General features: G+C 38.5%; 1 pseudogene; it reads right to left on the minus strand.

The window, feature by feature from the left end:
- Window positions 1-23,622: 23,622 nt before the first annotated feature.
- Window positions 23,623-90,385, minus strand: LOC100407238 (serine/threonine-protein kinase RIO3 pseudogene; annotated as a pseudogene).
- Between the last annotated feature and the right edge of the window lie 53,794 nt (window positions 90,386-144,179).

Consider the following 144,179-nt stretch of genomic DNA (forward strand, 5'->3'; position numbering starts at 1 on the left):
TTGCTTATCATTTGCTTCCCAATAGTGAACTATTCCTTCTTTGCAAATCGTCAGTCTCCTAACAGAAGGGATAAAAAAAAGACTATTTTATATTTGAAGGTCCTTAATATGTAGACACTGTCCCATAAATGAAACAGAATTTACCTTTATTAGGTACAGACCTTATGTTGTCAGTGAGATATTTGACTGAAGAGAGAGAGAGAAAAAAACTACAATTTATTGTACTACTCTGCCTTGATTACATAATGGAAGTCCAAGTCATGATTGAAAAGGTTCTAAATGTTAAGGGACATCCTCTTATTCTTTAAGTATTAACAGTAAATACTGTTAAAAGCTTTGAATAGCTGAAGGACCGACTTGAAAGGGGTTTGGAAATGCACCAGAAGTTTATGCAAGTTTGATAATTAAAGAAGCAAATAAGAAAAATTACAGAAAAGGCAAAAAGCAGCAGGAGAAAGAAAAGTTCAGTATGATGCATTACATGAGCAGACATTAAATCAAGTGGAGGTGCCCTGATTTAAATTTACTCAGGAAATCAGAAATAGCTGCTAGTTACATTACATAATTGGCCATGACAATGTAGATATTGAAAGCTGCTTATCCATTAAGAATGCAATAAATGATACCTGCAACCCAGGTGCATGGGAGTGAGGAGCCCAGAAACGAATGGGAAAAGGTCTGATAATACTGCTTATGCTGCTGCCCGATGCTGTAAGGCAGGAGAACTCACAAGTCATGGGAAGTATTTCGTTAAGTAGTGAGTGTAAGTCCCCTGTGAAAGAGTATTTAAATCTTCTTTTTGTTAATACTCAGCAGGCGTTAAATGGAAAAATAGAACAACAACTAAATTAGCTTAACAAGGCAGGATCCTTGGGAAACAGGCTTGGAAGCAGACTGTTGGCAGGTGTAGAATCTTTTACAGGAGAAAGTGAAGGTGCCTGATGAATGTTCTGGGTTCCAGTGTCTTAATGTAAAAGCAAATCTTTCTCATTGGGTGTACCAGCATCAACTGCAATGTTTGTTACAAATGTTGATTGTTCTCAAACTAGACTTACTGAAACAGAATTCACAGGAGAGGGCCCCAGGAGCCTACATTCATTAAAATAAAAATTTCTAAGTGGTTTGCATGCCCATTAAGTAAGAATCATCTTATGAAAGAACTTTTAGATAGACAGGATCTTACCAAATAGAATTCTGAGTGTGGTAGTAAATCTGCTGCAAGAGAGAAATGGAAGATTTAGAGAAGAGAAAGGATAGGAAACTCGTTATCCTTGGACCTCTAACACACATAGGGGATTTTTTCCATCAATAGTAACTTAGAACATCTTGAAAAAGATTCATGGCTACCTAACCATAGGAGGTTTCAGGCAAGAAGGCCCGGAACTACAGGTGGGAGAGGTCCTGTCATCACTGGAAGGCATAGAGGTTGGTGACTTCACACCAAGAGATTGCAAAGATACAACAGGACAGATATGCATAGCACTAATTCAGTGACTGTGTTCCTCGACTTACGTTTTTTTAATCTAAATGAAATTTGGCAAATCTCTTACATCACTGAGGACTACCCATGCCTGCTGAAACAAGTGGGAATGCCTCATACATTGTGATAAAATCTCTGATACGACTCTAGACATTGAATGTTCTGAAAGAAAAATTTCAGGATTGTCTGGGTATGGGGAGAAGGAAGGTACCAGTGACAATTTCAGTTCTCCTGGTTGGTGATTATAATACTTGTGAAGAATAAAGCTATGGAAAGTAAACAGTAGGGAATGTGGATGGTATTGAATGAAATAAAATGAGATCCTGGTATGGGTTCAGCCTATACTTGGTGAAAACAATGAAAACTATGTTTGGAAGAACTTTAAAAGACCCCATCTCTTGCTTTTAATCTGAATTTGATGGGTGGAAATAAAATTCTGGATAAAACAGCCATACAAGATTGCAAATAGATGACAAAAAATGAGAATCAGGAGTTGGGTGCAGTGGTGTATGCCTGTAAAGCTAGCAGCTCAGGAGGCTAAGGCAGGAAGACAGCTTGAACCCAGGAGGTCCAGGCTGCAGTGAGGTATGATTGCACCACTGCATTCCAGCCTGTGAGACAGAGTAAGCCCCGGTTTCTTAAAAGAAAGAGAGAGGGAGACAGAGAAAGAGAAGAGAAAAAATGAAAGAAGAGTCAGATCAAGAAAAAACATGGCAGGAACTTTTATTTTTATAATTTTAGATGAATGTATAGGTAAATAATATTTCTGGTTTCAGATACCTGTGTATTAAAGGCACCCAGTATAAGTGATTACGAAAGTAAACTGAACTTTCTGATACATGAATGCAAAATGTTATGGTAAGCATAGCCAAGAGTTCATCTGAGACTCAACAACAAATATAATATGGCGTTAAAAGGAACAATTTGATCAAAGATCTTAAGCCTAATCAAAACGAACAAATAGTTTTGTAGGTAATGAATACATGACTCCTGATATACATCACAAAACTGCCATGCACCCTAGCTATAAATAGGGAATTCAAAAAATACAACGAACCTTGTAAATATTCTTTCTTATAAGTAAAGCACAGTCTTTAAAACAAAATTTTAATTTTTGGCTGATATATTTACTATTAAGATATTGGGGCTGGGCACAATTACTCAATCCTGTACTCCCAGCACTTCGGGAGGATGAGGCAGGTGCATCACGAGGTCAAGAGATTGAGATCATCCTGGCCAACACGGTGAAACCCTGTAGAGACTGGAGTTAATTACTCAAATCAGCCTTCCCAGGAACTCTGAGACAAGGGTTTTTATGGAAAATTTGGTGAACAGGGGCTAGAGAATGGGTATGCTTATTGACTGGGGATGAAATCATAGGGGTGTGGAAAACAGTCCTTGTGTGCTGAATCAGCCTCTTCGAGTCACGAATCAAGGGGCTGATAGAGTGAGTTGGTCACCAGAATGCAGAAGTCTGAAAAATATCTCAAAGGAAAAATCTTAGCTTCTACAATAGTGATGTTATCTATTGAAGCAATTGGGGGAGTCACAAATTTTGTGACCTCTGGCTACATGACTTCCAAACAGCAAGGAATTACAGAAAAGCAAGCTAGGGAACAATGGCTGATTATTGTTTGCTCTGACATGTTAGCAGAATTCAGGCTCCTCCCATAATCCTAATCTCATGGCCTTTTGTTAATTTTACAAAGGGGTTGTACTCTCTGAGCAAGCAGGGGTTAGTATTAAGGAGGGACTTTATCATCCTTGCTTCATAGTTAAACTATAAACTGAGTTCTTCTCACAGATATCTTGGCCTATGCCCAAGAATGAGTGAGGACACTCAGACTGTGAGGCTAGAAACAAAATGGAGTAAGCCATATTCCACTGTTTACAATTTTTTAAGTTATTTTTTCCAGAGATGTATGTATGTCTATTAAAATTTTTTTCTTAATTGTATTATTTTTGTATTTTAAACTTCTCCATGGTCTTTTTTTTTTTGAGCTTACTAAAATTGTTTAATTCTGAATAAAGCACATTGAAGGCTCCAACTAACTTTTATCTGGTTCTCCTGGAATATCTTGAATATTTGCATTTTCTAGTCATCTTCTATTAGTATGTTTCATACAGGTTTATGACTATTATGTTGCCTTCAAAATGTTGGCTTTTTAACAACAAGTATTTTTCTGAGTACTTTAAGTTTTTATTTTTATTTTTGAGAAAGGGTATTGTTCTGTCACCCAGGCTAGAGTGCCGTGGCATAATCTCAGCTCACTTCTCTCACTGTCATAATATTTACAAATGTAATTTCAGGTATAGAAATAAGGTTCTAGCCATTATACATGCTATGAATAACTTTGCACAAAAAGACCCAAAGGGAATAATTATAAAAGGGTCTTTCTCTCTTATTTCATATGATAAAAAAGGTTTTTATATATTTTGCATGTTAACCCCTCATCAGCTGTGTGGTTTGCAGGCATTTATATTCTCCCATTCCATAGGTTGTCTCTTCAATTTATTGATTGTTTCATTTGCTACGCAGAAGCTTTTAAATTTGATTAAATCTCATGTGTCTATTTTGGCTTTTGTTACCTGTCCTTTTGGGGTCATAATAAAAAATAATAATTGCTTATAATACTGTTGTGGAGATTTCCTCCTATGTTTTCTTTTAGTAGCTTTATTGTTTCAAGTTTTATGTTTAAGTCTTTAATCCATTTTCAGTTGACTTTTGTATGTGGCATGAGATAAGGGTCTAATTTCATTCTGCATGTTCATACCCAGTTTTCCCAACACCATTTATGAAGGTTGTTCTTTCCACATTGTATATTCTTGGCACCCTTGTTGAAAATTAGCTGACCATGTGTGAGTTTATTTCTAGATGGTTCTCTCTCTCTCTCTCTCTTTTTTTTATTTTAAAGACATGATCTTGCTCTGTCATCCAGGCTGGAATGCAGTGGCATGATCATGGCTCACTGCAGCCTCAAATTTCCAGGTTCAAGTGATCCTCCTGCCTCACCCTCCAGACTAGCTAGGACTACAGGTATGTGCCCATACCTAGCAATTTTTAAAATCTTTTTTTGTAGAGATAGGGTCTCACTATGGGCCCAGGTTGGTCTTCAATTTTTAGGCTCAATCCTCCTACCTTGGCCTTCCAAAGTACTGGGATTACAGGTGTGTAATCCCAGAAAAAAAAAAACCTGGCCTTTTTTTTTTCTTAGCTAGGAATACATCTTGGTTTCTAAATAATTTCCTTTCTACATTTTTACTATTTATCTCTATATTTGTTGGATTATGTTTAGAAAACATGACTTCTGTGTTTTAAATTTGTTAAACTTTTCTTTGTGAATAAATTCATATTGATTTTTATAAATATTCCATTGTTTACAATTTTTTAAGTTATTTTTTCCAGAGATGTATGTATGTCTATTAAAATTTTTTTCTTAATTGTATTATTTTTGTATTTTAAACTTCTCCATGGTCTTTTTTTTTTGAGCTTACTAAAATTGTTTAATTCTGAATAAAGCACATTGAAGGCTCCAACTAACTTTTATCTGGTTCTCCTGGAATATCTTGAATATTTGCATTTTCTAGTCATCTTCTATTAGTATGTTTCATACAGGTTTATGACTATTATGTTGCCTTCAAAATATTGGCTTTTTAACAACAAGTATTTTTCTGAGTACTTTAAGTTTTTATTTTTATTTTTGAGAAAGGGTATTGTTCTGTCACCCAGGCTAGAGTGCCGTGGCATAATCTCAGCTCACTGTAGCCTCAACGTGCCAGGCTCAAGAAATCCTTCTACCTCAACCTCCTTGGTAGCTGGGACTATAGGCACATAGCACCATGGCCAGATGATTTTGTTTATTTTTTGTAGAGATAAGGTCTCACAATGTTGCTCGGGCTGGTCTTAAACTCCTGGACTCAAGTGATTCTTTCCTTGCCCTCCCAAAATGTTAAGGATTACAGTCATGGATCACCATGCCTTGCCTGAATATCTTATTTTTTTTTTAAGTTCCTACATCACATATTTCTGGATGGTCCATTATCATGTGTTTCAATTACGTATATTAATTGTAAGGTTCATTGCTAAACATGATTTTAGGTCTTCTTTATTTTCCTCTATTGCAAAGTCTTGGTTTTGCTTCATTGATGTTAGGTTAAGAATGTACACAAGTATTTCCCTAAGACTTTTTATGTGAGTCACACCCTGTCAGACTTCTACATTCTCACATATCTACTTATACCCTGACAGATGAATGGCATCTTGATTGTCTACAGGATTGCTGAATGAAATTCCTTTTCCTTAGCAGCGATTCCAATATTTTTTAGATTTTAGTGTAACATAAGTGATACAGTAAAGGTCAATATCATATTTATTTCTTTGAAGTTAACTTCTCTCTTTCTAAATACTTGTAGGTTTTTCTCTTGACTTACTTCACAGATTTTACCATACTATGTTGATTATGTTTATTTTATCATTGATCAGGACTGAAAAACCTATAAACTCAGTCTGTTTTGAGTGCAGTCATTTTATTCTTCTTTGTTTATTTAATGCCTATTTGCCATTACTTTATTTTTTTCTAGCACCACAGTAGCCACATTTCAGGATTCTTGGACTTAAAAAGACTTGAAAGTCTTTTTAATTTTCTTAGATGATTCCATCAATTCACATTTCTAGATATTCCTTTCATTTTTTTTTTCCTTTTGGCTCTATACTTAGCTCAATGGTGGACATATTTAATGTACTAAATTTTGTGATTAAGTCATGTTTCTTTTTTGTGTAACAGAAATCCCTCAGTATTATAATTTGCTCACGTTGCTGTCTTTCTCCTTGTGGTAGTAGAATTCTAAGATGGTCCCTGTGACAGTTGATTTTGGATGTCAACTTGACTGGATTAACGGATACTCAGATAGCTGATTGTCAATGGTTTCTGAGACATGGAGTTGATCCCTCTTCTGATAAGACAGACAGCTGGGGGCCCAGAAGGAACCAAAAAGCAGAGTGAGAATGAATTGGGGTTCTGTCTTCTTGAGCCAGGACACCCCTCTTCTCTTGACCTTAGATGTCACAACTCCAGGTTCTCTGACCATTGTATTCCAGGGGTCCCACCAGTGGCCTCCCAGGTTGTTGGAATTTTGACCTCAGACTGAAGTTCACACCATCAGCTTCCTTGGTTTTAAGGCCTTTGGCCTTGGACTGAGCTACACTACCAGATTCCCGGCTTCTCCAGCTTGCAGAAGGCCTATGGTGGGACTCCTCAGCCTCCATAATCATGTGAGCCAATTTTCTTTCTCATTTCTCTCTCGCTCTCTCTCTCTCTCTCTCTCTCATATATATATATATATATATATGTAGCATGTATGTGTGTATATATATATAATGTGTGTGTGTGTGTGTGTGTGTGTGTGTTGATTTTCTACCCTTGTTGTATATACCTGAGACAATATCATTACCTTTGTGGGAGTACAGCCTATGAATACAATGGCATAGTTACTCCCTTGATCAGATTATGGTCTATGAGAAGTGTGATGAGAAAGTGACTTCCAATATTATGTTATGTTTTTCTTCTTCCGGCCTTGCAGAAGTAAACTGCCAGGTTATGAGAGGGCTATGTGGCCAGGATTTGAGGTTATCTTATAGAAGCTGAGAGTGACTCCCAGCCAACAACCAGCAAGAAAGCAAGTGAAACAAATGCAACAAACTAAATTCTGACAACCACCTGAACAAGCTGGGTAGAGGACTCTTAATTTCAAATGAGATTACATCCTTGGCTGACACTCTGAAATCAGTTTGGTGAGATGTTCACCAGCTACTCAGGGAAAGAGTCACATTCAAAAAGATGGCTTACAGCGTATATAGCATCTTCTTCAGAGAACAATAAAGTTTAGAGGTGTGACTAGACAAAGGAAAAGAACCTTGAGTCTCCAGGGCAGCAAATTGTGAGAAGGCAAATGCATGGGACAGTAACGGTGAATAAAGGCTAGTTAGTAAAGTTTGCTGTGTCGATTTTGCCAGTGCTGTCTCTCAGCTGGTAAGGGTCTAAATTTGCCCTTCCTGTCAGAGATGGGAGGAGAAATATACTTGTAAATTTGTACCCTGTTTTTAAGCAAATAGAGGAGAGAGAGCTTTCTTGTATCTGTTTCTTCTCAATGGTGTCCAGGTCAAAGGAATCCTTATGCCAACGTGGCACATTTTGCGGCAGCATATTGTTATTTCATTCTAAGAAGGGGGTCTTAACTTTTTGGAGATGATATGGCTGTTTTTTTAAAAAGCAACAATATATTTATGTTTACATTTGTATATATTAAAGAGCATGAATTTTTGGCCCAGGTTGCCCAAATTTCTCCACCTACCAAGCATGTGACCTTGGTAAATTATGTAATCATTTAGTGCCTTGGCTTCCATATTGATGCAATGAAGACAATAGGATCTACTTTACAGTTTATCATGAGGATTAAATGAGTTAACACATGTAAAGTATTTGGAAGAAGAACTAGCACATGTACAAGTTCAGTAAATATTGTCATTATTTGAAAACATACACTAAGATATATAGAAAACATGTATTCAGCCATTGGTTAATTATATCTTATTTGTTATATACAAAACATTTTTCTTAATGACAGAATATTAAATTTTATGGGAGATTGTTTTAATGACTATACTGTGATTATCACTATTATTTATTCATAATGTGACTTGATAAAGAAGAAGTATTTGTAATAAAAGAAGCACCAGTTTTTCCATTTCCTTGGAATTTTCTTGTGCTTTCATTATCAGTGTTACTTCAATCCTTGGTAGGTTTGCAAGTTGTCCTTTTGGGTTGTTAGAAGGTTATTATAGGTAATTCTACTTTACTGAGCCCTTATATTCAAAGCATATACTAGATGCTTCAATTGCTACGTCCTTTAATTCTGTTGGTAGTTTTGATAGTTGTTTGGGGAAGGACGTAAAGTAAGTTTACTATACACTGATTACTAATTCAGCCCACTGCGTCTTGGACTGCAACTTCCACTACTTACCTGAATCTAGTGAGGCAGAACACTGGCCCACACAACAAATTACACGAAGTTGGTTAATTACTTAGAGATAGGCAGAAAAAGACAGTAGAAACCTGGGGGTCAGGGCATGTTGGCTCTCCAAAGCTCAAAAGAGTTCCCCAGGATTAAATGGAATTTGACCTGTGTGTGTCCTACTTGCATGGAAGCTGAGGAACCCAGTAAAGCAGCCCACTCTGGGTTTTATATTCAAGAGGCACCATAGCTTGCTGGACTTAAAGCATTGAAGGGCATCAGGTTTCTAAGAGCAACTGGAACAGAGCCCAGGATGTTCTGACCAGTTCCTCCTTATATCAAGATGTAGCATTCCCTGCACATTTTATTTTATAGTTAGTTATTCTTGAGAACGACAAGCAAGAAGAAATGAGAATAGGTTGCTCCAAGGTCACCTGAAGAATAGTCCTGTGTAGCTATGTTTACCCATTGTAAATATAAGAAAACTGAAGCTCAAAGATGTAGGAACTGTGCTGAAACTCACAGATTTAGTAAGTAGTTAGATCCAAAGCCACACATTTCTGGCAACAGATTCTTTCCTGTTTAGCATGACATTACATCAGATAATTTCCATAGTTTTCATAGCAAATGAAAATGGCTAGAACAGTGTGATAATTATGTTTCTACCCCTACTGCCTGGTACAATGGTTGTCTCATAATAAATATTTGTAAAATAAAGACAGAAGGTAAAAAAGAGGAATGCAAGTGATTAAACTTTGAGATAGTGCTAGGTGGCAAGTTACCAGTACTAATCATCATGCTTGAGAGACCATGAGGATTAGGAATTTGGAAAATCAGAGGATAGTAAGATTAATAACAATCAGCTTCTAACTGCCTAAGGTTGCTAACTATGTCATTTAAATTTGAGACCATTTTTTTCTTCATGATTATTTGGCTTCTTGGTCCTTCCCCAGACCTTCTCAAACCATTTATATAAATAGTACAAAGAGATTTTACAGTATCATTTTCATTTCTAAAATGCATTGTGTTTCAAAGAACTGTCATCATTTAAAAAAAAAATACCTGTTAGGTCATCTAGTCAACCTTAAAATGTAGCTAATACAAGGAATTGGCACAGAAATTCACATTTCTACTTTTGATTGGGAGTCGGGGAGGGGGGACACCCAGAGGTCTAGGGAGTCTTTATTTACTCAAGAAACATTTATTAATAAACACCTACTGTGTATGTTCCAGGCATGTTACTAGGTAGAAAGGTTTCAGCAGAGCCCCTGTCCAGGAAACATACAATCTTTAGGGAACACAGCTACTGAATAAGCAACTGAATGTGTTATGGAAGTGCATACTTGCCAGGAGGGTCAAAAAGAATTGCTGTGAAGATTGGGTAAAAGAGCATTCCAGGTTAAAAAATAAAAGCATGTGCAATGGTGAAAAAATAAAATTATTCAGAAGCTCAAAGAAGGTAAAATTTAAAAAATCTAGGGGGAGAGTGTCAAGACGTACTGCTGGAGCAAGAGAAATGGGAAAGCACTGAAAAGCTGACATTGGGAAATGATGTAATCAGATTTACCTAGAAAATGGAGAATGGATCATAGAGGAAACAGAATGAAGGGGGAAGTCAACTAGAATACTTGCCACACACTAGGCAAAGGATAAGATTAACCTGAATTAGCATGAGGGAGGGGAGATGGACATAAATGGATGACTTTAGAAGATGCTCAGGAGACAAAGATTATGGTTGGGATCTTGTAAACCAGGAGAAGGAGGAGTCAGAGATGATCTTGCAGTTCTAGTTTAAGAATGCTGGAAAAGGGACACGTTGAAGGGGAAAACATGATGAGATCAATTTTGAACATATTGACTTAAACTGCCTCTGAAATATTCAAATAGAAAGGTAACATGGACTGCTTGGAATATGGAAATATGGGTGTGAAGCTCAATTTGGGATTTAGCAGCATATTCATATAATTGAAGGCATGGGGATAAACTGGAGGGAGTATGAATTGAGAAGAGAGAAGAAAGTAGGGTAAGAACTCTGAATAGGTAGAGGAAGATGTACCAGGAAAGAGAAAGAACATTTAAAATAGAGAGTATTCTAAGAAGAAACAATATGGTTAGTGGTATCAATATTTCTAAAAGTCAAAAAAAGAAGATAATTTAAAAGTTTCTACTGAATTTAATAACATTAAGTCACTCATGGTTTTAGTAGAAATTTCGTGGAATTGGGGGTGGCTATTGCCAGATTACAGTGGGCTCACACATGAGTTGAACTTGAGGAAATAAAGGGAATTAAAGTAGAAATTTAAGAAGAGGTGGGGGACGGTAATCACTAGATAGAAGGGGGCGGACTAGTGGAGGCTTTAAATTATGTTTTATTTTTTACAAGGTGCAAGAGGTTGAAACACATGTAAGTGCTGATAAGGAGAAATAAGCAGAGAAGAAAAGATTGTTCCCTTAGTCTTCAAGATCACACAGCCATTTACTGATAAAGTTGGGATTAGCAGCTCTAATACAGGGATTCTGGTTATTTTACCTTACTGTCCTAGGATTAAATTATGAACTTGGATTAAACGAAGGAAAGATATCAATCTAGAACATCTGATAGTCTTTCTATACATGCTATGGAAGAGGAAAACACTACCATTATAGCGGCCAGGTCAATATTGCAGTTGGCAAAGTTATAAAATTACATGGATATTTCTGCGTGTGAGTTTGTTTAAGGGATAAAACCACAAACATATTGGGTTAGTGCTTTGGGAGGAGAGTAGAACAAAGCTGGAGTCATGAATGGAGCACCTGCTTTAGTCTGATGGAGATCTTGGCAGAAGGTCTAACTTCAAACTATGTTTGTTGTTATTGTTATTTTTGATGTTGTCATCAACTTTTTATATGCAGAGTTTTAGGATTTGAAATACCAGAGGCATGCTAGGCCTCCTTCTAATCATCTCTTTTCTACCTACTCATATTATAAAGAAGAGGGACAGTTGCTCATCTTGATAGGCAGAGGTCCAGAATATTCTCTGAATCACATTTTCTCTGCGAGTAAAGGTTTCTGTGTTAGACATATTGCCAATCTCTTCTCTACAACCTTTTCTCCAAAATGACTCAGTGATTCATCAGAGGACTATACTAAGCAGCTCTTATCAATGTCATCTACATACCTGGTCATGGATGGTCAGTCCCTGACAGCAGTTGTCAATAAGCCCCAAAACTCCTGAAACTGATAAGCAACTTCAGCAAAGTCCCAGGATATAAAATCAATGTACAAAAATCAGAAACATTCCTATACACCAATAACAGACTGAAAGAGAGCCAAATCAAGAATGAACTGCCATTGAAAATTGCTACAAAGAGAATAAAATACCTAGGAATACAACTTACAAGGAACGTAAGGCACTTCTTCAAGGAGAACTACAAACCACTGCTCAACGAAATAAGAGAGGACACAAACAGATGGAGAAACACTCCATGTTCATGGTTAGGAAGAATCAATATCATGAAAATGGCCATACTGAACAAAGTAATTTATAGACTCAATGCTATCCCCATCAAACTACCATTGCCTTTCTTCACAGAACTGGAAAAAAACACCTTGAACTTCATATAGAACCAAAAGAGAGACCACATAGCCAAGTCAATTCTAAGCAAACACAGCAGGAGGCATCACACTACCAGACTTCAAACTATACTACAAGGCTATAGTAACCAAAACAGCATGGTACTGGTACCAAAACAAAACAGAGATATAGACCAATGGAACAGAACAGAGGCATTGGAGGCAACACAACATATCTACAACCATACAATCTTTGATAAACCTGACAAAAATAAGCAATGGGGAAAGGACTCCCTGTTTAATAAATGGTGTTGGGAAAACCGGCTAGCCATGTGCAGAAAGCAGAAACTGGACCCCTTCCTGACACCTTACACTAAAATTAACTCCAGATGGATTAAAGACTTAAACATAAGATCTGGCACCATAAAAACCCTAGAAGAAAATCTAGGCAAAACCATTCAGGACATAGGAGTAGGCAAGGACTTCATGAACAAAACACCAAAAGCATTGGCAACAAAAGCCAAAATAGACAAATGGGACCTAATCAAACTCCACAGCTTCTGCACAGCAAAAGAAACAGTCACTAGAGTGGATCGGCAACCAACAGAATGGGAAAAAAATTTTGCAGTTTACCCAACTGACAAAGGGCTGATAACCAGAATTTACAAAGAACTCAAACAGATTTACAAGAAAAAAACTAACAAGCCCATTCAAAAGTGGGCAAAGGATATGAACAGACACTTTACAAAAGAAGACATACATGAGGCCAACAAACATATGAAAAAATGCTCATCATCACTGGTCATTAGAGAGATGCAAATCAAAACCACATTGAGATACCATTTCACGCCAGTTAGAATGGCGATCATTAAAAAATCTGGAGGCAGCAGATGCTGAAGAAGATGTGGAGAAATAGGAACACTTTTACACTGTTGGTGGGAGTGTAAATTACTTCAACCATTGTGGAAGATAGTGTGGTGATTCCTCAAGGATCTAGAAATAGAAATTCCATTTGACCCAGCAATCCCATTACTGGGTGTATATCCAAAGGACTATAAATTGGTCTACCGTAAGGAAACATGCACATGAATGTTCATTGCAGCACTGTTTACAATAGCAAAGACCTGGAACCAACCCAAATGCCCATCAATGATAGACTGGACTGGGAAAATGTGGCACATATACACCATGGAGTATTATGCAGCAATCAAAAACGATGAGTTCGTGTCCTTTGTAGGGACATGGATGAATCTGGAGAACATCATTCTCAGCAAACTGACACAAGAACAGAAAATGAAATACTGCATATTTTCACTCATAGGTGGGTGATGAACAATGAGAACACATGGACACAGGGAAGGGAGCACTACACACTGCGGTCTACTGGGGGGAATAGGGGAGGGACAGCGTTGGGGGGAGCTGAGGAGGGATAGCATGGGGAGAAATGCCAAATGTGGGTGAAGGGGAGGAAGGCAGCAAAACACACTCCCACGTGTGTACCTATGCAACTATCTTGCATGTTCTGTACATGTACCCCAAAACCTAAAATGCAATAAAAAATAATAAAAATAAATAAATAAATTGATAGCACATACTTAAATGACATCTGTATATACATCTCTACACTCTGATGAAGTGATTCTCATAAAAAGTGACTTCCTCTAAAAAAAGTAAAGAATAAGTGAATTCCATTTGGCCATGACTCTTTCTGTAATCATTCTGTAAGATCCCATGGATGGGGACCAAAAAAGGCATAGATTATTTAGAGGGAAGAATGTATACTTTCTCCAGTCTCTGGCAGTAATGTTTGTAGTCCCTCACCTGATTCTACTTGTAGAGATGTTGAACTCTTTTAATGTTTATCCAAATTTCACCTTTAATAGGTCACCATTAATTGTAGTTTGCTTCCAAACATGGCTGTAATTTTCTACCCTTGTCTGTATCTATGCCCTTTTGCTATGTGATCTTACAGCGCCTCCCATCATGAGATGGAGTCTTTTTCTCCCACCCTAAAATTAGGCTTACTCAATAGAATTCAGTGCCCGTGATGGTATGGCAGTTTCATTTCCAGGCCTCAGGAGGTCTTAAGTGCTTTTGCTTGATTTCTTATGCCGAGGCTAGGCTGCTGGAGGATGAGAGGCCAATTGCCAGAGCCATGTAAGCTTAGTTGCCCAGACTGAGGTCCCAGACATGGAGAGAGCCCAGCCAAGGTTACTGATACCATTTGCATTTGTTTCCCTGCCCATATCTCATCTAAAATTGTGGTCCCTAGTGTTGGAGGAGGAGCCTGATGGGAGGTGAATGGATCATGGGGGCAGATTTCCCCCTTGCTGTTCTCATGACAGTGAGTGAGTTCTCATTGGACCTGGTTGTTTAAAAGTGTGTGGCTACCTTCCCCTCCTCTCCCTCTTCCTTCTGTTCCAGCCACGTGGGATGTGCCTGCTTCCCCTTTGCCTTCCGCCATGGTCTTAATTTTTCCGAGGCCTCTCCAGCCATGCTTCCTCTAGAGTCTGTAAAACCATGAGCCAATTAAATCTACTTTCTTTATAAATTACCCAGTTTCAGGTAGTTCTTAATACAATGCAAAAACAGACTAATGCAGTCAGCAAAGCTATCAGCCTAACAGCTGACCACATGTATAAATGTGGTCTGTCTGCCATGACCAGCTGAACAGCTCAACTGAGCACAGCCAAAATTGCCAACACTTAGGAGCTAAATCATTTTTCTTAAGAGACTACATATTGGTATGATTTGTTATCCAGTCATAGCTAGCTGATATACCATTCTGTTCTATTCTGTATGTCAGTAATGTCTGTCACCACCCAAGAGATGTCATCACTGGGGACAATGAGTAGTTGTTAAATGACTATACTCTTACCAGGCTGAGCAATGCATACTACAACGCAATTTACCCACAGACATGTTTAAGAGTCAAATTTTGATGACATCTCAAAGATTCTGATTTAGATATGCAACTATATTCATTTTGAAATCATATTATTTATATTGCCAGTTGTTTGTATACAGTATGTTTCTAGGCACAATACAGATTTCCTCTCTTATAAACCACAGGGTGTGACCTTCAGGAAATAGCACATTTTTTCTTATTTTACACTGTAATTGGTATGTATAAATCACAGAGTGAATTCAGAATATTAATCTGTTTAGTGTGTCTCTGTTTAATTCACTAACATATAATATATGTGCATTTGGCAGTTGAAATGAAAAATAATGAGGCACTTAGAGAAATTAGATTACTACATTATAACATAATAAGACTTTAATGATACAAGTAGCATATACCCCTCATACATCTAGGTATGTGAGAAGCTATACAGTTATCAACAGTGTGGGTTTTGTCCTTTTGGTTGCCAGAAAATATTCATGTGATTTACAATCAGATATAATAATGTTGTTCTGTTGGAATAAAATCTATTATGACACACATAATTTTTATTAATTCTATTCTATTGGATAATTGGAGACCTCTTCTGTTTTTTAAAATGACAGACTAGAGACTAAAGCTCATTTTACACTTTTTAATTTCATGCTTGTCTTCGGCTAAATCTTTTCCATAAATTTCAATTCAACAAAACATAAATGCATCACCAAGTTAAAGCTTAATGAATTGGTTAGAATTAACCCAAAAGTCAAAGAAACTGGTTTTGTCATTGTTGTTTAAATCATTCTTCTCAATTGATTTGAAGTTTAGTTGAAGAGAGCCATGCCTGAATCACTCATATCACTAATAACATTAAGAATGTATGGCTTTGCTGCCAAGATGTCAGAGCAAACAGAAATAGCTTATGAGTAGTGGGAAAGGTTATAATCACATCTGCTGAGAGTTTCAGGATTTCTTGGCATGCAGTCTCCAGCAGGTACCTGGCAGAGTGGTCGAATGCCACAGAGGAGTGGTTTTTGATTATGGCATATAGCACTGTCATCTTTTTTTCCAGAATGACAGTGGCACATACTCATTTCAGTAAACTGACTTTGCCATGTTGTATGATATATTCGTTGGAAAAGTTCAAGCCCAGCAAATAGAAAAAAAGAACAAGGTGTCAACATGGGAGAGATTTGCATGGCATTTCATAATGTATCAATGTAAGATTAACAGTGCTATATTTTTCTCCATTAAAAACAAATTCCAGCTGGGTGTGGTGGTATAGCTTGTAACCCCAGAATTTTGGGAGGCTGAGGTAGGAGGATCACTTGAGCCCACAGGTTCAAGACAGCCTGGGCAACATAGTGAGACCCTGTTTCTACAAAAAGTTTTAAAAATTAGCTAGCCATGATGACATATGCCTGCAGCTCCAGCTACTTAAGGGCTGAGATGGGGAAATCACTTGAGTTTGGGAGGCAGAGGCTGCAGTGATTTGTGATTCTGCCAATGCACTCCAGCCTGGATGACAGAGTGAGACCCTTTGTCAAAAAATAAAAGAGAAAAATTTCAGTATACTGAAATTTTACCAAGAATACCCTCTTGGCACAGCTGACTAGAATGATCTACCTAAACACATACTCAGCACAAACTAGTAGTTATCTTTGCTAAGTTCAGATTATTTCGTTGTTCTTTTTGGGAGTTTTTTTTTGTTTGTTTAGTTGCATTTACTACTTTAGATTGACAGTTTAGTGCCATTTTTCCTGAGCTCTTTAAAAATAATTTTTAAGTTTAAAACCACAAACTAATAGAAAATAAAAACAAACAAACAAACAAAACTGGCAAACTGACAATAATGTCATCCCATGAAATCAATATAACCATCTTTCCTCCTGCTATGGTCTGAACGTATGTGTTCCTCCAAAATAATATACTAAAATGCTAGCCCCAAAGGTGATGGTTAGGAAGTGGGATATCTGGGAGATGACCTCTCATGGCTAGGTTAGTGCCCTTATGCAATAGACATAAGGAAACTCATTAACCAAGAGGAAAACACAATAAAAAGGTAATATCTATGTGAAAGTGAGCCCTTGCCAGACACCAACTCCACTGGTTACTTGATCTTGAACTTCCCAGCCCCAGGAACTGTGAGAAATTAATCCCTATTGTTTATAAGATCCCCATATTAAGGTAGTTTGTTATAAGAGTCCAAACCAACTAAGACAGCTTCCTTACTTAACAACATGTCTTATAAGGTCTAATACAAACAGAAGACATAGGAAGCAATTCTTTGAATGAAAATGATCTGACTTACACAATTAGTGTTAGAGGGAAAGGAATGAGTTTCCTGTCTTCTTATTTGTTGTGCAGGAGGTAGAACACGAAGACGGAAGTAAAGATTCAGAATGGGTTAGGCATTGGAAAGGAGTTTGGTCCTAAAAACTTGTAGAAACAGGTGGGTATCTGAGACAAACCTTGCTATCCAGTGGCAAAATACACAGAAGAAACAAATAAGATCCTGGACTTCAGTCAGACCAGAAGTCTCAGGCTCCCAAACTACAGTTACCAAAGAGTGACGCAAGGCAATGAGTAAATCAGGTGGGCAGGTGGGACAACGTGAAGAAATTGTGAGTCAGAAGCTCCTGAAGGAAACCTTCAGATATTAATAAAATTATAGGTTATTATATACTAAGCAGCACGATTCAGAAGCATTCAACAAGTTGGACTATAGCAGCCACTTTCTTCTTCAACCGGAAGGAAGCTGATAATATATTTCCCACTAAATATATTAGTGAGCCAAGCTCAAGTTCAAATATACAAAGCGCCAGGGTTGAATGGCAGTAAATTATTCCAAGAATATATAAATATAACTCATAGGCAATACCTTTTATTCTTCATGCTACTCTCTTGCACAGCATCCAAATTTGATCTTTCAATCACACTGCATGGTGTGCAGTCCAATTGAGCCCAATGTGCTGATATACAATCAGACTGCTGGTGACTTGTTCATAGTGCCTCAAGTAGGAAGGGGCTGAATTGAACTAGAAGTTAAGGCTTGTAACATTTGGCTGAGCCCTTTCCCCTCTATTCCAGGCCTCAGCACACTATATTTGTAAAGGGCCATTGTTATGGGATGAATTGTCCCTCAACCCCTGCTAATACATATGTTGAATTCCTAACCCCTAGGACTTCAGGATGTGACCCTATTTAGACAGAGCGTCTTTATAGAAGTAAGTTAAAAATGAGGTCATTAGGATGGGCCCTCATTCGATATGACTGGTGTCTCCTAAGAACAGAAAATATGGACTCAGGTGGAGATGGAAGACAAGTGAAGATACAGGGAGAAGATGGCCATCTACAAGCCAAGGAGAGAGGCCTGGAACACATACTTCTCTTACAGCCCTGAGAAGGAATTAACCTGGCTACACCTTGATCTCAGAGTTCTAGGCTCCAGAAGTGTGCGACAATACATTTCTGTGGTTCAAGCCACCCAATCTGTGGGGCTTTGTTGCAGTAGACTTAGGAAATGAATAAGGCCAGAAAGTAAACATCTGTGGCTTTATGGACCATATGGTCTTTGTCACAACTACTCAACTTTGCTGTTACAGCACAAAAGTGGCCATAAACGATATGCAAATAGCAGGGTAGAGATAGGAAATGTTTCAATCTAACTTTATTTACAAAAACAAGCATTGTAGGCTGCAGTTTGTCACTGCTGTTCTACACTTTGTACCTCTGAAAATGGGTGCTTATGAGGTTATGAATGGCCCAGTGTAGGCCCAGAGGCACATGGTAATGAATGAACTTGGCTAGAACTCCACAAAACTGAAAATAACAATGACGAAAATTATCTGAAGATTATTCTCAAATCCCCCTTGGGAATTACTTTTTACCTTCTTTGTAGAGACTGCCAGACTTCATATGCAGTCACATTATTGTGGGTTAAAGATGGCTACCTTATTTTATTCTTTTGGCTACTCTTCTCCACCAACAGATGGAATCTATTTACTTCCCCTTGAATTATGGATGGCCTTGTGATATTTTTTTTGACCCCTGGGAATGCCACAGAAGTAAAGCTAGACCAGGACCAGGCCTAAGCCTTAAGAGACCTGGAACTTCTGCATTCACTCTCTTGGAGCTCTTATAAAAAGATCCAGCTACCCTTCTGGAAATACTACACAGAGACAGGGAGAGAGCTGTCCAGCAGGTCCCTACACATTCCAGCCATCCCAGCTGAGGCATCAGATTGTTCTTGCAGTCTCAGCTGAGCTTCCACTGAATATAGCCTCTTTTTTTTTCTGCTTCCACTCTCCCAGGAAAATGTAAACTCTTGAGTTCCCCAGCTGATGCCACATGGAAACAATCCATTCCTACCAACTTGCAGAACCATGAGCAAATTCGGGATTATTGTTTTAAGATGTTAAATTTGGATAGTTTGTTATACAGTGACAGGTATCTGGCATAGCACACTGCCCTCCAGTTGCCCAGGAGATCTACTTTTAACCCTTCATATGCTTCCCTCATCAACTAGCATTTAGTGTTTCTAATGCCTTGTGTCCAAGTGTTATTGGATTTTCCATCATGACTCACCTCCTTGAGGAAATTTCAGACATTGTAGTAAGTGGCTGGGTGGGAACAAAGGGGACTGTGGGGTAAAGACCTGTGATATTAGGCCCAAGTCTTTGACCTAAGTACCCTACTGAGGTTACAAGACATTTTGGGTGGAAATGTGGTCAGGAGAAATAATCTTAATCTAAAACACAATATTAAATTAAGCTTACCATTATCTTACTTTTAGGAGCTGCAAAGACACAGCTTGAGCATGAAGTTATCCAGTCCATTCTCACTCCAGCTGAGTCTTTGGCTCTTTGACCTTCTGAAGAAGGCATCCTCCTATGTCATTTTATGCAGCCTTTCCCATTTGTCAGTCTAAACTGTGTTCTAAAGTAGGATTTGTAGTTGAATATCACCCATGCTTCTTAAGATGCAGAGTTAGATTATGTGCCTCTTATTTAAGGAAGAAAATGGCAGGCCTTTTCTCAAATAGGAGAAACTACAGACTTGAATAATTGACTTGATTCAATGACTGAATCATTTTCTGGAATGACTTGAATTATTTTTCAGAACTAATGTTTTTGTATGACTATACTAGAGACTATAAACAGAGTCATCACTTGGGTAAGACCATTCATGCCTTACCATTGACAGATGGCACTTACTAATGAACAGCTATCCCTTGTCATCTCCTCCCCAGAAACCACTGACAGAAAATCCCCTAGAAATACATGATCTCCTTTGTTCTTGCCATAAAACTATCTATCTATCTACATATCTACCTACCTACCTACCTACCTATTTATCTGTGTATTACAAATGTATACGTACGCCTTCAAAATCACTTTTTTACTAATTTATATGTAAGTAAGTTACTTCTAATTTATAAAAGGTATGTACGTAAAAGAAATATGTATACATGCTTATAATATACATATTGCAAATAAGTAATTTTGGAGAAAAGAAAGATAGAAATAAGAGTGAGAAATTAGGATGAGCTTTGGGGACCCTGGCATTAGCATACTCTTGAGAAGCTTACTCTCTGGATGATTCATCCTTTGCACAAAGTATCTTTCTTCCAAATTCCTGACTCTTTTTCACCTGTGCTCTTAACAGGACCTAAAATTTTACCAAGTAGAGAGTCATTAGGGTTAGTTATTATCTACTTGCTAAAATGTATAGAATTATCAAAGTGTTAATGGGCCATGAGTTCTTCACACATTTGTGCAAATTGAAGCAACACAATAATACTTAGAATTTGGCTTGCAATTTAGTTGACATCATGCATTTCTATGGTTTATACTTTAAATTTTATTCCTCATTATCGTGTGACTTTGGGAAAGGACTCTTACAATTTCTTACCAGAGGAATATGAGACACAGTGTTTAATTGTCTTTTTTCTAACTTCAACCCAAGAGCTATCCACAAATAAATTCTGAAATGTGGTTTTAGGAAAATGAAGTAAATGGTTTCTGGGAGTGAGTCTGGAGATGGGGATAGGGAATACAGAATGGGAAATGAAGCCCTGGGCTTGTGATTGTCAGTGGAGAGGGATGCCGTGCACCAAGAGAACAGTATCAGAAGTGAATTGAAAGAACAATTTCAAAACTCTTTTGAATAATTTCTGTCATTAGCAATGAGGAAGAAAAGCTCTGTTTTGTCATCCTTCTGCTGTCCTCCCTGAACACCTGGGGCTGGTCCCAGAACATAGGTCTGCAGCCAACTTTTAACTATATTAATAACTGGGCAAATTTTTGTGTGATATTTTAGCAACATGGTTACTATGTATACAGTTGTATTTTTTTTAAAGCAGTCAGTTGAAACAGTTGCTTTTCAGGTTTTCAGAATAGAGTCAAGTTTTAAACTCAGAGCTCTCTATGTTTCAGAGTTGCTTTTTTGCTGTTATGTCTCTAAAGAGAGTTGACCACATCTTAAAAACGGACGCGCTTTAGAGAGAGCATCTTGTGTCCATCAGTTCAATAAACTGGGGATGGACTGAGGCAATTACATCATAAATTCTTATTTTAAAAATGAACTAAAAAGCAACTTTTTTGACAGGTGACTTTGCAACTCATAGATTTCCTAATACTGCTCTCTAAATCTAAAACAACTGCATTGTATATGCTCATAAGCATCTATAAATATAAATACTAGAGCATATTTCCAATAAACTGAGGGCAGATAGTTATAAGCATACCATGGAGATACTGTGGATTCAGTTTCTGATCACCATAATAAAACAAGTCATATACATTTTTGGTTTCCTAGCACACATAAAACTTATGTTTATACTGTAGTCTTAAGCATGCAAGAGCATTATGTCTATAAAAACAATGTACACATTTGAGTTAAAAACTACTTTAAAATGCTGATGATTATCTAAGCCTTCAGCGAGTCCTAATTTGTTTGCTAGTGGAAGGTCTTGCCTCTATGCTGATGGATGCTGACTGATCATGGTCATGGTTGCTGAAGGTTAGGATGGCTGTGGCAATTTCTCAAAATAAGGCAATGAAGTTTGCCACATCGATTGATCTTCATTTTATGAAAAATTTCTTGGTAGCATGTGGTGCTGTTTGAGAGCATTTTACCCACAGTAGAACTTTTGTCAAAATTGGAATCAATACTCTCAAATCCTGCCACTGCTTTTTCAACTGAATATTTTAGATCAGTTGTCATTTCAACGGTGTTCACAGCATCTTCACCAGGAGTAGATTTCATCTCAAGAAACCACTATCTTTGCTCATTCATTAGAAGCAACTCCTTATCCCTTCAAATTTTATCATGATATTATAACAATTCAGTCACATCTTCAGGCTCTGCTTTGAATTCTAGTTCTCTTGCTATTTCAACAACATCTGAAGTTACTTCCTCCACCGAAGTGAGGAAGTAACTTGAGCCCCTTTGATTCATCCGTGAGAGTTGGAATTAACTTCTTCCAAACTCCTGTTAACGTTGATATTTTGACCTTCTCTCATGAAACATGAATGTTCTTAATGGCAGCTAGAATGGTGAATGCTTTCCAGAGGTTTTTCAATTTATTTTGCCCATATCTGTCACAGGAATAATTTTCCATGGCAGCTACTGCCTTATAAAATGTATTTCTTAAATAATACATTTAAAAGTTGAAATGACTCCTTGATCCATGGGAAGCAGAGTGGATGTTCTGTTAGCAGATAGGAAAACAATATTAATCTCCTTGTGCATTTCCATCAGAGCTCTTGGTTAGCTATAAGCCTTTTTTGAGTAGTAGGTCTCAACAATGGACTTAGAATATTCAGTTAATCATGCTGTAAAAGGCTGTGCTGTCATCTAGACTTTGATTTCTATTTTTAGAGCACAGAGTAGATTTAGTACAATTTTTAAAGGACCTGGAACTTCAGAAATGGTAAGTGAGCACTGGCTTTAACTTCAACTCATTAGCTTCTAATAAGGGTCAGTCTGTCCTTTAAAGCTTTGAAGGTAGGCAAATAATTGACTTTTCTAACTATGAAAGTCCTAGATGGCATTTTCTTCCAATAGATAACTGTTTTGTCCACATGAAAAATCTATTTTTTTAATGTAGCCACCTTCATAAATTATCTTAGTTAGATCTTCTAGAAATTTGCTATAGCTTCTACATCAGCCCTTGCTGCTTTGCTTTGCTTTTTTTTTTTTTTTTTTTTTTTTTTTAGAGGTAGTAACATTTTATTTTCTCAGTGCTGAGCTAAAAATTCCACACATTTGGCACATAAGTTATAAGGAAGGGGAAAAGCAGAGAAACACCATTGTGTACTTCTCATGGTTTGGTACTGCAAGTCAACCCCAACTTTATTTGCTATTGGCAGCTGGCGATTGCCTCTGTGTTTACACTGAAAGCAGTGGGCATTGGTGTTATTCACCACACAATACTGGTGGGCATGAGCGTCTTTCTTTCCATTCTTCTGAATGTGATCTTCATTCATTTTCTCCAAAGCTTCTATCTTAGCTAAAAATCCACTTCATTATCTGCTGAGATGTTTAAAACAGTATTGAAGAGGTCTCATTCATCAATGGCTTTCCTTACCACTGCTTTCTAGAAAGACTGTGAGACATTCTATAGTCATGGAAAAACAATTCTAGTCCATTAAGAGAAGTTGGTTCTTCTGACTGACTGATGTCAAACAATCAGACCTTACTAACATGCCACAATATGTTTTACTTGCTGAGGTTGGTATAAACAATGTGCATTCATTACATAACTGTGGCATCAAATGAAGGGTTTGTTAGTAGTTTTCTTTCAACCCTTCACTACTGAGCTTTGCTTCTTTTAATTTAGGGACTGGAACATAACCATTACCAATAAAAGACATAACTAAAATAATATTTTTTCACACTCAAAGGTACCACTGTGGGGCAAGAAATTCCAGTTCTCTGGAATCTCTGCATTCTTGTGAGATTCTGCATGTCACTTTCTGCCTACATGTGGATAATCTTATGTGGACTTAGTTCACTGAAGTGATCTTTAAACCTAAGATCGTCTTTAACGTATTTCTCATGATTCTTCAACTCACTAAGGATTGTTTTAAATACCATGATGGCACATTCTGTAAGGATAACTTTGCTATATTTCTTTTTATGCTCCGTGCTCTTTTTGTATACATGAAAGACAAGAGATTTCTCTCCTGTGCTGTGAGTCAGTGATTGTCTCAAACATTCCAGAGTTGACCATTTTTGTATGTAAGAAAACGTGTCTCAGGATCAACTGTGTTTTCTGCAGTAGACTGTTCCTTTTACTCATGGAGGCAGGCACTTTGATGTTCTTCTGAGTAGGCATGATGCTTTGAAGCATCAAATCTTTGTTTGGCAGTTTTAAATCCATTCTGTCTTCTACCTGAAACGCAGGTGCAAAGTTGTCCATTCTTGCTGTATTCTTTCTCCCGCATACTACTTCATGATGTTTGCTGGTAATGCCTTTTCCTTTTCCAATAAAACCCTTTTTGGGAGTGGGAACTGGTTTTGCTAGTCAGTAAAGATCATCAGGAGTATACTGCCAGTCAGCTTCGTCTTCAGTGCTATCGCTGTCTTCATCAGGATGTATTTTTCAATAATTTTCAAAGGAAATAGAAAATTTTCTATCTATTGAATTTTCTTTTCTTTATGCCTAAGTTGTGCATCATCATATTCTTTGCGCATATTCCATCTATAGTATCTGAGCCAACATTAGGGCATTGGAAGTGTCAATGTTTTCTCCAGTAATAAGTGGTCTTTTAACAACAGCTACTTCAGGAAAAGTGACAGCTCCTCCTCTTACTGCAGTTCTTTGACCAACTGTTCACTCATTATATCAGCCAGAGAACAAGATGTTGTCATTTGAAAGGTAGCCCTGGGACACTTACTGGGTCCCATGGCCACCGCTGGTTTAGGCTTAGGCAATGTCACTCCTGCCAAATTTTTTGGGGGAAGAAGTTTAGCAACAAGCACAGAGCAGAGAGGTGGTAGGATAGGAATCAGGCTCCACCAAGGAGATAGGTGGGGTCAAGGCAACCAGAGCTGAACTGACAGATCCATCTCGTATTTTTATGTGATGAAGATAGCTTCTGTCCCTAAGCCTCATGGATCAACCTCTGCCAGCTTCAAGCTTTTCTCTTCTGCATCTTCCTCACCATTCTTATCCTTCACAGAATAGAAGAGAGTTAGGGCCTTGCTCTGGATTAGGCTTTAGCTTAAGGGGATGTTGGAGCCAGTTTGATCTTCTATCCAGACCACTACATTTCCTCGTGTTAGTAATAAAACTGTCTTTCTTTCTTTCATATATATATATTTCTTTTATATATATATATAATATATGTATATAATATGTAATTGCATTTTAGGTTCTGGGGTACATGTAAAGAACATGCAGGATTATTGCATAGGTACATATATGGCAATGTGGTTTGCTGCCCTCATTCTTATGACTTATATCTGGCATTTCTCCCCATGTTATCCCTCCCCAACTCCCTACTCCCCCCTAGTCTCCCTCTACAGACCTCAGTGTGTGATGCCCCCTCCCTGTGTTCATGTGTTCTCATTGTTCAACACCTGCCTATGAGTGCGAACATGTGGTGCTTGATTCTCCGTTCTGGTATCAGTTTGCTGAGAATGATACAAAGGACACGATCTCATTGTTTTTTGTGGCTGCATAGTACTCCATGGTATATATGTGCCACATTTTCCCTGTCCAGTCTATCATCGATGGGCATGTGGGTTGGTTCCAAGTCTTTGCTATTATAAACCGTGCTGCAATGTGTGCATGTATCCTTATACTAGAACGATTTATAATCCTTTGGAATATATACCCGGTAAAGGGATCGCTGGGTCAAATGGAAATTCTATTTCTAGATCCTTGTGGAATCGCCACACTGTCTTCCACAATGGTTGAACTAATTTACACTCCCACCAACAGTGTAAAAGTGTTCCTATTTCTCCACATCCTCTCCAGCATCTGTTGTCTCCAGGTTTTTTAATGGTTGCCATTCTAACTGGCATGAGATGGTACCTCAGTGTAGTTTTGATTTGTATTTCTCTAATGACCAGTGATGATGAACATTTTTTCATATGTTCGTTGGCTTCATAGATGTCTTCTTTTGAAAAGTGTCTCTTCATATCCTTTGCCCACTTTTGAATTGCTTGTTTGTTTTTTTCTTGTAAATCTGTTTTAGTTCTTTGAAGATTTTGGATATAATTTCTTGGTCCGATGCGTAGATTGCGAAATTTTTTCCCATTCTGTTGACTGCTGGTTCACTCTAATGATTGTTTCTTTTCCTGTGCAGAAGCTCTGGAGTTTAATTAGATCCCATGTGTCTATTTTGGCTTTTGTTGCCAATGCTTTTGGTGTTTTAGTCATGAAGTCCATGCCTATGCCTATGTCCTGAATGGTTTTGTCTAGGTTTTCTTCTAAGGTTTTTATGGTGTTAAGTCTTCTGTTTAAGTCTTTAATCCATCTGGGGTTAATTTTAGTGTAAGGTGTCAGGAAGGGGTCCAGTTTCTGCTTTCTGCACATGGCTAGACGGTTTTCCCAACACCATTTGTTAAATAGGGAATTCTTTCCCCATTGCTTGTTTTTGTCAGGTTTGTCAAAGATCAGACTGTTGTAGATGTGTGGCATTGCCTCCAAGGCCTCTGTTGTGTTCCGTTGGTCTATATCTCTGTTTTCATACCAATACCATGCTGTTTTGATTACTGTAGCCTTGTAATATAGTTTGAAGTCAGGTAGCATGACACCTCCAGCTTTGTCCTTTTTGCTTAGAATTGACTTGGCTATGCAGGTTCTCTTTTGGCTCCATATGAAGTTTAAGGTGGTTTTTTCCAGTTCTGTGAAGAAGGTCCTTGGTAGCTTGATGGGGATAGCATTGAATCTATAAATTACTTTGGGCAGTATGGCCATTTTCACGATATTGAGTCTTCCTAACCATGAGCATGGAATGTTTCTCCATCTGTTTGTGTCCTCTCTTATTTCGTTGAGCAGTGGTTTCTAGTTCTCCTTGAAGAGGTCCTTTACATCCTTTGTTAGTTGTATTCCTAAATATTTCATTCTCTTTGTAGCAACTATGAATTGCAGTTCGTTCTTGATTTGGCTCTCTTTAAGTCTGTTATTGGTATATAGGAATGCTTGAGACTTCTGCACATTGATTTTGTATCCTGAGACTTTGCTGAAGTTGCTTATCTGTTTAAGGAGATTTTGGGCAGAAATGACAGGGTCTTCTAAATATACAATCATGTCGTCTGCAAATAGAGACAGTTTGACTTCCTCCTTTCCTAATTGAGTACCCTTTTTTTCTTTGTCTTGCCTAATTGCTCTGGCTAGAACTTCCAGTACTATATTGAATAGGAATGGCGAGAGAGGACACCCTTGTCTAGTGCCAGATTTCAAAGGGAACGCTTCCAGTTTTTGCTCATTCAGTATGATATTAGCTGTGAGTTTGTTGTCAATAGCTTTTATTATTTTGAGATATGTTCTATCGATACCTAGTTTATTGAAAGTTTTTAGCATAAACAGCTGTTGAATTTTGTTGAAGGCCTTCTCTGTGTCTATTGAGATAATCATGTGGTTTTTGTCTTTGATTCTGTTTATGTGGTGAATTACATTTATAGACTTGCATATGGTGAACCAAACTTGCATCCCTGGGATGAAGCCTACTTGATTGTGATGGAAAAGCTTTTTGATGTGCTGTTATAATCGGTTTGCCAGTCTTTTATTGAAGATTTTTGCATCTAGGTTCATCATGGATATTGGCCTGAAGTTTTCTTTTCTTGTTGAGTCTCTGGTGGGTTTTGGTATCAGGATGATATTGGTCTTATAAAAAGATTTGGGGAGGATTCCCTCTTTTTTGGATTGTTTGGAATAGTTTCACAAGGAGTGGTACTGGCTCCTCTTTGTATATCTGGTAAATTTGGCTCTGAAGCCATCTGGACCTGGGCTTTTTTGATTGGTAGGCTATTAATTGCTGCCTCAATTTCAGCCCTTTTTTTTTTTTTTCCTCTATACAGTTGACCCTTGAACAATGCAGGTTTTTTTTTTTTTTAAAGAAAGGAGAGAAGGAAAGAAAAAAAAGGAGTGAAGGAGAGGAAGAAAGAAGAAAAAGAGGGAGAGAGAACAGAAATGTTGCTTTATTCTAAAAATGGATATTGAAAACCTCTTTTATGCCAATAATTGTGCTTAATAATGGTCGATCAATATTTCATTTAAACCCATGAGTAGGTGTGATGTGGTACTGACAAGAATGTATATTTTGTGTATTTAAAGTGGAGAGCTCTATAAATGTTTATTAAGTTTACTTGTTCCAGATCTGAGTTCAAATCCTGGATATCCTGCTTAATTTTCTGTCTCATTGATCTATCTAATATTGATGTTGAAGTCTCCCACTATTATTGTGTGGGAGTCTAGGGAGTCTAAGTCTCTTTATAGGTCTTATGTATCTGGGTGTTAGGATCGTTAGCTCTTATTGTTGCATTGATCCTTTTACCACTATATCTTTGTTGCTTTAAAATCTATTTTATCAGATGAGAGAATTCCAACTCCTGCTTTTTATTTATTTATTTATTTTTGCTCTCCATTTTCTTGGTAAATATTTCTCCATCCCTTTGTTTTGAGTCTTTGTGTATCCTTGCATGTGAAATGGGTCTGGATGTAGCATACCATTGGGTTTTGGCTCTATCTTTTGATTGGAGGATATAGTCGATTTAAATTTAGGATTACTGTCATTTGATGTTAACTGGCTGTTTTGTCCATTTCTTGATGTAAATTCTTCATTATGTTGATGCCCTTTACTTTTTGGTATATTTTTAGAAAGGCTAATACTGGTTGTTCATTTCTATATGTAATGGTTCTTTCAGAAGCTCTTGTAAAGCAGGGCTGGTGGTAATAAAATCTCTGAGTACTTGCTTGTTCATAAAAGATTTTATTTTTCCTTCAGTTGTGAAGCTTAGTTTGGCTGAATATGAAATTCTGGGCTGAAAGTTCTTTTCTTTAAGGATGTTAAATATTGGCCCCCACTCTCTTCTGGCTTGTAGGGTTTCTGCTGAGAGATCTGCTGTAAGTCTGATAGGCTTCCCTTTGTGGGTAACCTGACCTTTCTCTCTGCCTGCCCTTAGTATTTTCTCCTTCATTTCAACCCTGTTGAATCTGACGATTATGTGCCTTGGGGTTTCTCTTCTTGAGGAATATCTTTGTGGTGTTCTCTGTATTACCTGGGGTTGAATATTGTCCTGCTTTGCTAGGTTGGGAAAGTTTTCCTGAATAATGTCCTGAAGAGTATTTTCCAGCTTGGATTCATTCTCTTCGTTGTATTGAAGTACACCTATCAAACGTAAATTAGGTCTTTTCACATAGTTCTATATTTCTTGGAGACTTTTCTCATTCCTTTTTATCCTTTTTTCTCTATTCTTGTCTTCTTGTTTTATTTCATTAAGTTGGTCTTCGACCTCTGATTTCATTAAGTTGGTCTTTGACCTCTCGTTTTATTTTATTAAGTTGGTCTTCAGCCCTTGTTATTGGTCTATTCAGGGTTTCAACTTCTTCCTGGTTTATGCTTGGGAGGGTGTAAGTGTCCAGGAATTTATCCATTTTTTTCCAGGTTTACTGGTTTATGTGCATAGAGTTGTTTGTAGTAATCTCTGATGGTAGTTTGTATTTCTGTGGAATCTGTGGTGATATTCCCTTTATTGTTTTTATTGCATCTATTTGATTATTCTCTTTTCTTTTTTGTTAATCTAGCCAGTGGTCTATTTTGTTGATCTTTTCAAAAAACCAGCTCCTGAATTTATTGACTTTTTGAAGGGTTTTTTGTATCTCTATCTCCTTCAGTTCTGGTCTCATCTTAGTTATTTCTTGTCTTCTGCTAGGTTTTGAGTGTTTCTGATCTTGCTCCTCTAGCTCTTTCAATTTTGATGATAGAGTGTCAATTTTATCTCTTTCCTTGCTTCTCATGTGGGCATTTATTACTATAAATTTTCCTCTAGACACTGCTTTCAATGTGTCCCAGAAATTCTGGTACGTTGTGTCTTCATTCTTGCTGGTTTTGAAGAAAATCTTTATTTCTGCCTTCATTTCATTGTTTATCCAGTCAACATTCAAGAGCCAGTTGTTCAGTTTCCATGAAGCTGTGCAGTTCTGAGTTGGTTTCTGGATTCTGAGTTCTAATTTGATTGCACTGTGGTCTGAGAGGCTGTTTGTTATGATTTCCGTTCTTTTGCATTTGCTGAGGAGTGATTTATTTCCAATTATGTGGTTGGCTTTAGAATAGGTGTGATGTGGAGTCAAGAAGAATGTGTATTCTGTGGATTTGGGGTGGAGAGTTCTGTAAATGTCTATTAGGTTTGCTTGGTCCAGGTCTGAGTTTAAGTCCTGGATATCTTTGCTAATTTTCTGTCTCATTGATCTGTCTAATATTGACAGTGTAGTGTTAAAGTCTCCCTCTATTACTGTGTGGGAGTCTAAGTCTCTTTGTAGATCATTAAGATATTGCTTTATGTATCTAGGTGCTCCTGTATTGGGTGCATTTATATTTAAGATCATTAGCTCTTCTTGTTGCACTGGTCCTCTTACCATTATGTAATGCCCTTTTTGTCTCTTTTGATCTTTGTTGGTTTAATGTCTATTTTAACAGAGACTAGGATTGCAACTCCTTTTTTTGTTGTTGTTGTTCTCCATTTGCTTGGTAAATCTTCCTCCATCCCCTTTTTTGAGCCTTGGGATGTGTATCCTTGCATGTGAGATGGGTTTCCTGGATACAGCACACCAATGAGTTTTGACTTTTTATCCAATTTACAATTTGTCTGTGTCTTTTGATTGAGGCATTTAGCCCATTTACATTTAAGGTTAATATTGTTGTGTGTGAATTTGATCCTGCCATTTTGATGCTAGCTGATTGTTTTGCCTATTAGTTGAAACAGTTTCTTCATTGCGTTGATGCTTTTTACCATTTGGTACGTTTTTGGAGTGGCTGGTATTTGTTGTTCCTTTCTATGTTTAGTGTTTCTTTCAAGAGCTCTTGTAAAGCAGACCTGGTGGTGATGAAATCTCTGAGCAATTGCTTGTTCATAAAGGATTTTATTTCTCCTTTGCTTATGAAGCTTAGTTTGGCTGGATATGAAATTCTAGGTTGAAAGTTCTTTTCTTTAAGGATGTTGAATATTGGACCCCACTCTCTTCTGGCTTGTAGGGTTTCTGCAGAGAGATCTGCTGTGAGTCTAATGGGCTTCCCTTTGTGGGTAACCTGATCTTTCTCTCTGGCTGCCCTTAGCATTTTTTCCTTCATTGCAACCCTTGTGAATCTGACGATTATATGCCTTGGGGTAGCTCTTCTTGAGGAATATCTTTGTGGTGTTCTCTGTATTACCTGGACTTGAATATTGGCCTGCCTTGCTAGGTTGGGGAAGTTCTCCTGGATAATATCCTGAAGAGTGTATTCCAGCTTGGATTCATTCTCTCTGTCACATTCAGGTACACCTATCAAAGGTAGATTAGGTCTTTTCACATAATCTCATATTTCTTGTAGGTTTTGTTCATTTCTTGTTACTCTTTTTTTCTCTAATCTTGCCTTCTCGTTTTATTTCATTGAGTTGATCTTCAATCTTGGATATCCTTTCTTCTGCTTGGTCAATTCAGCTATTGAATCTTGTGTATGCTTCGCAAAGTTCTTGTGGTGTGTTTTTCAGCTCCATCAATTCATTTATATTCTTCTCTAAGCTGTTTATTCTCATTAGCATTTCATCAAACCTTTTTTCAAGGTTCCTAGTTTCTTTGCATTGGGTTAGAACATTATCTTTTAGCTCAGAGAGGTTTGTTATTACCTACCTTCTGAAGCCTGTTTCTTTCAGTTCATCAGACTCATTCTCCATCCAGCCTTGTTCCTTTGCTGGTGAGGACTTGTGATCCCTTGGAGGAGGAGAGGTGTTCTGGTTTTGGGTATTTTCATCCTTTGTGTGCTGGTTTCTTCCCATCTTTTCGGATTTATCTTCCTGTGGTCTTTGTTGGTGGTGACTTTCAGATTGGGTCTCTGAGTGGATGTCCTTTTTGTTGCTGATGAAGTTATTTCTTTCTGTTTCTTAGTGTTTCTTCTAACAGTCAGGCCCCCCTGCTGTAGGACTGCTGGAGACCCACTCCGGACCCTGCTTGCCTGGGGATCACCGGCAGTGGCCTTTGCATTTTCGCTGGGAACTGCAATCCAGAGCTCAAACCTCTCTTGCTTTCTTATTGTTTGTATGTTCACTGGAGTAGCACATTTAATTCCCTTCAAGAACTTTTCTTTACATTCACAACTTGGCAAACTGTTTGGTGGAAAAAATCTAGCTTTTGGCCTATCTTGGCTTTCAACATGCCTTCCTCTTTAAGTTTAATTGTTTCTAAGTTGATTTAAAGTTAGAGATGAGTGACTCTTCCTTTTACTTGAATACTTATAGGCTGTTGTAGAGTTTTTAATTTATCTCATTTCAATATTGTGTCTCAGGGAATAGGAAGGTGCAAGGAGAAGAAGAGAGATGGTAACAACCAGTTAGTGGAACTGTCAAAAACACACAATATTTACCTATTGTTTTTGCCATCTTATATGGGTGGGGTTCATGGTATCCCAAAACAATTATAATAGTAACATCAAAGATCACTGACCACAGGTCACCATAATAGGTATAATATTAATTTTAAAAGTTTAAAGTATTACAACGATTACCAAAATTTGACACAGAGATATGAAGTGTATACATGATGTTGAAAACACGGGCCTGATAGACTTGCTCAATGTAGGGTTGCCACCATGTCTGTGAAGCACAACAAAGAGAAGTATAAAAAATGGAGGTATACCTGTAATTAATGTTTACTGTGTAATCTAAATGGAAATTAAATGTAGGAGTTCACAAGCTAAATTCATCTTAGACAGCCTTTAATCCAAGAAGGTAAGAGGAGAGACCATCAATTTGGTAACCAGAAAGGTATATATGTACCTTTAGTGTATTCTTCTTCCCCTGGACTCAATTGGGAATAATGTTTAAATACATGTTTTTTCTTACATGCATAGTTTGAATAACAGTTATACAACTTTATGCCATTTGGAGCTCTTGATCTTCATTATTAACATTTAAGCGTTCTTTGGGGGCTGTTTTAAGACATGCTTTACATTACAGGTATTGATGTCACCTCTTTTTCACACCGAGTGAAGCTCCAGCCTTCCTTAGTATGATTTCCCAAATTCTAACCTCTAGTTAGGCCCAAATCAGAGCATTTTGAGGGCATGTACCATGTCTTATTTTATAAACAAGTTAAATGGATAATTAGTATCTTAGTTTGGGATGCTGTAACAACTTAACAAAAACTGGGTCACTTACAAACAGCAGAAATATATTTCTCAGAGGCCTGGTGGCTGGAAGTCCAAGATCAGGGTACCAGCATGCTCAGTTCTGGTGAGGGCCCTCTTCCAGGATGTAGACTGCCCGTTTTTGTACTGTAGCTTCACATAGTAGAAATTGATTGAGCTAACTCTATTTCTCTTTTTATAAGAACGCTAATCCCATCATAGGGGTTCCACCCTCATGACCTGATTACCTCTCCAAGGGCTCACCTCCTAATACCATTCTGTTGGGGGTTAGGGTTTCAACATAAGAATTCAGTGGGGGAGAGGGTACATACACATGCAATCAATGATAGTGTAGTAATGGTGAATTTCCCCTGTTTGCATCTGAATGGTTTATAAAATCCCTCTAGGTGAAATAGCATATTGTATGGAGTTATAGGAAGAGATTTTAGCATGTGAGTCACAGTGAGACAGAAAGCATGTAGGATTTGTGTTAAGACAGGTATGAGTTCATTTCCTAGCTCTAAAAAACAGGGTTGAAGATTCCTGAACCTTCTGAACTCTAGCATAGAAAATCTGGTCCTAAACCAATTGTCTAGTTACATCTTCATCTATAGATTAGATATCATTTCAAGCCATCTGCTTCAAGAAATGAAATTGGGACAATTGACACTGATCATTAGCTACTTTCTATAAATCAGTAAAACAAAATTATTACTTTTTTCTTAAATTCGAATGTTATTTCTATTCTATAGATCTTATTAATTTTCCTCCAAATGTAGTATTGATTTGCATGATGTTGAGCAAATCAAAATGTGTACTATTCCAGCATATCAAATCTGCCCTAGCAAAATTTGACAGGTCATCTTTTAATATTTCCCTGCTCCTGCTTAACAATCCTCAGTATCTCTATTGTCTCACACCTGCATGTGGCCTCTGGGTGAAGGTAGACTACCATATAGGGAGAATCCTATTTTCTGGACTTTCATTTATTTCTTTCTGACTTATCATACATCAAACCGTCAATATGTAAATGTTCTTTGTGACAGTTTTTGAATTATTTCATGTCTGCATTTTGACAGCAGGAATAATGGTTTTAATGACAGATACGCATCTTCCCAGTAAGAAAAGATGGGAATGCAATGTTTCTCTTTACTTTATAAGAGTGAATTGTCATTTGTCATTTATTAACATTATTTTGACTATTCTCATCATCAATCATTTTTCATGACCAGACTTTATTCTCTGGCAGCACATCTCCGATTTTCTGTTGAGAAATCCCCTCTGGGAGACATTAGTTCAGCTACTGAGGGACATTCTGTTTCCTTTTACAGGCAATGACTGCACAGACTGCAAGAGGCCTGTTTTGGACATTAGTTGTTAAGGTAAGTAATAATGATAATGAATTGCCCACTTGAATGTTGTATACATATTTCTAAAAGGGTTGCCTTTTAAAAATAGACAATTATAGAATAGGCTTTGGACAAGTGTGATCTCTGAATGAAGGCATTTTCTCATTTATTAGCAGCCACAGGTGTTCTAAATCCATGTCTTCCAGGCCAGTGACACTGATTGTAGAGGCCACTTTACATACTGTCATTTCATGACTTCTGGCTTTCTCATGATGGATTAAAACAACAAAGGAATCAGAAAGAAAAAAGGGAGGGAGAGCTGATGGGAGGCAAACACAATGAGTCATTGCATTGCTTTTTCTGTAGTCTCTGGTTCCTGGTGAGAGGTGACAGCAGCATCCTGGTGGCCTCCCATAGAGATGGGGGTTGGTTGTCCAAATCCCTCTCTCTGCTTGAACAGCTCACAAAGAGCTAGTGTGTACCATGCTGGTAATCCAGCTCATCTGTTTCATATGCCTCCTGTGAGACTGGGGGAAAAATAGGTAAAATACTCTAGAGAAGCTTGAAATGACTGATGATATTATCATGTGGTATCTCTTGGGCTTGCATATTAAGTCCTGCTTCTCTCTGCCATGTCTCCTACTCCTTCTGGAAAAGAATTTAAGTTCAAACAGGATAGCTTGTTAGGTAGAAAGCAGAAATGTGTACATTACAGGTTAAATCTGATTTTGTTTTCCTCTGGGAGAAACAGACTAAGGACATAAAAATCGGGGCACACACCCAGGTTTTCCTTAGCAGGGCTGATTTTGAGAAAATTGTAGAGTTAGAAAATCAATACTCTGTGCTTTAGATCTGTACTATGTTTCAATGTTACAATACAATTTAACTTATAATGTCTATGTGTCATTTAGTTGTTCTTATGTTCTGTGAATTACTTTATTATTCAAAAACCATGTCAATCACTTTTGCCCAGTTTACAAGTAATATAGACTTTGAGGAAAAAGAGTAAAGCAACAAGCTTATTTGAAAATATAAAGTTGAGATGGAGTCAGACTCTGAATGGATCTGAACATTGGGCATTTTCTGAGGATTGATGACCAGCTAGGAGGAGTTGATGGTCCTTGGCTGAACCTTGGGCCATTAACTCCAGCCAGTCATTAATTGCCTGGAAATGTCCTGGGCTGAGGTCATTATTGCTATTATAAACTGAATTAATGCCTTGTGCTTTGGCCAATAAGATTATTTGAATTATCTTTATTCTCCATTCAATTTATAATTATAAAAATGTACCAGAGGCAACCAGACCAGATGATAGATTAATCACATGCAAAATTACATTTTAAATGAATTGTTTTGGATTAATACAGCTACCTAAAGCATTTGAAGAAGTTGATTTCTCTGTGTTGGGATTCATTGAAACTGATTTGCTATGCTGTACCCCAATTCCTCCACCCTACTTCCTGCGATTGGTTCAAATTCAAGTAAATACATTGAATGAGATTTTCAATTCACAATGTACAGATTCAACTTCCTAGAAAACATAATACTTTGATTTTGGGGTATGAAAAATTGGGATGGGTGGGCATGGGGTTAGCAGAGTGGGTAGGTGTGGGAAGAATATAAATCCATGAATAAAAATCTATATAAAACCTAAAATATATATATACAGGCACAATTGCTTGACTCTGTGTTATATTTTCCAGTTTTACAATTATTTTTATATTTATTATTTAACTTTACTGTTTCAGTGAAGTATGGCAGATATTATAATTCCATCTTATAGGAGAAAATTGGGGTCTGAAACTTTAAGCAATTTGCCTTGTGTGGCATTGTTACAGATGACCAAAGCTAGAGCTGTCCTCAATCCAACGTTGTTTTTCTGGTGTTAGTCTATAGCAAGGTTCATTATTTTGTTTAAAATTTCTTTAAAATTTTCATACTGACGATGACTCGGTATTACTATTAAGTGTAAGAATGGCTTTAAATGCCTTTTTCAAGGTATGCCCAAACTTCTTGAGTTCTTTAGAGGAAGAGTGTTATGGAGCTAATAAGCAATATAGCATTTTGATGCTTCAGGATGAGATGATCAATTTGCTGCTTTATCTTCTCAGGGTCTGCTTATTTGTTTTGTTCTTATGCAGTCATATTTGTGTTAACCTAGAACCTAATTAGGGAAATTATTGTATTTATGTGATGTTTCTATAGGTCTGTATTCTAGTCTATATGCAGAAAGCCTCTTAAGTAAAGAAACCTGCTATGATATAACCAGAATGTTATTGGCATACTACAGCAAGGAAGAACAATTCAAAAGAAGTCCTGAAAAATTATTTGCAAATTAATTAACCAAGAAAGAATAAGTTTTTATTGTTTGTGGATTGGTCTAAGAAGTTCTTAGGATATGATATCAGAAGGAGAGTGAACATTTGGATGGATTAATTTTTTTTTAAGGCAAGGGTCAATGCAAACTAGGTAATATTGTGAGCTACGATGTATTATGCAAACCATATGGAATTCTGCAGTTATAATTGCAAAGTGATTGTTCTCATTCTTACATACCTTGTGGGGGTGATTGTTCCTATGCTTCCTCCTGAACCTCTTTTTGTGGCCAAGCTCTGGAAAGACTCTTAATTCCAGGTCTACAATACCGGTAGAATCTCTAGATAATACGTTGTGTCAGAAACAACAAACAACAGTTTAGAGTCAGACTAGGGTCTCTTCTTTGTTTCCCCTTTCATCAAATGAGGAGTTGGATTGTGTGATAAGATAGTGACTATGCAGAAACATTGATGACTCCAGAGAGTCCACACTTGTCAATTGCAAAGTTCACAAAAACTGAGAGCAGAATGATTAGAATCCAGAACAAGAAAACACATCACAGTCTATTGGGGTCTACTTGGAAGAGCCCGGTAAGTATCTTAGAGGTGAATTGTTCTATTTGGCCAGTAGTGTTTCTCCAAGTACATCGGAAGTGTTAGCAATGACACAGATACCACATTGATAAACTGAGAGAAAATCTAAAAATATGATTTTGATAATTACTTCTTGAACTGAAGAGTTAAATTGGTCCCATGAGCTTTCAGAGCTGTGAGAGTATCATTCATAACATCAGGTAAGATTTAATTTCCTACCACCCTTTCCAATTGTATAAATTTCTCACTACCTTTTGCAATTGTATAGACCACATTATAGGAATTATTGCATAGATAGTGCATATACAGAAGTAAATTAGTGATTCTTCTGTGTTATCCTTCAGAGTAGCCCATGTGGCTTCATAGTTTAAGTTACTGGGCACATGCTCTAAGGAGACCTGTCTGCCATGGGATGTAAAGAAAAGCAGTAATTACCTAATAGATGCACCTGGTTTATGTGTGAGAAATAGGCAAAGGATGGGTTCCATAAACAAAACAGTGCTTAAGAGAGCACAGACTATGTGGTAGTGTAGGAGTCATTTAACGTGGCAGGTGTGCCACTTATCTCTTTTGGGAAGGGCAGATTCTCTGGAGCTGAACAACTCCTATAAAGCAGTTGAAGAGTTTCTGGAGGGTAAAAGTGAACTGTACAGAAAATAATAGCTCCAGTATTTATTTCTTACCCCGTTACATGCCTGACCTCTATGGACAGTACTGTAATGATTTTTACAGAAGCACTTGCTTCTTCCAGATCAGTCTATTTTTTTTTTTTATGATTAGAAGTTAGGGTTAACAATTTGGGGATATTTTAGGCACCAGAGTGGGCCATTGCAAAGAAGATAACTCTCTGACTAGTTTAGGGTCATGACTAGTAGATAGAATGTTATCCAGAGGATCAGGCAATCCTGGAAAGTGAGCAAGGTAGTAATTCTAGTAATTACCCTACGATTTTGAACTCCCGTTCCAGGGAGGTTAAGAGTATTGCATGGGATAGTGCAAGACACAATAAATCCTATTTCTATTGATGCTTATACTGTGGGCCTCAGTCCCTCCTTTGGTTGTGGTTAGAAAGAGTATTTACGAGTTTGGGTAAAGGGTTGGTTAGTATAGTCTGAACGTTGATGGGCTCAGTACTGTAACGGGAGGAGTAAAACTGCAGCCAGATTCATCGGTTCCCACACGGGGAGTCAAATCCGGGCCACCTGGGTGAAAACCAGGAATCCTAACCCCTAGACCACCACGGAAGCAGGAACCATAGCCCTGCACTTAAGGTTCTTTGCCTTCCTAACCCCTGAAGAATGGAGAAAGGAGTTCCGGAGGCGCTGTGAGTTTATAGCTGAAATAAAACCTGTGGACCCAAAGAGTAGGCAAAGTGCAGTTTATTAGGCAGAGTAAAAGGACAGCTCCCACACTTTCGTGTGAGGAGATTCGAAAAGTGCACACCGTCTAGTTACGGTCGGCTGGAGTTTTTAGACTTGATTTATTCCTTCTCTATTCATGTTCTTGTCCAACGAGAGGAATTGTTTCAAACTTTTTCTGGGATGATTGATCTTTGACTCCGTTACCCGATTCGCTATTTGTTTTATAACCTTGAGTCACAGAGCCCCCTCCTCCAAGAGCAAGCACGGGAAATTCAAAGACAAAGAGCCCTGGGGGAGGAGGGGATGGGAAACAGAAAGCTCTACCTGGCTACCTGGCCTGAGGGCGGGAAACTGAACAAGGAGCCCTAGCGAAAACCACGCCCCCTCCCCAGCAGCAGGACCCCGGAATTCCTTATAACACAGTCCCACAGTACTCCAGATCCTACCAATGTTAGTAAAATTTTTGGACCACCTGAAGCCTGGTATCTTGCAAAGATCTTCAAGTTGTCTGCTGTATGCTTCTCTGTAAGACAGTATCCAAATTAGCTAGGACCTAATTATGAAAAGGGAAATCCTCTGGAATGTCGAGGAATATGACTTTTATTTAAACTCTTAGTTTCATTTACATAATATATCTCTTTACCCAGCAAAAATATTCTCCAAAAATGGAGACGCAATGAAGACATTTTGCTAATAGCTGATTTATTCTAAGAGTAGTACTGAAGACCATTTTTCAAGTAAAGAAAAATGATTCCAAAAGGAAGCTCGAAAATGTAAAGAGAAATGTAAGGCAACAGAAGGGTAAACGTGTAGGTAAATCTAAATGGTTGTTGAGTCAATACAACCATGATAGCAATGCACTGCAGGATCTAAAATAACTTCGAGCCTTTCCCTTCAGCAGGGCCTGGGTTCCTGGCACTAGCGAATCTCAGGATGTCTGTTGCGTTTCACAGATGGGCCGCTTGCCTGCCGACCTCTGAGCAACCTCTCCCCACTTTATATTTTGGTTGCCAGGGATTTGGGTGGTTAGGGAGTTCTCTTTGTTTTCCCATTTTGCCCTCTGCTTTCTGTGCCTTGAGTGACCTTTTTCATTCCTGCTGCACCACTCTTGGCCTCTGGAGGGTGGATGCAGCCAGTAGATACTCCGTGAAGAATTACCTGAGAGATCCCTCTCCACTCTTCTGTTCCTCCCTCAGTCTTAATGAGTTGAATGCTTAGAGGTAAGCCTAGGGGCGTAATTTCTCCTGACTTTCTTTCCCTGCCACAATGTGAGGTCTCCCTAAGATGTGAGGGAAAGGGCTAGAAGGTGGTGCCGTCTTCCTTTGTATCTTGGGCTGCCCAGCTTCCTTCACACACAGCCCTAGAAAACTTGCTGAAAGTTAGACTCATTAGCTTTTTCGGTGGCCCATTGCTCCCCTCACTCTCCATATCAGGTGGCATACAGAAGCTGTAGATCTTTCCTGTTTTTTTGTTTGTTTGTTTGTTTTGAGATGGAATCTTGCTCTATTGCCCAGGCTGGAGTGCAGTGGTGCAATCTCAGCTCACTGCAACCTTTGCCTCCCTAGTTCAAGCGAATCTTCTGCCTCAGCTGAGATTACAGGTGCATGCCACCATGCCCGGCTAATTTTTGTAACTTTAGGAGACAGGGTTTTGCCATGTTGGCCAGGCTGGTCTTGAACTCCTGACCTCAGGTGATCCACCTATCTTGGCCTCCCAAAGTGCTGGGATTACAAGCATGAGCAACCATGCTCAGCTTTTTCTTCTCTTTTGAGGGCTTGTTGCATTCTGGAGTTTGATTCATTTAGGTTTCTTTTAGTCCTCAGCTGTCTAATGGACTTCAGGACAAATGACACTTGACCCTAATTTACTGATAATATATAAGTTTTGTTCTTACAGTTGAAAAGACCTGCCTTTTTTGAATATGGCAGAAGTGTTAAACCAAATGGGTGATGGTAGTGTTGGAAGTGATTTCAGAGAAAAGAAAACAAATAGATTTCATACTAGTTTTACTCTGATGTTAAAATAAAATAGATTCTCTATTATGTGATTCTATGAAGACTGGTCATGTATAATTGTTACTGTATGCTGAGATATGATTGTTGTCCAGGGTTAAAATTCTGTCAAGAATGTATTTCCCCAAGATACAAAAAATAATTCTGGGTTTCTAAAGATATATATTGGACACTGGGCTTGCTTATTTGCCCAACATTTTGGGAATTTTTAATGATCTTATTAAATGATATATTAATCAAGGTTCTCTAAAGGGACAGAACTAAGAAGATAGGAGTATATATAAAGGGGAGTTCATTAAGGAGTATTGACCCACATGATCACAAGATGAGGCTCTACAATAGGCTATAGGCAAGCTGAGGAGCAAGGAGCAAGGAAGCCAGTCCAAGTCTATTCCACAGTTGAAAAACTTGGAGTCCAATATTCAAGGGCAGGAAGCATCCAGCATAGGAGAAAGATAGAGGCCAGAGGACTAAACCAGTCTAGTCTTTCTAAATTCTTCTGCCTGCTTTTATTCTGGCTGCACTGGCAGATTAGATGATGCCCACCCAGATGAGGGTGGGTCTGCCTTTCGCAGTTCACTGACTCAGATGTTGATTTCCTTTGACAACACCCTCACAGACACACCCAGGAACAATACCTTGTGTCCTTCAATCCAATCAAATTGACACTCAATATCAACCATTACACATGCATACAATGAAGGAATGTAACAGGTTTTTCAGTGGGGGATAAGACTGAAGAGCAAAAATTAACATAGAAGCTTGAAAGAAAAAGTTTCTTTAGCTTATTACAGCATGACTCATAATTAGATAATAAATCAATAAAATAGGTGATAATCTAGATACTGTATGTCCACAAAATTGTACCACCAAATCTCTCATGAATATGACAAAATACTTTAAATTTTATTTTCCATCACAAAAAGATCCAACATAGGTAATTCATTCCTTTCATAAAATTAAAGAACAAATTTGACTATCAGCTTATAGAATAAATTATCAGAACAGGTTACCTATAAAGCACTAATTATACATTTTGAAACTGCAGTTAACACTTGTTTGATTTTAGATAAAAGTTAAAAATTAATAATTTGAGCTCATTGAAAAAAATGTTTGAAAAACTAGCCAAGTTCAGTGGTTCATGCCTGTAGTCCCAGCACATTGGGAGGCTAAGATGGGTAGATCACTTGAGGTCAGGATACTGAGACCAGCCTGACCAACATGGCAAAACCCTGTTTCTCCTAAAAATACAAAAATTAGCTGGGAATGGTGGTGCAAGACTGTAATCCCAGCTACTTGGAAGGGTGAGGCAAGAGAATCACTGGAGCCTGGAAGGCAAATGTTGCAGGGAGCGGAGGTTGTGCCACTTCACTCCAGCCTGGGTGACAGACCAAGACTCTGTCTCGAAAAAGAAAAAGAAAATCTCTTCCTCCATTCCCATCAACATATTTGTTACACAGTTTTTTTTCTTGCTGTGTTCTTATGCTTATTAAAAAAAATAAACAGATCAGTATAATCTCTTTTCAGTAGCATTACTGTCAATTGAATTTAGATTAGATAAATCAGTAAGAACCAAGCTCAATTGTTATATTAAACATAAATATTCATAAATCTGTTGTTCATTAAAAGTGTCCATAAGTTGTTTCATATGGGGAACTATATTTCAATCATGATTTTTTCTTTCATTATGATTGTAGAAAGACAAAACTTCACGAATCTTATACTATTACCATGTATTACTTGCCTGTATGCATACTTCAGTGAGCAACGTACAGAATTTTTGAAATTCTTTTATTTTTTTATATGATTGTTCTAGTTGTATATAGTAGAAGTCACTGTTGTATGCACTTAAACTAATGATCTAAAAACTAGGCTTGACATTTGTATGTTGTTTTTGTCTACTTAATTTATCTTTTATTGTACTTTCCAAAAGTATCATTTTGTGAAGGATTGAAATTTAAACAAACAAAACTGGTTCTTTATCACAGATTGTCTGGAAAGCATCATCTGAAGCACAATTACAGATTTTCAAAATTTAATATTATATACCATTTGAGCTCTTATTATTCAGTTTGTTCAATTGTTCCCTTGTTATTAAGCAAAACAATTTAATATCTTTCTGTTCCCAAGATTTGTTCTCAATCATAGCAATCCAATGAAAGCTTTGAAAGCGAAAGTATTTTGGCGCTTCATTCATGGAGCACTTTGATTGAAAATTTCAAATGATTTTGAACAAAATGCTGCTGAAATTTAGAGGACTCATTTGCAAAATGTTCAATACCGTTTTAAAACAATTTAAAAAGTGATTCTCTAGAATCTCAAATATACTAAAGTTTAATTGACATTGGTGGAAAATAAAGTACCTAATACCTTAATGAAATATTTATATTCAAGATAAGTCTAGTAACAAAAATTGTGTTGCTCAATAATTCTATGTATATGCAAAAATACTCGTAAATTTGGGTAACTACAACTTCTTTTTTAGTTGGCAGAATACCAAAACATATTGGATGCAATTTTGAATTCTGTGCATATCATGAACAATTCCAAATATACAACTTTTCTTATACAGCTGTATATTTTTTGCTATACAGCTTTTCTTATTTAATAAAAATATTTATTATAATTAATTATAATGATCTCCTCCATCAAAATTTAAAAAGTATTTAAAATGTCACCTAAACACATAATTGTATCTATGTTTTTAATTTTTGTGTGTACATAGTAGGTGTATATATTTATAGGTTACATGAAATATTTTCATACGGGCATGGAATATGTAATAATCATATCAGGGTAAATAGAGTATCCATCAACTCAAGCATCTTGCTTTTGTGTTTTAAACAATCCAATTATACTCCTTAAAGTTATTTTAAAATAAACATTTTTTTTTTTGAGACAGAGCCCCACTCTGTTGCCAGGCACCAGGCTAGAGTGCAATGGCACGATCTCAGCTCACTGCAACCTCCACCTTCCAGATTCAAGCAATTCTCCTGCCTCAGCCTCCCGAGCTGTGACTACAGGCATACGCCACCATGCCCAGCTAGTTTTTGTATTTTTTTTTTTTATTAGAGATAGGGTTTCACCATGTTGGCCAAGATGGTCTCGATCTCTAGACTTCGTGATCCACCCGCCTCAGCCTCCCAAAGTGCTGGGATTACAGGCGTGGGCCACAATTAAGTAATTTTTGACTATATTCACTCCCATTGTGCTAGCAAATGCTAGGTCTTATATATTTTATTTATTTTTTTTGTTCCCATTAACAATTCCTCTTTCCTCTGCAATCCCCACCACCCAACTACCCTTCTCGGCCTCTGGTTACTATCCTTCTACTTTCTATGTCAATGAGTTCAGTTGTTTTAATTTTTAGGTCCCACAGATAATCAAGAACACGTGATGTTCGTCTTTCTGTGCCTGGCTTATTTCTCTGAAATTAATGACGTTTCCATTCATGTTTTTGCAAATGACAGGATCTCGTTCCTTTTATGACTGAATAGTACTCCATTGTGTACATCTACCAAATTTTCTTTATTCATCTGTTGATGGATACTTAGGTTGCTTCCAAATCTTGGCTATTGTGAATAGTGCTGCAATAAACATGGGAGTGTAAGTATCACTTCCATATACTGATTTTCTTTCTTATAGGTATATACTTGGGAGTGGAATTTCTAGGTAGTATGGTAGTTCTGTTGTTTTATTTTTTGCGGAACCTCCAAACTGTTCTCCATAATGATTTTACTAATTTATATTCCCACCAACAGTGTAAGGGTTCTATTTACTCCACATCCTCATCAGCCTTTGTTATTGCTTGACTTTTGAATATAAGCCATTTTAACTAGGTTGAGATGACAGCTTGTTATAGTTTTGATTTGCATTTCTCTGACGATCCATGATGTTGAGCTTCTTTTCATATAAATGTTTGCTATTTGTATGTCTTCTTTTGAGAAATGTCTATTCAGACCTTTTGCCCATTTTTAATTGAATTTTTGGGCTTTTATTATAGAGTGGTTTGAGTTCCTTATATATTCTGGTTACTCATCCTTTAATAATTAGTAATTTGCAAATAGTTTCTCCCATTCTATGGGTTCTCTTCATTTTGTTGATTGTTTCTTTTGCTGCGTAGAATGTTTTCAACTTGATGTGATCCCATTTGTCAATTCTTTTCTTTGGTTGCCTGTGCCTGTGGAGTATAGTGCTCAAGAAGTCTTTATCCAATCCAGTGTCCTGGAGTGTCCCGTGTTTTCTTTTAGTAATTTCATAGTTTGAGGTCTTATATTTAAGTCTTTAATGCATTTTTATTTGATTTTTATATAAAATAAGAGATAGTAGTCAAGTTTCATTCTTTTGCACATGGATATCCATAAGTGACCATAGTAATTCTGAACATGTATGCTCCTTAAATATAGCTGGAAAATATACAAAGCAAACATTGACTAACATACAAAGAGAAATGGACAAATCCACAATAACTAGCTGTGTAACTTTGTTTCTTTGTTTCCTCTTCTGCAAAGGTCAGACGATAATACATACTTTATGTACAAGTGACTTAATACATTTAAAATACTTGGCCGGGCGCGGTGGCTCAAGCCTGTAATCCCAGCACTTTGGGAGGCCGAGGCGGGTGGATCACGAGGTCAACAGATCGAGACCATCTTGGTCAACATGGTGAAACCCCGTCTCTACTAAAATTACAAAAAAATTAGCTGGGCACGGTGGTGCGTGCCTGTAATCCCAGCTGCTCGGGAGGCTGAGGCAGGAGAATTGCCTGAACCCAGGAGACGGAGGTTGCGGTGAGCCGAGATCGTGCCATTGCACTCCAGCCTGGGTAACAAGAGCAAAACTCCGTCTCAAAAAAAAAAAAAAAAAAAAAAGAAAAATAAAATACTTAGAATGTTGGGTACATAGTACGCTAAGTACAATAGGTATCAGTAATAAACATACATTATTATTAGGTGACTATATACCTACACTGAAATAGTTCTGTTTGCCATGACTTCAATGTTAATGAATCAAGGATATAGTACATCCAGAAAAAGCGAGAGGAATTTTACCAATGTGTACATAGGCTGCTCTGGAAAGTACTAAGGTAACATCTACAGTGTGTGATAAAGTTATGGAAAATGGCTAAAGATATGGAGTCATGAGATGACAACCAATAAAAGAGTAGATATTGGGGATATCCCTAAACCTTCCTCTCACCTTTGCTGTGAAACTAAAACTACTTTTTTTTTTTTAAAGCCTTAGAAAAGTTTAGTGGGCTGCATTATTGTGATCCTAAAATACAAAGAAATTTATAGTCACATTACCCAGAATCAGGGAAATTTAAACTCTTCTATAAATATTTCAGCCAGGGATCTTGCCACTGTTGATCTGAAGACTTCATGGAGCACAACTAACAGTCTTCAGGGTTGGTCAAAGACTCTGGTCCCACCCTGAAACAACCCAGAGAACTATGCCCGACTAGGTAGAGAGAAAGTGACTGAAGATAGACCGGGTGACTATCTTAGGTAAGGACATATTAGGATGATGTGAAACAGCGTGGAGAGAGAAACACAGATATTCCAAGGATATTAAGAACCTTTTTCCTCTCCTAGATCTGCAAATTTGAAGGTTAAAAAAAACGCATTTACAAAAGTGAGATTAGGTCCTCTGGGCTGGAAAAGGATTAAAATTCAGATATATTGAGAAAGGCTTCTATCAAGCACTGATCATAATGACATTTAAGAAACCGCTCCTAGGCTAACACTTCCTTTTTTGAGTGTTAAATACTTCAAATTATGTAACATTTGAATTGGTTGTCTTTAAAAAATGTTAAATGTTTCTGATATTTAAAGTAATTGTAGCATTTTCTAATGTTGCTAAGACAAAAATCCAGGATGTCAGTGAAATTTGAATTTTAGATGAATAACAAATAGTTTTAAAATATAAGTATATTCCATGTTAAAAACTATTTATATAAAATAGGGGAGTTTTTATTTTTAAAAAATTAGCAGACAGGATAAGTAATTGTGTGTCTACTGTAGAAATATAAATTTCAGCTGCCAAGAGTCAAAGTTAGTTCTTGTTTTAAGCAAAGACAACTGCCTCACAGTCTTTTTAATATGTCACATGCAATTTTGATATACTTATAAAAAAATATTATTTTTTTTCTGAAATTCAAACTTAACTGGTATTCTATATTTTTATTTGCTAGTCAGTCCTATTTATATTATCAAATCTGTCAAATATCATTTTTATAAATTTGATCTCTGAGGAAATATCTATAATTTTAATTCCCATAGCCTGTAACAGTTTTAATCAAATAATTAGTTATTAAATAATTAAGCAATTAATTAAATAATTAAATTGGATAAATATTATATCCAATATAATTATTTTTCTTTTATTATCATTATAATTACTTTTTGAGACAGGGTCTCACTCTATTGACCAGGCTGGAGTGTAATGACACGATCACAGCTCACTGCAGCCCCGACCAGCTGGGCTCAAGCAATTCTCTCACTTCAGCCTCCTAAGTAACTGGGATCATAGGTGTGCACCATCATTTGCAGCCAATATATAAATGCTTCTGTTTTAGAAATGAGGTCTCATTATGCTGCTCAGGTTGATCTCAAACTCCTGAGTCAAGAGAAACTTGCACCTCAGCCTCACAAAGTACTTGGATTATAGATGTGAACCACTGTACCAAGCTTGATTGTTCTGATTTCTGGAGATACTAAAATACAACTTTCAAATTTGCTTGCAACTTCCCTCCTTTACTGCCTAGAATCTTTCTCCCTGTCCCCTATCCATTACATAGGTATATTTGTATACACAAACACACACACACACACAGAGAGAGAGAGAGAGAGAGAGAGAGAGAGAAATCATATTTTGTGACTTTTCCATTAAACTTTTAACAGAATTTTATATATTAACATATATTAACATGCCACATATTTTTGAAAATAAATAATGAAGGACTGTGAATGGATGATTACTAAGCAATTTTCAACCCAGTTGTTCTCTCTCCTTAATATCTATGTAATCGATCACCCAACATGTTTTTCCAGCCCACTGCATAGATAAAACCAGTTCACTGAGACCATGACATTGTGGTAGTAAAAGTTTTATTGTCATGAGGCTGGGCCATGCAGGAGGACTGGAGTTACCACTCAAAATTGGTCTCCCTGAAGGCTTGGAGGTTAGGATTTTTGCAGACAACTTTTGGTGGTCAGAGGGCTAGGGAATGGGTGCTGCTGATTGGTTGGGGAATTAAATCATCGTTGTAGAAAATGGTCCTTATGGGCTGAGTTTGCCTCTGGGTGGGGCCACAGGACCAGCTGAGTCATGAGTCACAAGTCTCAATGGGGTAGGTCTAAGGAACATCTGAAAAACCAATCTTAAATTCTACAATAGTGACATTATATATAGGAGCAACTGGTAAAGCCACAAATCTTGTGACTGCTGGCCACATGACTCCTGAGCAGTAAAGAGTTATAGAAACACACCTATTTTGTGAGGTCTGGCCACTTGACTCCTGTGTCCTGAGCAGTAAGGGATTGTAGAAACTTCACTTACATTTTAGCAGAGTTCAGCCCCTGTCATAATTTTATTCTTATGGCCTTTCATTAGTCTTACAAAGGTGATTTTCAGTCCCTGAGCAAGGAGGGGATTTGTTTTAGGGAGAAACTATTATCATCCTTGCTTTCAAGTTAAACTATAAACTAAATTCTTCCCAAAATTAGATTGATCTATTCTTAGGTATGACCAAGGACAACTTGCAGGTTAGAAGCAAAAGAGAGTAAACTATGTCATATTTCTTCTACTGTCATAACTTTGCAAAGTCAGTTTCTCCTATTTTTATGTAAGTTGCCAATAACTTAAAATATTTTTAAGTCTGCATTATGCTTGCTGTGTTTTCGTTCAGCTCTTGGCTATGATCACATTGCCTTTCACTGCTTGGTCATAGGCACAGATTTCAGATAACCAGGCCTAATTCATTTCTAGTAGAAATAGATAAAGGCACCATTGTTTCTCTTTGACTTTAAGAAAGAAATATCTAGCCAAAGACAAAGAGAAACCTTGTCCATTAGCAACTGAGGTAGAAGACTCTAAAAAAATGAAACAAAAATTCCAGAGATATTAAACAAAGAGTCTTCTGAAAAGAAGACAAAGATATGTTTGCTTGGAAAATAATTACTGCTAGCTCCTTGGCAGCTGGAATTCAAACTTAAATAATAGACACAAAATTACTTACTTTACAGTCTCATCTACTCATCTCTAGAATGAAAACTCTCTTGTTTTACTGGAGTATCTATCAGCATTTCCTTCTAGTCAAACTTCTTGATTTTTATTTTATGCTATGATACTTAGCTCTGCTCCTGGATGTTTGCTTTGGACAAATGGGGTGTTTTAAGCAACAATGACAACAAAATTAGCACAAGCATATTTTTTCTCATTTAAGCCCCAAATTATTATTTTATAATAAGTATTTTTCCTTCACTCAATATCTTCTCCATCTTTGGAAACATAAACTAAGAATGCTTGAGATTAGAGATTAAAAAATGCTTCTGAAATTCCCTCCCTGCCAAAAGAAGGACCTTGCTCTCTTCACTTTGAATTCATAGCCAACAACTGTGTGCCATTCTACAGGGGTTGAGAGTTGCAGCATAAGAGACCAAAGACCAGTCAGTGACTCACACAGGGCTTCTTTGCCTGAAAATAGGAGTATAGATCCTGAAGAACAGCAACTTGATTAATTACCTCCCAAGTTATTGGGTAAATTCTTAGGAAGTATTCAACAGCTGATTCCTTTGAATCAGCTTTGCTCTCTCCATGAAAAAAATTGAGTTAAATGAGGACTTGCCCAAATCAACATGCCAATCAAGCAGTCACTAGATGAGAAGATTTAAAATGTCCTCAAGACAAAGGAACGATAAATGTTTGAGGTATTAAAATGGTGGATAGGAGGCAGGAGTAGCTTGCAGCTTCTGCTCGGATAGTCAGGAGTGTGTGGAGACTCACATCATGAACTTTGCTCCAAGAATTACTGCAGGAACATATTAGGAAAGATGAGAGAATCCATAGACCCTATGAATAAACTAGATCACTGCTGCAGGCTCCCTGAGATGCTGAAATAAACTGTGAATCTGCTTGCTTTCTCAATGGGGAAGCTGGTAGTCTGGGGCAAGTTCTCAGCCCTGGTCACCAGCTGCCTGGAAATAGACTCCATGCTGTTGGAGGGGCACAGTGGGAGTGAGACTAGCCTTTAAGACTGCAGGCTATGTGGGAGTGGGGTGAGGCCTATGACTGCTGGCTTTCCTTCACTTCCCTGGCCACCTGTATGACTCAGCAGAGGCAGCCATAATCCCCCTGGAAACATAATTCCATCAGACTGAACCACATCCCCATCCCTGACAGCAGCTCAGCAAGCCCCACCCAAGGAGAGGCTGAGCTCAGATACACCTATCCCTGTGTCCATCTGGTGGTTTTTTTCTACTCACCCTGGTAGCCAAAAGCAAAGGTCACAATCTCTTGCAAGCTCTATGGCCCTGTCTACCACCTGAGAAACCTGAATACTTAACCAGGTGTTCCTGGGGCAAGTTTGCATCCTCCCTATAGGACTGCAGCTGATGCACTATTGAAAGTGCCACCTCCTGGCTGGGGGCCAACCAACACAAAAGTAGTGCACAAAACAAAACACAACCAAGGAACCTCACAGAGTCCACTTCACTCCCCTGTTGACTCCACTGGAGCAGGTGCAGGTATACATGGCTGCAATACCTGAAGACGGTTCACACCACAGGACTCTCTGTAGACACTCCCCAGAACCAATCCAGAGCAGGGTAGCTCTGTTGGGTGGCTAGACCCACAAGAGCAGAAATAATCACTGCAGTTCTGCTCTCAGGAAGCATCATTCCTAGGGTATGGATGACAGCACCACATCAAGGGAGCATCTCATGGGACGAAAGAATCTGAACAGCAGCACTTGAATCCCAGATTTTTCCTCTGACATAATCTACCTAAATGAAAAGGGACCAGAAAAACAATTCTGGTAATATGACAAAACAATAATTTTTTTTAACACTGCCAGATCATACTAGCTGGCCAGCAATGGATCCAAACCAAGTTGAAATCTCTGAATTGCCAGAAAAAAAAAATTCAGAAGGTTGGTTATTAAGCTAATCAAGGAGGCACCAGAGAAGGGTGAAGTCCAACTTAAAGAAATAGAAAACATGATATGGGATATGAAATAAAAATGTTTCAGTGAAATAGATAGCATAAATAAGAAACCATCACAATTTCTGGAAATCAAGGACGCACACAGAGAAATGCAAAATGCACTGGAAAGTCTCAGCAATAGAATCAAGCAAGCAGAAGGAATAACTTCAGAGCTTGAAGACAAGGCTTTTAAATTAACCCAATCCATCAGAGACAAAGAAAAAAGAATTTAAAAAGAATAAAGCCTCCAAGAAGTTTGGGACTATGTTAAATATCCGAACCTAAGAATAATTGGTGTTCCTGAAGGAGAAGGGAAATCTAAAAGTCTGAAAAACATTTGAGGGCATAATAGAGGAAAACATTCCCAGCCTGGCCAGAGATCTAGTCATCCAAGTACGAGAAACTCAAAAAATGCCCGGGAAATGCATCTCAAAAAGATCATCACCTTGGCACACAGTTGTCAGGTTTCTAAAGTCAAGATGAAGAAAAGAATCTTAAGAGCTATGACTCAAAAGCATCAGGTAACCTATAAAGGAAAACCTGTCAGAGTAACAGCAGATTTCTCATTAGAAACCCTGTAAGCTAGAAGGGATTGGGGTCCTATCTTTAGCCACCTTTAACAAAACAATTATCAGCCAAGAATTTTGTATCCAGCAAAATTAAGCTTCTTGAATGAAGGAAAGATACAGTCTTTTTCAGACAAACAAATGCTGAGAGAATTCACCACTACCAAGTTAGCACTACAAGAACTGTTAAAAGCAGCTCTAAATCTTGAAACAAATTCTGGAAATACACCTAAATAAGTCCTCCTTAAAGCATAAATATCAGAGGGCCTATATAACAGTAACACAATGAAATAAAAAGGATATTAAGGCAATGAATAGCATGATGAATAGAATAGTACCACACATCTCAAAACTAACATTGAATGTAAATGGCCTAAATGCTCCACTTAAAAGATACAGAATGGCAGAATGCATAAGGATTCACCAGCCAAGTTTCTGCAGGAAACTCACCTAACACATAAGGACTCACGTAAACTTAAGGTAAAGGGGTGGAAAAATATATTTTATGCAAATAAACACCAAAAGTGAGTAGGAGTAGCTATTCTTATATCAAACAAAACAAACTTTAAAGTAACAGCAGTTAAAAAAGACAAAGAGGGACATTATATGATAATAAAAGGACTAGTCCAACAGGACAATACCACAATCCTAAATATATATTCACCTAACACTGGAACTCCCAAATTTATAAAACAGTTACTACTGAACCTAAAAAATGAGATAGATGGCATCACAATAACAGTGGGGGACTTTAGTATTCCACTGACAGTACTAGACACGTCATCAAGACAAAGTCAACAAAGAAACAAGGGATTTAAATTATAACCTACAACAAATGGACTCGACAGATATTTATATTTATAGACTGTTCTATCCAACAACTGCCGAATATACATTCTCTTCATCAGCACATGGAACATTCTCCAAGATAGACCACATGATAGGCCACAAAACAAGTCTCAGTTAATTTATGAAAATAGAAATCATGTCAAGTACTCTCTCAGATCACAGTGGAATAAAATTGGAAATCAACTCCAAAAGGAATCCCCAAACCATGCAAATACATAGAAATTAAATGACCTACTCATGAATGATTGTTGGGTCAACAGTGAAATCAAGATGGAAATTTAAACTTCTTTGAACTCAATGATAGTAGCGACACAACCTATCAAAACCACTGGGATACAACAAAAGCAGTGCTAAGAGGAAAGTTTATAGCATTAAATGCCTACATCAAAAAGTCTGAAAGAGTAAAAATAGACAATCTAAGGTCACACCTCATTGAACTGGAGAAACAAGAACAATGCAAACCCAATCCCAGCAGAAGAAAAGAAATAATGAAGATCAGAGCAGAACTAAATGAAACAAACAAAAAGGAAACAAGACAAAAGACAAATAAAACAAAAATCTGTTTCTTTGAAAAGATAAATAAAATTGATAGACCATTAGTGAGATTAACCAAGAAAAGAAGAAAGAAGATTCAAATAATCTCAATTAGAAACTAAATGAGAGATATTCTAACTGATATCACAGGAAAACAAATTATTATTCAAAGCTACTATGAGCAACTTTATGCACATAAACTAGAAAAACTAGAGGAGATGGATGAATTTTTGGCAATATACAACCCTCCTAGATTAAATCAGGAAGATATGCAATCTCTGAACAGACTAGTAACAAGCAGTGAGACTGAAATGGTAATAAAAAAATTGAGAACAAAAACTCTCCAGGATCAGAGAGATTCACACCTGAATTCTAATTAGATGTTCAAAGAATTGATACCAATACTATTGACACTCTTCCAAAAGATACAGAAAGAGGGAATCCTCCCTAAATCATTCTGCGAAGCCAGTTATCACCCTAACGCCAAAACCAGGGAAAGACATAACAATAACAACAACAAAACAAACTATAGACCAATATCCCTGATGAACATAGATGCCAAAATCCTCAACAAAATGCTAGTGAACAAAATCCAACAGCATATCACAAATGCAATTTATCACGATCAAGTGGGTTTCATACTAGTTATGCAGGGATGCTTTAACAGACATGAGTCAATGAATGTGATATACTACATAAACATAATTTAAAACAAAAATCCCATGATCATCTCAATAGACTCAGAAAAAACATTTGACAAAATCCAGCATCTCTTTATGATGAAAACCCTCAGCAAAATCATCATACAAGGGACATACACACCTTCCCTCCTGCCTTTGTTCTTTCTCTTTTTCTCCCCTCCCTCCCTCCCCTCCCTCCCCTCCCTCCCTCCCTCCCTCCTTCCTTCCTTCCTTCCTTCCTTCCTTCCTTTTCTGAGACAGTGTCATGCTGTCTTGCCCAAGCTAGAGTGCAGTGGCACAATCATTACTCACTGTGGCCTTGACTTTTGGGGCTCAGGCAATCCTCCCACCTCAGCCTCTCAAGCAGCTGGGACTACAGACGTGTACCACCACAACTAGCTAAGTTTTAAATGTTTTGTATTGCTCAGGCTGGAATTGAACTCCTAGACTCAAGCAATCCTCCTGCCTTGGCTTCCCAAAATGCTGGGACTACAGACATGAAATACCATGCCCAGCTAAAGTTTATTTTCAGATAGAACAGTTTATGCTTTGCGTTAAATAATTATTTTGAAAGATTTTCATGATACAACCAGCTATCATATTGGTGGTCAGGAATACATCGGTTACCTGAATTGTGTGTGAAGTGATTCAGAGCTCAGTAGGAGTAGAAGTTGGGATAACTAACACAGTTTCCAGGGAGTTTCCTTTCAAATGTGAATGAAGTTTCCAAGAAAGAAGGTTCCAGCCATTTTAGGAAAAGGAGGAGGAATGAAAGACACACCAAGGTAATTTCACTTTCACAAGTTTGGACAGAGTGTCCCTTTATTCATGTAAATCCAAGCTTGTGATTTATGGCACTGCCATCTCTCTGAAAAGGATAAGCATCATTATGTGAAACAATTTTAATGCTACATCAGTATCTACAGATAGGAAAAAAATACACTGAAAATTGACAATTGCTAATGCCGAGTCTAACTTAGCACCCATTCTTAAGACAAAACTTTTAAACAATATCACTTGACAACAACAAATTAGCATTTGCCGGGTGCAGTGGCTCAAGTCTGTAATCCCAGCACTTTGGGAGGCCAAGGTGACTGGATCACTTGAGGCCAAGAGTTTGAGACCAACCTGGCCAACATGTCGAAACCCCATCTCTACAAAAAATGCAAAAAAATTAGCTGGGCACGGTGGCACACGACTAGTTCCAGCTACTTAGGAGGCTCAGGTAGGAGAATCTCTTGAACATGGGAGGTGGAGGCTGCAGTGAGCCGAGGTCACACCATTGCACTCCAGACTGGGCAATAGAGTGAAACTCTAAATAAAAAAAAAAAAAAAAGTCAAAAAAATTAGCATTGCTCACTTATCATAATTTCCAATAAGCTTTGATACTCTAGTGAGATTTTTATTCAGAATAACTATTTGTTACTGTCCTAATAAATCAGCAGACATCTTAGAGGCCATGTTACAAAACTCCTGAGGAATGCTGTTCCCTGTAGAACTGTTGAATTATGCTGCTGAAGTAGTTTATATTTCCTTTCACATGAAGCCTAGAGGTAAAGAGAGGGTACCCTCCGAGAATATAAATGATAGTGATGGTTTCTTTCTAAGACACTGGAGTTTCGGTGAGCAGTAACATCTTACTAGTGCATTCCTTAAGTAATGACATTTCTCGGTTTAGAAATGTATTTACCATGTTGGCCACATAACTTTCTCCTATTTGGACCTCAGGGTCTTCTGCTGTCTCCTGATTAGAAGTGATGAGCTTTAGTTAACCAAAAATCCCAGCAGTAAAGGGATTTTGTTAAGGGCTGTGATCAAAACCCTGCTATCTCCTTCTTTACTTATTCTATATTCAGTGTCAGACTCTTGCCTCGAATCTTTGTTACTTTTATGATTAGACAGTTTTCTCAAGGGAGATGGTCTTCCATGGAAAGAATTAAATGTGCATTAGCAAGTCTGACCCTTTAGGGTATGTTTATAGTAATGCTATTAGTTCTTGGATAAAATCTGTACGGCTCAGAGCAGGAATTAAGATTTCATATATAGACCTCAATCTCTCAGGGCATTATAAATCATTAAAACTGCCCTGGAGGCATGCTCAAGAGCCATGGGATCTCTATTAATACTTTTTATGGGTGTGGTTTCAATAGAGATTTTTGATAAATGAGCTATGATTTTTGAGCCAGGCGAAGTGTTTTTTCAAATGTGACAAAAGTGGCTCCACAAAAATACTGGAGACCACGTATTTAGGCTTATAGTTATGTGCACTATAGATTCAAATTGTTTTTTTAAAAATCCAGAAACTAGTAATCATTTGCTTTTATTTAAAATAAATTTACAAAATTTAAAAAATTATAAATTTTTTTTCAACAAAGAATTTAAAAAACATTTTACTCAGGAAAGTCATTTTTTTTCTGAGAATCCCATCTAAAAGTTAATGAGAAGAATTTAGTAATTCATTCCTTTGTAAAACATTAAATTACATTTTTCTTCTATTGGGAGATATGTAGAACAATTGTGTGCTTCTCCAACTTCCAAATAGTTTATATCAAATTAAAATGGCCTTGAAGGGGAAAGCCAAAGAGTGGTAGAATTCAGACTAGATAGATGGTGTATCATGGGTATATCAATCAAATATATGGAGAGAGAAATATGAAATGTGAGTCCCACCCTCATACATTGTGAGTTTTTGTAGCATCGTTGGTGAAATTACATTCCTTTTCCATTCTTGCTAGTGCCGTGAGATTCTTCCCCCCCACTCCCATCTCACAATGTGGTTTAAACAGGGTCATCAGTCAAACCCTGAGGATAAATCTGAGTTTATAATGCATAAACTCATGAAGGTCAATGAATGTTCATTACCCATCATGCCCTGCTCTTTCAGTTGAAAATGGAGTAATAGCTTTGTGGGACCCACTTGGACCTCCAGAATCAGTATAAAAATAATTTTCAAGGGAAAACATTTGAGCTAAGTAAGATGCAGAAAGAAATCATATCTGAACTTCTTTTATTTGGCTAAAGCAGAATTTTCAGAAAATGTAGCTGCTGTGTACTCCCCTCCAAGGGAGTTTTCTGAAAATTCAGCTGCCATGGAGGCAGACTTTACATTTTCCTTAGTATCAAAAGCCCAGTAGAACCCTCCTTGTCTTCCCACGGAAGCCCTTCCTCCCTTCCCTGCCTCCACACTTTGTCAGATTTGGAATATAAATCCTTTATCTCTGACTATCGAGTGAGTTATTCATCACTAAGTACTGTATAAATGAACCTTGCCTTTTCTCCTTTTTATTTATTTTTCTTTTTTTGTTATTCTTTTCCTTTTTTTTTTTTTTGGTGACAGTGTTCTACTCTGTGGCCCAGGCTGGAGTGCCATGACACAATCACAGCTTACTGTAGCCTTGACCTCCCAACTTCCCAGGCTTCAGTGATCCTCCTACCTCAGCCCCTAAGTACCTGGGACTACAGGCACACACCACCATGCCCAGCTAATATTGTTTTTTAATTTTCTGTAGAGACAGGGTCTTACTATGTTTCCCATGCTGGTCTTAAACTCCTGGGTTCAAGCAATTCTTCCACCTTGGCCTTCCAAAGTGCTGCAATTAGAGGTATGAGCCACCACACTCTGTGTCACCTCTTTCAATCTATTGTCAGTTAATTTGCAAGCTTCCAAACACTGGATCTAAGTTGGAAAATGACAAGTTTTCCTCTGGACAGTGTTTTCATGTAAAGCAATGAATGGGTCATGGTACAGGGAAATTGCTTGGGATTGGTAGAAGTTCAAGTGGACTATTGTTTTTTGTAGAGTTAAGATTGATTCTGCGTTTCTACATCTGTTTCTTTGTTCCATTCATGTGGCACAATTAAATGCCAAAGAATGGCTTATCGTTTACATTGCAAAGCTAGAGCAAATTTGTTCAGTATTTCAATATACAGTATTTGTCTTATACACATGAAGCACTAATTATGCTTTACTTTATAGGGATTGGTTTTATAACAAATTTACTGTCAGCTTGTTTTAGAACATTGTTAGGTTGCATTTAGGTAACTATAAAAGGATTACTTAACTAAGGCAAAGAACATTTGACTCAGTCTTCCTTCTATCTGCACAAATAAAAATATGAAGTCCTGACCAGGCGCGGTGGCTTACACCTGTAATCCCAGCCTTTTGGGAGGCCAAGGTAGGTGGATCATGAGATCAAGACCATCTGGGCCAACATGGTGAAACCCCATCACTAATAAAAAACTACAAAAATTAGGTGGGCAAAGTGGTGCATGCCTGTAGTCCTAGCTTCTAGGGATGCTGAGTCAGGAAAATCACTTGACCCTGGGAGGTGGAGGTTGCAGTGAGCTGAGATCACACCACGGCCCTCCAGCCTGGCAACAGTGTGAGACTCTGTCTAAAAAAAATTATTTGTGGTGTTTGTGACTGTAAGCTAATCAAGTATCAGCTATAGGCAGGAATATTGTAGAGATTAAGTGAAAGGAAATAAAGAATACAGCCCTGAAAATAGAATCCAAAAGTGATGAACTATACTCAAAATAGTATGCTGATTTTTGAAGAATAAGCAGACACTAAAAGGAGAATCTAGAGAACAAGAGGAATCAAAGGTTCCTGAACAAAGTTGACGCATGGGTGAAGGGTGTTGGGCAAACCAGGAAGGAACATGTTTTCATCAGGAAGATACAGTTGAGCAAGTAGCTGAAAATTCATTTGCTGTAGCACCAGTTAGATTTAAACTAGAGAATTCCTCCTGGAGTGGCAGCTAATTTTTCCTACATTTGCTTTCCTCAAAATGTTTCCACTCTAGGTTTTTAGGGGAGATTATATAGTCTTTATCCAGTAGACATAGGAATAACCCTAAAGTAAAAATATATTCAGCCTAAATAACAAACAGGTCGAGGTTCTCTAAAAGAAAGTAATGTTTGTTCAGGAATGGGACATTACCATGAGAATACGCACACCATAGTAAATTATGTGCATATTGAGGGAGGTACTCCGACTTGGCCTGGAGGATCTCTTAGGTCAGATTCTGATATCCTTCAGCAAGATGTTCTTCATGTGGCCTGTGAAGTAGAGGCTCTCTTGTGTCAGTTTCTGTCACGTTACCAACAGAAGCTACAGATTATAAAATTTTAATATACCATTTTTCTGTCAAGTGAAAAAGGTAACATTACAAGAGGTAAGAGTCTTATTTTGGTATGGAATCTTATTCTATGTCTTGAGAAAAGTTGCCTGCATCATGAAGTCATCAACTTCTCATGCCGGTTTGCGGTCTGAATGTCTTGGTTATGGAGCAGCCTGATTCACTTTCTGTGTGGCTTATACATTACACAAAAGACTTGTTCTTTAAAAGTAACTTAAGCTTATAGGGCTTTAAAACAAAGCAGTTCCTGTTTCTAATAATTCCATGGAAGAAAGTTGCCTAGGAGGAAGTTGGAAGAATTCAGGATTTAGTCTAGTCTATAGGTAGATAATAAGAACTTGATAATAAGGCACAGGCCTATCATCTAATACTGATATATAATAGTTTTTCTTTTAGAAACACAACTTTTTCTCTCTACATGATTCCATAGGAATCTCAGATTCAAAAACCTTTTGAAGCTAGAAAGCCAAACCAGGGCAGATTTTTGATTTTACCTACTGTTTTAAGATTCTTGGACCTGATAGGTAGTGACAATTTTTACTCACTCACTGGAAGACTAGGAACCTTTGAAACCAGGCTTTCTATGCACATTCTCAAATATTATATTCCAGCCAAAACCTTAGTTATATAAGCAATGTTTCTAAATGTTCTCTGTTATGAAGAAAGCAGATTATTTTGAACTCGTGCAAATATCCATATCCATAAGAGTACTCAAAAATCGTTCCTGAATGTTGGAGGGATCAACTAGAGAGAAGAGGCAAATGCTTCCACCTTGTTCAAAAAGTACAGTCTACCAAACTGCTGTAAGCTATAGATAGCTAAAGAGGGAAGATTTCCTCAAATGTAGACGACAAAACATTTAAGTAATGAACCAACAATGTTTCAAATGAAAGTCATAAAAGCAATACCTTCATCAATGTACTTCATCGCAGGTAATTAATTTTTGTTCTCCTTGATTTTGATCAGCAGCTTCCTAAATCCATCTATTCTCTATTAGAGTTTTGGAAAATTTGTTTTTAGTCCATAGATCTTAAAGTTATTGGAAACCTGTATATGAGAGTACATATGTTTTCAAAATACGAAAGATACTGTCAGTGTTCTAATATTCTCCTTCCCCTCCTGGGAAGGTGAGAATGATCGGAATGTTAGGCTATTGTGCCTTCTGTCTTGTCTTTTGTGGCTCTCTTGGCTACTGTGTGATATTTGCTGCCAGCATTGTCAAAACTGCAGTGTGTACTCAGATCATGATTAATTGCAGCTGAGAGAATTGACTACTAAGGTGCATAACAATAAGTTCAAAATCGGGTTATTTATAACAAGCCATATCAATGCATAAATGTCATCATTAGGCGTGCATCCACATTGATAGTGGTATAGTGAAAGACACTGGAAACAATTATGAAAAATGTATTGTACAATGTAAAACAAAAGTATTGTACATTGTACATCAGGAGACTCATGTTTAGATCTACCATGTCTATTACTAGTTTGTGCCCTCAATCAATTCACTTTTGGGAGGCCTCACACTCAATAATTGTACATTGCTGACTTGTAGCGCATACTGTCGGAATTTGTCAAAAATGTCATTCTGCATATAACAAGTAGAATTGGGATGACATAATTACTCTGTGGAATATAAAATCTTACAAAATAATTTCAAGATAGGTTTCTGGTGTTGCTATAATGAATTGAGAAATGGTACAGTTCTCTTTAGTTGAGTCCTTCATTTCATGAGCTGTAGCCAAAAACTGGGATTTTTCCTGAAATCTATGCATTAATACTTTGCCTACCTCAACACAAAACTATTAAGTCTGAGTGTGTTATTACTGTGAATAATTATACTTTGGAAAGAAAAAGTGGAATGATGGAGCAGGACTAAATTCCTCGCCTTGAAGACTTGGAAAAATAAAGGAAGTTGAGGCAAAGAGTACCCAAGGTTTAGAAGCGTATTCCTGTGTCTGCAGCAATAAGAAGACCAGGTGCAAATGTCCTGCTGTGTGCCGATCTTCTCTGGTGTGAGTTTGTACTAAGTGAACCTAAGGCTAGATAACTCAGTCTCAGTACTCGGACAGAGATTAAGAAACTGCCTTGTCTCTACCAAGCATCCCACGTACTTTGTATACCTGAAGGCAGGATGAAAACAAGTCTTTGACTTCTGAAGCCAAACAAGTTGTTCTTTCTTTGTTATGTTGCCTAGATATTAATGTTCACAAGTAAAAAGTCACCCAAATTCTTCTGCACAAGAAGTTGGATTTTTTTTTAAAGAAACATTTTCCTTAGCTTATTGGAAAGTTTTTGAAAACGAAGTCGATCATCTTGAAAATCACACTGTCTCAAGCTCAAATTCCTCCTTGGAGCTTTGTCAGGCCATTCTTGGCATCATGATTCAGGAAGACTCTTCTAGCCTAACAAACAAGCATTTAACAAGTATCTGAGACACGTCTTTCCTATCAGTTTTATCTCATGATTTTCACATCCAAAAGCAATTGGGGTAACAGTAAATTGAAATAATATCCTGGAAAAGATGTTGCTCACTCGTTAGTACCAATATGTATGCAATATTTAGCATCTATCATTTTTATATGTTGTTTAAAAATCAGAACTAAATTTGTTTAAGTTATTAAGCTGGCCCAATACAACATAGTGGCACCAATTCTTATTAGGTTACCATATCTGACATGTTACATAGTTTCCTGCTTAGAAAAATCACTGTTGTGCCCATTTTTCTAAATTTCTCATTGTACTCAGTTTCTTATATCAAACACTGTGTGATGGCCTTTGATCAAAAGCAAGAAAATCTGACCAGGTAAAACAAATAGAATAAATGGGCACTGATGCTTCAGAAGTATTTCTTTGCTTACTTAAGTGTAAACTGGAGTCTATCTTTTAAACTTTGGTTTGCATCCTATCATAAATCGCTTTTTTAAAGATTGATATCAATTTATCCTAATATTAAAGACTTTTGTATTGTGTTGATATTAGTTACACTGCAGAAATAAAATGCTTTCTAAGTTACACAACCTTGTGGATAATCACCATGATCTTGCAGAACAGCTTATTAGCTATAACGGATTAAGTGACAGTTTAAAAATATTGCTTGGGATCATCTAAACTCATCCCATTAGAAGATAAAAGCAGTATACATTTTAACATTGAAGCCAAAGGTTTTTTAATCAGGTGATTATATCTATGGCTATGTGACCTTCTTAAATAAAAGCAGTATGAGAAATTCGATTTTCAAATGGTGGAGAATATTAAGCCATCCAGGAAGAATCTGGTATAAGGTCAAAGAGCAATAGGACTGAGAAAATTGTAATGATTATAGAAAAATTAAGCTCAGTTTTTTTCTGCTTGAAGACAGAGGGCAAAACCATAAAACTATTCGCTGGCTATGTCCTTATAACTTTCCTTTTGTGGTTATTCTTGAAAACTAAGAGCCACTCACCTTAAAAATGAGATATGAATTCAGGGATGATACCTTAATTTTACTCCTATTTTTATCCTTATTTTACTGTTTAAGATGTTTTATGTCTCCCAAATATTAAAGCCACAACTGTTCCATTAATCCATTTGTGCATTTTGGTGACATAATCGTTTTTAAAATTGAAGAATAATCACTTAGAATCTCTTTTACCGAGCCCATCTTTACCTGTGAAGTGTTTCTTCATAACTGGTCAACCTCCATACTTAGTGAACCAGATGGTCTCCTTCTGAAGCTTCAGGTACTCTCCTCATGCTCTTCCCAGGCACTGTGAACTTTCCTGAGGTTTACTCTGTTGATTGTAGGGTTAACATCCTGTGGATTTTTCTGTCTTATTTTGGGGGTGCAGGAAAGTACACACATAGGCAAAGTCCTTAGTGGAGAGGGCACCGATTAACCTCTAGTCACACCCAGGCTGCACGTTGCTACTAGTTTAAAATTTCTTATTGTTACTCCTTTGCTCAAACACTTGTAATAGATTTTTATTATTATTATAAAAAATTATCTAGCATTCAAAGTTTCTCAAAATGGGCCCTGTCATCTTTACTTTACACTCAAAGACATCTAGCCTCCCCTCTGGGTTTGCTCTTAGCCTAGAATCTGTTTCTAGGTAAAAAATAAAAAGAAGAGTTTACAGTCAATTTCACTGATGTGAGCCGAAGTCCCCTTGTGCCTCACTTCCAGTGGCTTAGTGTTGCCCAAAAACAATTCCAATCTCCCTGTCTCTGGGAACATAAACATCTCTAATTTTTTAATCCAGGTGACTTAATTTTGGGCGATAAGATGTAAGATGAATCTCCTGTGAGCTTCTCAGAAATACTTTTTCCCATGATTAAAAGACAGAGGCTCATAGAAACAGACCAATGCCTGTTCTCCATTCTTTCACTTTCAGACCATGTGTGAGATAGTGTAACTTTTTCAGTTTAAACAACAAATTTTGCAACCCCAAAGCAATACACCAGGGTCCCAAGGCCAATATGAAGAAAGCAGCAGAGGTGGGAGAGGACGGCATAGGGAAATTCTTGGGTCTTGGTTTCCAAGCCCTCTTTGGGAATGCTTAACTCCAGACTTCTTGCCAAGTAAACAATAAATGCCAGAATGTTTAAAGGGAAAATGTTAATTAGGGAACTACTGTATCCAAACCATGTTAACTAATACATTCAATTTCTGATCCATTCACTAGCCCCATATCTGCATTTCTGTTTTAGTTCTTTGCCAGATACCAAAATTTTTCCAGCACTAGAGTTTTTCATACATCTCCACATCCCCAAATTCGCTGATGGACCTCCCCTTTGCTTACCTCAAGTTTACTTGCTCAAGTTTCTATCTACTATTTGTGTATCAGGAAAGCAGAGTCCACCCTTGCTCTGGCTCACAGGGCAATTCCAAGATGGCTCTGCTCAGTTCTGCCTTGCTCAGGGAGCGGACTTCCCTCTTTACCTGAGTTGTCCAAGTTCCTCACCCCCAGGAGCTTCCAAATGTCCAGAACTGTTGGGTCATGGGGATCATAGGAAGTGACATAATGAGGTCTGGCTCTACATGTGTAAACACTTGGGTCCTTAGTCCTTTCCACTTTTCTCCTGGATCTATGAAAAAAAAAAGATGATCCTTCTTTATCTTTATTTATGAGGTCTCACTATGTTACCAGGTTGGTCTTGAATTCCTGAGCTAAAGCAATCCTCTTGCCTTGGCCTCAAGTGCTAGGACTATAAGCATGAGCCACCATGCCCAGCCTCTCCTACTTGTAGAAATTGCATTGCTTTTCAGAAATTACATTGCATCTGCTCTTTCCTCTCCAGAATGAATAACTCCTCTACTTTAGCTTAGCTCTTTCTTTAGTCCCAAATTTGCCTTGTCTTTGAGGAAAATGTACTTTACAAATGTGTATCTGAACTAAATTTAGGCAAGCGTCTTTGAGTTCTTGTTTCTCCTTTGTTGTGGGCAAGGGGAAAGAAAACTAGACTTCAGGGTATCAGCAAAAGAACACAGGGCAGAAAAAAACACAGAAGCATTCAGATGACATAACTACCCTCTTTCTTACCTAGTCCCCATGACAGTTTCTCATGTGTGAGTTTAAGAATTTCTAGTTGATAGGGCAACTAGGATAGCAAAGTTCTAGTGGCCAGAGCAGGCCAGTGATAGCCTACACAAAAGGTAGCTGGAGTAAACTGAGGTAGGGATCTAGTTTTAAAGTGCCACGGCTATAATTGCTCTGTATCTTAAGGTGAGGTGTCATATGAAATAGAAGGGATGATTCATGACACTGGCCACCAAGTGGGATGATACCATCCCTAAACAATATATGAGTAAGGGCCGAGACAAATGAGTTAGGCTAGACATAGGGACTGAGCACATCCTATCGAGTACATGTATGAGAATGAGGACAATCCCTTAAAAATCAGTCACATGATATTCTCTATAGCGATTCTTCTATTATGGCAGCCAACAGCTACAGGAAGCTATTGAACCCTTGAATTGGGCTAAATCCAAGTTGAGACATATTGTATCCATAAAATACAAACTAGATTTTGAACATTTAGTCTGAAAAAAGAATGGAAAATATCTTATTAATAATTTTTATTTTATATTAACTACACATTGAAATAACATTTTGGATATATTCAGTTAAATAAAGTATATTATTAAATTTAAAAAAATCAATCACACAGATTGGAATTCCAAGCATCCACCAGCTTAGAGCACTGCCTGAGCCAACGAGGAGATCTCACTCTGGGAAGCTGTGTTGCCTAACTTGAAAGCTTAGGATGTAAAGTCTGGGGAGCGTAGGAGTCTGTCTATCCATCTCCAGATCCTAGAATAGTGCCTGGCGCATGTTAAGTCGACAAAAATATTTGAATTAATTAATTAATGGCCTCCTAATGAAAGCGAGACAGTGTTTCTCCTAGTTCTATCAGCCTCTGAGCTCAGTTCTGGCCATGACTCTTCTGGGCCGTGTTGTCAATGACTAGCTACAATAGATGGGTAGAGGGACCCATGGATGGATTAACAGACAGTGTAAACTAAACAGTGACTGAGACATGTCAATTGATTTAGAAGTTCCTTTTGCCAAGATGAAGGATGCACCAGGAAAAAAAAAAAACACAAGTTATAGTAGGATCTGTGGCCTGTGCATTTTCCAAAGAAGTTTTGAGGACTAATATTTAAAGAGAAAAGAGTAGACAGGAAGGAAAGGAGGAGAAGAAAAAGAAAAGGAGGAAGGTAGGCAGTAAGGCAGGTGGTTACTTTGATTAGTACTCACTAAATCCATATTTTACATATGAAAAGAGGATTGGAGAGGAAGTGATTATGAATTCATCTCACTCTTGGTAGACCTACATTTTACATAAGACAAAGTAAGCATGTGAAATTTACAGCTGTTTGGGAAGAAAAGAAATGTAGTTTTTGCTTGACTCAGTGCTCAAGCTGAACTTTCCCTTTGTCTTAGTGAGTTTGGATTCTGAGATTTTATTTTTCTTTTGCCACAGACAAAGACATGTAGTATGGGCTTTTAAAAAAAGAAGCTTAATCTACTTTTCCCTGAATTTCTTAAATATATTCACAAAGAGAGTGCTTTCATAGATAGAAAGGTGTTTTTTGTTTGGTTTGGTTTGGTTTTTGAGACGGAGTCTCATTCTGTCGCCCGACTGGAGTGCAGTGGTGTGATATCAGCTCACTGCAACCTCTGATTCCCTGGTTCAAGTGATTCTCCTGCCTCAGCCTCCTGAATAGTTGGGATTGCAGGCATGCACCACCACACCCAGCTAATTTTTGTATTTTTAGTAGAGACTGGGTTTTACCATGTTGGCCAGGATGGTCTCAATCTTCTGATCCAGAAGGGGTGATCTAAGGGAGGGGTGATCCCCCCTCCGCCTCAGCCTCCCAAAGTACTGGGTTATGAGAAAAGGGTTTTTTAAGAAATGTCTATGAGATACGAGTTTCCAGGGAAAACTAGAAATTTGTTATTATACCTCACAAATACACACAAAATAAAATGGATTTTATCCCCTTTCTCTTTGGGTTATCTAATTTCAACCTGAATTAGAGACAGTCGGGTAGGATCATTGTAACAGCTCTTTATTGCTCCAATTGACATATATTTTCATCCCGGCATTCCTGATCCACTTTCCCTCGTCACTTTCCTCCTTGGCACCCATCGTATTCGTCATACTATACATTTGCCTTTGTGTTTTTTGTCTGTCTCCCTTCACTAAGTTCCAAGAAGGCAAGCACTGTGTGTTCAGTGTCTATGGCATAGCCCAGCAAGTGGTACGTGTTCAACATATATTTTTTAAGTGAATGTTTCAAAGAATGATTAAAATGGATGTGTGCTCAGCATCCCTAAGAAGAGTTTCAGAAGGAATTGTAAAGAAGAGCCGTTCCTTGCCCACAAACACAGCACTAGGCGTGGAACGTTACCATAAAGGAAACGTAAGAAGAGATTTGAAGAAGGGAGAAAAATAAACTTAGACAAATTGTAATTTGATAAAAAAAAGTTGAATTATTTTTATTCCAGAAACAAAATAGATCCTTGGATTCATGAATTCCCTAATTTTGTGTGTTGCCAAGTAAAATTCAACCTGCAATAAGTATAAGGAAAAATATTCTCCCATAATGTTTCGTTGAATTTATAGAAGTTAGTGAAGATGCAACTCTATTTTTATCACACTGTGATGCAATAGCATTTTGCATTTCCATAAATAAATGCCAAGAATATGAGGCACATGATAGAGGATCCCAAAGGATGCAAAATCTCTCCTGGCAGACACTGAGGGAAGATGAAATTAAAACAAGGCAACTGATTAACCTTGACTGGCTTATAGCTAGAATAAAATCAGACAAATGTTTGAATAGAAGCACACTTCTCTTTTTTGTTTCATTTTTTTGAGGCAGTGTCTCGCTCTGTTTTCCAGGCTAGAGTACAGTGCAGTGGTGTTAACACGACTCACTGCAGCCTCTATCTCCTGGCTCAAGCAATCCTCCTGCCTCAGCCTCTTGAGTGGCTAGGGCTACCATGCAGGCCACCATGTCTGGCTAGTGATTTTTATTTTTTTGTGTAGATGGGGTCTTGCTATGTCACCCAGGCCGGTCTTGAACTGCTGGGCTCAATCCTCCTGCCTCAGCCTCCCAAAGTGCTGGGATTATAGGCATGAGCCACTGTGCCCAACCTCTTAATTTTTAATTGTATGGATTTATGATCATTTCAGAACCGTGAATTTTCAAGAATAATATTTTTCATATCTACCTTTCCTCATTCTCTTGTCACTTCCTTTGAACTTTTTCCATAGAAGTCTTGTTTTCTGCACAGTTTATAATTTTCACGAAAGAGAAAGCAGAAACAAAGACTTAAAGACATTTGCCTAAATTTAATGTGGGAGATTCAGATACATGTTTGCAAAGCAATATTTTATATTCCCAAAGAAAAGGTAAATCTGACACTGGAGGAAGGGGAAGAAAAAAACAGAGGAGGTACTCACCCTGAAAAGGAGGGAGCAGAAACATGATTTCTAACAGTGAGAGGAAAGGGAAGGATTGTTTCTTGCATAGATCCAGGAGCAGAGTGAAAAGGACTCATCACCAACACTGTAAAATTAAAGGAAATTGAACCAAATGGTTGCAATATTTGAGTTCACACTTTGATGAGGTGTGTCCCTGGGGCTGGGCACGACAGTGATAGGAAAAACGGAAGAGAGAACTCTAAAGAGCAGGTTATCTTGAAGACAGAAGGAACGTTGCCATTAGTGCGTTGAACTACCTAGAATTTGTTTCCTCTAAGAACTTGGAGGATTTTACAAATATTTATCTGGCATTTATTGGGCTCCTGAGCTGCTATGATAGGGCAGAGACTGGCACAAGGATGAGGTACAGTCCTCCCTGCTAATGAGTCCTAGGTTGCAGAATTTGTTTTAATAAGAACAATTTCATCTCAGAAGTTAAAGTCGGATGAGTCACAGTAAAGAAAGAATTCATCTAGACCGTAGACTATTTCATGTCTCAAATAAAATGAAAGTCATCCTTTGCAGATATCATCATTGACCACAGCATGGTCCTGGTAATATATTTCATTACTCTGCCATCCTCTGGTAATCTGAACTATAAAACCAGTTATAGCAGGTGGCAAACAAGATCATCATCTGCTAATAAACACTAATATTTTTCTAGATACCGGAAAACAGAAAATGGCAATAGAAAAACTATTCTTTAGGAATGTGAAGAGCATATATTTAACAGGAAGTAACATGTGACTTTGTGAAATATCAGACTTCCCAAGAAACAGTACTAAAGATAGGAATACTAAGTAGAAATGTTATGGAATGATGTTGTTTGCTCAATGATGAGAAAACCATCTTGTCTTGAAAGCCGACTAGCACTAGAGAGAAACAAAGGCTTACAGCTGGAACTGGATGCAGTGGCATGATACTGTTACCAAGACCTGCTATTTCTATTCGGAACTTAAATTTAATTCTGACTGTTGCATGCTGTGGGAACCATAGACTAAGCCAAAATCCAGCCAGGATCTTCAGGGAACTTCTACTTCTGTCAGTTATTTATCAAATAGGCGAGAGCACTTTGCAATAAGTGAGAAAAATAATAGCAACATAATGAGAAAACAAGACTTCTATCATAGATTTTTAACAGTTTAATAATAATAATTTGATTTGACATAGTGTTTTATTTTTTAATATTTTGACATTTAATAACTCATTTGATAAGGGACAAAACAGTGTAAAAAAATGAGTACAGGTTTTGAACCCCAGTTCTATGGGCCTTGGGAAAATAACTTAAAGATTTCTGAACATCATTTTCTTCCTCTGTAAAGGGGGAATATAACCTTGAGCATAGAATTATGATGAGGATTAAATAGGATAATTAGTGTTAAGTGCTTAGTTCAGAGCATGCTATTAAGTATTCAATAATCATCAAATGTCATTCTCCTCATCCTCACTGTCACATCATCGTCTTCCTCTTCGTCATCATGCTCATCGTTATTGGGGTGTTAAGAGGATTATTGTAGATAAAAAGTATAGTATCCTTGTCATCTAGTGGTGCTACGAAGTGATAACAGCCCTATCTGTACAAAACGTATCTTTATTTGTAATCAATAAGTTGCACTGGATTGATATTTTTATTTATAATTTACAAATAAAAAAACTAAGAAAAAGTCAATAATTAAAGTGCCACAAAGAATTAATACTGACACTACCCAAAGGCCCTCCATCATGGTTAGGAGTGCATATTGCAGAGCCATGTTACTTGGGTTCAACCCCGGATCCAACCTCTTTGTGACTTTGGAAAAGTTACTTATCTTTCTATACGTCAATTTTCATAATCTCTACCTGTTAGTATTATTGTACGTTTCACAGAGCCTTTGCAGTTGAGCCATGTGACCAATTCTGGTCAATGAGCTGTAAGACCTTTGTTACTTCAGGGCCAAAGGTAGGTGACCTTCTACCTTTCGTCCCTTATTGCAGTGACCTGCAACTTGCATGTTGATGTGGCAATTTCATAGAGCAAAACAATCTGGATTACTGAGTCACTGCATGGAAGAAAACTCTCTTGGAATGTTTACCTGACTTGCATTTAGAAATCCCCTGGGCAAGAAACTTTTATCATGCAAACTCAACTGAGATTTTTGTTTTTCTTTTTTTTTGTTTGTTTGTTTCTTTTTTTTTTTTGAGACAGAGTCTTGATCTGTCTCCAGGCTGGAGTGCAGTGACACAATCTCAGCTCACTGCAACTTCTGCCTCCCTGGTTCAAGCAATTCTCCTGCCTCAGCCTCCCGAGTAGCTGGGACTACAGGTACACACCACCATGCCCAGCTAATTTTTGTATATTTAATAGAGACAGGGTTTCACCACGTTGGCCAGGATGGTCTTGATCTCTTGACCTCGTGATCCACCCGCCTCAGTCTCCCAAAGTGCTGGGATTACAGGCTTGAGCAACCGTGCCCGGCCTTTGTCTTACTGTTTTATGGCAGCATAACAAAGCCTGTCCTAACTGTACACTCCTAATAACAATTCCAGACCTAAACTTCACCTACAGTATGTGTATTGAGAGCTGAATAATGAAAAGATTATCTTTGAATGAATTGCAGTCCTGAGGCTATTGACAAAATCAGTAAAAGTTACATCTCCATCGTCAGTTCTTCATATTTGACACTGGCCCAAAATTTATCCCACTAGTGGCCCACTGGAAATTGCTGGCTGTAATATCAGATGCAGTTAGTAATGTGGCATTAGTGAATTTTTTAAGAGCCAATTTTCCTAATCATTCCCTTGCGTAGAAAGCAAGGATTAAACACTCCCTAAGATATTTCAGCAGCCAAAAGCAAGTGACTTAGGATGGGAGAAAGGAGAGGAGATCTATGCACAAATTAGGCATGGTTATTCACTTCTATTAAAATAGTCCTTGATTAGTTTCAGAACTCAAGTCATTATGGGGCCTTGTACACAGTAGTACTCAATAAATGTTTGATGGTGACAGCTCTGACATTGGGGGAACAAGATCCAAAACCACTCAGGAATCTGGAAATACCAGAGCTGCTTAGAAAATAGGAATAGAAGCAATTAATGGAAATGTTTATTGGACATTAGAGCATTCATTGTGTCATTTATTAAGATTTAAAGCTCTCTATTATTCTTTGATTTTAATCTAGGTTTTCCAGCATGAGAAGAAATTTTCTGTTTATCAAGGGACCAAGTTAACAAACAGAATAGAACCCAGGGAGCACAGAGGATGTTACATTATGATTTTTAGAAAGCTCAGAATGCAAATTTCTGTCTGTCTTTCTTTAATTCCAACCCCCCCCCACACACACACAGACACATTTTATTTGGCAGCTTCCAACAAAGACCTAACTGAATAATATCTCAAAAGTTCTGGAGTCTAACACAAGTGTAAGCAAATGAATAATAGAGTTTATGAGTGCAGAGCTGCCTTTTCCTGTCAGGGCATAGTTGAGTAATGAGAATAGCTCATTCTTATTTTCAAGTAAATGAGAATAGCTCTGGTGTTTTTGTTTTTTTGGTTTTTTGGTTTTTTCTTTGAGACGGAGTCTTGCTCTGTTGCCCAGGCTACAGTGCGATGGTGCGATCTCAGCTCATTGCGCCTCTCAGGTTCAAGTGATTCTTCTGCCTCAGCCTCCTAAGCCAGTGGGATTACAGGCATGCACCACCACACCTCGCTAATATTTTTTTGTATTTTTAGTAGAGACGGGGTTTCATCATGTTGGCCAGGCTGGTCTCAAACTCCTGTCCTCAGGCAGTCTGCCCACCTCTGCCTCCCAAAGTGCTGTGATTACAGGCATGAGCTGCCACGCCAAGCCTGAGCAGCTCTGTTTTAACAGAGGAAGTTTGGGGTGATTCCTGGATGTTTCCTTTCCTTTTTACTAATGGGTGTCCCCGAGACTCTAATCACCTACCAACTTATTAACCAAATATGTGAACTACAAGGTTAAAAAATAAGTAAGCACCAGGAATTTTAAAAACTGCCTCAGACAGATCATGAAGACTGGTACACAAGACAAGAGCAAACAGCTGTTGTTTTCCAATAAGCAATCTTCATTCTAGAATTGAGTGAAGAGATCCTTCCCTGAAAAATAAAATGAAACATAAAACTCTGTGGATTAAGAAGATTCCCTTATCTACCCGGTAAAATACATTTTTAAACTGCAGTTTAGCTTCATTTGATACAATTTCCTAAATCTCTTATGGATGATACCGTTTTATTATGCAAATAGTTTTGTTGAAGTGTTTACTTTAGAAACCAGCCAGAGGCTAAAATTCCCCACTGAGTCTTATTCTTTAGGTTTCCAAAGATACTCTCTTTCCTGTGAAATGCCAGACCATGAAATACTGGCTGTGATTTGCATGAGTTGAGGCCTGAATATGAAATAAATATTCAATAAGGGGTCTAGAAGGAATCAACATAGCTCCAAACATGGATCTATTGATCCACAGGGAACACAATTGTCTAACTGATCATCGAGCTGGTTACCTGAGTAAAGCATCAGTTCTTAGAATGACAAGTGAGTGTTTTGGGAAAATGTCCAGATGAACCTTTATTTTGAATACTTTGAGGCCACCTCTACCAGGAACCTGTTAAGTTCACTTATAGTATACTTTCCAATGCCCATATGGGGAGGGACGTCACTCAGCCAACAGATGTGGCTTTATGGTTTCAGTAACTCTCCCTGCACAGAGAGGGGCCAGGGATACCTTAAGGTGAGTGGGCACAGTTTCATGTCAATATACTGATTATTTGTTGTGGTATATCAGCTTACTGGTGAATTAGTAGAATTTGCAACTATATATCTGACACAGACCACATTTTATACTTTAAGTATCACAAATCAGCTGTTAAGAGCCACTGATTCATTACTCTTTTTATACACCCTTTGCTAAGCTACTGCAGTGGGTACATTGGCAGTCCCTTTCATTAATGTCCCATAATAGAGGATTTATGATGCTACCATTAACTCGTAGAGATGTGGTTTACATCTCTGCATTGCAAGTTACAATGCAAAATAGATGTAAGCTTCATGATGGGAGTGATAATTATTATTTTAAAAAAGAGGTTTGGTTACAATTGCAACCGTACTATTGTTGCATTAAGAAAGTCAGTGATGACCAACCTAGAAAGTCCCTAAACCTGGAGAAAAATGCAACTAGGAGTGTGGTGTTAGAATGTTTCCTCAATCTGACTAGTACAAGACATAAAATGTCTCACACCAGAAACATGGTAAGAAGGATGTTATAGTGTAACTGACTTAGAAGCCTGAATGAAGAGAATTCTTAAAGACTTTTCCAGTTATCGATTTTTTTTCTCTTAGGAAAATGGCTTTGTAAATTTATGATTTCACAGATAGCATATGTCATCTTTGCGTTTTCTATAATAGTGTTTTCTGAAAAATACTTAGGATGAGTTTCAAATTATTTTCATCTTTTAAAATTAGGGTTTTATCTTAAAATTCTCCTATTATTTCTGGGACTATTTGCCAGGCTTGGTTTGCTTTATTAGGCAAGTTCTATAGCATCATGCACCAATACGTCCCATTTAGTTGAAATGGGATCATCTACCTCATTTATATACGACATTTAAATTGCCACTTATGATGGAGATGTTAGTTTGGCATATGGCCTTCTTAGTCACACTAGAATTGCAAAATAATGTCTTTTTTTTTTTTTTTTTTTTTTTTTTTTTGAGACAGGATCTCACTCTGTCACCCAGGCTGGAGTGCAGTGATACAATCATGGCTCACTGCAGCCTCAAACTCCTGAGTTAAAGTGATCCTCCCACCTCAGCCTCCTGAGCCGCTGGGACCACAGGTGTGCACCACCATGCCTGGCTAATTATTTTTATTATTTGTAGAGATGAGATCTCACTGTGGTGCTCAAGCTGGTCTCAAACTCCTGGCCTGAAGCAATCCTCTCACCTCAGCCTTCCAAAGTGTTGGAATTACAGGCATGAGCCACTGCACCTGGCCTGCCAAATAATGTTAAAGGAAGATATGCAATATCCATGGTTAACAATAAATGTTCATATATAGGGCTAAGTTATCTGGGATGTTATTGTTCTGCTATTCTTGTGGCTCTTGTTTTAACATTAATCTCTACAAGTTAGAGAGTAACTGCTGCCTTCTCATTTATCAATAAAGAAATGTATATAGAGAAGTTTGGGACTTTCGAGAACTGTTCTACTGGCAAGACTATGTTGAATTGTCTCACAACTCCACTACATTGCTTACCACTGTTTTACAATTGAAATTAGCTACAGGAAAGCATTTGGGACTTTTGGGGACTTTTTCTACTAAAAATTGCAGTTAATCATTACAAAGGCAGCCTATGTTTCTCAGTCCACACCAAAAAAAAAACAAAAAAAAAAACTGGTCACATCACTTTCATGAACAGCACTCCCCTGGCTCTTGTCTCTCCTCCATGGGGAGACTGCCCTCTCCCCTTCAATCTCCCGCATATCTCAGGGGGTGTCCTGGGGTGAAGGAAGCCTCATGTGGGCTCATGAATGCTATTCTCAACTACTACACAATATGCCTGCTTTTCCTTCCTCCTTTTCCAGCTCCCATTGGTTTTGCTTGTGACAATTTCTCTGAATCCCCCAGTTTCCCCCAACCTCCCACTCCAGTGTCGCTGTTCCTTGTCCAGGTCGATGGCTGTCAGGTCATGTGCTCTCAGGCCCTTCAGTATCAAGTCCTTCCTTGCACCAAAGCCTGCATGTGGTACAAAACTGCAAATGCTAATTGTGACAATGCCCTGAGATGCTTGAAAGGTGTCTCATCCAACACGAGCCCCTCTCCCCATCACCTTCACTTGCATTATGGTTTAACAGCATGAACTTTGGAGGCAGAGTGACTAGGTTCACATCTCAGTTTTCCTACTAACTTGCCATGTGAGCTTGGACAAGTTTCTTAACCTCTCTATATTGCAAGTTACTTAAAATGTGAATAAAAACAATATCTATCTTGTAGCCCGTGAAGATTGAATAATTTAAAATATGCTTGGAACAGTGCAGGGTATTTGGTAGGCATTCTAAATGTCAGCTTACTTAGCTTTTAAGTGCCAAATCAGTCAGTGCCACCTGTGTCCCAAAGCCTTACGATGATGTTCAGGGAAACACTTCTCATTTTTACTTTTAGTAACTGCATCCTCACTGCAGTTTCACATGTTATCAGGAATCCATAGTGTCTAGATTAAAAGACCATCTAAATGAGACATATCCCTCTACTTTGCTTGTAGACTACAGGCTATAATGTTAATATTGAACAGGGCTAGAGTGTCTCCTTCAGGTTTATTCTTTCCCAGATGTCACTCATTCCCCACACTAGTGGGCAGAAACCCAACAGAATTAAAGATACATCCGAATTCTAGAAAGTTCCAGAAGAATGATTTCTTTTAATTATAATACTCCTACAGGACAGATTTTCCCAATGAACATTTATTCTGGATAAAGCAGGTCTTCCTGTACTTTCAGGAAGTTGTTCTATATACCCAAGCTTTGAGGAATCACAGGTTTCAACTAGATAGGCACAACAGAGTATAAATATTTTGAGAAAGGCAACTTTCTTGTCAGTCTTCTCTTTTGCTCATGTTCTGTAGTATTTATTTCATAATTTAGGCAAGCTGAGGCAACATCAGTCAACTCAGAAGAGTTTATCTCGTAAAAATTGCATAAGCTTTCAGCAAAACTCCTTCCTGCTAGGTAGCCTAATCTACAATGTTGTCCATTCGGTAAGAAAAATTTGCTCTCACATTTTAAATCAACATGTATGTAACCCACTATGTCCAATAGTTTTTACTGTTTACTTATTTCTGTTCTACTAAACCCTGCAGGTCTTGTTATGTAAGGTTCCTGATATTTAGCTGTTCTCCATCTGATGCTCACCAAGTGACAGTGGCTCCTTAATTAGAATACTCAGTGCTCTACAGATTTACCCTTCCTCTCCTGTACTCTCTTGTATATAATAGTATCGTCTGTGGGCTTTTACCACCATCTGAATTCACATGAGACAATTTCCGTCCCTTGGCGCGTAGGCTTACCTCTTCGGACTTGCTGTCACTCGCCAGTGCTCCCTGCACTCACACCAGCCTGAACAACTTGCAGTTTATGGAGAGCGTACTGCATTTTAATGGCATGTACCTTTGCACATGCTACTGTCTCTCTCCTTGATGCCCTCTGCCTCTCCTTCACCTTCTTCTGCCTGATTTACTTGCATTCATCCATCAAATCTCATTTTGAGTATCAGCTTTTCAGAGTCAGCCAGTCTGTTTAGCACTAAAGCAGTGCACTGTTCAGACCCCATCACAGTATATGTGACCCTGTGACAGAAACAGCTGGTTCCCTTTTTTCTTCCTACCAGAAGACGGTCTTCTTGAGGACAGAAGCTGCTTCCTCTGTACTTATAACCCTAGTGGCTAGCATTACATTTAGTACATAGTGGCTACTCAATAAATATTTGAATGAATAAATGTGTAAGGGAGGAAAGTTAGCTGCCTTTCATGCTTCTAGGTTCTTTGGCTAGTCCACAAATTAAATTGACAGAAGACAGATTTACAGGAAGAAAAAAATCTAAGTGTCTATGCATGAGAGTTCCACAGAAATATGACACCCTAGGAAACAGCCAGATGACAGAGGCTTATATACCATCCCAAGCTACGGAAAGGAATAGAGTTTTGGGCCTCTAGGGGAGTGAAGGCAAATTATGGTAGGGTTGGGTGAGAAAATGTACTGTGAGCAAGTTTGCCTTGTTGTGGAGATAAAAATGTCTCCATAACAAGTTGGCTGGTTGTAATTCCAGCATTTTGGGAGGCCATGGTGGAAGGATTTCTTGAGCCCAACAGTTCAAGACCAGCTTGGGTATAGTAGAGTGAGACCCGCATTTCTGCAAAAGTTCTATTAAAAAAAAGTCTCTTGGGTGATAAAAGTTGAGTTTTGATGATTAGTAAATACTGAATTATATTTGAGAGAAAATAGAATAAAAATATGTAGAGACTTATACATATTGGCATATGTATAGGGAACAGATATGTATATGCACAGGGAAGAGATAATCCAAGAAAACTTAATTTATATTTACTTTGTTATACTTCTTTGGGTATAATTTTCCATTCTAAGTATAGAGAAGTACTAATTAACATGAGTAATTGAAATTTCTTACTGTATTGTAATGTAAACAATGGCCCTATAGCATAGGTATGTTTATTATATCCATTTTTTAAAATTTGATAACCTATAAATCAAGAGTCTTGTCCAAGTTTACAGATTCATAAGTGTTGGAGTCAAAATTCAAACCTGCCCCGGCACAGTGACTCATGCCTGTAATCCAGCACTTTGGGAGGCTGAGGAGGGCAGATCTCTTGAGCCCAGGAGTTCAGAGCAGCCTGTGCAACATGGCCAAACCCCATCTCTACAAAAAATACAAAAATGAGCCAGTGTGGTGCTGCATGTCTGTAGTCCCAGCTACTCGGGAGGCTGACATGGAAGGATCACCTGAGCCCGGAGGTTGAGGCTGCAGTGAGCTGTGATAATGCTGTTGCACTCCAGCCTGAGCAAAAGCGCGAGACTCTGTCTTAAGAAAACCCCAATAAACAAAATTCAAAACCAGGTCTTCTGGATTCGAATATCTGTATGGTATGACAACAGTGACAATAAGTCATACCAGATGAAGACGATAGGTTTGTAAAATCTTGCGTAATAAATGGATGCGCTCTAAAGAGTATAAACTCTGATGTCTCAATGCTCACAGGACAAATTTAGGAGCAAACATTTACTACCTTCATGGCCTGGGGGAAGGAAGTCATTTAGCTTGTCCTAGCATCACTTTTTTCATCATTAAATGACAGAGAGTAGTCACTGTCCTGAGCAGTGTTACGACGATTAGAAATAATGCGTATGAAGTTCCTGGCACACAGTAGACACTTGTAAGCTGTTGTTACTCTTACTGTAGTCAGTGTCTTCAAAAGTTAGCTGTATAGCTTTGCATTGCATGAGGATAGCAACACAGAGGTGGAAGCTCGTTAATGCTGAACATTACATAAAAGTGTGTATATGAGATTCATGTAAATTAAGAATACTGGTTTCATCCTGTTGCATTTTTTTTTTTTTTTGCCCTTCTTTTCGGGCAAAGTATATTTTATATGTTGGAGCTTACTGTTTGTACAAATAGGAGGAATAAAAACAACTTTCACGTATGTAAATACTTGATGACACAACAAAGAGAGCTTCCAAAGCAAATTTATTACTGTGCATTTCCAGGTAATGTAAGCAAAGAGATAATTATTTGTCATCCTTTGAATGTGCTAAAGCAGATAAAAACACATTGTAATTTGCACAGCTATTGGAAAGATCTTCAGTATGGAACCTTGTGAGCTTGATGTTGGCAGCCCCCTACAGTGGAGACAATACTCAGTTATGTTTAAAAAATTGGCAAGTTCAGGGCAGCACATTCCTGCATACTTGAAGCTGCCCCGTTGATTTTCTTTCAACTCCAGCCCAAGTCAGGCCAAGCTCCTTCACTGCAGAGCAACAATGTGGCAACCAGGAATGAATTTTTCCCCACCCTTCATCCCCCAATTCCTCCCTTCAGACAAATCATCCTGCCCAGATTTCAAAGAAATCCCAGAGAGACATTGTTGCTGTTACATCTCCAGGACTCTAGCCAGCACAAATCAAGAAAATGGTTTCCAGGTGCAGACAGCCTCCCCCTCCTCCCCTCTCACTTATAAAATCTAGTGATTGTTCCAAGCTTTAATCTAGAGATGGACGATAGGGGAAACAGGAGGGTAACCTTAGGATTCAAAAGCCCATAGAAAATGATTTTGCCTTTTTCATTTTAGAGGAGTCATGTCCATTCTCCAAAACATATCGTGCAACCCAGCATGATTAATTTTGTCTCTTTTGATAAGCCTCAGATCCCAAATAACTAGGATACATTATCTGAACTACGGAAGGAGCCATACAGAGTGAAGCTTTCAAAAAGGCAGTTCTAATCCAATGCTATTACTATCTCCCAGTCACTAGCTCCATTTTCACACAAAGCTGTAATTGGTGGAAAAATTGCTTACTTTTCACAATAGTCCTGGATTTGCTAAATTCAAGTAATAGCAGATAATTATTGGTAAACCAGGAAAATGGATTCGAAGGAAAATGTATTTGGGGATGTTTTCTAGACATAATGTTCATAGCAGTATAACAATTGAGAGTGACAATGTTTAGAGCAGGTACCAGTGACTCTGTTTCTCTCTTTTAGTCTGAACTGTAGTAATTTCTCCCGTGTCCAAATACTAGGATATTCATTATTTTTGAATATTTCTGTACCTAAGTTCATGAGGTTTTCCATATTCAGATATAGAATGTTGTTTTACATTATGAAAATATAAAAACCTTTAGATTATATTCTATAACTACAATGGAATCTTCTGTGAATTTCTATAAATCAAGTCTAAATATTTTAAAACATGATTACTTCTGTTTGTCATATCACTATTATGAAAGTGTTATTCACTGACTGCTGAGATTTAGGACTTAAGAAGAAGGAAAATGTAATTTGCTGCTTGGTCCAATTTTACAGCTTGGTCTACATGAAGGCCACATTGCATGTGTCAGTTTGAAGTTTTTCTTTTTGTTTGCCCCATCAACTCCTCAAAATCATGCAGATTATAATTTGCTTTATTCTTGAAAAGAACCAATTCATACAGTTTTTTTCTCCTCCTTGGGTTCTGAGTTTTATTATTATGCTGTTTTTCCCTAGGTGATTTTGTTTCTGTGTTATTGTTACATTATTTTGTCTTGCTGAGAAAAAAAAATGTATATATGCTTTTAGAACTACATTAGTAAAACTCGCAGATTCCCATCAATTTGTTGAGTTGAAATCCACTTAACTCTTAAAATGTATTCCTCGTGGAACCCTCTGAATTTCTATCTTACTTTAGACTTAGTGTCAGAAACCTCTAGTGCTTGCCAGTACTCACATTCTCATCTCTTTAGCACATAAGGAAGATGTCTCCAGGCTCCTTGCGGTTAAAAGGGCATCTTTTGCAAATACAACTGACAAAGCAATATGCAAACCTCCATGCTGTGTGTATAGACCTCTGCCATGTGTAATCGTCTTTCTCTTTCTCTACCTACCAACTGAAGAATGTCCCAAGGGGAGAGCCCAAATACAGGATGGAGGAATCCTACTCCCTGAATAACAGAGTGGAACATATATCCCATGTATGCCAACCCACAATGTCATATGATAGGAGCAAGAAAGAAACATATATCATGCCAGGCCACCAGGATTTACAGACCATTTGTTAGAGCATTTAGCCTGTCCTGACTTATGTAGAAATTGATATCTTGAAGTAGGCTGTTTCAGAAATGCAAAACCTGAAAATGGCAAAGCTGTTGGGTAGAAGACTGAAAGAAATTACATCAAAGGCTGGAACCCTATGAAGACCTACTATGCAGTGGTAACTCCTATGGTAAACTGTTATTTATGACCACTTTGAGGAGACCCTATGCTAGCTGAGCCCAAACTTCCCAGGAAGTGGCTGGCCATTGTTGGCTAAGGTATTATAAAAATGAGATGAGGTTAGGTAAGAATTGGCTGGTTTACAAGCAGAAATGAAATGAAATATAATCCAGAAATTAGATGTCACATAGAAATGGAAAGGTCAATTATTTTCTAGAATAAAAATGCTAAGAAATATAAGTAAAAGAGTGTTCGATCCACTGTAGCTTGTAAGGACGCAGGTGTTACTTCCTATTCAAGCTTGATGGTGTCAGAGTAGTCAAGAAATCAAGCCTGAATATTATGTCTCGGAATAATCTTTGGATGTGGTTACTGGTGTCCAAATATGATTGATAACAAATAGATCAATGGTTTACATATATTTGCAAGAAATTTTATTGCCAAGTAAACCACTAACCCCACGGTAAAGGCTATTAATTCCCTAAAACAGCGGTTCTAAACCAGGGATGATTTTGCCTTCCAGGAGACATTTGAAAATTATGACTAGGGAAATGCTACTAGCTTTTGGGGGGAAGAGGCCAGGGATGCTACTAAATATTTTACAATGTATAGGATAGCCCCACATAGCAGAGAATTATGCAATCCAAAAATATGCAGCGCAGGATGAGAAACTCTCATCTAAAAGAATACTAAGGTCCCTAAACTTTCATGAGGAGGAAGTGAATTTTCAAAGCTGAGAGTCCTATGAAGAGCACAGACCCATTCCCACTGCAGAGGGGGCCATGAAGGAAAATTGACAAAGCAAAGCCTTCCCATGGACAGAACTAGAACTACATGATTCCCGATTTGTCAGTGCCCTGCTAGTGTACATGGCACTCATTTATAGCAAAAATCTGGCAAGCCAGAAACTCATGTCTGCCATATTTGAGACTGTCTCGTTGGTTTTCTTTCAAGTTGCAATTGATTGGTTTGATTGATAAGAATTAGTAGGTCAGACTAATTTTCAACATGCTAACATCTTGCTTCACTGTTCTCTGACATTCAGTATTGCTGATTAAATTCCAAAGCCCATTTGATTCTTGTTCCTTTGTGGGTAGCCTCATTTTCTTTCTGGAAATTTTTAGGGTCTTTCCTTTGTCCTTAGTATTCTAATATTTTACAAAGTTCTTTGTAGGTTGGGTTCTTTGTTTATGTTCCTTTCTGGCATTGAAAGGGTTCTGTCTGTAAAGTTCTGTGACTTTCTTCTGCTCTGAGAAATCATCTTCTATGATTCCTTTAATTACACCTTTATTCTCTTTTCTCGAGAATTCTTATTTGATAGAGATTGGAACTTGTTGACTGATTCTCCATTATCTCTTAACTTTATTCTCGTATGTTCTCTTTTGTATTTTTGCTCTGCATTTTGAAGAAACCTACAGGGTACCACAGATTTCAAATTCGTTCTGCTGCTACCTTATGCTTAGTATCAGGCCTGAATTGCCAGAGGTTTCTCTCAGTGTTCCTGCTCCAGTGGCAGGTTTCCGCAGATTTACTAACCTGTGCTACAGAAAGGATCTCTCTCTGCATTCCTGCTTCCTACAAGCTGCCAGCGCTTGGTAGGAGGCGTTTTCAATTTCCTGCTCAAGCCTCTGCCTTAGGCAGGTTCTAGGAGTCAGCTGATCCTCAGGGCTGTGTTCCTTTAGCATTCCTGCCCCTCCCCAGTAGCTACCATCTTCCCTCTTACAACAGAGCGTAGTCAGCAGGAGTGGGTTTCCTGATCCTCCCCACTGTCAGAGGGCTTCTGCCTCAAAGAACTTCTTGACATTGTGATTGTTTCTTTCTCACCTGCTTCTATGGCGGCCAACTCTTTGTGTCTCTGTTCTGGGCAAAAGGAAGAGTTGTGTGTCCATCTCTCCTTAGAAAGGCTTGACACTGGGAATTTCAGTTCAAAAATTGCCTTGTGATCTCAGCTCTCTGATAGATAATGAAAAAAAAAAAACAGATTTTGCTCCTGTTTTTAGGGTGAGACCGATACTTTCTAGTAGCTTTCAATATTCTAAGCAGGAACAGAGGTCCAATGTTTCTTTCTTAATTTCTGAAAACACTTATTTTCCTGAAACCTTTTTCTGCTGCACCCATTTTGTTTTAAGATCTAACATATTCTTAGATCTCACTAAATTTATCACAAGTGTTTATTAAAATCTCTTATCTTTTAGTTATTTCTAGAGTAAATTGTTCTTTTAGTCCTTTGTTCGTTTTGAGACTATTAATTTTTCTCTAATGTCTGGTGATGTTTGGTTTTCTATCTGTAAAAACAAATTAAAGATTCCACTGATCAATTATGTAGCTCATATGAGCTTCCTGCCCTCATATGCCACATTTCTGAATGAAAATGATGAGTGGATAGGACAGGGCAAATATAGCCCTCACTTGAGGTTGATGGCTGAACCCTAATTCTATCCACACTTCAGAAAGTTTTTAATTGTCTTGAGTCTTTCTAATGATTTGTTTCTGGAGGGGAGGGAGCTCATGTAATCCTTGTAGTTAGTCCTAAAAATAGTGACTTAATTAATTACCCTGATTTCTGTCTTAACCCTCTTGCTTTTCATACCTGCCAGCTCTTGACATGGAGCCTCTCCATCCTGGGCAGAACACCTTTCAGTTTCTTCCTTTTCTCTCTCTCTCTCTCTCTCTCTCTCTTTCTTTTGAGATGGAGTACCGTGTTGTGATCTCAGCTCATGGAGCCTCTCCATCCTGGGCAGAACATCTTTCAGTTTCTTTCTTTCTTTCTCTTTCTTTCTTTCTTTCTTTCTTTCTTTCTTTCTTTCTTTCTTTCTTTCTTTCTTTTTTTTCTTTTTTCCTTCCTTCCTTCTCTCTCTCTCTCTCTCTCTCTCTCTCTCTCTCTCTCTCTCTCTCTCTCTCTCTCTCCCCCCCCCTCCCTCCCTCCCTCCCTCCCTCTCCCTTTTGAGATGGAGTCTTGCTCTGTTGCACAGGCTGGAGTGCAGTGCTGTGATCTCAGCTCATTGCAGCCTCTGCCTCCCGGGTTCAAGCGATTCTCCTGCCTCAGCCTCCCAAGCAGCTGGGATTACAGGTGTGTGCCACCACCCCCTGCTAATTTTTTGTATTTTTAGTAGAGATGGGGTTTTACCATGTTAGCCAGGATAGTCTCCATCTCCTAAGCTCGTGATCCTCCTGCCTCAGGCTCCCAAAGTGCTGGGATTACAGGCATGAGCCACTGTGCCTGGCCCCACCTTTCAGTTTCTTTAGCCTTCACCTTTGTGCCAGACTGAGGGGTTATGAGCTCTACACTATTAATCTGTACCTTCCACGACCGATCCACTTTCTGTAATTGAAAAATACACTAACATATCAGGCTGCAAGTATGTTCTGCTTTGTATTCTTGTCATGTCAATGGGCTTTGGGTATGATGAGGTGTTAAATGTGGGGATTCATTTCAGTCACTTGAACTGTTAGTTCCTTCATTCATCCTGCTGTTTTCTATTGTCTTAGTACATTTATGCTGCTATAATGGAATACCTGAGGCTAGACAATTTACAGAAGAAACCCCAGAAATTAATTTTCTCACAGTTGTGGAGGTTGGAAAGTTCAAGATCAAGGTGCCAACATCTGATGAGGAACTTCCTGCTACATCCTCCGGAGGGGAGGAACACTGTGTCTTCTGCCTTCTGCAATGTAGAAGGGCAAAGAGAGCAAGAGGGGGGCAAACTTTTGTTTTTATAATGACATTAAAGCACCCATGAAAGTGGAGTCCTCATGGCCCTGTCATCCCCCAAAGATCTCCCCTCTTTTTTTCTTTTTTTGAGACAGTCTTGGTCTGTCACTGAGGCTGGAGCACGAAGGCACAATCCCAGCTCACTACAACCACCACCTCCCAGGTTTAAGCAATTCTTCTGCCTCAGCCTACCAAGTAGCTGGGATTACAGGCGCCTGCCACCATGCCCAGCTAATTTTATTTTTTCATATATTTAGTAGAGACAGGGTTACACCATATTGGCCAGGTTGGTCTCGAACTCCTGACCACACGTGATTCACCAGTCTTGGCCTCCCAAAGTGCTGGGACTACAGGCATAAGCCACTGCACCTGGCCGAACTCACTGCTTAACAGTGCCACACAGCAACCAAATTTCTACCTGACTTTTGGAGATGACAGACATTCAAGCCATAGCCCATGGTTCTCCTTCATGCTCTTTCATGTTTTTCTTTTCTCCTCTTCATTGAGCCAAGCAAAAACTTCCCCACTTGCCTTATGCAAAATATTTTCTGCCTCTTTTCTTTTTTTTTTTTTTTGAGATGGAGTTTTGCTCTTGTTACCCAGGCTAGAGTGCAATGGTGCAGTCTCGGCTCACCGCAGCCTCTGCCTCCTGGGTTCCGCCTCCTGCCTCAGCCTCCTGAGTAGCTGGGATTACAGACACGTGCCACCATGCCCAGCTAATTTTTTTGTATTTTCAGTAGAGACAGGGTTTCACCATGTTGACCAGGATGGTCTCGATCTCTCGTGATCCACCTGCCTCGGCCTCCCAAAGTGCTGGGATTACAGGCTTGAGCCACTGCGCCTGGCCCCTCTTTTCTTAATACTTGGCATCAGCTAATATCAGCCACTTAAGACCCACACATTTCACCAACTGTATAGCTGAATATTTTCCCCAAAACATATATTTTATTCATTTTCAACAAGCAAACATAAGGTATTAGCTACTACGATAATCTCTCACCTTATCATATTAATATACAGTGTATGAAAGAGTTATTTTCACCCTGTTCCCCCTCAAAGAATTTCAAGGGCCACAGTACTTTGATGATAATGCCATGTACTTGGCCTAATCTAAGTTTCCTTGCCCATCTCCCAGTGCCTGCCATTGCTAATGCTATGCTAGAAACAGGTTTGCATTGTAAACTAGTGCTCAGCACCTGCCATTTCTCTTGTCTGAACTACTGTACTCATCCTCTCTTTCCCTTTGGAAAATTTTATCCAGCTTTAAGGCTCATTTGAAACCACACTTTTTCCATCAGATTTTCCAGACATCCCAACCCATTGTAGTACCTCACTTGTCTTCCCGCTGCTTCCTTTAATACTGATTGGTCAATTCATCTGGTGCTACTTTGCATCGCTGATTTGTTACATTTTCATGTGACTGTAGTACATCAGAAATAACGTTAGATTTGACTATAGAAAACATATTTTATTCAGCCTTATTGCTTTCTATGCGTTACTTTTGCATCACTTGGCCTTTCTCTTCTCAGTTTTCTCACTTATAAAATGAGAAATATTTATTTAACTACTCCATATGTTGGGGACACTCAAATCTACTTCAGAGAGTTATTGAGATGATTAAATGAGATACTTTGTGTTCAGTGTCTAACATGCTACCTAACTCATCATAGTTGCCTGACTGAACTGGTGAGTATTGGTTTCCTGGCCCCTTTATTAGTTTTCTATGCTGTGTAACTGATCGTCATAAACTGGCTGCTGGAAATAGCACACATTTGTTACTGCATTGTTTCTGTAAGTCAAACAGGCACAGTGTAGTCGGTTCTCACTCAGGGTCTCCCCAGGCTGAAATGAAGGTGCCAGCCAGACCATGCCCTCCTTTGGAGCTCAGGGTCCGCTTCTAGGCACTTATGTGTTTTTGGCAGAAGTCGTCTCATTGTGGTGGTAGATCTGAGTGCCCTGCTCTCTTACTGGTTGTTAGCAGAGGAACACCCTCAGCTCCTAGAGGCAACCATCAGGTCTTAGCCACGTGGTTCACTCACAGCATGGCAGATAGAGTCTTCAAAGAGGAGGAGAATCTCTCTCCTATCTGATATGGCAGAGTCTTACATAATCCAGCAAAATCCAAAGAATGATTTGTAGCTGAGGACATGAAAATGGAGGGAATAATGCAAGAATATTTTTCTCCTTAATGGTGCTACTTTTGAATGAACAACGGAATGAGTTAATGAAAGAGAAAGTTCTAAAAATGAACATGCATGCTTGTTAAACACTGCTTTTTCCTTTGTATTGTATAAAATTTGTGTTTGAGGATGTCATGTCAACCCATTTTCTAATGTGGGTGACAGAATATACTGTCATGAACCAATGAAAGTGATGAGAATGATATTGCACATAAGTAATGATTTCTGATGCTCTTATTCATACTAATGAAATCAAAGGCCCCTTGAATCATTCAACTTAAGCAGATTCAAGTTGTTGTTGTTGTTGTTGTTGTTGTTTTGAGACAGAGCCTTGCTCTGTCGCCAGGTATCAGGCTGGAGTGCAGTGGTGAGATCTCGGCTCACTGCAACCTCTACCTCCCGGGTTCAAGCAATTCTCCTGCCTAAGCCTCCCGAGTAGCTGGGACTACAGGCACAAGCCACCACACCCAGGTAATTTTTGTATTTTCAATGGAGATGGAGTTTCATCATGTTGGCTGGGATGGTCTCGATCTCTTGACCTCGTGATCTGCCCGCCTCAGCCTCCCAAAGTGCTGGGATTACAGGCATGAGCCACCGTGCCTGGCCTCAAGTTGTTGTTTTTAAGAGACAGGGTCCCGCTCTGTCACACAAGCTGGAGTATGGTGGCACAGCATGATGGTGGCTCACTGCAGCCTTGAACTCCTGGGCTGAAGTGATCCTCCCAACTCAGCCTCCCAAGCAGCTGGGACTGCAAGTATTGTTCCTCCATGCCTGGATAATTTTAAATTTTTTTTTTTTTGACATGGAATCTAACTCTGTTGCCCAGGCTGATCTTGAACTCCTGCACTCAAGTGATCCTCCTGCCTTGACCTCCAAAGCACTGGAATTACAAGTGTGAGCCACCATGTCTGCCCTCAAATTCAAAATTTTGTGACTTTATTTTTATAAATGAGCACAAGATTACCTGTTTTTATTTTGGTGCTATATCAATCTCATTCTTTGGAGAATTTCACAAATTTATTAAGGTAATAAAACATACATTCTTTTCTTCTCACCAACAACCGTGCTTTGATATTAAGTTTAATATTTCTCTTTAAATCAAACTAACAAATATTTGTTAGGAAATTATTATGCTCACAATGCTGTATTAGGTGCTTTGGGGTATATATAAATAAGGTGGTTTATGCAAACAAGTAATTTACATTTTAGTGTGAGAGACAGGCATAAATTAATTCTACATCAATATACAAATCGCTCATTACAGGAAAAAAGGTACAGATAAAAGGCTGTGACAGTCAACGTGGATTGAGGGAGTATAGTTCTGCATAGGGAAATCTCGGTCAGCTTCTTAGATGAAGTGGGATTCAAACTGGGCCTTTCAAAAGGATTAGTACTACAACAGGTAGACATGGATGAAAATGGCAATCTGGGATGGGATCATAGTTTAGATAAAGGCAGAAATGAAAAATTTAAAGTGCTCAGGAAGCTATGAAGGTATAATTCATAATGTGTGCTATCAGGAAGGACAGGGTTGATTAAATGCAAGTAAAGGACTGGATACATAGAAAAAGAAAAAATCATGGCCACCTTGGCTACCAGGTTGGAAATGTTCCTGGTTATTCCATATGTGATCAAGCTTCATGGAAGTTCTGCAAATGGGAAGTGACTGGAATATTCTTAGAAATAGGTCTCTGATGGAAGAGAGAGAAAGAAAACTGGCAGTAGGGAGATATGTTTGGAGAATGGTATAAAACTAATTTAATTACTATTTCTTGATTGTCTATAATCTTTTCAAGGATGCAATAGCACTAGGAATTTGAAAGAAATCTTACACAGTGCCTACCCTCAAGGCAAACTGTGTGAGCTTCTGCTGATGTTCTACTGTTTCATGCCTCTGTGCAAGGGTATGGCCATAGTGTCAAGAGGATAATAAAACATGACGGGAGGAAACGCTAAAATGATGTTAAGAATTTGTAAAGGGTCTTGAATCAAACACTAGGCTTTGAAGAGCTGATAGGAAGATTTAAACCATGATTTTAGAAAGATAATTAGAATGCAGGGCAGGAATATAAACAGGAAAAGAGAAAATCTGGCAGTTGAGAGTTTACGTTGGAGGCCATGGCATATTTATATGGAAATTGATCAGGGTCTAGATGAGGGGAGGAATAGCATAGAATAAATGAGTTTTGAGCATGGGGGAAATGAAAATGGGTTAAGAGGCAGGTGCAAGATTTAGCTTTGGAAATGATGAGACCTCCCCAGCTTTGAAGGTCTTTGTAGATGACAAAATATGGGAGACTTGGAAGCTGTAAGAGCTCATACTTGCTCTTTGTTGAGAAGACAAAATCAACCTTGTGGTAACATGAGGATTCTTAGAAGAGTGGTAAAGATTGAGTAGCTCCTTTTGTAGGTATTATGAGAAAAACCTGGTACTGTAACATCCCACACCCCACCCAAACTGGGAAGAAGCCAAGAGAGGAAAGAATGACTTGGACAAGTCTAGCTTGGTAAGTAGATGAGTTTATTAGGGCGTATAGGCAGAGTGGCAGCAGGACAACTCCAGAGATCTGCTCTGTCTCCCATCTCTAAGCCACTTTTAAGTTAATTTTCTGGCTCTTTGCCTACTGTGTGTATGAGAGCAACAAGACTGTTTTCCTTAATATGCTCCCATCTTTGCCTCAGGATGTTTGGATTCTCAGGGACACCTGCTCCTCAGCGGGGCACTATGGCCTTGGCCCACTGCCAAGCCTTCAGGGTTCAAGCAGCGAACATGTACACTTAAGTAACCTGGTGGGGAACCCACCACACTACAATCCATCAATCTATCCTGTCTCCCAGCTCTTACATTCTTTCTACCAATCTAGCATAAGAGTCTGAGAGGGATAAGAGAAAAAGAACTGTATAGGCCTATAACATATAGTCATGGCTTGTGCATTAGACCACAGATACAGTATACACAGTAGTAAGAAGAGCAGAAGCAAACTGCAGTTATGATGCCTATTAGCAAAACTAAGTCCAGTGAGTCGATGAGGTGTATAACCCAATTTGAGAATGAGTCAAAAGAAACTTAATTAGGTTACATTATGGTTCTGAATTGACAAATGATTTATCAATGACATTACTTTCTTTTTGTTCTTTTTGTTTCTTCTTTTTCTTTTTAGAGGTAGGGCCTCTTGCTCTGTGGCCCAGGCTGAAGTACAGTGGCATGAGCATAGCTCACTGCAGCCTTGAACTCCAGGGCTGAAGTGATCCTCCCAACTCAGCCTCCTGAGCAGCTGGGACTAGGGATTCACATCACTCCACCCAGCTAATGTTTTACTTTATTTTATATTTATAGAGATGGGATCTCATTATGTTATCCAGGCTGGTCTTGAACTCCTGTGTTCGAGCAATCCTCTAATAGGTACAACAGGTAGAGGCAATAGGGCACATGTTGTTGTGTCTTCACAGCATTGGTGATCGGGCCTCTGGGTGGAGCCTGGGTTGCCTTATTGGTGCTACTAAACTGTCACTCTGGTTTTGTCAGGAGAAAAGCAGAATATTCCAAAGCATATTATTACCATTTGATAGGGGTAGGTATCCATATACCCAGCAGTCAGACTGGTTGCTGACTGCAGCTATAGTTACAGCCCTATCTAGGAAGACATTACCAGCTGCCATGGATAGCAGAAATAACAACCTATGGGCATAAACACAGGGATATAGCAGGGACCTCATGAGTGTATCTATCTTTTTAACATTATTACCCCTGTGTTTTCTCCCATTGATCCTATTAGGGAGGTCCCATTAGGGAGGCTGCTATGGGCTTCAGATCTTACTTACAGTACCACATGGCTTTCCTCCCTCGAAGAGGGCATAGTAGCCAATTGGTAATTTTCTGGTCTTGTCTATGTACCGACACTATGGTGGCTCCAACAGGTATAATGCTTTTGGACCTCCGTCAAGGAGCACAGCTGGGACCATACCCTGTCTTCATGGTACACTCCAGTGCCATAAAACCAATCCAGCGTGGAGGCCCTTTCCGGCTCAACCTCAGGTCCACATAGCCTTTGTTGCTTGGGAGACCCACTGGTGCTTTCAGGAGCATGGTGTGGCCATCCGCTTCAAGAGGATGGCTCAGTGTCTCAGACATAACCTTGAGAGTTTGTGGTACCTGTTCATAGGTCTTGCCAATCATTATGGGAAGTGATGCCATTTGTGGTCATGGGGGAGCTTATTTAAAGTTTGTAGGCTTCAGGGAGATTCTCAGTCCAAGATCTTAAAGAGCCATCCTGGGAGAGTACACATAATTGGGTTTTTAATAGGCCATTTTTTTTTTGAATGAGGCCTGCCCCTTTTGGGTTATATGGTAACTGGAACCTCCAGTCTATGTTTTTTCTCCTGATGCCCACAGACTGTGAAATGGGGGCCCTGACCACTGTCTGTTCATCTTGGCATGCCATACATGACTCTGAGAGCAGTGAGACACGTGATGGCCCCTGTTTATTGTAATGCCCTATATATGGCCAATAGCTGTTGCTCTATTTGTGTCTGGTCCTATTTTCACCTTTCCTTATTAGAGTGTATAATGGGTGGAGGGTTTCTGCCAAAAGAGGAAGGAATATCTTCTAGCAAACTAGTAAACCTAGAAAAACCTCAAGTTGCTTTTCTGTCTGGGGAACAGGCTGCTGTGCTGTCTTATCAATGACAACTCCAGGTATGTTTCGCATCTTACCCAACCAGGTTACTCTCAGGAATTTGACAGCTATGCTGGGCCCCTGTATCTTTTTTGGGTTAACTTTGCATCCCCAGTCCTTCAGGCTATCTAAGATGGTGTATAGGGCAGTCTCCAGATCTACAAGAGACTCTGAATTTAGTATGTTAACATCAATATGGTGAAACGGGGATACAGAGGCCAGCAAAGAGGGTCTACCCAGGTCCTATGCCACTATGCCATGAGAGATGGTGGGGCTGTGCAGGTATCCTTGCAGTACCACCTGGAAAGTCCACCCTTGGCCCTCTAAGTGAAGGCAAAGTGGTTTTTTTGAATCTTCTGCTAAAGGAATTCCAAAAATGGCATTAGTTAAGTCAATCACAGCATTGGCACTTCCCAGCGTAAGGACTACTTGCTTGGTCTAGCAGTTGTACAAAACTGGGTACAGCTGCATGTACACGGGACCCCACTTCATTTAGCTCATAGTCGTCTAGTGTCATTCTCTGGGCACCATCTGGCTTCTTCATGGGCCACACAGGATTGTTACAGGGGATCTGGGCAGGTACTTTGTAGAATTCTTGGGAATTGTGGGTGATTTCAGAGTGTCCTCTGGCAGGCAGTAGTTCATGTTTACTGCCTGCCTGGGTCAGGGCAGGTGCACAGGCGCCTATTTGGACCATTCCCTCTTGGTTCCTTGCCTGCTTTTTAGACTCAGTCCTTGTTCTTATCCAGCTCAGTGAGATCCACCAATGTTTACCCCACATCATATATTTTATTATGTTTATTTTCCATTAAGAGTCTCAGACGTGTAACCACTACCCCATATTGTAACCCTTTTGTAATTAAAAATGACCCAGCCATCCAATGAATATCTAAACTAATTTTAAAAATTTAACTTTGCAAAAGTTGACCTACAAGCATTCATATTGTTTACATTTATTTAGTCATAGCAGTTCACCTGCATTACTTATGAGAACCGAGACATTAGACAAAGCTAATCATTGCTCCAAGTTATTTCCCTGTTACCCATTTGCATAGCCTGTGAATATCAGGTGTTCACATAAGTAAGTAAATGTAGCTGTTTTTTATTGAATCAACAGTATTAAATTGGTCTTCCCTGTGAAACAATGACAGAAGATTCTGTTTTGGGATGGGTGTATAGTATAACCTTTATGCAAACCTTGCCTTCTTAAAACATCTAGTAGTGGCAAATCAAAACCTTATCTAATCAGTACATCCAGGCAAAACTATATGCTGACAATTTCAAAGACATTTCCATTTGTATTTTACTCATAATTTTAAAGCCATATTATTGATTAAAGATTACTAAATTCACATGAATCTGAAAAGCATTTGGACTTAATTTATGAGTACTCATTTATTTATAAGCTAATTTGGTAGCATATTAGCGTAACACATATATGTAACATACATAAAAACATCTAAACATGTGTATACCCGTACAAAGAAAAAGCCAACAGCTTTTATCCTGGAACTCTAGCCATGAGACAGCATCAGAAACATACCAGCTTATAAAGAGAGCTGGATCCAAATTATATTTCTGAAAAAAGTGGTACCTATTAATACGGCTAAGCTTTATTTGCCCCAATAGGTAATCCAAGCAAAGCTGCGGATCAAAATTTGGGGCAAAGCAGTTTCTATTGGCAGTCTCATTTTAAAAAACCCTTTTTCTTCTTCTTTTTAATTTAGTTTCAAGTTAGTTTCCAATGTTTACATTTTATCTAGAACTGACTGAACTGTGTAAGAAAAGTCAAATCCCCAAGTGATTTTGAATTAGCAGTATCATAAACAGTGAGTTTCATCTCAACACTGGTAGCTTAATAACAGCAGATTAAAAGCAGGCAGAAAAGAAGAGAGACAGAGAGCTTCAGAAGACTCTGTTTAACTATATAGTTGCAGGTTAACCAGTTGAGCGAGGAACTTTTCTTGTTGTAATTTGCCCATCAGTTTTAAAATGTGCACAAAAATGACCCATAATATGTAACCAGCGGGACTCCTAGAAAGCCTGGCATGCCTTTGAACTTTTCCACATTTTTGAACATATAAGCCGCAGAAGTTCTTAGACTTTTATTTAGCTTCCTTGCCAAATACCCAGCCAGGGCTGACATAGACACTTGCATGTCCCATGTCCTTTTCTTTTCGGGTTTGTTTGTTTGTTTGTTTTTTGAGACAGAGTCTTGCTCTGCCACCTAGGCTAGAGTATAGTGGCACTATCTCAGCTCATTGCAACCTCTGCTTCCCAGGTTCAAGTGATTCTCCTCCCTCAACCTCCCAGGTAGCTGGGATTAAAGGTGCCCGCCACCATGCCCACCTATTTTTTTTTTTTTTGTATTTTTAGTAGAGATGGGTTTTTACCATGTTGACCAGGCTAGTCTCGAACTCCTAACCTTAAGTTATTCACCTCCCTTGGCCTCCCAAAGTGCTGGGATTATAGGTGTGAGCCACTGTGCCCAGCTCCTCTTTCCTAAGTGCAGCTCCTCCTTTAACTTTTCTGTCTCCTCCTGTTCTAATGATTTCTTAGTAGCCAGCCTCACCCAAAGGAATGGCCAGCCTGCTGCAACAACAGTTTGCCATCTTCATTGTATTTTAACCCCTTATCTTCCTATAGTACATGTTCAATCCCTGCCTGTGTTTTCAGAGCATTCCCTTACTCACACAGCAGCCCACAAAGGTCAAGCCGCCAGGCAGCTCCACCCTACATGGTCGGTGCTGATCACCTCAGGGTTCCCCCTGCAGACACTCCTGCCTGACTCATCATTTGATGTCTTAGGTCCTTTTCATGATGCCAATTATTCTCAGAAAATCCTAGGACTGTTATACATGCTCCAAACTGGGAAGGGGTCTGCAGGCACCAAAGGACAACTCATACCAGTGCAGCTTGGAAAATAAATGAGTCTATTAGGACTTACACCCAAGGCATTTTGGGTGACAGTCGGATTGCTTTGGATATCTGCACCGCCTCCCATCTCTAAGCTGCTTTAAGTTAATTTTCTGGCTCTTTGCCGACTGTGTATGCATGATGAGACTGTTTTCCTTGGTATGTCCCCATTTCTGCCCCAGAATGTCTGGGTTCTCAGGGACACATGCTGTTTCATGGCCTTGGCCCACTGCCCAGTCTTTCAGAGTTCAATCAGTGGACATGCATCCTTAAATAACCTGGTGGGGGACCCATCACACTACAGAAGGATAGGAGTGATGCCAGACAAAGGACAAGGAAACCTACCAACAGTGATTGGAACTCTATCTTTGTGGTAGTTTCTATTTGCCTATCTCTATAACATTTTTTATTTGCGCCCTGGTACATTGAATATTTGACGTTGTTCTTGTCAGAAGATCAAATGGCTTAGTTCTCAAATACAGGTATAAGTCTTAGCCCTTGAGCCCTGCCAGGTAACCAATTTTTGCTATGCAGGCTGCATACTGCCCGGCTCTAAGGCTCCCATTCACAGAGACCACAATTTCAATAGTTACCCTGAAGTCATCCAACATGGTGACCCTGGGTGCAGCTAGAGATGAAGACGTTATGAAGACATTCCTGTCCTTGGATGATGACGAGCTCTTCTTCATCTCCTATACTCTAATAGGAATGGAGGTTTAACTTTCCTGCACCTGCTGAGGCCTTAAGTCTTGCTGCAAGAGAATGGGAAGATCTCATTTAGCTGAAGGTGGACAGCACATTGAGTCCTGGGTATAGACAATGGCTTACTTCTCTTATCTTTGCTGGAGATAGCTCACCTTTGGTCTCTGAAAAGGAAGGTAGGCATCTGAAATCTTTCAGTTTTTCTAACAGAAAAAGGATTATACAATTTTACAAAAAAAAAAAAAATTAAATGTGTGCCACTGAAGTAAGGTGTCTTTTGTCCAGCTAATTGTCCCTGGACACACATTCTCTGGACCTGCTACATTTCCTGGATCCCTTGTTTGTTAATTGCACTGCCCCACCAAACACTAGACTTATTTTAATCTAACCACTTCAGGAAGTGGCAAGGCAAGAAGGAAAAAAATGGGAATTTTATGTCAGAAGAATTTTGATCCTGCTATTTAATGGTTATATATTTTTCTAAATCTTGATTTTTTAACCATTATTAAATACAGTAAATATTACTTGTTTTACAAGTTCAGTGTGAGGAATAAATGAGATTACCAAAATCTGTGTCTAAGAGTGACAGACAAAAACTGTTTAACAAATGTGAACTACATTTCTTGATTCCCCTACATGGGTAGCACTCTTTGTATTAGTCAATAAAGCCTTGTATGATCAAAATGAAAGACCCTCTTGAAGAATCAACTTGGATTTATCTGGATAATACTGTCAGGGAATGGGCAAAAGTAAGGAATGATCTTTCTCCATCTTATCCCACAATCAGAATACTTTAAATTCAGATCTGGAGTGCTGAATTCCCCAAAGATATCCCTACCTACTAGAACAATTCTTGGCTAATCTTCTAGTGGGATTTCCTCATTTTCTCTTTCTTTACTGCTTTCTTTCTATACAGCTGAAACTTCCTATTCCGTGAAATTCCATTTAAACTCTCTTGAAAAGAACAGGTAACTTGTCATTAATGGTAGAAAGTCTGTCCACCTAGATCCCCTTAGGATCTTTTACACTGGCAAATAGATGCCAGGAGGAACAATGGCAGTGGTATCTGAATCTACCCCTTGTTGAGGTCTAATTTTTATACCATAGAATTGCATGAATTTTGAATTTTCCTTTGCTTTTGGGATCTGATGCCTAGGGTTGTTAAAAAGAAAAGTTCAAATTGGTGCACAGAATAATGAAAATGTCTTAAGGCTTTCTTACAGAAAGTTGCGAGAAAAACAGAACTCTAATACCTCTATGCTCAGGTTTAAAATAGTGCTTTATTTGTAATGCAGTAATTATTTAGTAATATAAATTACATGTAATTTGTATTACTCTCTTGTGCAGGGATTTTATTATCTGGATTTTTGGTAAACCATGTTATCTACAAAATACCCAGAGTGACATCTCCATGATCAGCTCAAAACAAATTATCCAGGACAAAGATACTGAAAAGTTCCAACCATTTTGCTACATGTGGTCTGTGTTACTTATACCTTTACCTTTATAATAAATCTGCTTTACATTTGAATATTAATAATGAGGGCTCTAGGCAGTATTATTATAACTAGCGTAATAACTTTCTGGGAATAGAATATTACACTAACATAGCCTCAGAAATCATTATGTCCATTCTCCAAGGGACAGTCCCATGATTCAAAGAGATTAAGCATCTATTCTAGGGAGTAAAAGTGCAAAAACAGAGCCCATAGCTCTACAGTCTTTCTACAATGTCATGCCCCACTTTTAGGTATACAGTATCAAAGTCAAATCAAACTGGAAATAGGATTTGAAGCTGACAAGAGGATTGTGCGGTTACAAGCCTGTAATAAATACCAAAATCAATTTCATATGTGAGATTTATTTTTTCCCTGTCTTGTTATCTTATGTCATTTTATTGTAGTATAATCATAGCTGGAGACACATAGCAAGTGTTCAAAAAAACAATTGTGATTCTGTGTTTATAGAGAAATCCAAAAATTGGATTTGGCTTAAGCCCTCTAAATCAAACTAATTCCCTTTCTCAGGTTAATGCCCCAAGGCTAACATAATATACAGAGCTTACAAGATAGTGTTAGTGTTGTATTTAAGATGAATGGTTTATTCAAATCCAAAGGGCAGCATCTTTAGTAAAAATTTTAGCTACGTGACAGTAAAATTTAATTTAGTATAATGAAAATATATCAATTTAATAATTCTGTCAAACTTGAAATTTTTCCCTCTAAAAAAACTGTACTTATGCAAAAAGTCCAGCAAGGCAACTGTTAATATTTGTTCTTTTTGGAAAGTAAATGGTTGTCTTTTCTCTACCATCCAAATCAAATAAAGCACATTGAAAAATCAACTAAAGAAGAAATTCACACTTGCAAAAGTTTAAGCACATATAACTGTACCAACTGATATATGAGCTTTTCAAAAAACATATTCCCAACACTTCTCTTTGAAGCTATATTTAATATGGGGCTGTAAAGTTGCTATTCCCAGAGACAGGGAAATATGACAATAATCAGAATTCTTCCTGAGAATTTTGCTTATTAATGATTAAAATGCTTCACAATGATCTAATGAGATCACAAGATCAGGCTTTGAAAATCTGCCTGGTGCTGCTTTCCCACAATCAACACATACTTTACCACCTGCTCTGGGGAAGCTTGACCCTGTCTGGCAATGCAACAAATCTCCTACTTCAGGAACTGGAATTGCCAGCAACATCTCTAAAGGGGAAATTAGAACATCTCCAAAGGTGAACTATGGCTCCAGAAAGGAAATGCTGAGTATCAGCCGGGGCTTCAGGTCAAAGTAATTTAATTTCAAGCGCTGTTCACTGAAAAGCTTGAATGCTAGCATCTGATTTGAATCTTTTGGCTTTGTGTATGAAATCTGTCACTGATATAGAGATACTAGAATTTTTAATGTGTATCTAACACGGTGTCTGGATACATTACAGAGTTGTAACTGTCCTGCTGAGCTGTAAGCATCTGAGATTATTGGAAAGTTTCTTTGTGCAAGCCCCAAGGATTCAGATTTAATTGTTTAATTTCAGTGTGATACAGTACTACATGGAAAACAGGATCCTTCTCAACAAAACTGAGAGAATTGTGTAGAAGCATGTAGTCATTGCAAGCTAAGGGGGCCACAGACATAGGGCTTTGTTACAAACTTTACACCAGGAAAAGGATGCAAGGTAAGACTAGGCCCTTCCATTTTCAACAGGATGGAGACTGGTACTGGGATCATAACCTGTATATTTAAGAGGGTACATCTTTCCTATGTGCGTGGCTACAAAGCATTTAGAGCCTTCCCTGGGGGCCCGGGAGAAGTGGGAGCCTAAGAGGCTTTTCTTGGGTTGGCAGAAATCATCCCTTAGAGAACTTATAGCAAATGGGTTAATTAGTCATCTAAAAGTATGGTGAGGATAAAAGGACCCATTAGTCTTCAGGCAATCATGTTTAGGATCTTAGTGTGAGTCTTAGTCACAGAAGACTGCCTTGTTTCAGGGGACAGAGAGGTGGCAGTGGAGAAGTGGGGATCATGATGTGATACATAAAGCCCAGGATTCAAAAATGGGCTGAAGTTTTCTGTGGGGCAATTCAGTTCAGTTTAAATCCAAGAAACAGATTGATCCCTAAGAACTAAATAGACAACAATGGGCCTGAAATTCTCTGTAACACCTTGGGGAGTCTGGGATTTATAAACTGATTCATAAACTATCCCAGTCTTATTAGAGATGAAGTTCATGGCAGAAGAATTAACTCAAAGCCTCAATGGATCTGACTGGATTCCTATCACTACCCCTAACAGGATGGCACATAGTGGGCACTCATAATTACTTCCCCAAGCAAAATGGAACCTGGTGTTTGGAAATTCTACAATAGAGCTGCACATTATTAAATTGATGAAATACAGACACTGTTCAATACAAATTAAAAAGTTTTGTTACGGTCCTTTAAATGAAATTCTCTGTGCATTTTGCACACCATTCTTAGTGTAAGCACAAGGTGTAGGCAGTGCTATTTGTCTTATGTATTTATTTCTACTGGAAAAATGAGGTCAATAGGATTGAATGGCTAATTAAATATCACAGTTGAGATGGAGCTCAAGAAAAGTTTATTTTCATGAGTTCTTCTGCTTTCTAATCCAGAAGGCTTACCCCTGAACTCCCTGTGGCAGGGGAAACTTTGAGACATAGATTGGAACAAGTATCACCAGCAGCTTCCCTTGCTCCAGCACAAAGCCCCACTCTAATCAGCCTGGCCTCATGCTATGCTTGGGTCATCCTAAACGATTTCACTCTCAGAATTCCTGCTCCTGGTTTTCTTCTCTCCTCTCTGAATTTTTTTTTTTTTTTGCATCATCCAAAGCCCAGCTTAACTACTATACGAAATGCTAGGAATCACACCATCAGAACTAGAAGAGTCATTCTACTCCTGTGTTTCCGTGTTTCACCATCCTGCTCCCGTATGATGACTCTTCTAGTTCTGATGGTGTGATTCCTAGCACTTAGCACATATTTTCCTCAGGTGCTTAATGGCTTTTTTCCCCAAACCTTGGAAGATATACACAGGATTAGAAGTCTCATTAACATAGATATTCTGTGAGCATTCCTTTAAACAAAATGTATAAAACAAGGTATATCATATTAGACTGTTTATCCTTATTGCTATGAGACTTGGAATGCATGATCTGTAAGAGTTCTTTTATATCTGGGAGTGTTTCTCATCGTAAGAGTGTCTCTTCATCAACCCTTTGAAGACAATGCAAAGCTCAGCCTAGATGATTAGACGATTCTGGGAGTGGTTATGTGCCCAGGCAGTGATATGGAAGGCCTGTGCCGAAAAGGTAAAATTAGAGACCAAGCTGAACTGTGGAAGTAGAACAAATGATAGGGAGAAACTTGCAGAGCAGGCATGGAAGTTAGCACTGGGAAAGGGCAGGGATTCGCCAAGTGACAAAAAGTGTGGCTCTGGCAGGCGGGTATCTCAGGCCATCGGGAAGGAAGCTGAGATAGCAGGTAGCAGGTACCTACACATAAAAGGATGGAGTTCATGGGCAGAATGACAACGATGAGATGACATGAGAAAATGGTAACACTGGGGATAATTTAGTGAAATGGAGCAGAGAGAAAAATAAATCGTGAGCTTAAATTCTTTATTAGGCTGTATGGTCAGAGCCAGACATTTTTGTTCAGCACTTCTGAACCAGAGCAGAGACAGAGCGCGATTGGTTTTGCCTCCTTCTAAGTCCCAGGAGCCCAGCCTAGACTAAGAAACTGATCAAGGTTGAATCTCTAGGGTTTTAGTGACCTCCCTCTGAAGGTTACATCAAGGCAGGAATGGGGAACCAAGCAGGTAGTTAGAATCTATTACCTGCCTAGAAAAGCAAAATAGATTTGAATTTAGGACGTGCATGCTTCTTTGAAGATGAGTTAATATTTATACAAAGCAGACTTTGATGGAACCACTGCTGATTGCACAAGAGATGGAATGTGCTCTGAGAGGGTGGGCAGGTCAGATTATAAAAAGAAATTATGATAATACGAGCTTCTTTATAATTCACAGATTTCTCTTCCAAGGCATATTTTATCAGCTGATTCTTTCATAACCTGCAGTTATCTTTCTGCCTTATTTCTTCCTAAATACACACACACACACACACAGTTATTTAGTCAGTTTCTTCTGTAATCTTTATATTTTCAAAAATGTTTCCCTTTTCCCTCTTTTTTATGGTGAAATGTGTCATTTTTGGACTATAAAATAAAGATATAATAGTTTTTGCTATCTGTAAAGCTCATGTAAAATGAAGTCATGTGTTTTAAATCCCTTACATTCCAATCTTTTGTGCCAGAAACTATTTCCCTTTCTGGTCTTTCCTTCACCTCTAAAACCATGCTTAAAAATTCCTCCCAGATAAAACAAAAGGAATGTACAATGTTAGGCAGGAGTATTTATGTAGGCTGTGCACATCATTATTTACCTCTCATATACCATGAAAATACATATACTTGTATAGCCTAATTTAGTTTATTGTAAAGAGAGAAGGTTAGACAGAGTAATAGAAAAGATTTTATATATATGCACACACACACCAATATATATGATATATTTATAGTCTATATTATATATCTATATCAACCATATATATATATATTTCATATTTATAAGAATAAGGACGAGGGTTTTTTTTCAAGACTTTAAGTAATATACAACAGATTGAGAGACTGAGTTAAGAAAATCAGGAGCTGGAGGGCATCTGACTGAAAAATTGAACCAGGCTAGTGAAGTGTGAATAGTTTGAGGGTCTTGATCCAAAAAGGACAGAGCAATGGCCCAAAGAACTGCCCAGAAGAGTCATTGTGTTCAAGAAAAGAGATGAACTCTAGAGCTAATCAGACATGCCTGCCTTGCTGTAAAGACCAAGGATTAGAGAGAGAGAAATGTCTTTTTTGGGTACAAGCCGGGAAAGGACCTAGGCATAGCTAATAAACTGGAATTGGATGGACTCCTCGATTGTGCTAGTAGCTTTATTTTGTTGCTGCATCCCAGGGAAGATGCACCTGTAAACGTTAAGGGTTGGCACTTTGGCTGTTTTCTGACTCATGTTCTTTTTAATCTTAGGGAAACTTTAAGTGGCACTTCCTGTTATTAGAGAACACTGGAAGGTGCTCAGGCTGATTTTACGTTCCTTAAAAGCAGGTATGAGTTTTCCACCATTGCATGCTCAGTGCATGGCACAGTTCCTAGAGTAGAGGAAAATTCCAAAAATACTTTTGTTCTGCCTTTTCTAGAAGACAGTGGTAATAGGCAGGGAGAACCATAGAGCTACTCTTTTTCTGAGGGTACTTCTCTGAACCAGCTGCCACAAAATATTGTTTTATTTTGTATGCATTCATGAAATTATAAGACCTCATCAGTGAGTCCATTGTTTACAGCTATTTGAATGGTAAGTCAGAGTATTTTGAAATTTATTCACACTGACAGACTCAGAGAGAAGATAACCCCATCTAATTGTGGAATTAAATGTTCCACTGAACCAAACTGAAGATTTTGGTTTTGCATTCTGGCTTTATATATGTATCTGTTACTTTTAGTCACCAAAACCATCAACCATTATCATGGCACCCAGCAAATATTTTCAGTTGCATTAATAATAGAATTTGAGGTTCAAGTAACAGTCATGCAATTGCTATGAAAATCCCAAAAATCTTTTTTGTCTGAGATAAATATGGGTTCTATATACATGTTATATTAGTAGTAAATGACTATGTTTTATGGTAGGAGCCTTTTGAGCAAATACGTTCATTCTCCAATCTTCACAGTTGCGGAAGCTTTACCTTTCTTATTTCAGGTACTTCAGGCATATAGAAAGATGATTGATTGATTGATTAATTGACCACCCGCCAAAGTATATTTAAAGAAACTCATATATGAAAAAGATGATCTACTAGGCTATTTCAGTACTCTGAGGTCATAATTGCTCTGAGACATTTATTCTGAGGTCCTTAATTCACAGCTCTGTATTCTTTTATGAGATCATAACAGAAAAAGAAGAGGGGCAACGGAAGAACTACGCAACAGAACAATTTTCTGTATTTTACAGAAGCATATTTGAAAATAACATCTACTTTGATTCTCAGGTTTACTTATGCAAAGACCTACAGGAAGCATTTCCACTTGAGTTTACTTTAGGTTAAAAATAAAATCCACAGAGCACAGAGCATATGCCATACATTTTCTCTCCCCAAACCCTTTTGTATATGTGATCATAACCCTTAGAAATAAATGTCTAGGTAGAAAGCAGTTTTTCTCAGGAATTTTCCTTCAATCTTTGTGTGATCTCTATTATATTGTGATTCCAAATTGCCACATTTTGTATTAGAGTCACTCATATATATCTCCCTATAACCTTCCAGAAATAGCCTGTAAGCAACATAAAGGCAAACACTGTGATCTAATCCCCTAACATAATGCCTAGTACAAAGAGAGACTGTATATGTATTTACTGAATAAGTTAATAAAAAAGATATCAACATATAGATGTCACATGGAATCGGTAACCAGGTTTCTCACACTGCAATAAAATTTTCTTACATTCCAATTTGTTGACTGTAGTGAATGCTTTCTATAATTCTCTATGCGGAAGGAGTCCTGGGAAAAGGGCATGCATTTTAAACACTGGTTGCTTTGAAACAGCCCCCACTACATACACATTTTTTTCTTTTCATCTCTTAGAGGGTAGCAGTAGATGTGCTACTACATGAATGTGGGGAGGTGGAGTGAGGCTTTATTTGGAAGTATGTTTACCTTTTATCCTAGTAAGTAATTTGTGTAGAGCATTGCACACATGGCCCCTGTGTGAATAGGTCAGATATGGGGCCTGAGTGAAGTCAGGGACAGGCTGTTCGGTGATTGCCACTGCAGCAGCAGCCGAAGCCTTTGTCAGCTATTTCTGAATCTGTTTTACCATCCTTGTGTAACACATAAATTCTAGGCCTTTTTTTTGGAGACAGGGTTTGCTCTGTTGCACAGGCTGAAGTGCAGTGACGCAATCATAGCTCACTGCAGCCTTGACCTCCCGAGTTCAAGCAATCCTCTCACCTCAGCCTTCCAAATAGCTAGGCCTACAGGCACATGCCACCATGCCCAGCTAATTTAAAAATTTTTATTGTAAAGATGAAGTGTTGCTGTATTGATCAGGCTGGTTTTTGAATTCCTGGTCTCAAGCAGTCTACCCACTTCAACTTCTCAAAGTGCTGGGGTTGCAGGTGTGAGCTATGGTGCCCAGCCAAATTCTTGTTCTTAAGAGTCCATAATTACCAAATAAGTCTTTCTTTTAAAAAAATCTCCCTTTAGAAAAACACAGTCCCAATGGCTTCATTGTTGGAAATCCACCCCCTGCAAGAGTGTTCCCAGCTGTTTCTAGGAATCCTCATGGTGCCCTCTTGAATACATGTTGGATATCTGATCTCTCTGGCTCTTCTTCCTCCATTTATCCTGCCACCTCAGACTTGGTTGACTCTTGTGATTATTAATTATTTGTTGAGATCAGGTCTCACTATGCTGCCCAGGCTGGACTTGAACTCCTGAATTTGAGGGATCCTCCCACCTCAGCCTCCTGAGTTACTGGGATTACAGGTATGTGCCACCATGCCTGGCCATGACTGGCAATTTTGTCTCTTTGCTGAACCAAACCACAGTCTGATGCTTCCCACTCCCCTTTAGCCCACCACTTGCTCCCTTCCCTTCTCAATGCACATCAATATGAGAGGGGACACTATATCACATTGTCAGGCAGTCCTTCCATGCTTCCTCATAGAGCACTAGCTTTACTGAAGGATTAAATATGAGGAAAACATTGTAGGTAGTCACTAAGACTGCCATTAGATATGGCTGCTCTTAGAGTCTAAATCTAACATGGTCATTCCCCACTCAGCCAGCTTCTTGACCAACTACTGGAGGGTTTCCATGCGGCAGGTGTAACTCACACTGACTGCCATGACCCCTGCAAATCATGTGTTGCCTTAGTCTCCAGGGCCAGGCCACATTCAAGCCCAGGGCAAAAATTAAGCAGGCTGTTTCAAAGCAACACCCACCTCATCATTAAGGCTTTCCCAGGGCAATTTACAATGAGGAAATCCATACAGAAAAAAATCTCACCTCCCGTATCCATAGGCTTGATCTGGCCCCATGATCTTGACCAAACAGCCCCAGTCATAGATGAACACATTACCTTCTAATCTGGCTTATTCCACTTTTCCCACTCAAGATGAGCAGCACCAAATGCAAGATAACTCCTGTCACTATCTTTTCTCTAGTGTAACATGAAGAGAAGTTAAGGTGTGCGTCAAATTATTTCTCCCAAGCTCTTGTCATCGAAAACTTTATCCACACATATCTGGCAACCAAGAATGGACCACAGCATTTAGGCATAAATGATGCACATACAGATTAAGAATGGACAGAATCCCCTGAGTTTTAGGGGTACACATTTTACTGAGTAGAATGCTTACTATCTCAGCCTAAAGTGTCTGCTTAGGGTGAATTCACAGAATTTATAGCATTCCCAGGAATGTAGGGAACTTGCTCTCAGATATGCTCAACTAAATGTCCATTCAAGCAATTTTTCTAAAAGAGTGATAACCTCTAGTCTCCATCCTAGAAGGAAAAAAATGCTTATTACTTTGAAAATAATATTTTTAAACTGTAAAACTGTTAAGGTCAAGTCCTCCTAAGGAATCTTCTCTATCTATGCCCTAATATTCTGTTCCAATACCCTGAAAATGCAAAATATTACCTGAATTCTGTTAATTCATCTCAGATCTATTCAGTTATCTCTATTTTCAGGTGATTTTAAGATTTTTATAAAACTAACATGTCCTTCTTGTGTGACAAAAGGAAAATGTGTAGTCAAGCATAAAAGATATACAGGAAAGGAAGTTAGGAGGTAACCAAACATAAGCAATGCCATCAGATAGACCTGCCTTTGAGTCCCTGCTCTACTTTTTACTAACACCGTGATCTTCAGAAAGTCATTTGGTCTTCCTGAGTCTTATGTAAAATACAAATAATAATAAAAAATTTTCTCATGTAAATTTTGGAAGAATACATGAGATAATTTATGCCAACTGCCTAGCTCAATGCTAACATATTGTTATTATTAACAATGATTGCATGTTAAATTTTAATAATCTGTATTATGGAGACTTCTATCATGATGCTTTCTTAATATGTTTCTAGACATCTTCCTGTAATTTGTGTCACAATCTTATTTTTATAATAGATTAGCTGGAGGCTAACATTTTGGGTTATGCAATAGCTAACAGTTAGATAATTATAGGAGATTGTAGACTAAGCACAGATGCTGACCTTTCCTCTCAGGAGACTTGGGAAAAAAACCTCTCTGATTTGATTAGAACATACCTATGACACAAGGAAAGCCACGAATATGAGTGTGAGAGAACCTGGTTTTTCAAATTGGTAGCATAGATACCATAAAGGAATGTGAGCTACAGGCCCCAAATTGAGTCTGTTTGGAAGTTTCTTGGATGCTGAGTTAGTCTCTCAATTGAGTATCTAAGAGGCTTACCATAGGTAAGTAAACAATGAATGTTTGTCAAATTTGGCTGAGATGATCAGAGCCTGAGTTTGCACTTAATAAATCTGTGCTAGCTTCCCTCTGGCTGTGTACTCTCAATTTGAAGGGCTGATGAAGAGCAGGAATATTTTAAGTGAATACTTTGACATACAGTATTTTATGAATATCTATGACCAAGTTAAATAAAACATGAGGAAGGAGTTTGATTGAGGTGTTGAGAACAAAACTTTTGACACTCAAATTTTAAAATAGGATTTTGAGCTAACTTTATGAGGGCCAGTCTTTACCCAAACAATCATTTTCATTTACAGAGAACAAAAGTGCCCATAAATATGACGACGTCTATCCTGAGTTTAGTTACAACTCATTATGTTAGGGTCTGAAATTCACTTTCTCCAGCAGAAGCACAACTTCCACAATCTAGGAATGGTATGGATGTGTGTGTGTTTTTGTTTTTGTTTTTTTTAGCACTAAACACATTTTCCAAAAGTATATGTATCGATCTGTTCTTGCATTGCTATAAGGAACTCCCTGAGCCTAGATAATTTTTGAAGAAAAGTGGCTCAATTGACTCACAGTTCTGTAGGCTGTACAGAAAGAATGGCTGGGGAGGCCTCAGGAAACTTACAGTCATGGTGGAAGGCGAAGGGAGAGCAGGCACAGCAGGAGAGGGAGCAAAGGAGGAAGTGCTACACACTTTCAAACAACCGGATCTCATGAGAACTCACTCTCTATCATGAGAGCAGCAAGGGGGACGTCGGCCCCCATGATCCAGTCACCTCCCACCAGGCCCCTCCTCCATGAGATTTGGGCAGGGACCCAGAGCCAAACCATATCAGCACACTTTGTTAAATTCCACTGAATTGAATAAGACACATATGAATTGAATTTATTTGATATCATGGTATTGAACATTAAGAGGCTAAAGGGCTTAACGACGTATTTCAGATTTTGACAATATGACAAACCACAGCTTTTAAATAATGGAGTAGGTGAGCTCTGTCTTGAATACAAGGATATTCTATTAATAGAAGTCCTTGCCCTAAAATGTATCCTAGGTCAGTGGTCAGCAAACTTCTGTAAAGGACCAGAAAGTACATATTTTATATTTTTGGGGTCACTTAGACTCTGTGGCAAGTACTTACCTCTCCTGTTTTGGCACAAAAACAGTAATAGACAATACCTAAGTGATTGTAGCTGTGTTCCAGTAAAACTTCATTTACAAAACTACTGTATCTGGTGCAGGCCTTCATCCAAGGACACTTGCTCCGGATGAGGAGAATCCCTAACAAGAACTGGAAGTATCCTCTGTAGGGCAGATTCTGAACATGTGCCAGCTTCATGCCTGAGGTCCAGGACATCTCAGGGTGCCCTGAAAACTGGTCTAAAATAGCCTGGAATATGTGTATGCCCTGTTACTTTCCTTTCCCTCTTTATTGTTGTTTTTATTATATAAGTAATAAAAGACCAGAAAAATCAAAGTACAGTTGAACAAAAAGAAGAAAATAGGACATCAGAATCTCACTCCTTAGGATAATTACTTTGTTTTATATCATTTCACATGTTTTACTATGTGAAGGAATGATATATATGCATTTGTAAATAATGACTTTATATGTATTTATATATATACATTATATAGGTATATGTGTGTACACACACACACACAGACACACACACACACACACACATCATTTGCTGGACTCATAATGAATTTGATTAGCTACTAAGAACTCTTATTGAACCAATCATGTAGCAGTGGATTTTCCTAGCTGTTCTATTATTGTCTAAAAAAAAAAAAGCTAACCTTTATTTGTTACAGTGGAATAGAGAGAGAGATAAAAATAAATTAATATACCACCTGTGATCTTAGATTCTAATTGTAATGGAAAACAACTTACAATTTTCAGGCTATGTTTTGTTTTTAGATCATTTTCAAGTGTACAAGTATATGTATTTTTAAATTGTATTGATACAATACAATTTCTCTTGTACCAAATCATTTCTGGGTGTTAGAGTTGTACTTTGGAAAGCAATGACCTGACTTCAGTTCTTAGTTCCCTTTCAAAATATCCCAAAATTTGGGAACAGATGCAATGATTCGATTGAAAATTTTGACTATGTTGGCCGTTTGGTGCAAATCTAAATCTTGGCTTTAAAAACATTTTTTAAGATTTTTGTTAGGGGGTGGTGAAAATTCAATTTTAGAACTTGCCTCATATAAGAACTTCTGAAATCTACTTTCAGAATCTAAATACGGAGTATGCCTTTAATGACATCCGTTTAAAAATCAAGGGGATGGAGATGCCCCAGCTGGGAGGGTCTGGGCAGAAAAAGCTTCCAATGGCCTCTTTCATTTAATCATAGTCAGCTTTCCTTCTAGGGGGTTCCAAATTAGCAGTGGGGCAACTTTTAGTTTTTATTTTCTAGTTTGAACAAGCAGGTGTTTCTTTCATGAGGCCCATATGTTCCTTCACGAGCTTTATCCAAAGCACCTACAGTATAGCCTATGGCAACGTGGCACACGGCCAATTTCCTTACAAGACTTTCCTTTTTATTCCAAGGAGAATATGTGGGAAGTGAATGTAAGTGTGTACGTGCATGTGTTTAGGTTTGTGTGTGTCTGTGTGTGCATGTGTGTTGAAGAAACAGAGCAAGAGAACAGCAGCATTCTCTTGGGTTGGTGAAGCATCTGCTCATTATGCCAGAAAACCACAGTGAGGATGAGCCCACAGAGAGGTCTGAGGTCCAAACTGACCCCACGCCAAACTCCCGCTTGTCGGCATATTTCCCAGCAGGCTGTAACACGGCTCTGGCAGACCCTAAGAGCAGCTGTCTTTGCCTGGCAGACAGGCAGTAGTTCGACCAGGTGGAGTTCTTAAGTTAAAAATAACCGTCATTACAAAGAAAGAAGAGCACCCCTCAAAGTTGACTGCTCCTTATTCAACCAGCATCACCGACAGGAACCCAAAGGGGTGAGTCAGGGTGAAATGAAAGAAGTCTGGAGAGGTGAGAAAATAGAGAGCCTTCTGCTGTAACTGTGGGGAGATGGGAAAGACCCAGCAGCCCGGTAACTGGCCAAGAGGTGTGCGACAAATGGTTTTCTGTAGAAGCGTAACTTCCTGATCATCATCAAAGTATATGAGTTGCTAGGGAGGAAGCGAACATTTAGGAAAGAAAAAACCTTGCCCTTCAGAACAAGTGACTGGTCTAAACTTATGTCAGGAACATTAAGTAATCTAGAGCAAAAAGCTATGTGTGCTGTTTGGTCCTACAAGCTTGAAAACAAACCTGCCATCTCTACTAATCCTATGCTTATCCTTTATGTCTGTGTTCACAGGAACTGAAACATATGAGCCTCTTTATTCTATATTTGCTAGAAAGATGGGAGTATGTTATCATCAAAAGACACTACTCCAAAAATTCTTAAAAGGTGACAGTTAATAACTAGAAATTGAAACGTGCCCACAAACATAGAAATTGCAACAAATTCTAAGAGTAAAATCAGTGGCAGCGTTCTGCCTGAGCATGATAGTTAAAAAACAAACAAACAAACAATTTTCAAATAAAGAAGTTGAACAGGACCAAATAGCTACCCATAAATTATTTTGCATTTGGTTTTCTTTCTTTCCCAGTACAATGCCTTCTGGTGATTTGCTTCCTGAAGTGCTGTTTGTGTATTAGCATTGTCTCCTTGTTAATTGTCAATTGTAAATTTCTGTTAGCAGCATTTCTTTGGAGCTTGCTGGAAATGCAGAATTTCTAGCTCCACCCCAGACGTACTGAATCAGAATCCACATTTAACAAGATCCTCAGGTGATTTGCATGCACATTAAAATTGGAGAAACTGTCCTGGTTGCATTCGAAAAACTTAATTTCTATAGTTAGTTACACCTATTATTTATTCCAGGCCATGCTTATTGTAATATTTATCCACGGTTGCTGGGTAATGAAACCATCAGTCACTATCTCAACCTACATGGGGATTCTGAAATAAAACATTTCTCAGTGTTTTGGCTGAAATTGACAATACCGGAAGAATTCAATTTATAGGAATAATAAAGGCAAAGCCATATGTAGTCACACATTTTGAACCATTGAAGTTTAAATCTGTTTGCTTTCATCACATTAAACCCTGATCTATTACTCTAGGACAATTATTTCAAGGAAATGATGACATCACGAAGCATCTCATTAAAGGTATTGATTAGCTGCCATAAAGTCAGCTCAGAATGATATTTTGTTCCAATTAAACTGAAGCCTCATGTCCCAAATAAGATTGTATTAGCTAATCTTAAATTTAGTCTATTAGATAGACTGTGATAATTTAGTCTAGTAGATATAATTAATATATTTTGTCTACTAGCTAAAATTTACAAAGATACAGTAATATTCCTCGATTGCTATGGTCTCTTCAAACAATGGTGAAAAGTGATTCATGCTTCAACTTTGTAAGAAGCAGACAACATGAGATTCGAGGCACCAGGGCACACACAATGAAGCATAATGCTCGGAAGAATACAGTGGTGATGGGGGCAGTGTGAGCTCTGCGTCTGTAATCTGAGACTGCATCCTGAGATTGACCTACTCTCCTAACTTCACCTAACACCAATGGAAATCCTGTACATGAAACAATGACAGGATATCTCTGGAAAGTTATAAAAAGTCAGCACATGGAGAGAACTATTCAAAACACATTGTTCATGAATTCATGAAATCTTTACATAATGCCTACCAAATAGCAATATTTTTTAAATATCTAAGGAAATTCCTTCCTTATCAAATTCAATAGGCATTTACTTTAAAAGCAAAAAGCAGTTTTGGCCTCTAGGCATGAAAGATATAAAACTTAGATATTCATAGGAAAGTTTTTTAAATGAAATAATGTAGTGGTTGCTGAACTTCCTTTTGTTTTTTTGAGATGGAGTCTCACTCTGTTGCCAGGCTAGCGCATAGCGGCACGATCTCAGCTCACTGCAATCCGCCTCCCGGGTTCAAGCTATTTTCCTGTCTCTGCCTCCCTAGTAGCTGGAATTATAGGCATATACCACCACACCTAGCTTATTTTTGTATTTTTAGTAGACATGGGGTTTCGCCACGTTAGCCAGGATGGTCTCAATCTCCTGACCTCCTGATCCGCCCACCTTATGATCCACCCACCTCGGCCTCCCAAAGTGCTGGGATTACAGGTATGAGTTCTTGATACCTGTTCTTGAACTTCCCATTCTTGAACTTTCACGTGCACCAGAATTATTTGCAAGGCTTGGCAGAGCACAGGATTTCCCAGGTTGTTCTCCACATTCTATAGGTGTGAAGCAGGGCCTGGCATTTGTATTTTTAACAAGTTTCCAGATAATGGTGATGCCCCTGGTCCAGGGACCACAATTTAAAAATCCCTGAACTAAAGTAAGATATTACTGATTACTCTCATGGCTAATTTTACGTTCCTTTATTCTATAAATATTATTAAGTATTTACTGTGCACCCAGGACAATGCTAGTTGCTACAGATGCAAAGTTGAGTAAGTCATCCTTCCTTTCCATAGTCTGACATAGTTAGGTTGTGTCCCCACCCAAATCTCATCTTGAAATGTAGTTCCCATAATTCCCATGTGTTGTGGGGGGATCCCAGTGGAGATAATTGAATCATTCAGGTAGTTTCCACCATACTGTTCTTATGGTAGTGAATAAGTCTCATGAGATCAGATAGTTTTATAAGGGGTTTCTCCTTTCACTTGACTCTCATTCTCTCTTGTCTGCCGCCATGTAAGACATACCTTTCGTCTTCTGCCATGATTCTGAGGCTGCCTCAGCCATGTGGAACTGTGAGTCCATTAAACCTCTTTTTCTTTATAAATTATCCTGTCTCGGGTATGCCTTTATAAGCAGCCTGAAAACGGACCAATACATAGTCGAATAGGATTACACAGTCCCATGGAGAAGTACCTACTTTACTTAGACCATATATTAGAGGTGGAAACCCTCCCCCTGTCCTCTCTATCAGCATAGAGACTGCTGTTGCTCATTCCCTGTCCCTCCACTCCCCTCCACCCTCAAGAGGTCTTGACAGTACAGGGAGGGGACTGTCTCAATTCCTTCCCCTTCCAGGCCCCAGGAGATGGTATTCAACCTTAGCTGGCCATCCAGACTCCACATCCAGCATGGACTGTTATTCTCATGTTGCTCACTAAATCTTATTTACTTTCTGTTATTTACAAGATCTGTGACCTAGCGGGTCGTTTTCTTGCAAATTGGAGCTGAGCCAGCCTGTGCATCACAGTCAACAGACCTAGGTTTTCACTTTGGATCCTCCTCTCCTGATTTGCTCTTGCAAATCCTTGCCCTGCAGACTGAACCACAGTTCAAAAAACCTCAAGCAGTGGCTGCGTTCATGCTGCCCGTGAAGTAATGTCTCTGCTGATGTGTCCACCTAATTCAGTTTTCCCAGTTTTCAGCTTCTTGATTGGAACCTCACTGCGGGCTCAAGAGGCACCTTGGTGTTGACTACCACCCATCAAATGACTTGCCAGTGTCCTTTGCGAAGAGCTTTCCCCACACATTGCTCCTCCTAGTACAGTCCTTGTAGCTGGTGAGCTGGTGACAGTACCTGCTGCCTCTGCTGTTTCTGTCTATTTCTGTCTGGTGTTACGAGTCTGTGTTTAGGTCATAGTCATGAGCTGTTACAGCCCACACAGCAGGCATGTTTACATAGAATGTTCCCTGGAGCTTCAAAGCCAACACTCCTTCATTCCACCTCTCTTCACCAACTCAACTTCCCAACCTGTAGGTATTAGTTTGGGGGTCCCCGAATTCTAGACACCTTCCCTCAGTCTGTGTTGGTGTGTCCACTATGTGTTCACCTGGTATATCATACTTAACATTTGTCATACTTAGAATTTTTTGTTAGTTTATCTACTAATAGACTGATAGAATAGATTAAAAATGCCACATTGTAATAATTATATTAAATAGATAAATACATAAATAAATCCAGTCTGTCTGAATTGGACAACTACCAGAACACTATCTATATGTAATAGGAATAATATGAATCATGTTAATTTTTCTGGACAAATGGGTCTCAGGGGGCCTCTCCTTTCATCTTGACCATCTTCCACATGCTACAGTCGTTCTGGACATCATATCTAGCTGGTGGATGGGGAAAGGGAGTTAAAGAAAGCATCCTGACACCTAAACATCTAAGCCAAGAAGGAATTTACCTTACTTGCAATCAGTTTTGCAACAATGCAGTTACTTTTATTTCATTGATAATGGCTATTCAAGCAGTGTAGTCTACCTGGATATAAGCGGAGCTGGGAAGAATCTCCCAGTTACATTTCCGCAGTAGGGAAGGGTGGCACTAATCCTTGGCAGGCCATATATCATCTCTTCCAGAGCCCAGCTCTCAAATATCCACACATACCTTTTGGAGAAAACACACTCGCCACCTCAAGAAGACAAACCAGAGTTCATCCAACTCTAGTTCAATCCTAGCTCAAAGTCCAGGATTTCTGAATAATATGCTCAATACTCCATCAAGAGTGTATGTGGCCTCATTTCATTTAGCAACTTGTGAACAAAATATCTCCATTATATAGATTAAGAAAGACAAACCTAGGTGAAGTAATGTGATTAGGTCATGGGTGGCAGAATCAAGCTTCCTGCCTGGTCATTCCCGCTCCACAAGCCATGCTCTTTCTCTTGTGCCGCTCCACCTCCCTGCAAGGAGTGCCAGAACTAGTGTGAGCCTTTGCTCTGGAGTTGGCTTCCTACCGGGGATAATCTACTTTTAAATCTGTAAATTTTTATATCTGCATCACTTCTCTCAAGAAAAGAAGGGCTTTTACTAAGAACGGTTGAAATAAAAACTTCCCCTGAGGATATACATGTGAGCTAATACTCAGACAGGAGAGTGAGAGAGCTCAGAGAGGGTTATAGGCAGACTTGGGAGACCTCTCTCCAAGGCCGCAACTCACTCCTGAGAGCAAAGAGGGAATGTCTGGTATCCGCCAACCCAGTCCCACTTCAGAATGCCCTCTGGCTAAAGTTCACAGAGCATGTCACCGGGCACTGGGCTGGAAAGGACAAATTGGCCTGAAAGATTAGTTGGTTAATCATGACCAACCAATTGAGAATCACAAATATTTATTCTACAGAAAAACGTTGCTGCTAAACATAGCTAGTCACTGGGGGCTCTCACTGAGACTAATCTGCTTGCTCTTTTACTTTGCTTGCCATGGACCCAGTTTTGTGTGTCCGTGCAGTCATAGGAAATTCACCCTGGTATTAGCATGGGATTAATTATGAATGAAATATGAACCAAGTCAAATATTTTTCCTATATAAGCTAACCATAGGTTTTTGTTTACTTTATTCAGTTAAAATTATATTTTATATGTTAATTGAAACTTTAAAAACATTTTCAGCAGGTTTTCTCGTGTTCTCCTAAACATCATGAAAAGGATTGCAATTATTTCAATATACAGAGTGAGCTGGAATAGAAAAGATTGGATTTATCATGGAGCTGAGTATGAACTTTTAAGTTAAAAAACTGTAGACTTCCCCAGAAGCTAACAAAGAGAAGGGGATATGAAGTTGCGATAAACCTGTCTCAAAAACCTCTTACATGTGGCTAAGTAGAAAATTAGCTCCTGCATGCCCTGCGCGATGTGACCCACGAGAGGATAAAGGAACAGATACTGATTGCCTAAGCTGAAGTCATGTACTTAGGAAAGATAGCTTAAGTCCTTAGGTGAGAGATTCAAACTTGTTTTTAGTTGACATTTTTTGACCCCCATTTCCAATGTTAAAAGATCTGTATTTCCAAGCATAGCTTCCCTTACTCCCAATGTACATGACTGTGCTTATAATCCCAGTTGAGGTGTGTAAGTCTCTGCACAGGCAGAATAAAAACATGTTACCCACAGAGTTCATATTTCTCTAGGGCTGGAAGGGGATAGATGGAACAATCTGAAGGCAGGATTGAGAAGGAGGTAATGCCATACTATAAGGAGCCCGGAGGATCTTTTCTTCCTTAGTGGCATCCTATTTTCAGGATTCCAGTGTCTGGGGAGTTTGTCCCTTCCCTGATTGTACATTGGCTTGAATAGATCCTTTTAATTTTCATGACCAGGCAAGAAACATCCCATCTATAGCCCTGCTTATCCCAGGTCTCAGGATCCATAGTTCAGGGACCCAGCCTCAGTCACATGGAGGTATATGAACTTATGTCCTCTTGTTTCTACAATAATACACTGAGTATCTGCCTTACTTTCTCACCCACAGTAACTTGACTATGTTAATTATCACTGAAAACTCATGCATTGGTTTTCTGGATTATCATATTTAATCATGTCCTTCCTTCCCTCCCTTCCATCCTCCATCCCTCCCTCCCTCCCCTGCTTTCCCCTACTTTACCCTTCCCTCTCTCTCTCTCTCCTCTCTCTCTTCTCTTCTCTTCTCTTCTCTTCTCTTCTCTTCTTTCTTTCTCTCTCTCTGTCTTTCACAGGGTCTCTGTTGCTTGGCTGGAGTACACTCTCTCTTCTTTCTCTCTCTCTCTTCTTCCTTATTTTTCCTTCCTTCCATCTGTCCTTCCTTCCTTCCTTTCTTTTTCCTTTCTCTCTTTTTTTTCTTTTCTTTCTTTCTGTCTGTCTTTCTTTCTGTCTTTCACAGGGTCTCACTTTGTTGTCTTGGCTGGAGTGTATCCTCTGTCTTTGTTTCTCTCTTTTCTTCTTTCTTTTTCCTTCCTTCCTTTTTCTTTTCCTCCCTCCTTCCTTCCTCCCTTCCCTTTCCTCCTCCTCCCCTTCCCCTCCTGTTCATCTGTCCTTCCTTCCCTCCTTCCTTCCTTCCTTCCTTCCTTCCTTCCTTCCTTCCTTCCTTCCTCCCTCCCTCCCTCCCTCCCTCCCTTCCCTCCTTCCTTCCTTCTTTCATTCCTTCCTCCTTCCTTCCCTCCCATGGTTTCACTCCGTTGCCTTGGCTGGAGTGCACTGACACAGTCATAACTCACCGCAGCCTCAGACTCCTGTCTTAGCCTTCTGAGTAGCTGGAACTACAGGTGTGTGCCACCATGCCCAGCCATATTTCATCATTTCGAATACATGAAATTTTACCCATAAAATTTTCTCCTTTAAAATTTTAACATGTGCCTTATATCAGTGGCATTTTTAGGCAGGTGGCATTTGTGACCTTGTTGCCATTAATCATACTTGGTTATTATACCTCAAGCTCTTGCCTGAATACCACCTTTGGCTGCCACTTCCTAGTGGCTCATGAAAGCATCAATATCAAAATTTGCAGAAAGTTTGCCAGGAGTTTAGAAGAACATGCCAAAGATAAAAGTAATGTATTCATATTTAAGACATGCTTTATCTCCAGTACCTTTCATATCATAGGTCAGGGGCTCAAACTCAAGCATGTATCAGAATCACCTGCAGAGTCCGTTAAACACAGATTGCTGGACTCCAACTGCAGTTTCTGTTGCAGTAAAGATCTGGTGTTGGACCCAGCAATGTGCATTTCTAACAGGAGTCCAGATGATGCTGACCTTGCTTGTCCAAGCATTACATTTGCAGAACCAGGGTCCTAGAGAATGATTAAAAATGAAAATGTTTCTCCATCTGCCAGCTCTTAGGGCAGCATGAAGACAACTTGACACTGGGGCACCTTTCAGAGTCAGCTTTCTGGAAGTTGTAGGCAAAGTTTCCCGGTTCCTGGGCCATAAAGTTACCTCTCCACCATCCGCTGTGGACGTTCCTCTTTTTCTCCCCAAGCCAATGACCATTTCTTTACATCTCTTCTGGCAGAAGCATTGGCCCTGCAAATATCTTTCAGATCCTGGGTAATACTGCCCCATTCTCTTTTTCTTCCCACAGTTGTCATTCAGCAATTCTTGATGTGAATGGGTTGCAGAGGAGAGGGGCATCTGGAAGGGTGGGTGAATCCGCCTTTGGGATTCATTTGAGAGAGTTCAGTGAGCTGGAGAGAAGATTTAATACAAAAGCCCAAAACAAAACACATTTTTGTAAATGTTTTCTACTGCTGCACATCCTTCCCTCATCAATGCTAATTTTTATCTTGGACTTTCCGCCCCTAGAGTGGAGGAACTGGAACTCTGTCTAAATCTATGTCTTCTAAATAGTTAATTCCCACATGCTCCAAAAGAAGCCACGAGTACTCCTCCAACATGTGACAAGCATAGATTTTACTTTAATGAATCAGATGTTTGCAAACAAGGATTTTGCTTTATCCTACAGTTGAAATACTTCCCTTGACTTTTGATCCCATCATCTAAGCCTTCCATCTGTTTGGAGCAAGCTAGCCATGCTCTTCCATTTCAGTCAACTCAGTGTAATCCAAAAATATTCCAGATAAAAGTAGGCATTAAGATTCTAGGCTCAATTCTTCCTCCAGGGTGCATGGTGTCCTTGCATACCTGCACACAGCTACAAGAAGGAGCTTTCAGAAAAGGGTCAAAGCTAAAGCCCAGCAATGTCCTAGGGCTCTGGTGATGCCCAGCTGCCGAATCCTTGATGGTTGCCTCTATCAATATAGATGGAACTAATTGCTCACTCTGTCATGAGGCATGTTGGATACTCTGGGTCCTCCTCAGTAACCACTTGGACATGGTAATCCTCGTAAGGCATGATTAGGCTTTTTTCACCACCGCAACTCTCCCCTCCTGCCAACCATGAGCTTTCTGCCCATCACAGTTCTGTTAATCAGATCTCCTCCCTTCCTGGGCAGGTTTGTGTTTGACAACAAACAAAGTCATGCTCCCTAGGGAGAGCTAACACCTGCCCCCTGTGCTATTTGTGGTCGGAAGAATCTTGGGAATTCCCACCTTGCACACATGAGGCAGTCTTTGCTTTCTTTCACCTCAATCTGTTACTGCCCACTTTCTGTTGTCCTTCCCTGTTGCCCTCCTGTTCTACCTGGAACTGGGGTTCTGCTAAACAGCAAACACCAGGAGAAGCAAATTGTATATTTAAAATTACCTGTAAGCTTGGGAGAAAATCCAGCCAGTGTCTCCATTATCGAGATTACCCAGGAGGCCGTGCACATCATTCTTCCTCTCCTTATGTTTCAACTCTCATTACTCCAGCTTCTCAGACAAATGTATATAGCCATGGCGTGGGGAGCGGTCGTCGTGGCGGGGAGGGCGGGTGTTGGATTTGGAGAATTAGAGACATTTACTTTGTTTGTTCACTCTGCCTGGGGGCTTGGGTAGGGTGTCTGGCTAATAGGAAAAGATGCTTCATTGAATTTAAGAAGTGAAATAATATAAAACATATTTGTTCTCCTTTGTACTTTCTCTTTACCCATGAGTGGAAGGGGGCAACAGATAGTCTAAAGAAGCAGGAAGGGACATTATTCACTGATACTGCATATCAGTTTCTTACCTACTTCATTTTCTAGTGAGCACAAGTTTGCAGGAAACACACATCTCAACTGGGGTTCAACCAAATTTACAACATAAATGTTTGAGGCCCTGCCTCTGAGCCAAAGTAAATTAATTAAGATAATTAATTAGACCAACAGGCACTGAGTACTGAGTACTCCAAACATACATACATAGGAATATATGGCACCGACTGGATAATAATACATGGATGATCATGGTGGGAGTACTGGAGTTGGGGAGAGGCTCAGAAAAGATTTCTTAGGCGAGGCTGGGTGTCAAAATGAAGACCAGCTGGCCAGCATGTCAAGAGGCCACATGGAGTGACACCTTTGTATGAGCCCAAAACTAAATGTCCTACTTCAATAATTGTAGTTATAAGACTTCGTAGTGCCTACTTGTATCTATGCTTGTCTCTATTTAAAATACAAGCACTTTGAGGGTGAAGGCTGTGCCTTGCTCTTTGCCAACATCTCACACATTACCTGGCACACATCAGATGCATTATGAGACTCAGTTATTTGTTGGTGCATTATTGTTATTAATAGAATGCTGAGTGACGTTCCAAAAATTATTAACCCCTGAGAATTATTTGACAGAAACAAAATATAATCATTCTTTAACTACTGGTATAAAAATTGCACTCTTATATCAACCACTCACAGTTGAAATTAAATGGAATCACACTCATAACAATATTAGAAGAAGAAAATTAATGGCTTTGCATTAATGAGCTTCCTGGTTTATTGCTTAATAAATTAATATTTTAGAAGACTTTAACTGTTAGATGCACTATATTCCATGCATATTGATGTTATGTGAAATTATTTTGACTTCCTCTTACAAAAGACAGATGAAAAATCATTTAAAGAATTATAAGGATGCAAAATTCTAGTTCTGGTAACCTGATGTTTTTATGATTATGTCACATATATCACAAATAAATCGTAGCCATTGTATTGTTGCATCTTGTTAAATTGTGTGAAGATTTAATTTAAGGCCAATGTTGATAACATTGTAGACAAATGAACCATGTTCTTTGCATGGATGGTTTTATAGCAGAGACTCAGTGGTGAGGAAGTTAAATTTCTGTAAGAATCTCCGTTATAAATTTTCAAAGGCATCTTGTTCTCTGATTGAAATTTAGTAGCAAATCCTAAGACTAGAACTGTCTTACTAATTAAAAGAAATTCTTTTACCCTGGTAAAAGGATGCAAAGTTAAAAGGAAGTTAATGCACCTGTATTTCCTAGCATTATTAAAAGATAATATCTACCCATACAAAATAGTAAATCAGGAAAGAAAACACCATGTATTACAAAAACAAATAAGAAATTATGAAATCAAGCCTAAACCAGCAATTTGGCACCTCTGGACCTCTCTCACTTGTTAATGAAAAATAGTTTGGATAGGAAAATGTCTAAAATCTTTCTATCTATCTATCATCTACCTAAGATCTATCACTTACATTGTATTATCAGTCATGTCCACCATTTTTAGTATTAATAGGCCAAACACAGAACTAAAATGAACATTCCATATTCCATCTCCCCCACAACATGCTGCGCTTTCTTAAGCTCTATTGCAGACCACAGAAATTTATTCCCTTCTTCAAGATTGCAAGGCAGGCCATCCTGGTTCAGCTCACGTATTGTGTAAGGATCCACACACAAGCATGTCTTTAAAAGGCATTTAAATTGGCAAAATATATAATGTTGTAACTTAGTAATGTTAGACTTATGATAGATACATTGTAAATAACAATTAATGTCTATAGTGGAAAAGGATATTATACTTGGTATAATTTAGATCCTGAAACATTAATTTGCGTAATAGACTATCACCACATTAAAAAAAAAAAACCCAACAATTATGCCAAGCCCAAGGTGCTTTATCATAAAAGCAGACATATTCACATGGGAGCTAATTTTCTATTTGGCTTCTTTCTGTAAATCAATACCCAAAGAAGCCTAAAGTTTCTTAAGCTAAAACCAGAACGAACTGCTGCAGGGAATGAGATTCCACACCTGACCAACGTTCACTGGCTACAAGACAGGAAAATCTTTGCTGTTTATTACAACATCAAAAGACCATATGAAGCACTTAATTGCGAATTGTCTTATGTTAAATACTAATATGACAGAACTTGGACTTTAAAAAAGAAATGGAATAATATGACCAGGGCATGCCTTCAGCACACACAAGGCATAATTGCACTTCATGCATAGAGAGTGAATTTTTTCCAGTTTGGCAGAGTAGATAGGAAATTATAAATCTCTCTCAGACTGTTAAAGTTTAAGCCAATTTTCTTTGATTATGTCAACTGTAAGGCTAGCAAACGGCTTATTGCCAGTCTCTGACAGCCCTTTATCTATAGAATGACTATCAAATATTTCCTAAGTTTTACGTTTTAGCAGGAAAAAAAAAACTTTGTTTTTTCAGTGTTGTTTTTTTTTTTTCAGGTGTGATATTCAATTAAACCATCTTTGCAGCTCCTCTTTGAACCCTCTCTGTATTCTCTCTAACCCTCATTCATTTGGTGAGAGTATGCCAATAATGTTTGGATCTTTCCCCCAAGATAGTGGATCATGTTCTTTTCTATGTTTTTTTTTTTTTTTTTGATGCATTCAATGTTATGTTTGTTTTTTACACTGCAGACAGGTCTTCATTGCAGAGTTGAAGCAAGCTCGTCACCCAGCATGTCCTACTTTCTTGTCCAACCTATGTTTTGTCCATCCTTTGCCCATCTGAACTTGTGCAAAGGCTCTTTTCTTGGGTGTTAAATAGGAATTATCCTGTGGAAACATCTTCTGTTAATTCTTTAGTTTACAAGATCACTTCAGTTCTACATTTGTCTCCTGAGATGCCAAGCATGCTTATTAAGGAGAGCATTCTTTGAAAAGTTACTTGCCTATGAGTGTTCTCTCAGGCCACTCCCTTATTAAGACTTGGAAGAGACAGAGCATAGAACTGAGCACTGCATAATGGCATTTTCTTGAGGCTCCTCCAAACTGACATTAACTTACTCATAGACATTTTATAGGGTAGGATCTTACAATTGGTTGTATATCCATTGCATGGTGAGTGTTGTCTCTATTTTGACATAAATACCCATGCCATGTGAAACTAAATTAAAATCTTGCTGTTATGAAGATAAATTGAGTCTCTGATTTCCCATAAATCTCCCCATGCTGCGCTAGAGCAATTTTTGCTGAGAAGACTTTAGCTTTGTTAGAGGACAGGGTTGTCACTGAACTTCATGAGGTGGCAGGTCGGCTTCGCTATTTCCGCTTTATGCTTCCCGCTAAGGGATGGAGCTGCTCATCTTATCATGGCTCCTATCTCAAGCCCATGATAGTCAGTGGGCTAGATTTTGCTACAAGTGTTAGGGGAAACAGGAGCATAGGAAAGTCAGGGTGACTTCATTATAGATACCATTAAGAACATTTGTGATTCACAGATGTCAAAATATCAACATTAACAGGAATTTGGAAGGAGTTGATTCCAACTCATGGGTGACATGGGGAGGTGGTGTTTCGGGATATCAGCGGAGAGAGTAATTGCAGATGTGATAGAAATAGCAAAAGAACTCCAATTAGAAGAAGAGCTTGAAGATGTGTCTGAATTGCTGCCATCTCATGGTAAAATGTAAAAGGACAGAGTTGCTTCTTATGTATAAGCAAAGAAACTGTTTTCTTGAGATGAAATCTGCTACTGGTGAGGATGCTGTGAACATTGTTGAAATGCCAGCAAAGGATTTAAAATATTACATGAAATATTGGTAAAGCAGTGGCAGACTTTGAGGATTAACTCTGATTTTGAAAGAAGTTCTACTGTGATTAAAATGCTATCAAGTAGCATCACATGCTACAGAGAAGCTTGTTCAAAAAAAAGAGTCAATTGATGTGGCTAACTTTATCGTTGGCTTATTTTAAGAAATTTCCATAGCCACCTCAACCTTCAGCAACTACCACTCTGAGGTGGCTGTGGAAATTTCTTGAAATAAGACATTGCAAAAATATTACAATTTGCCGAAGACTCAGAAGATCATTGGCATTTTTAAACAAGAAAGTATTTTGAAACCAAGGGCTCTACATTTTTTAGACATAGTGTTATTGCACACCTAATAGACTACAGTATAATGTAAACGTAAGTTTTATATGCATTGGGAAGCCAACAATGTGTGTGATGAAGTTTATTGTGATATTTACTTTAATCCAATGATCTGGACCCAAACTTGCAATATATCTAAAGTATGCCATAATCAGGGGGATTTTTTCTCCTCCCAGTGCTTGTCTACCAGCACACCACAGGCTGTACCTCTACCCCCTGTAGCCTCAAACTATGCAGAATCTTAAGAATTACATCAAATTTCTACCATCTAGTGAAATGATAGCTCAAAGTAAATATTAAATCATTATCATAAAATTTTGATATCACATTTTGTACACAACTGAGATTGTGGAATGAGATTGAAACTATATATATATATATATATATCTAGCAAGCGACGTATCACAAAAAGTATTCTTTAGAAAAGCTGTAATAAAATAACTGGATGTTTTTAAAAAGTTTTAAAACTTATGTTTCCTATTGCTTTATTTGAAGAAAGGAATCACCCAGCATTTGGCACAGAGATGCATATATCGAATACCTAAGCTTTTAAGTATAATGGCATATTATGCCAGCAGTCGTAATTATTGCCTAATGTATGCTGTGGAAAATTGCTTAATTAAAACTTTTTATTCTCTCACCTTCTTTAGGAAAACCTTTTGGTCGGGAGGCACCATGGCTCACACCTGTAATCCCAGGACTTGGGGAAGCCCAGGCGGGAGAATTGCTTGAGCCTAGGAGTTTGAGATCAGCTTGGGTGACATGGCAAAACCCCATCTCTATTAAAAAATACAAAAATTAGCTGGGTGTGGTGGCACATGCCTGTAGACCCAGCTGCTCAGGTGGCTGATGGGGTAGGATTGCTTGAGCCCAGAAAATCAAGGCTGCAGTGAGCCAAAATCGTACCACTGCACTCCAGCCTGGATGACAGAGCAAGACCCTGTCTAAAAAAAAACAAAACAAAACAAATAAAAACTCCTTTTCTTTCTTCTTAATTCTTTCATCATTGCTGCTTCTCACTGTTTGCTGATTTCTGAGGGCAAACACTGTGGAGTTCAGCCCATAAGAAACTTGTGGGTTGTAGAAGAAAATCTAATAATTATTTGGACCATTTTGATGTTGTGATATTTTAGTGTATTGAATATCTCTAGGTGCCATTAGAGAATTTTCATTTCATTGGTCAAGGAATGTCATTTTTACCAAGTCTTATCTGCTGTGATACTGCGTGCTGGATAGGGGGAAACCGAGTAGCACCTTTCTGCCCTAGCATTTTGCAACCACATAATTATCAGTGTTACTTGCTGACAGACATGGATCTATATTTTAGATTTTATATGTCAGTTTTCATATTACTTTATTATAATAATAAGCAGGTTGATATAGCATTTAGGCATCTGTTATCCTGAGATATATAATAGGAGTTTAAAATATTCTTATAATCCTTAGGCTAAAGGCCTGTTCAGACTAGTAAGTTGTTTTAACAGAGAGACAACTAGTGTAAGAATATAGTAATCACTGTGAATTTTACACAGATAAATAACCATTTTTCTAAAGTTTTAAATCACTGTCTATGATGAAAGTAACCTGTTTCCATGGCATTTTCACGTTAGTGAAGAAAGAAGCAGAAGAAAGAAGAAAGTTCTAGAGAATTATTTAAGGCAACCAATGGGACTTAATAATAGGAGAAAGAGTCATTCATTTGTGTATCTAGCTCTGACAAGAGGTGATGATGACTAAGACATTTCTGTTAAACACAGAGAATTGAGTATGAACTGATGTTCACACTCAACCTGAAACCTGAGTTAGAACATTTATTCTTCTCTTGCTTCAAGCAACTCAGCTACAAAAGGGGTAAGCCATTGTAAATAAATAATAATAGATGTTTTCAAAATGGATATAAAATGAACTGTTTCAAGGAATATCAGGTTCCTGGAGGTTAGGGTGTGAGTGGGAAAATGATAGTCTGCAGCCTATATTTGGAGGCATCATTTTGAATCATATAAAACCATTGTATCATTTACAAACTTGTCTGATATACATTTCTGCAGCTACGAAAACAAAAAGGTTTTCTTTTTGAGATGGAGTTTTGCTGTGGTTGCCCAGGCTGGAGTGCAATGGCACGTTGTTGGCTCACTGCAACATCCACCTCCCAGGTTCAAGCAATTCTCCTGCCACAGCCTCCCAAGTAGCTGAGGCTACATTTGCACACAACCATGCCTGGTTAATTTTTTGTATTTTTAGTAGAAACAGGGTTTCACCATATCAGCCAGGCTGGTCTCGAACTCCTGACCTCAGGTGATCTGCCCACCTTAACCTCCCAAAGTGCTGGGTTTACAGGCATGAGCCACTACACCTGGCCAAAAAAAAAAAAAAAATGTATTTAAGTTTACTTTATGGTACAGCAGTCATAAATTGACTGGATAGGTCATGTCCAGTGGAACTTATTCATTAGGCTAATGTAAAAGTCAGAAGCATCTCAGTGTTAACATGATCAAAGCTATTCAATTTCTATTTCTCTCTGAAATTTTACTCCTTTTAAAAAAATCATTGTGAAAGGCATTGTAAGCAGGTAGAGTTGAACCCTCTTCTGCCATATAACATTAACTTAAAGAGAACCTGTGTGATAGTTAAGTTTGTCTTTTATAATCTTGTCTTTTCCACTAACTCTGAATTCCTTGAGTCTAAGGTCACATTTTGTTCAAAGTTATGTGAATGGCACCCAATATAGTTCTAGCATCCAGCAGGTATTCAATACATAATTGTGTGCAATGACCTGAATATTTTTGACTTTTACTCTTTCTTTTTTTGAGACGGAGTTTCGCTGTTGTTACCCAGATCGTGCAATAGCACGATCTCGGCTCACCGCAACCTCCGCCTCCTGGGTTCAAGCAATTCTCCTGCCTCAGCCTCCCGAGTAGCTGGGACTACAGGCGTGCATCACCATGCCCAGATAATTTTTGTATTTTTAGTAGAGACAGAGTTTCACCTGTTGACCAGGATGGTCTCGATCTCTTGACCTCGTGATCCACCCACCTCGGCCTCCCAAAGTGCTGGGATTATAGGCATGAGCCACCATGCCCGGTCACAACAGCAATTTTAACAGAGTTTCTAAACAGAAATTTATGGTTCAGAAAGAAAACACAGCAAGTAACATCAGCAACTCATGTGGAAGCCCAAATCCCTGTCCTCCTCAGATTTTATTCTGCACATATTCTTTTTTTTTTTTTTTTTTTTTTTTTTTGAGATGGAGTTTCGCTCTTGTTACCCAGGCTGGAGTGCAATGGTGCGATCTCAGCTCACCACAACCTCTGCCTCCTGGGTTCAGGCAATTCTTCTGCCTCAGCCTCCTGAGTAGCTGGGATTACAGGCACGCGCCATCATGCCCAGCTAATTTTTTGTATCTTTAGTAGAGACAGGATTTCACCATGTTGACCAGGATGGTCTCAATCTCTTCACCTCGTGATCCGCCCGCCTTGGCCTCCCAAAGTGCTGGGATTACAGGCGTGAGCCACCATGCCTGGCCTATTCTGCACATATTCTTTACTCTACTCACATGGCTGCAGCATGAAGGGATCTTGGTCATCTTCTCTAGAGCTCAAGGTGTGGGGCTTTTCCCAGACCTTTCCAGAGATGGAGAAGTTCTCACACCTGTGACATATTTCTATGTGCTTCCTGATTTACTTTGAAGTCTTACTGTCATAGCTCAGGCCCTTATTAATGGGGAAGAGAAAACAATGACAAGTTCTTGGCTCCGTTTGCTATGAGTTTTCCTCTCCTGCTCCAATAGCCACTTTGTTTCTCTTTCCTTTCCTGCAACCCCTTTGGCCACTTTCTCTGTCTTGACTTTCCTTTGATGGCCAAAGCCTCTTCCAATCACCTTGAGTCTCCTCCCGCTAAACTGTTCAATTGTTTCCACCTACTCTCCCTAAAATCTTGCCTGAGTACATAGAATCAGGCTTCTATGAAGGCACAAGCCCTGTCTAGGTGCCAAACTGAGAGATCAGCCACAGGTCATCTGTTGCTGCTATCTCTGGACAGGGACATTTGCTTTCTTGAATCACTTGTGCCAGATGTGCGAACTCCTTTCCTCTTCCCTGGGCCTCTTAGCTGGCTTCTCCTGGGCAGCTGTGTCTAGACTATTCAACAGCAGTAGTCAAATTTATAGTCCTGGTCTCACTCTAGCTAAATAAAACTTTCCTCGGAATTTTTTTTTTTTTTTGTCAATTCTTCAATAAAGTGCAAGGAAAGCCAAGCCAATCTTTTGTTCAACAGTCCCAATTCTGAAATTACACATATGTTCAATACTGGGTCTAAATATCTCCCTTTTCTTTAAATTCCACTTTGAGTCCCTCCTGTTCTGTAAAGCTTGCCCTGCTTCATTGGAACTGGCATGCTAAATCCATGGTCAGGTAAGGAAGGTGCAACATGGGAGAAGATGGGGGTCCACAAGACAGGACCAGCTGGCCTCTGACAGTCTATTGCAGAAGGACTGGACCTCATCCTTAAATGATGAGCGATAATGGTCAGATTTGATCTTGGCTTCTGTCACTTGGACTTTGAAGTTGTGTTTGGAAAGAGGAGACTGTGATTCATTACACTTCACAAGCCTGCTTAGCCACTGCAATCAGCAGTTTGGGGCCAGTTGTCAGAGCCAGGGAGCTGCTGCCTCCATTATCGACAGTCAGAACAGTCAGTCTTTTCAAGAACCACTTACTTCTGGATGAGCTGACAGTGTCCACATACATGGTAGCTGATGTGGACCCAGACCCAGCGAGGGCGGGTTTCCAGACTCCATTTCTGACAAAACGGCCCGCTGGAGGCCACTGTGCCTGTTTCATATTTGCCTCGTGATTTCTCATTCTCCCCTTTCCATCCCCCAACAGAGGCTCTATATGGACAGCAACCCAGACCTTGCAGAACCTCTGCCAGTGGTTCTTTCAAGTGAGAGGTCCAGGCTGCACTCTCAAGGCGTTTCTCTCTCATTTTTATCTTCAGGAGAACAGAAAATCATGAAAGAGAGAGAAAAAAATGCAAGTCTCTTGGCTGTTATTTAACAGCTTAAGAGTATTCATTTTTTTTTTAAGTTTAAACAATTTCCTTCCTAATTACAAGAGTAATAGCTGCTATACTCCGCAGGCTAAAGTTGGAGGATTGCTTCGGCTTAGGAGGTAGAGGTTGCAGTGAGCTGAGATCAGGCCACTATGCTCCAGCCTGAGTAGTAAGACCCTGACTCAAAATAAATAAATAAATAAATAAATAAATAAATAAATAAATAAAATGAAAAAAGAAAGGGAAAAAAAGAGAAAAAATGCTGCTGAAGGCAGAAAAATTTAAAAACACTGAAAAAGGCAAAGAAAGAAACCTTAATTGTGATTTGATTCCAGTTTTACATAAAATATAAGATATACTTATATAACATATAACAAAATACATGTTACAATTATAATATATTTTTAAATATATGAAATATACAATTTGCCACCTAACATGCAATATGAATATATGACATATACCAGAAAATCTTACCTTGATTCTAGCATGTGCATTAACCTCTATTTAACATTTTCTTGAATTACAATACTTCTTTTTTTTTTTTTCCGAGACGGAGTTTCGCTCTTGTTACCCAGGCCAGAGTGCAATGGCGCGATCTTGGCTCACCGCAACCTCCGCCTCCTGGGTTCAGGCAATTCTCCTGCCTCAGACTCCTGAGTAGCTGGGATTACAGGCACGTGACTCCATGCCCAGCTAATTTTTGTATTTTTAGTAGAGACGGGGTTTCACCATGTTGACCAGGAAGGTCTCGATCTGTTGACCTCGTGATCCACCCACCTTGGCCTCCCAAAGTTGCAATACTTCTTATAATCAATATTCAGAATTAACTATGATTTACTTTAGATAGAGGAGATATGTTATGAGCTCTATGGGTATATTAGAGCTTGGGAGGTAGCTTGGGAGGTAGAGCTTGGGAGATACTTTATGAAAATATTAGATTACTGAATCAACAGTTTGTGTAGCCTTAATAATTTATAACTGTTTCACATACCAATACATATTCTTCTACCTTGTGAATTTTTATAGCTGCATTGTAATCCATTCTATGGATTTACTATGTTTTAACCTATCTCTGCATAAGAGCATTCTTTTGTCCATTTATATGGCTTTAGACCTTTGAGATCCACAGAGCAGAGGCAATCTGCTTACTTTCACAGCCCAGGGAATTTGAACCAGCCCCTCAGAGGATATTACCTTTGAAAGAATGTATTTGTGCATAGGCAGTTTCCATACTAACAGATACATGGGGAAGGATGGGCCATCAATTCACTTAGATCCATGCTAGGTTTCAGTTTGTCGCCCCACCCAAATCTCATGTCGAATTGTAATCCTCAGTGTTGGAAGGATTACACTGGTAGGAGGTGACTGGATCACAGGGCAGGTTTCCCCCTTGCTGTTCTCATGATGGTGAGTGAGTTCTCACTACATCTTGTTGTTTAAACGTGTGCAGCTCCTCCCACTTCACTCTCTCTTTTTTCTGTTTCTTAACAATTATAAATTGTTAAGCCTACACAAACTGTTGATTCAATGATCTAATATTTTTATAAAGTATCTAATGCAGCCATAGAGCTCATATCTGGTTGTTTAAACATGTGTAGCTCCTCCTGCTCCACTATCTCTTTTTTCTGTCATGTAAGACATACCTACTCTCCTTCGCCTTCTACCATGATTGAAAGTTTCCTGAGGCCTCCCCCAGCCATGCCTCCTGAACAGCCTGTTGAACTATGGAATAATTAAACCTCTTTTCTTCGTGAATTACCAGCTTCCAGTATTTCTTCATAGCAGTGTAAGAACAGACTAATACAGTCCATTTTATTTTTCAGGAAATGTATGAGACTACATCTATTTTTGGAGGGAAAAGATTCAGCCGTGTTAGCCAACCATTCTTTCCCAGACTCTTTTTAGCTGAAAGCTTGGAGGTTGCTGTTTTCTGTTTTATTAAGAGAAGCATGTCCCTTGAGGCACTCAGAAACAATCTGGTTTGCTCTACAGCAGGCTTGGAGTGGCCAGGGGTCCCAACAGACATACACACCTGAGATCATGACAGAGTACCCTAAATCACCAAGGGGAATAAGAGGGAGGAGAGGGGAAAAAAGTAAAAAGGAATCAAGTGATAGTTATCTATATAAATCCCACAAAATCAGAGCAAAATAACTTTTGCCAGGGTGGAAGTGTTAAATTTTGTTTCAATGAGAGATGAGTAATGTTTACAATGCCAATTATTAACATTTAATTCATCATTGTCCAACATCTGCTATGTACATGGCAATACATAATCCCTTTCACATTGTTACCGTTGGGTGGGGAGTGGGAGGCAGAGTTTATGTTTAGATTTTTTATATTTGAAGAATCCTCCCTGTGTGTGGCAGTTCCGTGGCTGCTCCCATCTGCGGCGTCAATTTGTTAGATTATTCATTTTTCTTGAGAAGAGAACTGGTAAGATGTACTTGTCTTCCCTTATTCTCAAAAAAACAATTAGCATTTTTACAAAATTGGCTGATATAATCTATGTCTCATACTAGCTTTTATACGTTTTTTTTTTCACTTTTTTTTTTTTTTTTTTTTTTGCCAATCAGTTTGAGCTTATGAGGTTGCTCAGGTTAGCCTTGAACTGATGACCTCGCCTTCGCGAGCGCCATGACCTCCGGCGGGAGCCACTTCGGACCCCTTTTTTTCACTTTTTTTTTTTGGCTTGGTTGATACTGACAGCAGAATAAATAAAACCTAACAGAGATGGTTGAAAAGTGGTCAATCTCAAAGGCACAAGAGAGTGAGATTTAGAAATTGACAACTAGAGCATGAGCAATAGTCTGTTTCCAAGGTTAAGTTTACAGAAAACCCCCAAGGTCAATGCTTTTCAGCATGAGATTATAGGTTGTGTTGCTTAAGATAAACAGAGAACTCACATCAGTTTCAATAACATTAGGCATCCCCGTCCAATGCCATGTTGGCCAAGTTTAACTAGAAATTTTAAATTATAGTTAAATATATTAAAATTATATTTTAATAAACTAGAAATTAAAATTATAATCACATTAAATCTGCATTAATCACTGTCTAATTCATCTGGATTATTGTTAATTATGGGTACCAAATATGCTCAAAATACCTGTATAATATTAAAATTGACCTATGATATATGGTCAATAAGTACTATTTATTAGTATTGAATAAAGTTTCCATAATTTCATCCATTGTAAATCTATTAGAAATGATGAATGACTATGTTATGAAGTATTACTAATAATATTTCAAATTCGAACATGTTGACATTTATGCTTTTTATTAGAGAACCTAAAAGTGACTTCTTTTCCTTCTATATTTTAGTTAAGGAGCAATATATATATATATATGTATAAACTAAGATCATTACAATGAGCTATGTTACTTTACAATTGTATATTCACACAGTAATGGGGTATATAGCATTCTATTAAAACTTTGCCTTCATACAAAGGAACTTCCATATGTAATATCAAAATATGTATTAAACACTCAAAACTGTTATCTCAGGTAGGTTAAATCATCCACAGTTGTCCTATCTTCTGTGAGCTTACTTAGACTTTTCTTTTGATTTTCATTCTTTCTCCCTCTTCCCCTCTCTCTCTTTCTCTCTCTCTCTCTCTCTCTCTCTCTCTCTCTCTCTCTCTCTCTCTCTCTCTCTCTCTCTCTCTCTCTCTCTCTCTCTCTTTCCTTACAACTACAAATAGCCCTTTTCAATCTCCTAAATGCTATGAGATTTGAATGCCAAAGACTGAAATATTTCTCTAATTCAACCCTCTCAATAAAGAATGGGGAAATTGAGGCTGGAGAAGGGAAATGACTTAAGAGTCACATGGCTAGGCATGGAGATGGGCCAGAATTCGTTACCCAGGCTGGAGTACAGTGGCATCATCTCAGCTCACTGCAACCTCCACCTCCTGGGTTCAAGTGGTTCTCCTTTCTCAGCCTCCCAAGTAGCTGGGATTAAAAGTGCCTGCCACCACGCCTGACCAATTTTTGTATTTTAAGAAGAGGTGGGGTTTCACCATGTTGGTAGGGTTGGTTTCAAACTCCTGACCTCAGATGATCTGCCCACCTTGGCCTCCCAAAGTGCTGGGATTACAGGAGTGAGCCACCACACCTGGCTGGAATTCATGTTCTTTCAACTTCCTTCAGTGCTGTCTTCATACACATTTTTATTTAGGTTTCTAAAAAAAATATCCTTTTCACTCTGAAATGATGCATATGAATATATGGCAATTCATATTATCTCCATAAATAAGAAATATCAAATATTGGTATAAAATAAAGTTGACTTCTATACTTTTTTATTATTTCTTCTTTAATCTCCAGGTTACCAGATTTTGTATTCCAACATTGGTAACATAGTCATAGGTATTTAACTGGGTTTAGGCACTAAATCATTGGTGAGTGTGGAAGAATCTATGTATTTAGGATCAGGACCACATGAAATACCAATCTCATGGATCACAATGTTTGATGATTGAAAACATGACCTAGACCCCAATACTATGACAAGGAGGAGAGACAGAACTCCTGATTTTAATGAGGAAACACCAAATTAATTTAGGAAACTCAGAATTAATTCATTACCTAGAATTAATTAAATCTTATGGATTAAAATGATATTAAGACACAAATTAAATGTTACAGAAAAATTTTAAAAGTTAGATGTCTTATACTCTTGAGTTTTGTGGATCAAAGTGTTCATTTTCCTGTCTAATCTCTTTGCATTGTTTGATGTTGCAATGACCTAATGTGTCTGTCTCTCTTACCAGACTATAAACTCTACTTATTAGAGAGAGCAGTTTCGTTTTCTTTTTATTCCCAGACCTTTGGCATACTGGGGATGATGAGTGAGTGTTTCTGATTGCACAAGTGGCCCCAATGTCCCACACCCTTCAGCCACACTCTTTGCTATGTAACTTTATCGCTTTCCTGTTAAAACATGGAGTTTGTTTTTCCACCCTTTGAACCTGAGCTGGACTTTTCGTCTGCTTTGCCCAACAGAATGTGATCAAAATGTTCGAATTCTGACCCTTGGCCTACAGAGGTCTTCCACATTTCTGCTCCTTCCTTGGGAACTCTGCCACCACTCTGTCAAGGGGACTTACATTATTGTAGCAATAGACAGCTAATACAGTTTCTCAAATCAATTAATCACGCAAAAACAATAAAGGACTCACATAATAAGAAAGTGGTGAAACGCTCAGTATTCACCAGCTCAAGGCTTCTTGGTTTTTATGGTCCCCTTCATTTTTCTGTCTAATGCCTCATTGAGCATTAGTGTATTCCAAAGTACAATGATCCAAAAGAAGTTTTATCCACACATTTGCCTCTTTCTGGATGTGTGACCTTAGACAAGTCACTTAATCATGGTTTCATTTTCCTCTTTTACAGAAGAGAGAGAATGATCCTACCTTGTCAGTCTCAAGGATTATTATATTGTAGAAAATACTGAGGAAGTGTTTTAAAAGTTATGGCAGGCTCCCCACACAGTGTAGAAACACAGCTGCTAGCCTCTTTGTGAAGGGTGAGAGGGGGTGGGAAAATGAAGAAGTGGGAGAAATGTAGGATGATGGATAATCGTGGGGACTCCCAGGGTCAAATGGTAACTGTGAATCTGTACACACATGCTTCACTCTCTACTAGCGTTATCAAGCTTGGTGATGAATTTCTTTTCTTGACAAATTGCCGTTGCGGGTTATTTCCTAGATAATATTTCCACAAATGGAAAATCATTCTCTATTGCCTGAATAGCACTAAAGAAAGTTATTATTTCCCATCTGATTCCATAGAACTTGCATTCAGATTTACCAGCAAGAGGGTTAGTAAAAACAGAACTACAGCCAATAGCAATTGAAAAATGTTACTTCTCTATCTGGCTACAATGTGTCACCTTAAATGCTGCATTCTCTGAATGATAAAACATAATTTACTGAGTCAAAAAGTAAATCTGAAATCCAATTCTAGATTCTCAGTAATGTGAGACCTGTTTTAGTAGATTTTTCTTTTGACTTTGAAATAAAGAAGTGTTGAGGAAGAGGATAAAAGATGAGCATATGTTCAAAGATGGGCCTTTAATATTTATGTCAAAAGAACTAGTAACATAGTGACAATAGTCTCATCTATTGATTTATACAGTGACTTATCTATAAAAATATTACCTTCATTTTCAATGCATTTGAAGAAACAAGTGAAGCTGGACACCTTTACTCTGATTACTGAGTAAGAAGAAAATAAGCTTACTAATCATTATTTCTTTATTATAACATTTTGATGCAAATAAAAGATCTCTTCAAAACAGAGTTATGATTCTGTCTTTTAATCATTGTTTTTAATAATGCACACGTGATGTGGCATTTTTAATTTTAAAAATTACTATGAGAATCTCTTTAAAAATTTCCTTTTAGTTACAATTTACACTGTTTGGGTGATGGGCACACTGTAAGCCCAAACCTCACCATTGTCCAATATATCCATGTAACAAAACTGCACATGTACCCACTGCATTTATTAAAAGGCAACAAAAACTTCAGTGGTCCTTTTACTTTTTATCTTAGATGCTCAAGTGGTATTAAAGAGAGGTCTGCCACTTGCCACTTCTGCTGGTAACAAGACAATGACTGAAGCAGGATTTCTATGTGGTAATTACAAAGACTGCAACACATGCCTTCCTTCCTTCCTTCATTCATCGATAATTGCACACATATATTCACAAATATTTATTTACACTAAAAGTTAGGCACAATGCCAAATATATCTTTATTAAGACATGATATATTCTGCCTCATTTTAGATTTATGTAAATGGGTAGGCCCAGAAGATTATAATGTGTCTTTCCTCTTTCTTTTCTTCATTCTCATCTTTATCTTCAATCTTCTACTTCATCATCATCATCATATCTAATCTTTTATTGATCTTCGTATTCTCTCAGTGCTTTGTACATAGTAGGTAGTCAATAAAAGTTTGTTCAATTAATATGAATTTTTAAAGTAAGTTTATTTACTTTTGGGGAGGTCAAGTGCTATGTTGTTTGCATTAAATGCAATATTGACTCAAATTATTTCAATATGATATCGAATATGTAGTATTTCCAATTTGCAGATGAGAAATTCTAAGCTGAAACATTAAATCACTGACAAACTCATGCAAGTAGTCAGGTACAGAGCTTGCCTTAGACTTCATCGAGCAGTATGCAAGATGCTGCACTGAGGGAACAATATTGTAGCTTCTATTTGTATTTTATTCTAAGAAATTTAAAAAGTTAAGTTTTCTTGACATTTAATAAACACATTAATAGTAGAGATATGTCGCTATAAATAAATATACATATACCTAGTCAGATATTTCAAAAATTTTTACTTGAAGGGAAATACAGCCGAAGTATTTTTTAATCCATTGCTACATTCTAGAGTTATAAACTGGATTGTGGCCTATTGATGGCAATAAAAATAAAATTAGAAGATCTGCCTGTAGATCCTATTTGACTGGGATAGGAGAGGGTTGTATCAGGTGGGAGGGTGGGATGGGCTTGGGCCGGGCAGGGCAGGACAGGATAGGTGTCATGAATTTCTTTAGTATACTTGCTGACTCAATATCTATTTTTAGACCTATGTAGTTCTTTAAAACTTTCTCTCCCTCTGTGGTTGTCTGTGATATGGCCCGCGTTTCCTCATCTGATTGACCCAGAACCCAACATATTCCACAACTGGTAACCAGGATAAAGCCTAATGGTTAACACCAGCGTCATGAAGATGAGGTCACCCTTCACGTGGGTTTCCTTAGCGAATCCACAAGTGCCACAGGAAAGCCTAAGGGGTAGGTCCATGGATGTTAACAAAGACAGCCCCACAGGCTTCCCCCCACACCTCTCTATCTCTCTCAGTCTCTCTAGATCCCCACCTGGTAATTGAACCCTCTGGGCTTCTTGTTGCCTCTTGTTGGTGCTCTTAACCTCTCTGACCTGTGAGTAATACAATTATTATATCTCATGCATTTTATGTCCACCTCCTCATTGTGCCTCACCTGACAACACACACACCCAAGTCACACCCAAGTCTGACTTTCTTCTGGTCAGAGCCCACAGAGTAAATGGCTCGCTGGGCTTAGGACCACCCTTGAGACAAAATTAAGATGAAACCAAAACAAATTAAAATCACAATAGGATGGAAAGGAATATAAAGACATGGAGTGAAATAGAATGGACCAGAATAAAAGAGAATCAATAAGATTTATATGTTTTAAATAATGTTTTGAGAAATTTTAGCACATACGTTCTTTTGTGATATATTAAAATATCCTTCTAACCATAGATCACAATCTAAAAGTTGTTCTAAATCACTGCACTTTATTTCAAAAAGATGCAAGCTCAGACACCCCAATCATTTTGTGTGACCAGCAAAAAAAAAATAGTTATGGGACACACTCCTCAGTGGTCGTAAGTCCCACCTGATCTTAGTTTCATCTGGTGCAATTTATGAAACTCACACCTTACGTGCTTGCTCCATGTAAGCAACTGAGTTTTGAGACTCTAATCTTCAGTCTTTCTTATCTATTGATTTCTGTTGTCGCCATAACTGATTTCAAAATAACCATAAGACAAATCCTCTGGGTAGTAATCTAAACAGATAAACAGGACCCAGTTGTAAAGATAGATTTACCCCAATCACAGTGTTTTGTATTATGCATGCTATAAAGTCACTCATGTAAAAATAAAAGCTATAGCATGATATTGATTATATCTACTGTTTCTGAAAACTTGCTAAATGTCTGGCATTGTGCTACACTTTTTACACAATTACTAATTTTTAAAATGACCTATGGCATGCACATTATTATACTAGTTATATTTTATAGATAAGCAAATTGAGGCTTAAAGAGGTAAGTTAACTTGTTCAGTGTTCCACAGCTATGTCGCAGAACCAGAAATCAGGTCCAGATATAGCTAATCCAAACTCTTCAACGATTCTCTCATCAGTATTGGATGCATGGCTAGACATTTTATTCTCAGAAACTACAAGACATCATCTAAATTCAAAAAAGAATGCAATCGATTTCACCCTTCCTGTGGCTACTCTGAACATTGATTCCTATGACCTTCTCTAGGACCGTATGAATAGATTTCCAGTGGCCTCCAACTCTCCTTCTTCTAACCCATCCTACATACTGATGACCTTCCCTGTAACACTTTCTAATAAATTTCCATTTGTCCTCCTTACCTATACCACTTGTGGTAAGTAAAATAATGGTCCCTAAAATTCCAAACCACCACCACCACCACTATCATCACTATAGCTTATCTTCCATTAACCTTGTATCCTCTTAGTGTCTGGCAAAGGGTGAGTAATTAATAAAAGTGGTTAATTAATATTAATTTTAAATTACATGTCTATTAGAACAGAGCCAGAACTCCAGCTAGAAACTCCCACCTGCCTTCACTACCCTTCCTGGTGGGCTCTTTTGCTTCCCAATTGGATTGTAAGCTTCTTGTAGACCAGGATTATGTGATACTTCATTGTGTGAGCATGTATATACTTGATAGTCAGGGCTCTTAATAGAACTGAAGTATAAATTATTATCATGATTGCACAGGGCCAGCATAATTAATAGGCCACACACTTAAAGAACTGAGAATGCAAGGGATAGGTTGTCTGCACTGCAGATGGCATTTTCTAAAAATGAATAAAGTGGCATGAACTGAATACAAGTTTATGTTATCGCTGGTTAAAATGAGACGTTTCTCTCTTAAGCACTATTATGCCTCCTTTTGGCAGGAGCAATAATTTTCGTGTTAAATTCATAAAAGACCTACTTCTTTAAAAAGTATGCTAAAGTATTGTTTACTCAAATAATATCAAGCCCTCTGCATGATTCCTTTTGAAACTTTCTTTAAGCATGTTGTCCTGTATCTGTAACAGCTTTTTCTCATTAGCGGCATGTGTTGAATTTCAAGGTCTGATTCTCGATGGACTTAGGTGAGCAGCATTTAGCCAGAGGGCAAAGGTGCCACAGCCTGGAAGTTGTCAGAAGTTCATAGTAAACTGACATCCAGAATCACAAATGGGAGGAGGGAAAGGGGCTAGATTTAAAAAAAAAAAAAAAAAGCAAAATGTCCTGTGTTAAGAAGTTGCAATAGACAAAAGGTTTTTTTAAAAAGAAATCCAGTCCTTTGGACAGGCCTGATTGGGAAACATTTGTGAAACAGGTAAACCATATAGGGAAAGATGGCATACAACTCATCTGATTGTGAATACCACTGAAAAAGGGAACAGATTCAGTCTTGCCCTATATTTAAAAAGGGGGGTGGGGTAGATGCAGTGGCTGGCACAGTAGCTAGCACCTGTACATCATGGGCTGAGGCAGGAGGATTTCTTGAGCCCAGGAGCTCAAGGTTGCAATGAGCTATGACCACGCCACTGCACTCCAGCCTGGGCAACGGTGAGATCCTGTCTAAAAAAGAAGAAAAAAAAAAAAAAAGAAAAAGAAAAAAAAAATGTTCCTTTTCCTTTTAATTTCACAAGAACACTAGAATGGGGAATTAGGTCATTTTGTGTAATATTTTAGATATCAATAGAGAAAAATAAATGTCATGTGAACTCAAGTTACTACTTTCTTATCCTGCCTTTTCCAGGGTGAATTGCAAACACACTTATGCACATAAATATCGTGAGTGATGATGAACATAAAGCTAATTGACCTTAATGAACAGAACAGGCAAAACAATCCTCTGGAATCCCACTGCACAGAGCACTCTTCAGAACACCTCTTCAGAGCAAGCAGCAGAGTTTTGGAGTATTTTTAGATACCACTACCTAGGCAAGATTTTCACTAGAAATGTGGGCAATAAAACATATACTGATGTCTTTGGGATTTGTGTGGATGCTTGGAGGTGATTAGACAGGCTAGTAGGATAATCTGTTATGGGGCCAGAGCATATTTGGGAGATAAAATGAGTGAAAGCAAAGGACTGCTTAGAAATCGTGGGTACATTTTACACTGAGTTTACAATCTTTCCAGCTGTGAAAGGCTCAGCTTGGGTAGCTCAAAGCCAGTGCTGTGACTTTGTGATGTGTGAATTGAACTGAGCTCCAGCTGGTCGATATCAAGGCTAATATAAGAGGCAGTATGGTGCCTCTACCTGGCCAAAGACTTCCCCTAAGTGTGAAATGTCACATACCTCTTGTTGAAAGTCTGCTTATTCCCCTAATTTCATCACTGAGTTGCATTGCGCTGGGGGAGTTATTATTCCTGTCCTCCATACAAATAGGCTTTCAGTGAATTAACTGAGTGGGTGGGCAGATTGGAAACTATTGGAGAACAGGCTTATGGGGAAGGGGAGGCATTTTTCTAGGCCCCCTTCTGTTCTCCCAGCTGCTGGAGGATATCAAGGCCTTGAAACCTTGTTTATTAGCTGGGGGTTTTGAGATCTGCGTCAGTGCTGGTGGGTGTTTTCATTTGATGTCTGCTGACTCACTTGTGTTTTGAAGTACAGTCTGTGTCAGTTCTCCAATGTGAGTTTTTTTTTGGAAAGAGAGGGAATTACGTTTTTAAAGAAAAAAACTTGCTATCTCCATGAGCTTGATTTACCCCCTGCCTGGCTGTAACGTTAGTCAGTGTTTAAATATCAAGGACAAGCAATTAACAAAATTGTTTCTCCACTCCTTATATTCAGGCTTATATTTCTACCTTAGAAGTGTTTTTCAGTATAAAGCAATAGGGTTTGTTATGGTTGGCATGTGTTGTAAACTTCAAAATGTTACCTCTGCTTAACTCAGCATAATTTAACCCTTTAGAATTTAGAGTGAAAGGAGAGGAATCTCATTTACCTCAGTGTTTTAGTATCCTCTCTGTACCAAGCACTGTGCTAATGCAATGAGATTCTTTGATTAAATAAAGGATATAGCTAGTGAAAAAAGTATATCAATAAATAAGAATGATATGTAGTGCTGTCCATTTAACAGCTGAAGAAGTAAATAAGGCCATTTGTTCTGAGTCAGTGCACCCTAACACCAATCTAATACCCATCCTACCCCATGCCTTACTGTTTTGAATATTTATATTTGCATATTGCATCCTGGCAAATTTCAGAAAGTGAGGAAGAAACAGTTTCTAAGAATTAGAATTTAGTTCGACCATAAATAACATGTTGTTGAAGTGAATACAGGTTAAACATAAAAAGCAGAGTAACACTCAATCAAAAAAGAAACAAAACGACAGCCTGGAGATTATTTCCTGAATGAATTATAACTGGCCATTTGAGGAAGCCTCAAAAGACAGCGCACTATCTCAGTATCATTCAACTTGATGTGGCTTTAGGGAAATAGGAAAGGGATAAATTTGCTGGTCTGATCTAATCTGTTCCCACCCCTCTAAGAGCTCGGGTGGAAGAATGGCAGGCACATTTACATACATACTGAGAACTGTTTCTGAGCAGCAGGTAGTAGGTGGTAAGCTGGGTGATTTGCAAACTGTTCAGTGACTTTTAATGACCCTTTAAAAAAATCCCAAGACAGTGCCTCTGAAATTTTAAAATACTGTCATCCAGTGATGGTATCATTAGAATGCTGATACTGGTTTAGAAAGTCTGGGGAGAGGCCTGGCAACTTGCTTTGCTAACAAACTCGCAGGTAGTGCCTAGGCTGCTGGTCTCAGGACCACACTTTGAGTAGCAAGAATCTAAGAAACTGGGACTATGAATGGGCATTTCCAAGGGGAATGGCGAGACTCACAAAGGAATCCTCTGATAATGCTATTTCTAGTGACAAATCAAAGCTAAACAGTATACACAGGACTAGAAGTCAGTAATTTAAATTCAGGGATGCTTTAGAGGAATTAAAATCGGTAAGGGAGAAAATCCCTCTAAAATATAAAGGTAAATTTCTGAAAAAGAAAATACTAACTAGATTTTGAAATAAATGTGCTAAAGAGAATGAATATTAGGGACATTATGTTACAAAAGCAATTTTACAAGAATCGATAGGTAAGCTTGGACTATCATTTTAAACCACATATAAAAAGGACTTTTCTAATCAGCAATTGGGAGAGTGGGTACATAGAAAAAAACTTTATTAAACAGTTTGTCTCTAGTAAGCATATCATGAAGTGCCAGTTGGTAATGCACACATTGAATATCTCACTTATTAGTTATAAAAGAGACATAACTACAGTCATTATGTAGTATATCAAATACATGGATCCTATGCTTTTTGATTCTGTAAATCTGTCATTAGCTTTTTAGGAAACCCGGGTTTTTTGTCTGTTTGCTTATTTCATACCCTAATTCTACTAGAGATGTATTCATCACGTTATTATACCACATAATTTATGTTAAATGGCAATGATGGCTTGCAAGTTGTAGAACTTATTTAAATGCAATAAAGAGTTTCAAAGTTTCAAGATCTCTCACTAGATTTTTGAGTGTAAAAAAAAATGACCTGATTATTCAATTTATTTTTCAAAACTTCATTTAAATAGAAAGTTATTGTTAAAAAAAAAACACCCAAAAGTATAACACAAAATGTCTAAAAGACACTTAAGTTTTTGATCCAAATACTTTAAAAATCAACAGAAAAAAATAGTGAAAATAGTAACGATTGTGATCATGGTGAGAAAACACAACATCTAGATAGTCACCAGCCAGTACATTAGTGTAAGTGAAAGAATGTATATAATCCAAAACAGAGAATGAGTATTAGAGAACTCACATGATTAGAATCTGAGCCCAGACTGAAGAAGTGTGCTTTGAATCAAAAGAATAAGGTTTTGAATATTGATATATGCTCGGTTGCTTTCACATTAATTTCAGTTTAATTCAATAAATATTTTTGAGGCTCTTCTAAATACTAGGAAATCTTCTAAATACTACAGGAATTCTACTAGGTACAGATCAGAACGGTATTCTAGAATCAGTTCCCACCCTCATGGTCAATTCCATACCTAACTGTCCCACCTTGGTTTATTGCACCATACCTTCTGATTCAAAGCATGTGCAATGCCTGAGATCAGAGCTACATACAAATATATAAAACTGAGATAGAGCTGGATGTAGTAGCACAAGCCTATAGTTTCAGCTCATCAGGAGGCTGAGATGGGAGGATTGTTCGAGCCCAGGAGTTCAAAGCTGTAGTGTGCTGTGTTCAGGACAGCAAATAGCCAATTTACTCCAGCCTGGGCAACATAGTGAGGTCCCATCCCTATAATTTTATTTATCTATTTATTTAGACAAGGTCTTACTCTGTCACCCAAGATGGAGTGTGATGGTGCAATCCTGCAGCCTCAGCCTCCTAGACTCAGGCAATCCTCCTGCCTCAGTCTCTCAAGTAGCTGGGACCACAGGCACACGCCATCATGCCTAGCTAATGTTTTTAATTATTTGTAGAGATGGGGATCTCATTATGTTTCCTATGCTGATCTGTAACTCCTGGGCTCAAGTGATCTTCCTGCCTTGCTTGGCCTCCCAAAATGGTGGGATTTACAAGTGAGAGTCACTGTGCCCAGCCATCATCTCTAAAAATTAAAAAATGATAATAATAAACCTGAGATAGCTGGAGCTTACCAAGAAGCATAAAACAAATTATGCAAATAGATACAATCTTTGATATAGAATTTCTATAAATTTGTTGGAAATATGTCATTGATTAGATTTAAAGATATGAAGAAGAAAGGTAAGTTAATTCTCCTCAACTCCTGTTTTATTTTGAAGTGAGCTTCAGTCTTTATACATAAGAAATTTCTTAATATTCTGTTTATAATTACCTAATTCTAATGAAGAAAGTTGTAGTCTTACCTTGTGTACTGTAATTTTTTTTCTGCAAAATATTTGATGAAGTTTTCCATTAGAGAAAAGAGACATACATGTCATGGTATTTATATTTGGTAATAAAGTAAATGTCAGTATGGCAATATGCCCTATTTTAAGATTTACCATGAGACATGAGTTTGCCTTTGTGAACCAGATGTGGCCAGAGAAATGGTTAAGCTGAAATGCTTGTTCTCCACAAGCAAGATCAAGCAGATGAGTCACAAATCTTCAGATGCCCTCTCCTCAGCCCCTCTCACCTCATCCTCTTCCCACACACACTATTCCAACGAGAGCTTAAGAGGAAAGAAGCCTGGAAGGTCTGTGACACCCCTGCTTCTGAGGGAGGGAGTAGTTGGGATGGGGAGATGTCCTTCACGGGCCTCAGGGACTCAGAGGATGAGACCATTTCAAACCTGTTAACCATCCTCAACAAACAAACCAAGGAACCAAGAAGATGAGGGCATGATGAACTGGGATCCAGGGGGACTCTGATGCAGTCATTTATTATGTATTCCCTTATTTATTTTTTGATCACATTCTTGCCAGGGGATCTGCCTCAATAAAAGAAAAATAAAAAGATTCTGTGGGAAATTAATTTTGGCAATTGCTGCATGATGCGACTTCTGTCCCTCTTGGAGATTCATAAACACATCACTGCGTTAAAGACTCGAGGAGGTCAGAAGTAAAGGAAATAAACTGTGATTGACCCAACATACCCCAGACTTATTTGACTATTCCACCCTGGGAAAGTTTTCCTAAGAATAATTTCAATAGAAATATAAGTAGATCTTGTGTGCATGTCTGTGTGTGCATATGAGAGAGACAGAGGGACAGACAGAATTTCAAAGACTTGATGACAACACATTTGAGTGCATGAATTCAGCCTTTCCTGATTTCTCAGTGCTTTTGAGCAATGATATCTGACTTTTGCTTAAGTTTGAGACTGGCCTTTGAAAATGTTGTAACCAACCCAAATACCCATCGATGATAGACTAGACAAGGAAAATGTACCACATATACACCATGGAATACTATGCAGCCATAAAAAATGATGAGTTCATGTCCTTTGTAGGGACATGGATGAATCTGGAAACCATCATTCTCAGCAAACTGATACATGAACAGAAAATCAACACCACATGTTCTCACTCATAGGCAGGTGTTGAACAATGAAAACACATGGACACAGGGAGGGGAGCATCACACACTGAGGTCTGTGGCAGGGGACTAAGGCAGGGACAGTGTGGGGTAGGGAGTTGGGGAGAGATAACATGGGGAGAAATGCCAGATATAGGTGACGGGGATGGAGGTAGCAAACCACACTGCCACGTACGTACCTATGCAACAATCCTGCATGATCTGCACATGTACTCCAGAACCTAAAGTACAATAAAAGATAATGCTCTAATAAAGTCATTAATTTAACTACAATAAAGACTAATAAATGAATAGCATTGTTTCAACAAAAGAAAATCTCAAATGTCAAATGTAAAGAAAGCATTTAAAATTATTTCTGTTAATTTTCACTTTTTGAAACATACTATACGGTTTAGTTCATCAATAAAATTGCCTCCAGTTATTTATGTCTAAATCATGACATTTCATTTTAAATACAACCCAGAACTCTTTTGAATATATCTTTTAAAATAATTGAAATAGTTTTGCATAATAGTTGCATTTAGGAATTAGTAAGCTGGCACATTAATGCACTTGATTTTTTTTTAATTTTCAAGAACTAAAACATAATCATGATGAATTCAATGCTTATAGTAACATAGAAGATCGCTGGTAACACAGCATGGCCATTTAGTATACTTAACTCATAGGCAACTCTATTTCTGGATTTCTATAGAAAAGAAGAAACTGCCTTTGGACTTGGCATCGCATCGTGTTACAAAATGTTTACAGTATGTGTGTGCATGAAGCATGTGTGGGCGAGAGGGAGAGTGAGAGAGAGAGAGAGAGGGAGAGAGAGAGAGAGAGAGAGAAAGTTAATATTTGAGTACTAATGAAATAATATCTGAATCCCTGAATCCAGGTGTTTACAAGGGAGCGGGTGAATTGGCTAACGGTATCTCTCAGGTAAATAGAAACACATTTGACCCAAATCCACTCTCAATGAATGTTATCTTATATCATTAGTTTTTAATTTTCACCTTCATCAAGACTTAGTGCTCCAAAGGGTGGTAGCTAACAATTCTTTGAGAGCTATTCCAACAGA

This window comes from Callithrix jacchus, chromosome 1 (assembly GCF_049354715.1).
Source record: "Callithrix jacchus isolate 240 chromosome 1, calJac240_pri, whole genome shotgun sequence".
Classification (NCBI taxonomy): domain Eukaryota; kingdom Metazoa; phylum Chordata; class Mammalia; order Primates; family Cebidae; genus Callithrix; species Callithrix jacchus.